Genomic DNA, 121,896 nt, shown 5'->3' with positions numbered 1-121,896 from the left:
CAATACAATTGACTCTAAAAATGCCATCTGAATTGCCTAATAAACCAGTCAATTTGTCAGCAATGGGAAATTAACAATAAGTACTCACCAGGGGAATGACACTTCTGACAAAAACAAAGTTAACTAATTTCTTGTTATTTCTACTTACAGTTTCCACAGATCATTTTGAGCAAAATATTGTGAGGTTAACAGGTAATCCTTGAGGTTACGAGGTGACCACTTTAGTAACCAACAACTTTGATGGTGTTGTGATAACGCTTAATTGAAAACAAAAAACCTTCAACTGTTATAAAGAAAACCAGTTTACTGAAACCTTTCAAAAAAGGCTTTGAAATTGCAATGACAAGGCTCCATGTGCCAATCATTCAATCATTGCCATGCTTGGGGTTTAAATAGAGCCATGGCAACTTAACACAGAATTTAGTTCCCAGCCTGATGAGAATCTGTGATCTTTTATTTTCAATAGAACGTGCATGTGCTCATTCCCTAATTACACTATTTTCATTTCATCGAAGGCTGACCCCCATGTAGAGTCTCAAATGTTTTGTTTTTTTTTAATTCATGCTGTCGGACAACATAAACAGCGGTGGGGCATACTCAGAGTGCGATTCCAAGAGTGTCAGCCAACATTTTATACAGATCCTCCAAAATTGAGGCATGAACTCAAATATGCGAATGCAACAACTAAATTCAAACTCTTACATCAGGTTTTTGTTAAAGTCCATTACTTGATTGCATAAAACGAACAAAAATTAGTTCAGCATTTTGCATAATCTACGATATCATTTCCTTTGAGGGCTGAGCTACAGTCTGATAATGATCATCGTGTTTATTTTGTTCCAAAAAAAAAAGAGTTTCAATCACCATCAATGTATTAGATCTTCCATTTGATTTCTAATCAGCTATGCATTAGTGCGTAAGCAACTTATCTGGCAAGGAGACCATCTGCCGCCTCACAGATGGTATGAAGGTGAACAGAGAGGAGTCCTCCCCAAATGTTGCCACGCTGGCTGCTCAAGATGCATCGCAGAGGTGCAAGGAGCTGGGCATCATTTCTCTGTGCATCAAACTGCGTGGCACCCCGTAGGCCCGGTCTGAGAGCCTTGGCTCGATAAGGCATGAAAATCAGGCAGATCGAGGATGTTACTCTGATCCCATCGGACAGAACCTAGAGGAAAGGAGGTCAACGAGGTCGCCATTTGTAGACATTTCCCATCTGTAGCAGTGTAACTAATCAATGAATTCTGCTAAAATGTGTGGGAATGCTCCAGATAACTTCTGCATAAAAACATTGTCCAACCTCCTGAATGATGGATCAGATTAGCATTTTCACCAAGCTGCAATGAAGTAGAAGTGAAATTAAAATCAATGTGGCAAACTATTAATAGTATCTTTCAAGAATGCAACTTTGAGCAGTTATATCAGAATGCAGGGTTAGTGCAGGCAAGTGACAGTGTGGTAAAATATCAAGTATCTTATCAAAAACTGAATAGGTAACAACGGCTTGAATGCTTTGACTTCCTTGTACTTATGAAGTAGCCAAATGATTCAATGTAATCATGTAAATAGTTCATTATCTAGATAAAAATTGCCGGAGCTGTCAGAGCTGCTGTAACGGCTGGTGTGATTCCACGGACAGTGGGCAGCAGAGACTCAGTGGTCCTCTGAAGGGTTCTACCAGCCAATCCAAGTACCAACAACTCTGTGCAGACTTTAAAATCCTGTCATCGCAGGGTCAGAGCCCAAGATGTCGGCACGTATATTTGGCAGCAGCCTCAGGGAAGCAGAAGACTGGCACTGGCTGCTATAAAATGGGGAGATCATCCACCATTTGAGAAGGAGAGGCAGAGGAGATGACCCTGTGGGACAGTGACGTCGGCAGCAGGCCAGTGAGTGACTCTGCAGCTGAAGAACACACAGCCATGGGGTGTTGGTGACTTGAGGTGTGGAACCCACACAGGCTGGTGACTTGCAATCAAAGGACTCACATCAGGCTTCAGACTCTGGAGACTGGCCTGAAACGGGCTGAAGGGATACCAGGTATTGGAACTGGGGTGTCAAAAGTGTTGAAGGCTTCCTGATTGTGTTGGAGGTTTAGATCTAGAGCCAAGGTTGCTGATGGGGTGATCTGCATGGCTGCAGATGCTGTGGGAACACTGGATGCAAATCCACGGAATTCAATGACTCTGAATGGACTCTCTTTTGCTTCTCTTCCTCAGACTGTAAGGGGCACCAGGCAATTTCTGCTGATGCAGAATCTTTGTCTGCCTTACGACAGACTACATGCAATTTTGTGTGACGTTACATCTGTTTTATTAATGTTAATAAAAGATTCTTGAATCTTGAAAATAAAAGTCTTGAATCGAGTCAGAAACCCTGGTTTTGTCATTGTTCATAGGATATAGATATTGGCCAGAATATCCTGCAAATACAAACCTGAAACAGGATAAGGTGAGCAAAGCACAGGTGAATAACTGTAAACTCACAGCTTGGGGTTCATTTCAACTTCTGCCTTCACTCCTCCTGGAGGAGCTTTGCAATACCAAAGTAATCAGAAATTCTGCTACCCATGTGTTACAAATAAGGTTTCTATCATATGTGAAACATCACAGTTGTCCTACGATGACAACAGTTAATAGGTGCCAGATTTCTCTTCCTTTCCTGACAATGCTGAAACAGTTTCTGTCTGCTTCTCAACAATTCTTTTGAGAATTACTCTGTTGACTTCAGCCTAGAATTGTATTCAAGTTAGTGAAGATAATTCTCTTTATGGAATCAAATTGGTGCAGCTGTATTGCTGTTCTAGTCACCCAGGTTCAGTCCTGAAATGAACAAAGTCTATGTGGAACCTAAAGAGGTAGTTGAGGCAGGTCCATCATTTAAAAAACATTTGGTCAGGTATTTAGAAATGTAAGGCTAAATGGGGTATGGACCAAATATAGTGGAATGAGCATAGATGGGCATCATGGATGAATTAGGTTGAAGCATGTTTTGTTATAGGCCCAGAGGACTCCAAAACCCAGCAGCAATGAAAATTCACTAAGACAATGGTTACTTAAGCAAAAGTTGCTTTTAATTTTCTTTAAACATAATAACAAGATTAAATTTTAACTTATTACCCTTCTAATTCTAAGTGTACAAGTATGTAATAAGTATATGGTCAGCAAAGTTCTTTGTTCCACAGTCCAATCATTCACTTGTCACTTCTCCAAGTTCATGGTATCAGGTAATTCTTATACTATGCACAGAATTGAACATTTATGAATTTTCACCAGGCTCTGGTGCTTAAAGTTAACGCTCAAGAAGGTTCTTGTTGGTTTCAGAGAGATATTTGTTGCTCGTTGGACACACACAAACTGATTTCTTCCAATCAGGCATTTCAGAGTCTTGCTGAAGAAACTTGCCCCATCATGGGTTTTCCAAATGATAACCTCTTCTTCCAGGTCACCACAGAACTCCTCTTGTTTCCCTTATTTCAGGAGAAACACTCGAGCCAGCCATTTTCATCTTGTAAGGACTACAAGGGTTTTGAACAGGCTGAACTCAGAACTCAAACCCCATCTTCAAAATGGGGTCTTTCAACAAGCTGCCAGCTTAAGCCTGGACTCTGTTCCATTTGCTCCTCCTTTTGAAGTTCTTTCCAAAGCAGTTCCATTGTCACTGCAAAATCAACCAGAGCCACGTCTAACTTCAGCAAAGCTCTTGCATTTTAAATGAGATGTATTTTGTGAAGTGTTAGTCTGTTTGTGAAGTGACCGACACTAAACCCCCACAATCTATCTCTTTTAAAGAGATATTTATCCATAACCATTCTAATATAACCCGTAACTGTTTCCATATGATATGACTCTATAAATCTATGTTCTCTCTATTACTACATAGGCTTGCTCCATTATCTACAAAAAGTACATGTTGGTAGATTTCCTGACATTTAGAACTTTCCCATTGAGGGTATATTCATTAGAGCATTACAAAATTATGACGGATATGAGTAGGGTAAATTCAAGCACTTTTTCCCCCTGAGACCAAGAAATAGCGGACATGATTAAGGGTGTAATGTGAAATGTTTTAAGGAAACATGAGGGTTCTTCACATAGAGGGTGATGTGAGTGTAGAAACAGATGCCAACCGAAGTGATGAATGTGGTTCCACTTTGACATTTAATAAAATATTAGATTGGCACATCAATGAGACGAATATTGGATGGGTACGATCTGGGTGCAGGTCAATGGGACTAGATACAATAATAGTTCAACACAGTTAGGCCAAAAGGACTATTTCTGAGCTGTTATGTTCTTTGGTTCAATGGTTTCATAGTTCAAGGGTTGATCATGGCATATATGAGAAAGTAGACTACTGGGACAGGCCCATCAAATTGTTATTATTGCTCTCAGAAAACACAGTGTCAATGAGTCAGTTGGCCTTCTTCTATGCCAGATGGAAATATGAAATATAAAATGAGAATCAAGTGTTGTCACAATAGGTAGGATCCAGTGACTTATCTAGAATACCCTCGTGCAGCATCCAATAAAGCAACTGAATTATCTGACCATTCTGCAGAGAACACTGCGGTCTAAAAAAAAGTTGAGTTAGTTAGTCACCATTTGTCAAGCGCCCCTCATAGCAATGATGCCCCAGCGAGGAATGAACTCGTAACCCCTGGTTTACAAATTACAGAGTTACCATGCCATGCAAATATGCCACCATCAGATCCGTCTAGTTAGAAAACAAGGACTTTTAGCTTGAGGTTTTGCAGTCTGGTCAAATTATCATTCATAATGCAGTTCCGTGTGCTTCCATTCAACCAACGCTTTTATTGCTTCTGTTGCAATTTTTACCACATCCTGTGTACTGGATTATGCATTACTTGTCTGCTTCGCCACAATGTGCTACGTGCTCTGATACAGGAAGTGAAGAAAACTGCAGGAATTAAAGGGTTTTCAATGAGCTGATAATTATATTTCACATTGAAAAGCATTTTCAAATTTGGTGGCCAAACCAGGCTGCAATTCCAACGAACTGAACTATATAACTTCACCATCTCTGAGAGGTAAAGATTCCATTATTGTCATGTAATACTACATTTAGAATGTAACATACATGAAATTCTTTAACTTTGCCTACCGTAAGGAAGTCAGAGGGCTGCCAGTTGGTCAAGCGTCCCCTCACAGCAATGAGACCCCAGCGAGGAATAAACTCATGACTACTGATTTACAAGAGCAGTGGTCTAACCACTGAACAGTCAGGAGGTGATTGTCAATTCTTATACTCAAGTTTCCATCATGGCATCGAATTTATTAACTTCTGTAAGTCAAAGATTCACCAGCAGCAGAAATTGCCTGCCACCCCTTGCAGTTACAAAAAGAGGTTAAAAAAAACGTTCCCCCAGGGTCACGTGCCTGCCCATGATTCAGTAAATAATAAATTCAAATGCTCACTGTGAGATTTTCAGCTATCCCCAGCCTTGATAAGGAATTATATTGCTCTTTATTTTCTTAATCCTTGATCTGACCTGAAATCATTCACTTCAATAAAATCATCATTTTGCAGCTCCATTTATGGTGATAAACATGTTTGCAAGAGAAGATAAGATCTAAATTAAAACTCAATCATGAAGATTTTAAAAATGTGCTCAATCTGGTTAATGAAACTAATTTACAAATTGGTCTCTGAAAGGTCAGAAAGTCTGTCATGGATATAACACTTGACATTTGAACATGAGCAATAAAAATCATAAAGATAAATTAAGCAATGTTTAAATACAGATAAAGATCAAGTCAGTCAGCTGAAAATGATCTGCAGCAAGAAACAAATGGAGCAATAGCAAGAGTCTAATGTTAAACTAGGTCTCTGTCAGTAGCAAAAATCAAAAACAAGTAAAGAACAAATGGAATTTATTTTGCAAAATTACTACAACTTAATCTTTGTTTCATGTAAAAATGGTGTATTCCAGGAGCTAATAATATTTTCATTTATAAAGTTATTTATAAATAAAGAAAAAAATATTGTTTGTGACTTACAAATTCTTTGACCTTCTCCACTAAGATGGACTTAAACCACGGGTGACCATGACAATGGATCAATCAGGGGTTCTGCGGCTGATTCATAATCAGATGGCGGGGTGTTCATGACTTGAGGTGAGCAACCAAGGGAATTGCACCAGGCTGCAGACTGCCAGAGACTGGCTGAAGGGATCCGAGAATGTGAGAGGGTGCCAAGGGCCCTGAGTGCTTCCTGATTGAGGCTGAGATTTGGATATGGATCTCGGGTTGCCGATGGTATGGACTGAAGGCTTTGTGGCTGTAGAGGCTGAATCATGGGCAGGCACGTGACCCTGGGGGAACTTTTTTTTAACTTCTCTTTTTGTAACTGCAAGGGGTGGCAGGCAATTTCTGCTGCTGGTGAATCTTTGACTTACAGAAGTTAAGGGCAATTTTGTGTAATATTAAATTTTCTGTTTTATTAAAAAGAATCTTGAGTCATGAATCTTGAAAATCAAAAATGTCAGTATAAAACTATAATAAGATAAATTTTAGGAAGTAAAGTACAGGCTATGATGACTTATTGTTGTATTTTATGAATATTTAAGCTGCTACTGGGCAACAGCATCTGAGTAACATATCATTATGCTGAGGTCAACCACCACCACCTCTCTCACCTTGCTGCTTTTTCAGAAGTGTTACACTGTTTATGTGGTCTCTAGTACTGCAAAAGCATCTCAATGTTGGGAAAATGATGGTGATTGCCTTTAGTCCTTATCATAAATAACATTTCCTAGCTATTGATTGCACCCATTTGCATACTAAACTGAACTAGACGATTACTGTCACATTTGTGTCCACAAGATCAGTTAAGGACCACATACTAGCACCACTAAAAACTAACTATTTCCACTTTAGTAATGGAGCAAAGGAGACTGAGAGTTGACATGATGAAGAAATGTCCAATTATGAGAGGTAAATATAGGGTAGATTGTCAGTGTTTGCTTCACTTAATAAGGGTATCTAAAATTAAAGGCTATCGGTTGAAAGTGAGATGGAGGATGCTTTAAGGTGATCAGAGGAGCAAATCTTTCACACGAAGGATAATTGGTATGTGAATGAGCTGCCAGAGGTGATGTTGGAGGCATGAACAGGAGCAATATTTAGGAGTCTAAATGAGCAAGGCATAGATGGTATTAATATCAATAGGTATGATGCTCTCTGTCAAACAACTCTATGTCTCTAATATTGCCCATTCTATTTATCGCATCTCATGTGCCCTGAAATACACTGTATTTAACGTTATATTTCACCTCTACACTCTTGATTGATTTCCCTTTTTTAAACTTCCTCATAGTTGTCTCAGATTCTAGTTCCTAAGACTTGACTTGGGATAAGAAACATGTTGTCATCACCTTTGTGCTCAGAAACTACATTGCCTCCTCATTTAGTAAGATCACAATTTCAACATTTTCATCTTTTTTTTTCCCCTTTAAGATCAATCCCTTTTGCCTTTAAAAACCTTCCAGAATATCCCCATCATCCAGTAATGGTGGGAGAAAACTATTCTGGCGGTGACCATCATTTTAGTGTAGTAAAGGTCAAATTTAAAATCAGAATTAAGGTTGTAAATTGGGTGACAAAAAATTCACTTGACTGAGACAGATTTTAATAAAATATGATATATAATACAATTTTAATAAAACATGATAACATTACTTGAAGGTGAATTATAACTCCAGAGCCGTTCATGAATGAGATTAAAGGTATTCAGGGGAAATGTGTTCCTTCAAAATTCTCTGCAAGACCCTGGAGCATTTTTTTTTAAAATGGTGAGATATAGAAAAAAAATGGTAAATTATGTCAAACACCAAGAGCACAATATTATCAAAGAAGTACCGAAAAAGGTAGGGGTGAGATTAAAAGAGAAATTATGGAATCGGAAAAAGAACATTAAAAATGCTGGCATATAAATGGAAACAGAATCCAGAAATGTTTTACAATTAGATAAAGGGCACAGGGATAACACTGGATGCTTTTGCTTCTGAAACACTTATAGGTGTATTTTATAGATTTTGGCCAGCTGAAAATGAAAACCACCTTAAATGTTTCCTATGGCCTTGTTTCTTTCAAAAATAACCTTTTTGTTTTCCGTTTTCCTGTGCAACATGTCATTGAAAATTCATTTTCTGCATTTGGACTTTTTCCCTGCAGTCAGTGATGAACATGGTGAAAGGTTTCACCAGGACATCATGACCATGGAAAAGCAACATCAGGGCAACTGGAATCCATTAATGCTGGCCGACTATTGTTGGACACTGACATCAGATGTGGAGTACGATCAAAAACCAATGACAGAACATTTTTAGATCAATTAAACTAATGCAAAGTGTCAGCATCATTATGTGATTAAACATGCTAAATTCAATAAAAGTAAATTTAATGTCTCTCCAGCTTCCTGGATAAAGCAAATCTGAAATTATCTTTGTGTTCAGCTTGAAGTTGTCCTATCACAATTCCCTTTTTTTTCCAGGAAGCAATTCTTTTGAAAAAAAAGGTTGTCCAGTGTAATGAAGGAAAGAATATCAAAAGTTAGTCTATATGAAGAGGCAGAGGCCTGCGAGTGAATTCTTGAGTAATATTTTGGGGTTAGCAAACAATGCTGATATTGAGTTAAAGAGGGATAATGAGAAATTTTGGACAGGACAGACATCACAAGAAAAGATTTGCTCACAGTTGTGAGGTAGCATGATTAGTGGATCACCATTATGGCAGGAACACTGTCTGTAAGGAGTTTATATGTTCTCACCATGCCTGCATGCTCCAGTTTTCTCCCACATGGTCACATGGGTTAATTGGTCACATGGGTGCATTTAGGTGGCATGGGTTTATAGGCCAGTAGGACCTGTATCACTGAATTAAATAAAATAAAATTATGTTTAGCATTTTGATAACAGATAAATATAAAGGCATGGATGTTCTTTGAGTTTAGAGAGATTCCACTGTGTTTCTCTCAAAAGACAATCATCCAATAGGTCGCCATCTGAATGCTTCTTTGTCCTGCTAAAGAAAGACCTTCTACATTGACCAGCTTCAGTCTCTAGGGGCTTATTCACAATTAAAACAGTGGAAAAATGATTGGAATTAGTTTAGAGAGATGATATAAATCTTCATTTAGAAAGGTTCTCACGGATTTGTTAAAGGAAGGTCATATGTGAAGTATTTTAGTCGGCAATTGGGAAAGTCAATCAAGATATGAATATCGGCTAAATAGATTTATGTCTGTATTTGGCAGGTATGCCAATAAAAGCATAAGGGAACAGTGGGAGAACTGCAGATTGGATTCAAGACAATTATGTACCTAAAGGACAAATGTTTTTTTTTCAAATGGAAAGCCATTTTCAGTGAGGCTCCACAGGGGTCAGCAATCTTTTGTTATATAAATAGGAGCAAAGATTACATGATTAATAAGGCGTGTGGGATACTCTTCTTCATTGGCTAAGGCATAGAATTAATGAACAGATAGGTTATGCTATAAGTGTACACAACTGCTCAGTGTTCTGTTCACCACAGAGCAGGAAAGATGCGATTACAGAGCATTCAAAAGAAATTTATTGCCAGGATTGGAAATATTTTTAGCTTCAACCAAGGATAAGATAGGCTAGATTTGTGATTTTAGAAGTCTGTGGGAGATTTAAGTAAGGTCTCTGAAAGGGATCTGAAAGGAATAAATAGTAAAAATTATTTATTTCAACCAGAGAGCAGTGGGAGTTAGGAATTCACTCCTTCAAAGGATAGCAGAGGCAGGAACTTCAAAGCATGGATATGCACTTGGAGAGCAGTGACCTTCAAGTATCTGGATCGAGTTCTAGGAAATGGCTGCAGGCAGTGAGCTTTTTCATCTAGCAGAAAGGACTGTGACCTTCTTCTGAGTCAGATATTTTCTATGATTCTATCATTTTTCCAATTCTGGCTTCTTCTGCATTTCTGATTCTAATTGCTCATTGCTTTCATCAAGCAAGACCCTAAGCCTCTCTATCTCTGTTACCTCCTTAAAACTGCTGCTGATACCCTATGTTGGTTACTCTCCTGTGAAAGATTTTAGCACATTTTACCTTGTTAAATCCCAAATTACTGTTTTGCTGGTATCGTATTCATAGTTGAAACATAGTCACTGTTATAATTCTACTTTAATCCTCTTTAATTTTATTTCTTTTGTTACAGAGTTCTGTGTTGTGTATTGGCCTATGTGTTGTGCGGTTTTGTGTTGGAAAGTGACAGTTTGCCTTAGCGAGCCAAGGTGAAGGTGGACTGCTGAGAGAGTGAGAGACAGACTGGGCCTGTGCAGAAAATGATCTAAAAATTTCTGGACATGGAGGACAAACCACCACTGGGTGTGGCTGTGAAGTGTAAAGAGGCTCAAAACATGAGTCATTGCCTGGAAGACAGTTTAGAATGTTGGGCATTTTAAAATGGATGAACATTCTGAAGGCAGCCAGAAGGATCCAGACCAAGCCATTGGTCTGCCAGCAACAAAAGAGAACTTCAAATTTTGTGCTCTCTCTCAAAGACCTTTTGGCTTCAGTTTACCAAACAAACTGAATTTTATTTATGATCTTTGCTTCGATTGAGATCAAAGTTTTGAGAGTCTTGTGTGTTTTGTGTCTAAGTTTTTCTGTGGGCTGGTTGGAAAAAAAAAACTTAGACTTTAATTACATATGTTATATTTAGGCTGGGGAATTTATTAGTTTTACGCTGTTATAGAAATTTGCATAGTAACCAGTGGGCATTGTTATAAAAGGGGGGATTTGAATTAAAGTTTGAAGGTGAATTTTTGTTAATAAAGTCATTGTTCATCTTTAGCTCTGTATGATATGCCTTCTTTGTGGTTGCTGGTTTGATCTTGTAGCATAATTTGGAAGCTGTAGGGGCAATTGACTTGTGCTTAGTTATCAGTTGTCTGAGTTTGACTCAACCTCCAACTTGAAATTAAAAATAAACGGTGAGTGTATAAATCACTAGCAGAAAAACCAGCAAATATGAATATTGACCAGTTCATAGTGAACTCTTCAGTGGTTAATTTAAAAATGCTAAAAAGTCAGAACTGATGGTTATAGTTGACAAGTTAAAACTTCTTACAGTAAAAACTGGGATGAAAAAAAAGGAAATTGCCCAAAAGATTATTAAGCACTATGTAGGAAAGGGAAGAAGCTGCATTAGAACAGTTTCCAAAGGAGGAAACTTCAGAGGAAGTAAAGTTGGCTTTGAGAAAACTAGAGTTAAACCATATTTTCAGCATTTTGAGAAAGTAGGTGCAAATTTAAAATGGTCACCAGATCAGTGGTCACTCCTGCTACAAAGTGTTCTTAAAGGGAAAGCCCAACAGGTATATTCGTGTCTCATGGTACAACAAGCAGCTGATTATGAATTTGTAAAGCAGGCTATACTCCGATCTTATGAACTAGTCCCAGATGCTTATAGACAAAAGTTCAGGAGTTTAAAAAAAGCAGCAACCCAATCTTACCTGGATTTTGCTTATAGGAAGGTTGTGTGTTTTGATCGGTGATGCGCCGCAATGAAAGTAGAAAATAACTGATTTATTGAGGGAAATCCTTCTGAATGAGGGGATTAAAAATTGTGTTCCTGATGTTATTCAAGTGTACTTGGCAGAGAAAAATATAAAAACTTGGTAAGAATTGGCTAAATTCACAGAGAAATAGGCTTTAACCCACAAGTCTAAGTGGACATCAGGGAAAGCCTTTCAAAGGAATACTGCTGATAATCCAAGTAGAGTAGAAAGAAAATCTAGAAGTGAGGTTAAAGGAAGAGAGAAAGAGAAATGGGTGAAGGAAAAATTTTTGAGTGTTATTTGCCACTATTGTAAGAAGCCAGGGCACATAATAGCAAATTGTCCTGTACTGAAAAGGAACAATTGCCTGTGTTCAGAGTGAGAAAGTTAGGGATAGTTTTAAACCATTCATGACTGAAGGTTTCATTTCGGTTAAAGAAGGATCCAATCAAGTGACAGTTAAAATCCTCTGGGATACTGGAGCAGCCCAATCGCTTGTATTAAGCAACGTTTTGAATTTTGGTGAGGAGACCAAAATTTTGGAGATGTGAATTTAATTAAAGGCATTGGTGATGAAGCAGAGAATAGTGATGAAATCAGACTTAGTTAATGGCCCGGTTACGATAGGGATAAGATCAAGTCTGCCGGTGGATGGAGTTTCTCTTTTGTTAGGGAATGATTTAGCAGAAGGTAAAGTCATACCTGCTGTGAAACTCACAAGTAAGCCATTGGTTTTTGGGTCTGAAAAGGATTTGGAAATCTACCCTGCATGTGCCATTACTAGAGCCATGTCTAGAAAAAAAGTAGAGGGAGAGAAAGTCTGTGATGATCCTTAGTGCAGGCAAGCATTGAGGACAAACCTAAGGATCTAACTTTGCTGTTGTTAAGAGAAGAATCAATAGCTAGGCGAAAGCATGATGTTGTGAACTTTTGTAGGACCTGTCACACTTGTCAACTGGTGGGCAAGCCTAATCAAGGACCACCACTGGCACCTTTACAACCCATCCCTGCTTTCGGGAAGCCCTTCTCAAAAGTGATAGTGGATTGTGTTGACCCATTGCCAAAAACCAAAGCAGGAAATGAATATTTGTTAACACTCGTGTCCACAGCTTCAAGGTTTCCAGAGGCTATTCCCCTGAGAAACATTAAAGCAAAGATGATTGTGAAGGCTATGCTAAAATTTTTCACTCTTTGGCCTACCAAGGGAAATTCAATCAGACCAAGGGAGTAATTTTATGTATGGAATATTTCAATAGGTGGTGTATGAATTGGGAGCCCATCAAATTGCGTCATCTGCTTATCATCCAGAAAGTCAAGGGGCCTTGGAAAGGTTCCATTTAACTGTGAAAAATATGATGAGGGCTTATTGCGTGGAAAATAAAAGGGATTGGGTTGAAGGAATCCATTTGTTATTGTTTGCTTTAGAGAGGCAACTCAGGAGTCTCTTGGGTTTAGTTCATTTGAGTTGGTATTTGGTGTTTGGTCATGAAGTCAGGGGTCCATTACTATTGTTGAAGGAACAGTGGATACATAATGATATACAATCAAATCTGTTGGATTATGTTTTCAATTTTAAAAACAGATTACATCAGGCTTGCAAGATGGCAAGGAAATATTTAAAAGCTGCTCAGGGAAAAATGAAAATTCGGTATGATCTAAAAGCAAATATTAGGGACATTAAACCTGACGACAAAGTATTGGTTCTGTTTCCAATGCAGTCAAACCCTTTGAGTGTTCAGTTTTCAGGACCATATAAGGTGAAATCAAAAATTAACCAGGTCACCTATGTCATTGAGACACCTGATCATCGAAGAAACAGGTCTGTCACGTGACCATGCTTAAACCTTACTTTGAGAAAATGACCGAGGAGTAGACTAGGATTCCAACCAAGATGCAAGTTATAGATATGAATCTAATCACATACTGTAAAAAAAATGGAATGTTTATTTTATTTATGTAATACTTCCATTAATTGTTAAAAAAAATTGTTCTTGTGGACCAATTTTTTTTAGCAGGGGAGGCGTTACAGAGTTCTGTGTAGTGTATTGGCCTATGTGTTGTGTGGTTTTGACAGTTGCCTTAGAGAGCCAAGGTGAAGGTGGGCTGCTAAGAGAGTGGGAGACAGACTGGGCCTGTGCAGAAAATGATCTAAAAAATTCTGGACTTGGATGACAAACCTCCACTGTGTATCTTATGAAGTGGAAGGAGGCCCAAAACATGAGTCATTGTCTGGAAGACAGTTTAGAATGTTGAGTATTTTAAAAGGGATGAACATTCCAAAGGCAGCCAGAAAGATCGGGACCAAGCCATGGTCTCTCTCTGCAAGCAACACAAGACAACTTCGAATTTTGTACTCTCTCTCTTTCAAAGATCTTTGGGCTTCAGTTAAGATCGAAGTTTTGTGAGTCTTGTGTTTGTTTTGTGTCTAAGTTTTTCTGTGGGCTGGTTGGAAATATAACTTAGACTTTAATTACATATGTTATATTTAGGCTGGCAATTTATTAGTTTTACACTGTTATAGAAATTTGCATAGTAACCAAAGGGCATTGTTATAAAAGGGAGTATTTTGAATTAAAGTTTGAAGGTGAATTTTTGTTAATTAAGTAATTGTTAATCTTTACCCCTGTGTGATATGCCTTCTTTGTGGTTGCTGGTTTGATCTTGTAACACTTTGAACATGCTATTTTACTGATTTTCTAAAGCTGCAACTAAATTTATATCTGGACTGACTTCATTGGTTTGTACAAATTCATCCTAACAGAATAAAAGACAGAATTTTCACCTGAATGCAAATATATGCTTCTGAGTTTACGATCTGTTGACATTTTACATTTGAGAACTTCACCCTATGGCTGGAACAGGAAGTAAATACACTTTTTATGCTCTTTAAAAATGCTCAGTATATCTGATGTGTACTATATTTTAACATAAAAATTTTATTTGCCATATATAAAGTCTTCAAGTATAATTCTTCAATTAACTACAGTAGTTGCAAATTAACTGGTTTCATAGTAAGTGGGAAAAGATTTGTTATTTTCAGGTGGGGAAGCTATGCCGGTGGTGGGGGAGGTGGGGGCAGTGAAACAAAGTTTGATGCTGGGAGCCAGCTGTACCATAGTGTTGGATGAGGAAAGAAAGTGCAAGAGATCCACAAAGCTGTGCATTACAAGAGGCAGAGAAACTTCAATGGAACAATGACAGAATGGTCAACATCTTGGCGGATGTGGAAAGATGTGAGATCATCCACTCCTTGAAGAAAATAGAAGAGTTTTGTTTAATGCTGAAACTGAAAGGTTTTGGCACTCAGTTTTCCTTCTATCCAGGCCAGTGAAAGTCAAAATGCAGGTAAAGCATGCAGGTAAACCGTGGGCACCACAGTTAACATTGTGATTAGTGCAATATTGTTACAGAGTCAGTGACCAGGACTGGGGTTCAAATCTGTCTGGAAGGAGCTTGAACATTCTCCTGTATCTGCATGGATTTCCTTCAGGTGCTCTGGTTTCCTCCCAACCTCTAAAAACATTCCGGGGGTTTTAGGCCAATTCAGTGTAATTGGACAGCATAGGCTTGTGGGCCGAAAGGGCTTGGAACCATGCCGTATGTCTACATTTATGTTTTTTTTAATTAGTGAGGCAAATGGCATGTTAATCATTTGATGGCAAATTTTCAATAGGATTCGAGTACCAGAGGAAAAATGTATCAATGCAATTATATAGGATCTTGGTGAAACTGTATCTGGAAAACTTGCCTTCCCATCTATTGACGGATAGAATAATAGAAATGTTAGAAACAATGAAGCATAGGTTCACAGACTCATTTTCAGGATAGAGGCATTGTCTAAGAAAACATTATCAGACAAGACTTGAGCTCTTTGTAGAGAAGGAGGGGTAATTGAAAGATATTAAAATTCTTCACAGCGTATATATATAAGAATGATGTTTCCCTCGGGTGATGTGCCAAGACACAGGTGTCACAGTCTTAAAATTAAAGAGTCAGTTATTAACATCAGAGATTAAAAGAAACATCTTCATCCAGAGAGTGGTGGATTTTTGGAACCATCCCAAGTGGCCCAGTTGATGAGTATATTCAAGAAGATCTCATACAGAGAAGTGCCACTTAGGTCAAAATATTAGCCCTGATAACAGATACAAAGCAAGTACAATCTTCTCGTGTAGGCCCATCAGAAGAGCGTAGAAAAAAAACAATAACAAGCAATTATATATAAAGCAGAAACTATTTTCTACAAATTCCACCTGGGTTGGTTGAGCTGAGTGTTCAATGGAGGGACATCAATGAAATAAATTTTGGAGGCAGTTACAACATCTATTAAATGACATATTCACCGCTTCTGGGTATGGAGTTCTGGGCAATCATTTCTTTTTTTCCCACTTAAAGTTTACATTTTTAAATCATATTTTGAGAAAAAACTCATGCAACAGTTTCTATTTCTCATGACAATTCAACCTTCATACTTAGTTCTATTTTATTGCTGTTTGCCTCAGGCTTGAATCATTTCCCCCTTTCTGCCCATAAACTCCATTGAAACTCAATCCCATGGATATGGCATGCTCATATAATCCTACTCAAGGGTTTTTGTTGTACAGATGAGAATCGTCATGTTATTTGTAAATTGGGCAGAGTCCAAAATTCAAACAATATGTGAAAATTATAATTAATTTGATGAATCAATTCCCATTTTCAGTCTTTTGAAGCTCTCATTAGAAGTTTTCCTGGTGGATGTGTTTCTCCATTTCAAAACTCTGTAACATTTCATCCAATTAGTTCACAAGAAGAATTAATCAATAGCTTGAAGTTTATAGCAAAAGTGCCATCAAAACAAAAAGATTTGTTAAGATAGCCCTAGCCGTAGCAAAAAAATGTATTATGTCAACCTGGAAATTGGAAGATAATTTGAAAATACAACAATGGTATATAGAAATGAATAAATGTATTCCATTAGAAAAAATAACATATAGTTTAAGAAATAATATTGAAATATTCGAACAAGTATGGGAGCCTTACATTAAATACAATAGTGAAAACCTACCGGGGACAAACATTACCTAAGTTGATGGAAGGAGAAGGAAAGAAAAGAATGGACTTAGTAGATTTTCTGGTGTATTTTTGTTGAATGACAACATTGTCTGACGGGTTTAATGCAACCTAGATTGTATACCTAAAATGGATGAGAGGGGGGGGTGGGGGGTGGCTTGGGAGGAGGGAGGGGGGGGAGAAAAAGTCACTGTATATGTGTGAAAAAGAAAAAGTATACATCATGGCTAATGTGATTTATGGTGTGAAAAATAAAAATTAAAAAAAAAAAAAGATTTGAAAAAAAAACATACTAACTGGAGTGCATTTGTCCAAGGCAATGTGGTCTTCCAATTGCAAACACATTGCAGTTGATTTGAATTCCCAGATTTTAAAGAAACAAGAGGCATCTACATGGAAAATATGATATTCTACAAAGGGTAGAGGCATCTCTTTCCAAGTGTTGAATCTAAAGCCAGGGACTAGTGTTAGGATGAGTCATTGAGTGAAGGAGAAACTTCACATGTCAATAAGGATAGAAAATTATTTAACAAATTGAAATATTGAGGTTTAACACGAGAAGAACTAAAATTATTGAAAATAATTTTAATGAACACTAAAAATCTTAACCTAGACACAATCTGCTTGAGGAATCTAGTACCTGAGGAAGTTCCGTTTCCAATTCATTTAATCTTTTGCAAGTGAAACACAAGGTTGGGCTATAAAATACTTGATAAAATGTTTGACTTGAAATGGTGGCATTACTGCTGGTGCAATAATGGCAACGCTGCCATGGGAGGAGGAGAGAACAGAGGTCTTCCAGCACTCCTCCATTGGGTCATACCACTTGGTCATTAGCCCACGGCCACATTCATGTTTAAGCCACCTGTAAGTCAGGGCTGGTGGAGTTCCTTTTGCATCGGACATGTATGCAGGGAAATGCCTAAGGTGGCAACACCCCTGCTTGGTAACTCAAACCACACAGGTTGTGGGCTCTGGGAGAGCAATGGACCAGGGCAGGGCACCAGAAATGGGTTAACACCACCTCCCCACCCCAATGTTGAGTAGGAAAAGCATGGGAGATGACCCTACAGTCAGGTGATCACAGCATCGAACCAGTGAGGGTCCAGTGGATGAATGACCCACACAGACTAGGAGCTGCTGTGGGGACCGGGATTCGAGAGGGGGCCGAGGGCATCAGGTCCTCCCAAAGGGCCTCAGGTGTGAAGGCTTCCTGATCGTATTGGAGGTTTGGATCTGAGTGACCAATGGATTGAACTGGAGTCTGTGGGGCTGCAGAGGTGGACATTCAGTGTCTCTGAAGGCACTTCCTTTTGCTTCTCTTTCTCTTATTATTGGGGTTGCCGGACACTGTTCGTCTTTTCAACAGGCAAAGGTTGAAATATATTGTGTGTATTATACTTGTAATTATTACATGAGAATAAAAGAACCTTGAAGCTTGAGTTTATTCATAATCCTCCAAAATATCTGGAAGCTACTCTCAGGGTTCCGCAATTCTCACATCCTGGCGAGAAACCCACACTGCAGAATATACAGAGGTATCTTCAACAACGTGATAAGGAGAAGGGCCACAAGCACCTTTTAACTGTCTTTTATCAGATTTCTCTGTTATATCAGAAATGTCCTGAGAAGAAAGATCAGAAAACAATAATTATTTACATATACTTAAAACAATTTTTTTCAATAAAAATAAAATTACTGGAAAAACAAATTAGGCAACTGTGCATAGAGAAACATGAAAAACCAGGTGAATAAGATTATTTTCAATTTCAGCTCACAAATTAAATCATCCACTGGTAATCGGTGACTTAAATCAAATCAGTTCAACTATCCTGCAAAACACACAGTATGGTTGAGACATAAGCAAATATCTTTCCATCTTAAGTAAATTGTTTGACGCATGAGATGTAGGTGGACTGATACTAAATTTGCTGATGACACAAAGATTGGTGGAGTAGTAAACAATGAAAGTTGGAAAAAAAAAGTGATACAGTTCACTTATTAAGATGGGCAGAGCAATGGCCAATGCAATTTAATCCAGACAAGTGTGAAATGTTACATTTTGTTATATCAAATATTAACAGAACAATGAAAATAAATTGCAGAACTGCTGATGTGCAGAGGGAGCTCAGAGTGCAAGTCTCTAGTTCCCTGAAAATGTTTGCACAAGTGAATGGATAATGAAGATATGGGAGTAACAAAGGGTTTAGGGCATGCTAGGATTTCCTTAAGGATTATTTGGTGAATAAAGGCAAACTATTTAATGTCTAGAGCAACACCTAATACTACCTGGAAAATGGAGGACCAACACCTAATATTCTATTTGGGCAATTTCCAACCAGATGCCATTATCACTGATTTCTCTGGTATCTGGTAACCCACTCCCCATTCGCCCTCTCTTCTTTATCCCTCCGTCTTCTCTCCTTCAGCTCTCCAACTCTCCCCTCTCTATTCAAGGAGCCATACCACACACCCCCCCGCTTGCTGGTGTTCCCTCCCTCACTTTTCCACCTATTATCTCCTGCGTGTTGGACTGTGCTCCTCCCCCCTGCCCCCTTTCCCTTTCCATTTGTTCGGACATCTGCCAACATTTTGCTCATACCCTGATGAAGGGCTGAACCCCGAAATGTTGGTTGTATCTTTATCTTTGCTAATATAAAGTACACTGTTTGATCTTCTTTCTCCAGCATTGTGTTTTTACTTCAATCACAGTGCTGCAGACTTTCATATTTTACTCCAGGCAAACTATTTTGTTGGATATAATTCTTCTAAGGGGTAATTGTCATAAATGTCCTGTAATTGCTGATGTGTTTAAGGGACAGATAAATACAATATTAATATTAATACCTTGAGTGTTTTGTTGCAGAGTTGTTTTGGAGTATGAATTACAATATCTGCATAGGAGACCTCTTCATCACTCTTACTTTCTGCAGAGAAAACAGTCAACATTTATTGTGATAATTTTATACGGAAGGAATTTAAGTCCCTAAATCTTATCTTACCTGTTGGACTTTGCCTGCTGATTGACGGGCTCTTCTTCCTGACCACTGCATAAACTGTATCTGCCAAATGAATGGGAACACGTGAATATTGGAGGTATTCATAATAAACTTATCAAACATTCTGATAGATCAGAAGACAAGGGATGGGATGAGCCCCACATTAAAATAAATACCAACAAATATCAGTTGGGCTGTTTCCATGCTTGAGGCTTTACACATTCATTCATAAGATTTATAGACAGTCTTAAAATTTGTTTCTAGTCAGTAGCACTGAACTCTCTACATAGTAACGACTGTTTTTCAAATATTCTGTTGATGTCAATGAAATTGAATTTCAGAAACAGGATATGACAAACTGGTGTCTGAAAATCTTCTTTTAGCTTGAGAAACCTTACTAAATTAACAGGCATTTTTTTTTTCCACTTTTCAGCATCTGGAACATTCACTGAGCACGAGTCAAACAGTCCATCTTGGATATTGCCCACTGTTGTTCCATTTTGGGCCTGGAGCCTGCACTTGCTGCCCAAGATTCTCACTTGCCCACACTAATCTCTGGATATGGAGCACTTTTTCAGCTGATCTTCATGGTCTGTGGAGTGAAGGTGGCCACAGGTGGTAGCTGGACCTCATGTAATAGATCTCGAGGCCTCATTGTGCTTTGACAGCTCACTCTAATTGTAGGACTTTGAATTCTTATTAATGTTTCTAAGATATTTTAAAATGTACAGTTATTACTTAAAGAAAAAATAAAATGAGAAGTATTTTGAAATTTTAGACATATAAATCACATATTAGATATTTCCTTTCCATTCAGGGCTGGTGTCCCTATTCAAATGAATATTGATATTTCAGTTACAAAAGCCAAGCATTTTACATGTGATCATTCTATATTCAGTACCTCACGCATCTGAGGAAAGTTAAATGCGTTGCTATCTGAGTTCCGTTTGTCTTTCAAATCAGATGAGCAAGGAATCTCCACAAAACGACAAAGCAGTGAATACAAGGCACACAGGAAATTGCAGACACTGTAATATGAAGCAAAACACTCTCTCCTGGAGGAACCCTGCTGGCCCCAGGAGGTGACCACAATTTGGCTCCAAGTTTTGCACCAATAACAGACTCAGATTTTAGATTTATTGTCAGAGTACTGTGGCAGATTATGTTGTTTATATGTTAAATAGATATGTTTTTGGGAGATATATTGGGACAGGTTTGTTAGTGTAAGTCACATACAAATACTGCAAAACAGATCCCTGAAGGTACAGCTGCACTGGATGCGCCTCTGAGCACACTCCGGCTCCTGTCCCTTCGAGCTGTCAGGTTTGGGATGGCTGGCTGTCAGAGCTGGGACAGCCAGCGCAGGCTATCAGAATGGGGACTTCCCCACACTGACACTGCTGCCCCACTCTCCCAACAGCCCGACACAAGCCCCCACACCCACTTCCCCAACAACCTGACACGAGCCCCCACACCCGCTCCAACAGCCCGACACGAGACCCTATATCTGCTCCCCAACACACCAACACGATCCCCCACACCGTGGCGTGGCCAGCATAGAGACACCACGCATGGGAAATCCCCACACCAACAGCCTGTGCCGGCCGTCCCACAGCGCAGGGACCCACGTTGGGCCGCCAGGAGAGCTGGACAGCGGTATGGGGATGTCCCCACAATAACCGCCCAGTCCACAGTGTTGGGACTCATGTCGGGCTGCTGGGAGAGCAGCCGTGGGGACCCATGCCGGGCCACCGGGAGAGCTGGGCAGCGGTATGGGGATGACCCACACTGATCACCTGCATTGGCCGCCCCACGTGGGGACCCACGATGGGTTGCTGGGAGAGCTGGGCAGCGATATGGGGACGTCCCCACACTGATCGCCTGTCCTACAGTGCGGGGACTCGTCGGGCTGGTGGGAGAGCGGGTGTGGGGACCCACACCGGGCCATTGGGAGAGCTGGTGCGGGGACCCATGCCGGGCCGCTGGGAGAGCTGGGCACTGGCATCAATGTGGAGACATCCTGTGGGACATCACCGCGCTGACATCCCATACTGGCTGCCCTTGCCCTGACATCCGGCATAAGGGGTGCAGGGTCAGCAGGGAGGGGAGCTGTCAGGCACTCGCCAGCTGACTGTCATCCCCTTAGCAGCCGCTTTCAGGCAGCTGCATTCATGTGCAGGGGGTGACCTCACTGCTCTGGCAATTATCCCTCCCGGAGGAGGGTTACAGAGTTCATCTAACAGGCACCTCTTGCGCTTTCAAGTGGCCTCCCGACAGCCGCATATTGGCATGAAATGCGGCATTACAAGCGGGGAATTTGGCCACCTGAAAGTGTCTACAGTAGGAGGGAGTGAGAAAGAGAAGAGACAGAGACTTCGGTTCCAGAGGGACAAGCTGGCAAACTTTGGAAGACAGCCTGGTCAAAGGAGAGGACTGGATGTCTGGTGTTTCCCTTCGAATAGGAGAAACAGAAAGGAATTCTGTGATGACCTGAAAGAAAGAGGTTACCATCTGGAGAATCCTGAAAGGGGATAAGTTTTGTCAACAAGACACTGGAGTGGCTGTACTGAAATGAGAAAACTCTCTCTCTAAAAACCAACGAGAACCCTCCTGAGTGGTAACCATTTACCTGTTAAGCACTAAAGCCTGGTGAACTTTATTAATGCTAACTTCTGTGCAGAGTACAAGAATTGCCTGCAACCAGTGAGATTGGACTGTGAACCAAAGAACTTTTCTAAACTTATCCTTTATCCGGAACCCTTGGGGGACAGTGTGTTCTGAATTTCGAACTTTTCCGGATTTCGGAAAGCCAGATTTAAACCCATTGTGCTGCCATATCCACCCCACCCTCTTCTAGTCGCACTACCGTTTCTCCACCCCCCTCACTCACCCGACTCGTGCTGCCGGTCTTCCCCCCCTCGCCCTCCCGGCTCGCGCTGCCAGTCTCTCCACGTCACCCGCTCAACTCGCACTGCCATTCTCCCCCTCTTGCCCACCTGACTCGCACTGCCGGTCTCCCCCCCCCCACCCCCTTCACCCACCTGACTCGCCCTGCCGTCTCTCTCCCCTCAACGGATTTTGGAGCTTTCCGGATTTTAGATGTACGGATAAAGGATTATGTACCTGTATATGCATTACACACACGTGCGCTTAGAATTAGAAGGGGGTTAAGTAGGTTAAGTAAGTCAATAGAGATGTTAAAGTTTGATTCTGTTTCCATGTTCAAAGATAATTAAAAACAACTTTTGTTTAAATAACCCTTTGTATTGGTGTATATCTATTGCTGCTGGGTTTTGGGGTCTTCTGGACTCGTAACACAAGAAAGCTGTGAAAAATGCTAGGAATCTTCTGAGCCCCAAAACAAACAGAAAACTTGCAATGCCCAATGGACCTATGCCTGTTTTATGGAGGGAATATTCTACTACTGATGTCTCTGGTGCAGATAGAATCTGTCTCAAAAACCCTTTGTGTTGAAAGGCTTTACTTTGTAATTGTATGGTTAATGGAAAAATTGGGTGAGCCTTGTAAGGAAGGTCAAAAGGGTATGTAAATGAGGTGGAGGACATCAAAGGTACATGGGGGCAGGGCGAGTAGAGGGGAGGTGGATCTTCATCAACTTTTGAGATTCAAGTATCTTTACAGGTTGGGGTAGGTGAAGAACATATTTGCTTTGAATTTTATTGATCTTAGGTGATCACACACTTGACTACATTCATCATCTTTCTAACAAGACAGAAAGCACTGTGTTTACCTCTTTCGGATGATTTGAGCTTCCTGAAGTTGCCTTTGACTGCCCTCACGTTGCACTGAGAGGATTGCATGCAAATTCAAAGTGAATTTAAATCAGTGGTGCTCAACCTTTTTCTTTCCACTCACATACCACTTTAAGTAATCCCTATACCATAGGTGCTCTGTGATTAGTAAGGGATGGCTTAAGGTAATATGTGGGTGGAAAGAAAAAGTTTGAAAACCACTGTTTTAACTGTACCTAATTGACTGATTAAGTGCACGGTTTCATAACTCCACAGGAAATGGACCAATGACAATTTTTCTCAAGCAAAATATATCAGTAACAATTGGGTCTAGAGCAGTGGTTCTCAACTTTCCCTTCATACCACATACCACTTTAAGCCATCCCTTACTAATCACAGAGCACCAGTGGTATAGGGATTACAAAGTGGGATGTGAGTGGAAAGAAAATGGTTGAGAACCACTAGTTTAAATGCAATCTGATGAGGTTGCTCCATTGCCTGCATGAGGCACAAAGGCACATGGAGGAACAACTATTCATACTCTCTCTCTCTCTCTCTAAGTAGTCCACGGCACATTGGTGTGAACAGCGAATAATCCAGTTTCAGCTAATTCCCTACCTCTTGTGTTCTGCAGCTGTTTCTTTCTTTATCCCATCCACCTGATGTCCTTGCATTATTGTCCCCTTTCCCACTACTCATCAACAGCCCTCCATCAGCAGTTTTGTTTAGCTTCCCCTGTTGGTTCTATCAACTTACTTCCCAAATAGTACACGCTCTGGGTGCCCTCTTCCATCTGGTGCTATCTGCCCACTGCCTCTCTCCTAGTGGTTCCCCTCATCACCTTCCTTCCTGATCAGATTCCAGCATCACCCTCCTTGCTGTCTCAACCTTCAGTCTCCCTTCTCCCCACCTGACCATCTGGCTTTTTTTTCTTCTATATTTTGTCTATCTGCTTCCGTTCATCACTCACCTCCCCCTGTCTCTCAACTTGAAGTTTACCCTTCCCCCAACTGGCCCCATCTGCCCATCATCCTTCACCCCTTCTCCATCCTCCACTCCCATACTGAGTACTGAATTGGAAAGTAAGATAATTTATGTGTCCGAAGTCACCCAGTTTCTCTTAGGCATACTACACGAACCTCATTTTGTTCCATTCCTACTGTTCCTGCACAGTACATATTATATCCCAGTGTCTGTTGAATTAGATGAGTAGTGGATGGGAGAAGTTGGGGGCAAGGCTCTGGGCTGATACCCAGTAGTGGGATGTGATGGTTTTGATTACATCAGCAGGAACAGGGGGAGCAATTATAATGATGGAACAGGAGGGCACTGAATGCCTTGTCTCTCATGTTATGGCCCAGATAAAGTTGCATCCTTAACTGCTGTTAAAGAAGGCCTTAACCCACTGATTAATACCAATTTCAGTGCTCGTGGGTCTTTTCACAATTGACATGAAATAGGTGACATACTCTGGCTGATACCGCTGCATGCCTAACATTACCTGGCACTTCCTCTCACGAAGTGCCATTAATAACCTTGAATGACAGTCTCCAGCTTTGAACTAAAACTAGTCCACCGAGCACAAATTTTGTCCATCCTTGAGGACATGGAGATTGGAGGGCTGCCATGTGACATTTCCATATTTCTGCAGATAAACTTTAACAGGCATTATTATTTATTTGTATACAATGTACGTACCTATGTGGTCATTTGCACTTGAATACATGCTTTCTGGACTTGAAGAGACAGAAATAAAAAAATAAATCAATACAAAGTGGAAAATATTTCAGAAGAAAACACAGTCAACTTCATTTCATTCTCTTTACACTGTCTCCAGGGGTGCAGTGGCGGAACTCACCAGAAACGTCGATAAGGAAGTGTCGGAGCCGCCCCAGGAGATGCCTGGAGCGGCCCCATGAGGTGATGGAGCAGGGCTCCGGTGAGTTCTGGCAGCACTTGCAGCTCTGACTGTCTCTGAGAATGGTCTGAAACTGTCACCATCTTCAGCATTTTAAGGACTTTCGTGACAGTATACCATAATGTCAGAAGCTTCATAGCTTGTGCTATCTTATCTATGAATGTCAGGATGAATACCTTTGTTCATATTTCTTTTCCATACAGACTAATTCAAATATCATGCAAATCACAAAAATACTGGAGAAATTCAACAGGCCACGGAGTATCCATAGAAAACAAAAGGCAGTCAATGCCCTTTGTGCAGATTGTCTTGTGACCCTCAATTCAAACAGTCATCTTTATAAATAAGTATTCAATTAAGCCTGTAATATTTGTCATGTTTTAATCATTTTCTGAATTTATAAATGATGTTAGACTAAAAGCTACTGAACAATAACATTTTATCTTATGGAATTGAAACAACAGATTTTCCTTCAGCAAAAGGGTCGTACAACAAATCAGAACTATTGAAACAACAAGTTACTGGTGAGCTTTTGGAGGAGGGATGAGTACTTTTGATCCAACAAAAGGCTTTACTGTGAAGAGTTTGCTCCCATTGTGGTCATGGTTCCCTGGCACTCTGTTACCAGAGGCGGGGCCAAAGGAAACTGTATTGGAGGTGTGATTCTACTATGCTCCTTTTGCAGAGGTCATATTGCAAATCCATTTCAAACCTGTTTTTTTGTTAGTCAAGAGGTCTCTCATCTCGTTTAATCTTCTCCCTGGGTAATTTACAAGGTAATGCTTTTTTTTTTAATTTAAATTTTGACCATACATGCAGTTAATTGCAAAGTTAAAGTGTACAAGTACAAAAGTAGTCTAATATTTACTCCATGATGGTAATACCCAAAACCCACCCCAAGCCCCACTAACCTTAGAAGAGACCTCAAAAGAAAAGATATAGATATAGAGTGGCGGCCCACCGCAGAGGCGACTGAGCCAGCACTCCAGACAGTGAGCGCAACCAATGGCCAGCAGCCCGTGCAGTGGCACTGGCCCCAACAAGCTAGCGAGGGCAGCTTAAAGCCCAGTGACCCCAAAATGGCACTGATCTTGCTGAGCAGCTAACAGACAAGGACAGTGCGCGGGGAAGAAGGGCATTGTTTGCAGGAAAGTACCCGTGCACGGGAAACCTGCTTTTGTTATGCATGTGGTGACGTCAGCCAAGGGGGGGGGGGGCACAGTAGGAAAAGTGCAAGTATAAAAGTGGGGCTTGAGCCCTAATAAAACTCAGAGCTTTAACTGACTACACCTCATGTGTTTGTCTTCTTTCTAGTTGCCTATGGCCACAATAAAAAATAAGCAAGAAAAATATAAAGAGATAGAAAGAAAGAAAAAGCAAAACGGACAGCTGAAAAAGTGGCGCACAACCCACAGATCATAAAGTCATATTCTCTTTAATTTTCTTTGTGTTATTCCTAGTCTCGAGGATTAGGAAGAACACAACGAAAGATTTACACTTGAAAATTATAAATATGGACCCAAACGTAAAACTATGTCCTACTTACTTCTTTAGTTATAGGTAATCTTCTCACGGGGAATACAGCTATGCATTTTTAGCATTCCAACATGCCATACCTAGATCCGAATTAGACTTCTAAGTAATTGCTGTACATTTTCTCAGATTACAAGATTATTTCTAAAGCCTTGCCAAACAGACTGGTGAAATTTTTGCCAGAATTGATAAATATGGACCAAACAGGCTTTGAGAAAAAGAGACAATCTGCTGATAATGTAAGCAGGTTACTTAGTATAATTCATTTGGCACCAAAGAGAGGTGATCTGAGTGTTGCTGTAGCCTTGGATGCAGAAAGTGTTTGATAGAGTGGAGAGGGATATTTTATTTAAAGTGCTGGAAAGATTTGGACTCGGTCAAATTTTTACAAATTGGATTAAGGCGTTATACAATGAGTTTACAACATGAAGTTATGAACTTTGAATTTAACAATTTTAGGTCACCCACATCTCTGGTGCTTCCCCACCACTCCCACTCCACATACTCTCAGCTTGTCATCTCATTTTTGGTTTCCCCGTTAATTCCTCCCATCAACCCATCACCCCCTTCCCCATTTGGATCCATCAACCCATCATCCCCTCCCCAACAGACTCCACATCATGGACCAGCCTCTACCCCACTCCACTTTGCACTGATAAGAACTAACAATTTTTCCTGCTCCCTCACAGTCCTGATGCCAGATGGCTGTCTCCTCCTTGAGATACTATTCTGCATCCCTTGTTAGCTTCTAAGTGTCCATTAAGAATGCTAAAGTATGTTGTTGTTGCATCTGTCCCCTTGCCAGAAATGCATAGCAGCATCATTCTTTATGGTCCAAGCCACAAATACATTCTTTAAGCTGTATAATAGAAACTATGAAGGTGGCTTAAAACTCACTACACCAATGCTTTGTTGCTTTGTTGGGTCTTTCTTGCTGGAAACACAGGCATCTTTGGATAACTGAAGGCTTAAGTTTCCAAACATATTGAGGCTCATTCTGGAGCCCAGAAATCCTCCTGGATGTGATTTAAATTTCCCAGCATTCTTAGGATTTTTAAAAATATTAGATATCCAGCACTGCCACAACCCAACACTGTCCAAATTACACCTCATTAACCTACTCCCTGCTACATTTTGAACAGTGGGAGGAAACCGGAGCCCCCAGAGAAAACCCACTTAAACAGGGGAAGAGCATACAAACTCCTTACACACAGCACGGGATTTGAACCCAGGTCTGGTCCCAATCGCTGGCCCTGTAAAGGTGTTGCTCTAGCTGCAACATCAACCATGCAAGTAGCAATAACGTGTCCCTCTGAATATCGTACATATTTACTAAAGCCAAGAAGATTATCTCTGCTTGATGGCAATGCTCACCAACTAAGCTTCCTATGTGCCAAAGGAAGGATTCCTATCACAGAAAAGTCCGAAAATAAAAAAAAACTGCATTTTCTGTAAATGTGAAAGAAAAACAAGGTATGAGAAAAGATCAGCAGAAATAGTAAAAGATCATGAACCTGAAATGGTAAATTCACAGATGCTGCCTGCTGAGTATTTCCAGTATCTTGGGTGGTAATTTCCCTGTGATGGCATCCACTAAGTTGATGCTGTAGGTAATTGCAAACATTATTTTATGCCAATTTTACAAAATACGAGTTAAGAAATTAGATAAACTGATATTTACCAAACCAGAGGTTCACTCTTAATCTAATCAATCTGGAGAAAATTTATCAACAGAAAGCAAAATTGTGGGATTCACTGAGGAACTTTCTGCAGACAAGAAGCGACTGAAACTTTTGCAGGGTTGTTGATGAGACTTATGTTTAACATCAATGGGTATAACCACATTGTTATCATGACCACAGCTATTTTTAAGCTGCCCCATTTGTACTTGTTAATACAATCATTACACATCAGAAATTTTAATTTGAAAGTGATTTTAATTAAACAGTTGGCTTTACTCCTATGATTTATCTTTTTCTTTGGCTTGGCTTCGCGGACGAAGATTAATGTCTATGATTTATATAGTTTTGTTAACAGTTTCCTGCGTTGAGCTAGATTATAAAGAGCCAGGGATTAATATACCAGCACCTCCTGATCTGCTCAAATGTCCTTCAGTGTGGAATCCTGAATCCAAGTTTTTTAAAAAAAGGATGATGTTTTAGTTCATGAACATACTTTAGTGTTTCAAGATCCATATAGTTTTGCAGGTCTTCTTATTCATTGTCACAATGAAAAATTAATTCTGTCGTCTTGTGTGGTCATCATACAACAAAGCAAACCTTTTAACCATAATTATTTCATCTATAATCTTAATTAATTTAAAATTATTTTTAGAAACTAATGGTCCAGATTTCACTGACTACTTTACTCAAAATGAAATCTCTGGCAATTTAAGTCAAAGAGCCCATTAATTTCAGTATATATTTATTTTAAATATAATTTTATTACTTTTAAATTGTCCTGTCAAACATTGAACACTTACATTCACTGATTGATTTGGAATGTTGCAAACCAGGTAACCTTCTTCTCTGTCCACTGCTGCATATCTTTTCATGTCATAATCAAACTTACATTTCCACAAATTAATATACTGTGGTGCTTGCAGAAGCTGAAGGAAATCACTGCTGCCACACCGAAGGTCATTGACGACTGTTTCTATTCAAATTCAGCGCGCCCCTTTAAGGGCAGCATGAGCTCAGTCACCTGGTGCATTGTGACATCGTAATTGCTGCCCAGGGCAGGCGCTGGAAGGGATGTTGGAGTCAGAGAGAAAACTCTGACGATGCCATTTCCCCATGGCTGCCCCGCCACGTGGCAATACAAGCGGGGTCGGTTTGCCATGAGGATGTGTGCCGCCACACAACCCCGCCCCCCAGAACCAGCTACGCATCCTATTGCTTTGGCTGCTGGCCCCGGTGCTTGGGCACGGCCATCTGCACTGGCTGTGATAAGTAAATAAGCAGCGTTTAAGTGGTCCACAGTAAACAATTCTTCCCTGCCCCCCTTCTCTTTTCTTTGGCTTGGCTTCGCGGACGAAGATTTATGGAGGGGTAAATGTCCACGTCAGCTGCAAGCTCGTTTGTAGCTGACAAGTCCGAAGCGGGACAGGCAGACACAGTTGCAATGGTTGCAGGGGAAAATTGGTTGGTTGAGGTTGGGTGCTGGGTTTTTCCTCCTTTGTCCTTTGTCAGTGAGGCGGGCTCTGTGGTCTTCTTCAAAGGAGGTTGCTGCCCGGCGAACTGTGAGGCGCCAAGATGCACGGTTGGAGGCGAGATCAGCCCACTGGCGGTGGTCAATGGGGCAGGCACCAAGAGCTTTCTTTAGGCAGTCCTTGTACCTCTTCTTTGGTGCACCTCTGTCTCGGTGGCCAGTGGAGAGCTCGCCATATAACACGATCTTGGTAAGGCAATGGTCCTCCATTCTGGAGACGTGACCTACCCAGCACAGTTGGATCTTCAGCAGTGTGGATTTGATGCTGTCGGCCTCTGCCATCTCGAGTACTTCGATGTTGGAGATGAAGTCGCTCCAATGAATGTTGAAGATGGAGCGGAGACAACGCTGATGGAAGCGTTCTAGGAGCTGTAGGTGATGCCGGTAGAGGACCCATGATTCGGAGCCGAACAGGAGTGTGGGTATGACAACGGCTCTGTATACGCTAATCTTTGTGAGGTTTTTCAGTTGGTTGTTTTTCCAGACTCTTTTGTGTAGTCTTCCAAAGGCGCTATTTGCCTTGGCGAGTCTGTTGCCTATCTCATTGTCAATCCTTGCATCCGATGAAATAGTGCAGCCGAGATAGGTAAACTGGTTGACCGTTTTGAGTTTTGTGTGCCCGATGGAGATGTGGGGGGGGCTGGTAGTCATGGTGGGGAGCTGGCTGATGGAGGACCTCAGTTTTCTTCAGGCTGACTTCCAAGCCAAACATTTTGCCAGTTTCCGCAAAACAGGACGTCAAGCGCTGAAGAGCTAGCTCTGAATGGGCAACTAAAGCGGCATCGTCTGCAAAGAGTAGTTCACGGACAAGTTGCTCTTGTGTCTTGGTGTGAGCTTGCAGGCGCCTCAGATTGAAGAAACTGCCGCAGCAGGGCTCTCTGTGGTCCTCTCCGGACGAACACAAATTGCGCCTCAGCCAGATCTTTCCGTTGATGGGATGGTGGGGTGCCGTAGTGTGATGGGGGCAGCAGGGTGAGGTTGCCCAGTCGTTTACGGAGGTCCGCGAGCTGATCACCTTCGCTGTGTGTCGTTTCGGCCTCCGGTGTGAAGAATTCACCTGGCAGGGAGAGTGGCACGCCGTAAACCATTTCTGTTGATGAGGCTTGCAGGTCCTCCTTGTGCGCCATCCTAATTCCAAGGAGAACCTAAGGCAACTCGTCCACCCAGTCGGGGCCGGAAAGTCTTGCTATCAGAGCAGACTTTAGGAGTCGGTGGAACCTCTCTACTCACTCATTGGACTGTGGGTGGTAGGCCATCGTGTGGTGCAGTGTTACCCCAAAAAGCTTTGCCAGCTGCGACCATAGTGGGAAATTAGGCGCATCTGTCACTCGTGATGTGCACCGACACGCTGAAACAAGAGATCCACTAGCTGACCAAGGCTCTAGCACACATCTCCGCTGACGCCTCACGGACCGGGATGGCTTCCGGCCACCTGGTTGCTCCATCCACTATGGTAAACAGGTACCGCAACTCCCTGGACACCTGCAAGGGGCCCACAACATCCACGTGGATATGGTGGAACCTCTGTGTTGCCAAGTTGAAATGTTGAACAGGGGCTGGCATGTGCCTGTGGACTTTAGACATCTGGTACCTGATGCAGTTGTGGGTTAGCGCTGCCATCTCCTTCTTGAGGACATGCCAGACGAATCGATGTGCCACCATATGCATGATAGTTTTTACTGAGGGGTGGGCGAGATTGTGGATAGAGCTGACGACCCTCGCACTCCACTCTTGTGGGACTACCAGGCATGGTGAGCCGGTGGAAGTGTCGCAGAGTAGAGGCTGGGTGGAGTCAAGAAGATGGATATCCTCGAGCTGGAGACCTGAGTTTCGGCATCGTGCTGCTGGACCTGCGCTAGTTGTCCATAGTCGAGGCCGGGAGCTAGCGTGCTGAGGCCGGACGAGAGAGAGCATCCACGACCACATTGTCCTTGCCCTCCCTCTGCCGGATGTCTGCCATGAATTCGGACAGGTAGGACAGATGGCGCTGTTGCCTGGGCCACCACGGGTCCTTGGCCATAGCCAGTGCTTGGGTGAGGGGCTTATGATCGGTAAAAACGGTGTAAGTTCTGCCCTCCAAGAAGTATCGTAAGTGGCGGATGGCCAGGTACAGCGCCAGGAGCTCCCCATCGAACGCACTGTATTTAAGCACCAGCGGCCGCAAATGCCTACTGAAAAAGGCTAGCGGGCACCACTGCCTGTCCAGCCACTGTTCCAGTATTCCCCCGACCGCTGTGGCGGAAGCATCGACCGAGAGTGCCGTGTGCACTGCCGGGAGAGGGTGCACCAACAAAGTTGCCTCTGTGAGGGCCTGTTTCATTGGAGGGAAGGCCTCGTCTGCCTCCTCCGACCAAGCCAGAATCTTCTCTTTCATCGCAATCAGCGTGAAAAGAGGGGGCATGATGCAGGCTTTCACTCCCCAGTGCTGGTGATAAAAGCACTGTGTTGACTGAGTTTCCTCCAGCTTGTGCTTGGTGGTATCCTGTGGATGGCGGGGCCCCGGCTTGGAGACTTGGCGTAGGGCTGCCTCATTCTACTGTTTTGTGTGACAGAGGCTGCGGCCTTGCGGGGGTCGGGAAAGGCCTCTTCGGACAGATTAAGCCGGGTATCTTTTGGCATCTGTTCAAGAAATATCTGGAGGAAGAGGAAACACGGTTCATGATCCTCCGTCAGGGCCAACATTTTGTCCATAGGGCTGAGGGGCTGCAATCTCCCAACCCATCCAGGCGTAAGAGCCTGGAAGGATGCTGCTGTGGCATGAGGCCAAACTTCCCCAGGAGTAGATTTTTGATGGCGGTATACTTGCCAACTCCTGGTGGCCTGTGAATGATGTCATTCACCATCGCCACCGTGTCCTGGTCCAGCGCGTCCACGACGAGGTAAAATTTTGTGGCGTCGGCTGAGATGTTGCGGAGGTAGAATTGTGCCTCCGCCTGCCCGAACCATGTCTGTGTGCAGTGGGGCCAGAAGGGGGATGTTTGATGGCTACTGTGCTCACCTCGGCTGCGTCCATCGTTCACTGGGTCCAGATAGACGTCTGGGCCCATCAGGGTCACCACTGTGGCGATTGCAGGAGCTGAAGGAAATCACTGCTACCACACCGATGGTTGTTAATGACTGTTTTTATTCCAATTCAGTGCGCCCCTTTAAGGGCACCTGGTGCATTGTGACATCATAACACTGCCCAGGGCGCCTGCTAGAAGGGATACTGGAGTCAGAGAGAAACCTCTGACAACCCCATTTCCCCATGGCTGCCCCACCACGCGGCGATACAAGTGGGCCGGTATGCCATGACGATGTGCGCCACCATACAACCTCCCCCCCCCCCCCAGAACCGGCTACATGTCTTGTCGCTTTGGCAGCCGGCCCTGGCGCTTGGGCACGGCCGTCTGCACCGGCTGTGATAAGTACATGTTATATATACATATATAAAATCAAAAGCAAGAGTCCTCAAACCAAACCCTGAGGTACTCCACTAGTCAAGGCCCTTCAGTCTGAAAAGCTGCTATCTAGATCCTCTCTCTAACTCCTATTACTAAGCCAATTGTTTGTCAAGGTGACTAGTTGGCCTCTTATCCCATGTGCTCTCACCTTCTTCACCAACTTATGAAATGCATTTCTAAAATCCAACTAAATAACATCAATTGCCTTGCCCTCATCTACTTATCCTGCTTGACACATTTTCAAAATGTTCTATCAAGTTTGTGAGACATTCCCACATAAATTCATGCTGCCTCACCTTAATTTTCTCCTAGCCATCCAAATGCTCATAGACTCTATCTTTTAGAATCCACTCCACACCACTGATGTCAGACTAAAAGGAGTATAGCTACTCGAATTATCTTTACAGACTTTTTCATTAATGGCATCATATTTGCATTCTTCTGAAATGTCTCGCGAGTTCAGTGAAGAATTAAAAATGTTTGTCAAGGTTTTAACAGTGTCAGGTTGAGGGAGAGATTTGAGTCGGACTTGGGCACCTCAAGGTCGTCAATGCCAGAAACAGGTTGGTGCAGTACAATTTATTACACCAGTTGTACCTCACACCACAAAAAATACACAAATCAAAGCCTGCAATTTTAGAAAGATTCTTTAGATGTCAAGTGGAGGTTGGAACTTTTGTCCACTCCACCTGGCTATGTCTGGGAAGACCTGGAGGATATCCTGAAAAAAATTACAAAAGTGGATTGTCCACAGGATCTGGTGTTGTACCTTGCAGGAGATACTGGGGATGTGAGTTTTAGATTGAGCAAAGAACAATTTCCGCTCTTGAAGATTGCATTGGCGGAAGTGTATGGAGGTTTCGTGAAAGTCTGACTCCCAACTATAGACCATATGATGGAATATGGCAATGCAGAATTGCATTCCCCTGGAGAAAATCACATACAATCTAAGCAAGAAACACGACACATTTGTTAAGGTGTGGCAACCTTATTTGAAATATATTGGCACACAGATTGATTAGCCCCCCCACCTCCACTTTGAAATAGGGGTACGATAGCAATCCGTCCTAGCAGGGAAACAAAAGTGACCAAGAAAGTTGAAGATAGCGCAGACAACATGGTTTTTTTAGTTTAGTTTTGTTTTTTTTCCCCTTTTAATTTTTTTTTAGTCTTTGTTATTTAGCCATTGTGGATGTTTTTTCCTAGGTTTCTGTAAGGGTCTATGACCCCACAGAATTTATACTTGTACAATTTAATTGACCGTTTTTTCAGTAGGTTGAGGGTGGGGTTGGGGTGGGAGGTGAGGGGGAAATAAACATCGACTCTGTATATTGTACAAATGTTGAAAGATTATACTGTTTGTTTGAATTTTGCGAATCTATGAAAATATTTTTAAAAGTGTCCTTCTTGTCTTCCCCCAATTTCCTGGGAGTTCCTGCCTGGATCTAGAGATTTATCCACATTGACACCATCTAAGACTGCCAACACCTCCTTCACTGCTGACACCCTAGATTATCTTCATAAGATTCTCAGGATTCTTTGCAGTCATTTTCATATATAGTCACAGCACTTCAGTTGAATTTTGGGTCCTCAAAATTATAGAAATTAGCATTTGAATGATCAGATGGAATGTGAAATATACTAATCAAATTCAACAAATATAATTCAACATACAGCATATTATAAACACATTAGTAAAATGTACACGTTAAATGTCAGTATGAAAATATTTGCATAAAATTATAATGGCCAAAGTAAAATAGAGTTCTTACCTCATCTCAGTGGTTACATTAACTGGATCTGGAAAAAAAACATAACTTAAAATCCAACAATCTCAAATTTCAATCCTTCATTATAAATTGTAATTATTAGACAATTATCACTGGTTGTCCTTTGCTTTCTCGAATGAAACCATCACCATGGATTGATTGGGCACACTGAGTCAGACGGATGCCCAGAAACTTCACGCCCAAAGGCTCGGCTGACACTTCAGTGCAATATCAAGAAAATGCATAATTTTATGATATGCTATCCTTCAGACAAAGTTTTACATTTCAACTTTTTTTTGGCCCCAAAATGGATTTACCATGACTTTGCTTTGGTCACGACGATATTTGTTCTTCATTCACCACAAACAAATACAATATATATGGCCATTACCACATTGCTTCTTTCTGAGCTGTTAACTCCTTTTCACTCCTCAAAGATGCTGCCTGAACCTGTAGACTTTTCCCAGCATTGTATGTTTTTATATCATATTTCTCTTTGTGGGACCCTGCTGCATTATAAAACGGCTGCCATGCCTTCTGTGCTGCAATTGTAACGACATTCACAGGTATCTCCTATTTCTAAACCAGTTTGAGATTGGGTAACTCTTCTTCTGCTTCACTAATCAGACTTTATTACTCACATTTTAGCTCTGCCTTAAGGCACTTAACTGTTTGTTGAAAGATTCCACTTCTGCTAAAAGCCAACCTATCAATTCACTTTACATTCTGACTCAGTATTCCAATTAGAATATGGTCATCAAATACTTTGGATGCAGACTGCTTCAATCATACCCAAAGGTTTAAAAGCTGTGATTATCTTTAATGAAACCGATAATAGATGTTTAAAAAATGTTGCTTCTTTCAATATTAAACAGTGCTGAAAGTAAGTTTGCTTTGAACATCTCTTCAGTTCTGGCCTTTGAACACCTGTTTCAAATAGGCATCAATCATACCAGTGCCCAAGAAGAGTGTAGAAATCTGCTTTAATGACCATCGAACAGTAGCACTTACATCAACTGTGATGAAGTGTTTTGAAAGGCTGGTGATGGAGCAGATCAGCTCCTGACTGAGTGGTACCCATCATAGTAACAAGTTGTAGAGCTCGTCGAAAGAACCAAAGACTTGTTGATCCAAACCAAGGCTTTTATTAGCAAAAGACCGGAGCTCTTCACAGGTGGCCGACCAGTCCGGAATGATCCGACCTGGCTAGGGACACAACCCTTTAAGGCCCAAACAATAGGTGTGGCTTAGCTCTCAGCCAATCGCTGTAAGCACAGTCTAGATACAGTAACTATATACACTATGTACATTGGTGATAGATCTGTACTATCACATTCACCCCTTCTTGGAGAATTGACCCTGGAAAAAAAAACAAAAACGAGGGAGAGAATGAAAAGGAAGGGGTAGGTCAAGGACTGTAGCGGTCAGGGGGTCTGACCATCCGGCGTGACCGCCGTGGTGCCGGGATTGGGGTCGCTGGAGTGGTGTCGCCAGCGGGCTCATCGGGTGCGACTGCTCCGTCGCTCAATTCCCCAGTCGTTTTGTCGGCAGGGTGGCCCGAGTCATTGGGGTGCTGTTGGTCCTTCTGTTGCGGCACGGGGCCTGGAGCATAAGGAGTTGGGGGGTTTGCTGGGTCTACCGCGTCCTGAACTAGGTCCCGCACCGAAACAGTGTCCTCCCGCCCGTCTGGGAACTCCACGTATGCGTAATGTGGGTTCGCGTGGAGTAGAGTCACTCGGTCGACCAAGGGGTCGTTCTTTGAGTGCCGGACGTGGCGTCGCAAAAGGACAGGGCCAGGGACGGTGAGCCATGCCGGTACAGTGGTTCCCGATTCGGATTTCCTCGGGAAAAGGAACATCCTTTCGTGGGGGGTGGCATTTGTTGCAGTACATAGGAGGGAGCGGATGGAGTGTAAGGCACTAGTGAGAACCTCCTGCCAGTGAGAGGTGGGGAGACCTTTAGACCGGAGAGCCAGTGTAACCGCTCTCCATATGGTGGCATTCTCCCTCTCGACCTGGCCATTACCGCGTGGGTTATAGCTCGTGGTCCTGCTTGAAGCAATACCACACTCCAGAAGGTACTGTTGCAGCTCTGCACTCATGAATGAGGACCCCCTATCACTGTGGATGGAATTGGGGTACCCGAAGATGGTGAAAATACTGTGAAGGGCCTGTATCACTGAGGTGGCAGTGGTGTCTGGGCAGGCCACAGCGAATGGGAAGCGGGAGTATTCGTCGATGGCCGTAAGGATGTAGGTATTACAGTTGGTCGACGGTAGGGGTCCCTTAAAGTCTACGCTAAGACGCTCGAAGGGGCGGGTGGCTTTGATGATGTGGGAGTTATCCGGACGGAAGAAGTGGGGCTTGCATTCGGCGCACACCGAACAGGCTCGGGTCATGGAGCGGATCTCCTCAACTGTGTAGGGTAAGTTGCGCGCCTTGACAAAGTGAGCAAACCTAGTGACCCCTGGATGACAGAGCGCCTCATGGAGTTTCCGTAGTCTGTCCATCTGTATGCTGGCGCACGTCCCCCTGGAGAGCGCGTCAGGCGGGTCGTTGAGCTTACCAGGCCGGTACAGGATGTCATAGTTAAAGGTGGAGAGTTCGATTCTCCATCTGGCAATTTTGTCGTTTTTTATCTTACCACGCTGGGTGTTGCTGAACATGAAGGAGACCGCGCGTTGATCAGTCAACAGTGTAAAGCGCCTCCCAGCAAGGTAATGTCTCCAACGACGTACCGCTTCAACTATGGCCTGGGCCTCCTTCTCGATCGAGGAGTGTCTACTCTCCGGACCCTGGAGGGTTCTGGAGAAGAAGGCTACAGGCCGACCGGCCTGGTTCAAGGTGGCTGCCAGGGCGAAGTCGGATGCATCGCTCTCGACTTGAAACGGGACAGACTCATCGATCGCGTGCAGCGTCGCAGCAGCGATGTCAGATTTGATTCGATCGAAAGCCGCTGTGGCTTCGGTCGAGAGGGGAAAAGAGGTGGTCTTGATAAGAGGACGTGCCTTGTCGGCGTAGTTTGGAACCCATTGGGCATAATACGAGAAAAGGCCCAGGCAGCGTTTGAGAGCTTTCTGGGTATGTGGGGGGGGTAAGTCCATTAAGGGACGCATGCGGTCAGGATCTGGCATGACTATCCCGTTTTCCACCACACAACCTAGAATAGCGAGTCGTGTGGTCCGGAAAACACACTTGTCCAAATTGTAAGTCAGGTTTAGCTGACGGGCAGTTGAAGAAATTTGTCTAGGTTGGTTCATGGTCCTGCATGTCGTGGCGGCAGATGGTGATATTGTCCAGATACGGGAAGGTAGCGGTTAGCCCGTTCTGGTCCACCATCCTGTCCATTTCCCGCTGGAAGACCGCGACACCATTTGTGACCCCGAATGGTACCCTGAGAAATTGATATAGCCGCCCATTCGCTTCAAAGGCCGTGAATGGTCGGTCTTCGCAGCGGATCGGGAGCTGGTGGTAGGCCGAACGTAGGTCAATAGTGGAGAAAATGCGGTACTGGGCGATCTGGTTCACCACATCCGTGATGCGTGGCAGCAGCGGCTGTAGCGTCGGCCCCGGAGGTGTCCGTGGCGGCGGCAGCAGCGGCTGTAGCGTCGGCCCCGGGGGTGTCCGTGGCGGCGGCGGCAGCAGCGGCGGTAGCGTCGGCCCCGGGGGTGGCTGTGGCGGCGGCAGCAGCGGCGGCAGCGTCGGACCCGGGGGTGTCCGTGGCGGCGGCAGCAGCGGCGGCAGCGTCGGCCCCGGGGGTGGCTGTGGCGGCGGCAGCAGCGGCAGCAGCGGCGGTAGTGTCAAGTGTTCCGCACGGGGGCGAGAGGCAGGCCATCACCATGGTTGCGACGGTGGGTTGCCCCTTCCGGGTTCGGCGTCTCCGTGACGTCAGGCGTTGCCGTGCAGGGGAGCCCTCGCTCTCATTGGACGAGAGCTCTGGGGAAGAAGAGTTTGAATGGGATAGTGGCGGTTGAGCTTCACACGAGGCACTGTGTTTGCTGGCGGCCATTTTAGACCTACAGACTGCAGCAAAGTGGCCCTTTTTAAGGCACTTCTGGCACCTGGCTTTTCTTGCTGGGCACTGGGATCTGCTGTGCTTGTCCCTCCCGCAGAAATAACATTTCGGGTTCGCACGGGGCAGGGTAGCAGCAGCCGAAAGGCCGTCAGGGGTAGGGTAGAAGGGCACTCTACTCACATCAGAACGAGGGGTCCAGTCCCTAGAGAGCTCGGTGGACTTTAAGGCTGCATCCTCCATTGTGATTGCAATCCGGGCCACGTCCTCTAGTTTTTCTACCCCTTGCTCGAGCAAACGCAGCCTCACTTCGTTCGACCGGAGCCCGGCCACATAGGCATCCCGGACGAGGTCGCTAGTGATCTCGGCAGCAGTTTTGTCCACACAGTTACAGTCCTTGCCCAATGCCTTTAATACTTGTAAATATGCCCTGCTGGACTCGCCGGGCTGTTGCTTCCTCGACGCAAGCATGAGCCGGGCATGAACTCTGTTCACCGGTTGATCATACAGTTCCTTCTGTACCTTTATGGCTGCGGTGTAAGTGGTCTCATCCTGGATGTTCTCGTAGACTCTCAAGGACACCATAGACAGCAATGCTGTTAGACGCTGGTTATCCTCCTCTACCTGAATGAATCTCAGGAAGTTTTCAAAGTTCAGCAGCCAGAACTTAAAGGCTTTGAAGGCTGTAGCTGACTGTGGGTCGATATCAAGTTTTTCTGGCCGAGTTAAACGCTCCATCCCTTTCAAAAAAAATTCTTTTTGCTAATAAAATTGTAGAGCTCGTCGAAAGAACCAAAGACTTGTTGATCCAAACCAAGGCTTTTATTAGCAAAAGACCGGAGCTCTTCACAGGTGGCCGACCAGTCCGGAATGATCCGACCTGGCTAGGGACACAACCCTTTAAGGCCCAAACAATAGGTGTGGCTTAGCTCTCAGCCAATCGCTGTAAGCACAGTCTAGATACAGTAACTATATACACTATGTACATTGGTGATAGATCTGTACTATCACACAAGTTTACAGCAGATGTCTTCTCACTGGCTCTACACAAAGCCCTGGAACACCTGAGCAGCAAAGATGCATACATCAGGATGCACTTTATCGACTACAGTTTGACATTTAACACCTTCATCCCCTCAAAACTGATCATCAAACTCCAAGACCCGGGAGTTAACACCCCACTGCGTAATTGGATCATGGATTTCCTCACCTCCACACCACAATCAGTGAAGATTGGTGAGAACAGCTCCTCCACCATCTCCATCAGTACCTGAGCACCTCAGGGCTTTGTTCTTAGCCCACTGCTCTGTACTCACTTTACACCTACTCTGCGTGGCTCGGTACATCTACAAATTTGCCGATCACACCACGGTAGTGAGTTGTATAAAGGAAGGGAATGAGTTAGCATACAGGAGGGAGATTGAAAACTTGACTGAAAAATGCACCAACAACAACATTGCATTCAATGTCACCAAAACTAAGGAGCTGATTGTTAACTTCAGGAAAGGAAAGCCAAAAGTATAAAATCCAGTGATCATTGGGGGATCAGAGGGGGACAGGGTGAGCCCATTTAGGTTCTTGGGAGTCACTATCTCAGAAGATTTTTACTGGACCCAACACACCAATGGCATCATGAAGAAAGCACATCAGCGCCTTTACTTCCTCAGGAGTTTGTGGAGGTTTGGTACGACACCAAAAACCCTGGCAAATTTCTACAGATATGTGGTGGAAAGTGTGCTGACCGCCTGCATCAAGGACAGGTACGGGAACATCAATACCCCTGAGCATAAAGCCCCCCCAAAAGGTAGTGGACACAACCCTGAACATTAAAGGCAAAATCCTCCCTACTTTTGAGTATATCCACAGGAAACACTGCTGTCAGAGGACAACAGCAATCATCAAAGACCTACACCACCCAACACACGCTCTGTTCTTGTTGGCGCCATCGGGAAAGAGGTATAGGTGCCACAAGACTCGCAACACCAGGTTCAGGAACAGCTGCTCCCCCTCCTCCATCATACTCCTCAACAACAAACTCAATCAAAGACTCAATTAAGGACTCTTACTTCTGCACTTTATTGATTTTCTTTTGTTCTCTCTGTATTGCACATTTTCTTTACATTCGTTATGTGTTTACAGTTCTTTTATTTGTTTACATGTTCATGCTGTGAACAGTTTATTTTCTGCACTACCAATGAGAAGTAATTCTGCCATGCCCACGGGAAAAAGGAATCTCAGGGTTGTATGTGATGTCATGTATTTACACTGACATACATGAAATCTGAATAGGGCAGAATATTTTAATTATTCCATCAATGACAATCTCGACTTTAGTCACCTGAATTTTGAAAGCACTTCTGCTAGACTTATTTCTCTCTACTTTTTTGAGATATTTCATAAGATCCACTTTTGTCCAACATCTGCCTCAATGTGCCATGGTGCTAAATTTAAATGGAGGTAACTTGTGCTATTTTAGATGCTTAACCCTACATGATGCACATGAAGGTAATTCCATCATAATGAGAGATTCAAAGTATTACGGGGATTCTCAAAAAGCTAATTTATGTTGAAACAGTTTTATAAACAATGTTGAAAAACTTCAAATATGGGGACTTCTAAAACAAAATCAAATTGCAATTAATAAATCAAATGACATTGTGTCAAAATTTAAGACCACATACTTCCTGTTCAACTCACTGATCGATTGCAATGTTCTTTGTAAACTCTATTTTGAATTCCCCTCAATATCTTCAAAACCAAAGTCAACCCATAAACGTTTGCAATTTGAATGAATTAATACTAGTTTGTTTAACCTCTTTGCATAAGTTTAACCTAGGAGTCCGCTGCCATTCTGTTAAATTTTCATGTCATTTTCTCCAAGGATGTAGTTTGCATATTATTGGTCATGAGCAATAAATGTTGTTTTAAGATTACTAAGGGTATTTACAGAAATGGCAAAAAAGGTTTAGTACAATTTCTCTAACAATTTCTTTTCATTCTTGCCACATGATAGTATTAACTAGCTATATATAGTCAAGCTTGCTTTATCATAATAGCATAGTGGAAGGTAACTTTAGCAATTTTTATAAACAATGTCCTTTGTGTGTAAAGTGGGACTTCTCAATTTACATGAAAATCTGTGGGCACGGAGGTCCAGCCTCAGAATTTAAAGACTGCATTTCTGACACCTCCTCAGAAATTTCATTATTTCAATAACAAGAAAAAAGACCATAAGGCCAAGAGGAAAAGGAGCAGAAATAGGCTATTCAGCCCATTGAGTCTGCTCTGACATTTAACCATGAGCTGATCCATTTTCCCACTTAGACCTTGCCTTTTTCACATAACATTTGATCCCCTGGCTAAACAAGAATCGATCAATCTCATTATGGGGGAAACATATTAATACAAATTAATACGCAGAGTTCATGCTTGTAAGTGGTAAATATGGAGCATTTTGATTAAAGATCATTAAGATCTCCTGACAGTATATAAAAGTGCTGGAGAAACTCAGCAGGTCAAACAACATCCATAGGAAGGAACAGGCCGATGACATTTCAGGACTTGAACCCTTCATCAAGAGTTTCAAAAAATCAAACAGACACCTGAGTAAAAATGTCACAAGGGTTAGCACAAGCTAACAGAAAAGAGGTTATAGGTAGGTACAGGTGGAATGGTAGATCTATGAAACCTGTTCCTTCAGTTAAGAGGCAGCATGCCTTGGAATGATGCAGGCAAGAATTTACAGTTTGAAAGAATTTCAATGATAATTTGTTCATAATACAGTTCAGATGAATATTTTTTAATGTTTTCTTCATGACATGTCTCTATGTTTCTTTTGATCTTTACAAAAAGTTTTATTTTGCAGTTATTCTCTTGAATAGTTTGGCTCATTAAGATGGCATGGTATTTAACTGAATCTACTGCAAAGCTCTCAAATCAAATTTTCCTCTTTACTGAGCTAATGGATCTAAATAAATATGGCTTTACCAAGTCATAATTCAATTGAAATAGAGGGTAAAAGCTGTCTGGGACTATTTCTAATTATTTTCCAAGAATAGATCCTGGTTGGATTCACACAATAAATCGTGGAGAGAAGTAACTGACTTTTATCTGCGAAAGTTGTCATGCTCAAACAATTTGTAAACATTTACATTCCACATTTCTACAAAAATCATCCACTGTCCAAAAGGGTCTTTATTTATGTCAAGGTTTTGAAAGAGGAGGGATGGACTGACTCTTGGCAATCCACCAGAAACTTTTATTTATTGACATGGTGGATTTATTCAATTCAACATTGACAAGTGGGAAATTATTCATATCTTCATAATTATTGGCTGCAATTGCTACGATTATAAATTGACCATTTGCATTAGTTAACAATTTGAAAAATCATGGCTGTGCATTCGTATATTGATCTTGTTTTCAAACAGTGCACAGGATGGGTACCTTTCATATATTCAATCCTATTTGTCAGCTCTTGTAAAGGACTAACAAGAACTAATTGAAAGAGATCTTTGCAAAGATTAGGAAAAGTGGTATCCTCATTGTTACACAGTTAAAAAGTCTTAATTATTATTGTTAGATTAGTTTTAAACCATTTTTTTAAATCACAAAAGGATTTCTTACACATTACTGATCAAGGCTAGGGAGCCACATTCATATACAGAGAGGCACGTATATTTTTTTAGGAATGAAAAAAATTCACTGAACCTAATTTATTTAAAAATAGCATGTAATGGATTTCTCTAATCACAAATTTAACACCAGTTTTCTAATTTTCACATTTGCAAGTTTGGTGAAATTTTAATGATGTTTATTTGTAGACAAAATAAAATTGATTAAAATTTAAAGTTGACGGTTTGATAATTGATCGATGATGCTCTCCAAATTATTTTTAGCAGTCATTAAAGCCTCTGCTCAAGGTGCATCCCATTGTGTTCCACACACAATGCTCTCACTTACAAGAGCTGCAGTTAACCACATTGGTAAAAAGAACTGTGTCTGCAAACCATGGCAGGCATTAGACATGCAAGAACAAAGCATGTTTCCAATCTTTGCAAAGTTCTTTTTTTATTTTCTATAGGTTCTTGTTACAGTTCAATAGAAATGAGCACAAATCTGATTGAATACATGAAGGCTGCTTTTCTACTGTGCACATTTTATTTCCATTGTTCCTTGACAAGAACAAGCTTGCATGTAGAGCACAAGAGCTTCAAATACTGCTCGATTGTACATTTACTCTTTGAATGCGATACGATGGAAGAAATTTTGTATCAGAGGTTCCAATGACATGTACAGCACAAGCAATAAAACGTTGAATGTTAAACCAGATATTCTATGGTCCTCTAACTTAAAATAAATAATTGATTTCTCAAACAGAGGTTTGGCAATGAAAATGGATCAAAATCAGGGCAGCGCAGTTTGTATAGCAGTTAGCTCAATACTATTAAAGTGCCAGCAACACCAGCTCGAATCTGGAACCGTCTGTAAGGAATTTGTATGATTTCCTTGCGACTTGTGTAGGTTTTCGCCAGATGCTCTGGCTTCCTTCAACCCTTCAAAAACTAAATATTTTGAGTGTCACTGGCTTGTGGGCTGGAAGGGGCTGTTAAAGTTCTGTAACACTAAACTAAACCAATATGCTCTATGTTGAAGATAATTATATGATCACACTGTACATTGAAAACCACATAATTTATCACCTTGTTATTGATTCAGTGGTAAAGGTTAACACCTACGACCAATGATTTATTTTAAGTTTTACCTTTCCATTGCCTCTTGCAGATCAAGCAAAAACATATTATTACCGCGATGATGACAGCAATTGAGGGGACCAGAGCATAAAGAAAATAATAATCTGTGAAAGAGACAATAAATAATGAAATCAAAATTTAAAATATCAAAATATTTCCTTAATGAAATATTTGGAGATAATTCTGAGGATTTTTTTTTAATTTTTAAAATCACTTTATTTTATTTGACAGCAGAGTTGGTATTTCCTTCAATTCCAAAGGATACACACAGGTGTTACTAAGTAAAATAGCAGAACTCTATAGACTTCCTTCACCCTGCAATCTCTGTGTAACAGCAAAACACTTGACATTTATGGCACCAAATGATCTTTACTATATGTGCATTTTAATGTATAAACAAATACGGTAATCCTTCAACCACTGAAACCAAGAAATAAGATGCTAAACTAATTAATTTCTGCTCTCATTGCCTTAGAGTAACAATCCCCAAATAAATATTGCAATCTACATACATGCAAAATTACATTTATATTTACCTGCCTGTTTTATTTTTATGGAAATACTTATGTTTCCCCAGCCATGGGTGTTGTTAGCCATGCACCAATAGGTTCCTTCATCTTCAGACTGGAATTGTATCCATACTTTTGAACTGTTTGATCCAACTTCAGTTGAAATCATTACATTATGATCCTCATGGGCTTTTATCCAATTCATTGTGGGGGTTGGGTTACTCTTCACACAACATGCAAGTTCAAGGAACGAATTTGCAGCAACAGCGATGTTGCCAACATTGATAGGATGATAATTATCTCTGGTATTCAACCTATACATTAAGAAAGGGTCTCGTGGTCCATCTAACAATAAAAATATTGAAAATTAAAGCAATTTTAGATAATTAACAGAGAAGCAAATTACAATCATATTATGCACTTCTCAGTAGTAAGTATTCCCAAGGGACCTCAGAGTTATAGGTCAGGTTAATAATGAAGCAAAATTTGAAAGAACAGGGTTTGTAGCTAAGGTCTGGTCAAGAAATTTATTACAAATAAATTTGTAACTATGAGGAAAAAAGATCAAAAGTGCAATGGGAGAAATATTTGAACATGCAAATTCAAGAGGAAATGTGGTCAAAACTGTGTCAAGAAAGTGTTAGGAATACAGTTAATGCCAGATACCAAATGGTCCAATTTAATTTTCTCCATCAATTATATTATACTCCACAAAAATTAAATGGACTTAATTCTAATTTTCCAATAAGTGTTTTCGATGTACAAAAGAAATAGGGATTTTTTTTAAACGTGATATGGTCCTGTAAAAAAGTGGAAAGGTTTTGGAACAATTTGAGTGTTTTACTAGGACAAATTATGAAGATAAAGATAAAATATTTTTACTTGGGAATGAAAGGGATGCAAAGTTGAAATTGGATAAATGTCAAGAGAAATGTTTAAGTATAAGTGATAGCAAATGCAAAGAAATACGTGGAAATCTGAAAATGTAGTATCATTAAGTAGATGGCATAGTGAAATGTAAAATTGTATCCCTTTAGAAAAAATAATATCGACTAAAGAATTGAGTTTAAAATTTTTATAATATTTGGAAACCATATATTGATTTTATGAATAAATTTCCATCCACCTCTTCCACCTTACCCTCCCCTCTCAATTAGAGACTATAATAATAATCATTAAAAATGCAAATGCTAACAATATGTAGCAATAGATGCTCTTTCTTTTACCTTCTTTATTTTCTTTCTTTTGGAATGGAGGGGGGTTGGGGAGAAAAATTTAAAAGTCCTTTTTATTGTATCATTGTGTATGATTAAATAATTAATGTTATTTAATTAATTTTTTTGTATTGATACAATGATAAATAAAATTTTCAAAATATACATTTTCGAGAGTAGCTTTGAATAAATTAACTTGGAAATATGAGTTAGGGGGACTACGTTTACCACATTTTCAAAATTATTATGAAGCAGCCCAACTTAAATTTATTAGTTCATTGATGGATTTGGTACGGCCTCCTAGTTGGGCTAAAATTGAGATGGCAAGTATTTCTGAATTTGAAATACATCAATTTTTGTTTAAATGGAATATAAATTTGTTACAACAATATAATGTGCCTATACTAAAACATTTAATGAAGTTATGGATAAAGAAAAATAAAATGACAGGCTCTAGGGGTAAATTATTGGCTTTGACTCCGTTGTATAATAATCAACTTATTTATTTTTCAATACATAATCAAAGTTTATTGCATTGGAGATTTAAAGGTGTGAAAAATTTGGGAGATTGTTTAAAAGAGGGTAAGTTTTTATATTTTAATCAGATGAGGGAAGGTTTTGGTATTGATAAGAACTCTTTATTTCTTTATTATCAAATTTGATCTTTGGTAAAATATATGTTTGGTAGAGATATGATTTTACCTAAAATGACTAAATTTGAGACTATTCTTATGAAGGTACCAGAGAAGGGTTATATTTCATCTATGTATCAAATATTACAGGATGGTATGGATAAAAAAGGTTGGGATAGATCTAAAATTAAATGGGAAGTGGATATTGGTTTTATTTTTACTGAAGATGATTGGTTAGATATCTGTTATGATAGTGTAACTAGATTGATAAATGCACATTTTGCAATGATTAATTACAATTTTTTTACATCAATTATATTTGACACCTGAAAAAATTTTAAAAATATGGTTTTCATGAATCAGATTTGTGTTTTAGATGTGGTGATACGGTTGGAACTTTTTTTCATGCTGTTTGGTCACGTATACAATCTTTTTGGAAGAAAATTCAATCGTTTTTAGAATACCTGTATAAGATTAAAATAGTTTTAGATCCAACAGTATTTTTATTGGGTAGTTTGCAACCTTTGAAAGGTTTGGGGTTAGATAAGTTCCAGCTTGCTTTTGTATATTTAGCTTTAACTGTAGCGAAAAAATGTATTGCTAGTATATGGAAAGATACAAATATGATTGATATTAATAGATGGCATAATGAGATGAAATATTGTTTAATAATGGAAAAATTACGTATGTTTCACGTGATAATTATAATTTTTTATTAATAAGTGGCTGTTATACTCGGAATATTTACATTTCAATTTATATTGATTAGATTTTAATATGTATATTTCACTTTTTCTTTAATATTCTTTCTTTTTTCTTTTTTATGGCTCTCCATAGGAGAGTTGGCTGAAGGGGGGGGTTCCTTTTCTTTTTTATCTATATATAAAAAAAACGTTCATGTTTATGTTTAATTGCTGCATATGTCATATATTATTTCTTTTTTGAACGAATAAATAAAATTTAAAAAAAAAGGACTGAGTAGCAAAAAGAGAGAGGGAGAGAGATGGGGACAGAGAGAAGAGAGGAGTCAGAGAGGGAATGAGAGAGAAAGATGTGCAAAGAGAAATGGGGAGAGAGATTAAGAGATGGGAGAGAGAGAGAGATTAGATGAGACCATGAGAAGTATAAAATAGAAAAAATGTAATGAAACTGATTGAATTGGTCCATGATTAACGATAGCAGACACATTAAGTTCAGTTACAGTGGCATAGAAAGTGATACACATCTCACTCAGAACCAAGAATAATGTGAACACAATAAAAGTATACAGATTAGCACTACAAAGTATGATATCACAATAAAAATCAAACATTATACCTACACATAATGTTTAGATTGATCATTGTCACAGCTGGTTGTGTGAAAGAGGCATGATTAATCTGACAACTGCAAACAGCCCCATGGTCGTGCATTGTGGGGACAATCTCCAGCTGACTAGTTGCGACAGGTGTACGATCACTGCATGTTTTCAAGGTTGCCGTAGTGACATTTGAAAAGTTGTTTGTTTCTGGGCATGACCATATAAAGGTTATATTCTTGGCATACAATCCCTTGCTTGAACAAGTTAGGATGGATTTACGATCGGCAATCAAAGCACCACCCAGAATAGAAATTTCAGGAGGATCTGAAGGGAGGATAAAGCAACATTTATTAAACTATAAGGACTACATATCTTACTCCATCAATATGCTTCACTGATATCATGTATTTTTATGTTAGGGACTAGAGTTATTAGAATAAATTAACTTTGCTCTACTTTCATACAGAATATATTAATACAGGGACACGATCCTTTATCCGGAACCCTTGGGAGACAGTGTGTTCCGAATTTCGGATTTTTCTGGATTTCGGAAAGCCCACCCGAATTGTGCTGCAGTATCCACCCCCACCCACTTCCAGTCGCCCGGCCCGCCTCCCCCAACACCTGGTCCCTTGGCTGACTCCCCCAAACGCTGGTCCCTCGTCTGCCTCCCCAAAGCTGGTCCCTCAGCCGCCTCCCTAGACCACCGGTCCCTTGGCCGCCCAGACTTCTCCCCTGACCGCAGTCCTTCGGCTGCCCGGACGTCTCCCTGACTGCCGGTCCCTAAGCCACCCGGCAGTCTCCCCCAACCGTGGTCCCTCGGCCGCCCAGCAGTCTCCCTTTCCCCCAACCACTGGTCCCCATTTGCCGGAATTTGGAGCTTTCCGGATTTTCGATGTCCGGGTAAAGGATCGTGTACCTGTATAATGAATAAGATTCATATCAATTATTAAGGTACTCTATCCTTTAATTTAGGAGCATGAAGGAACAAAAAATATGCTGTTGAATTATACTATCACTCCAAGTTTCCTCTTCTTTTGGATTATATAGTGGAATATCATGAAGAATGTAGGATCAGGCACATCCAATGTGGTCTGCATTTACTGCAGGAAAATCTCAATGCAAGTCAACTCAGTGAAAAAAATAATGCAGCCAAAATCATTCTAAATCTTAATGCAATCATATAATTCCATTGGAACATGAATGAGGTCAACAAAAAAGAGAAAAATGCTGAGTGCTTGAGTGAAGTGTACAGTGGGGGTCAAAGAGGCAAAGCGCACACCCACCCCCCCCACTATTTGGATAACTTTTGAAAATGTACACACAAAATTACCAGCTTCAAGCCATTAAAAACTAGTAATTAAAAAAAATAACAATTTATCTTAACAGTAAGCACAGTATATCAGACAGACACTACCATCTGTACACAGACTCCAAGCCCATTCCATATAACCAGGCAGTACCTGCTTGACTTATGCTCATACCTGACTGTCCGGTTCTCCTGACCCCAAGCAGTACTTGCCCATAACTAGCACCCAGCATGCCAAGCAGTGCCCTTTGCCCAACTTGCATCCAATTCCCAAGTAGTTACTAACTACCCTGCACCCAATGCCCAGGCACCACCTCTGCCCAATCTGTCCTCAATCACCAGGCAGCAACCCTGCCCAATATGTAACCATTTCTTTGCACTAATGTTCATCGATTACTCTGAGTTTTCATTCAGCTAGCCTTAAAAGCAACTAGTCTTTTCCAATTGTTTCTTCACACGGAGTTTTGAGATATGAATAAAACACAAGGGAGCAAACGGCATGTCATTGCAACAGGTCAGAAACACTTTGCAACTTGGGGGTGGGGTGCTTGGGGATGCATTCCCGCTGCTCTACTTTTGGAAACGTGGCAGCCAAAGTCGGCAGAGCCACATCCTGTCACTGCACGGAATGAGCAGAGGGAGTTAGAGCAGGCCTGGAGGGCACTGATAAAATGCAGAGATGGATTTTAAAACCAAATAGGATGTCCCCACTGTGCATGCTGACCAAAATTGAACTTTAAGTTTACTTCCCAGATTTAATGTCAGATTTCTGATTTGAGATTTATTGTCAGAGTACATAATATCACATACAACCCTGAGATTCTTTTTTCTGCAGGCCAGGCAAAATTGCCTCTTTTTGGATGTGCAAAAAAAATGTGCACAGTTTATAAGAATTTTTTTTAAACTGTAAATAAAAGAATAAAGAACTGTAAACAGATAACAAATGTAAACAAACTGAGAGAATAAAGAAAATCAATAAAGTGCACGTCCTTATATGAGTCCCTAATTGAGTTTGTCATTGAGGTGTCTGAGAGAGGAGGGATAGCAGCTGTACCTGAGGCTGGTTGTGTGAGACTTGTGGCAGCTGTACCTTTTTCATTATGGCAGCAGCAAGAACAGAGTGTGTGTTGGGTGGTATGGATCAGTGATGATTGCTGCCACTCTCTGATGGCAGCGTTCCCTGATGATGTTCTCAAAATTTGGGAGGGTTTTGGCTGTGATATCCTGGGTTGTGTCCACTACCTTTGGAGGGATTTACACTCAGGGGTATTGGTGTCCACATACCAGACCGGTCAGCACATTTTCCACCACACATCTGTAGATATTTGCCAGGGATTCTGGTGTCATACCAAACCTGAGGAAGTAGAGGCACTGACATGCTTTTTTCATGATGGGAGGAAAGAACCTCAAAGATAGTAACTCCAAGGAACTTAAATTTGCTCACCCTCTCCACCTCGGAACCCCCAATTATGACTGGATTGAATACCTTTGGCTTTCCCTTCCAGTGGTTAACCATCAGCTCCTTAGTTTTGGTGACATTGAGTGGAAGATTGTTGTTGGTGCACCATTCAGTCAAGTTTTCAATCTCCCTCCTTTATGCTGACTCATTCCCTTCCTTTATACAAATCACTACCTGTTGGCAAATTTGTAGATGGTATTATTGCTTAACCGAGCCACACAATCATAGGTGTAAAGTGAGTAGAGCTGGGGGATAAGAATGTAGTCCTGTGGTGCTCCGGTATTGATGGGGATTGTGGAGATGTTCTTACCAATCCTCACTAATTGTGTGGAAATCCATGGTCCAATTACACAATGGGGCATTGAATCCCAGGTCTTGGAGTTTACTGATCAGTTTAGAGGGGAATAATGGCGTTAAATGCTGAAATATAGTCAATGCAGAGCATCTTGATAAATGCATCTTTACTCTCCAAATGTTCCAGGGGTTTGAGTAGAGCCAATGAGATGGCACCCACCGTAGACCTGTTGCTACGACAGGTGAATGGGAACGTAGCCATGTCACCGCTTCGACAGGAACTGTTATGCTTCACATGAGCCTTTCAAAACACTTCATTGCATTTGATGTAAGTGCTACTACCCAATAGTCTTAAGGCAGGTTACTGGTATGATTGACACCTGTTTGAAACAGGTTGATATCATGGCCTTCTGGAGTGAGATGTTGAATATATCTGTGAATACATTGGTAAGTTGATCAGCACAGATTTTTAATACTCAGCCAGGTACTCCATCCTGGCTACAAACAAGCCCATCTAAAGCCTCATGCCAACTATTTCCAGCCCTTACAATATTTCTTTGCCTTGTCCCTAATGCTATCACATACTCTCTCTCTCTCTCTCTCTCTCTCTCTCTCTCTCTCTCTCTCTCTCTCTCTCTATTGTTATGATCAGAATTGTCTGCTATGACACAATATAATAATATATAATTCATTAGAATTGATTGGAAACTATGACTAACTACATAAGTTGACCGTATAAGGCACTTAACTATTACAGGTGCAATCAACTGCAGCTAATATATCTGCACTAAGTTATGTGGCTCTATGGTTTCTCAGAGATGGGCGATTTTGTTTCCTGTCCACCTTTTGTGAAACCTGTGGGTTCTGCTTCAATGACCCCAATAATATGCATATGCACAGTCATTTCCAAAACCTTGAGCAAAAGGCAGGGCTACATTCTGCCATTGGTTTGCATTCATTTATATTGGTGCAACTATAACTTTCCAATAAAAATCCTAGATCATCGAAGCCTTCCCTCTGCAATCCTGCTCTTCATGTTCTGACAAATTTTGATTTTTTCATGACCTCACTGGAAATTCAGCCATTTACAGATCTTTTCTATTTATTTATTTATCTATCTCTTTCTTTATTTATTTATTTAGACATACTGCATAGAAAGAGGCCCTTTCAGCCCACGAGCTGTACCCCGAATATATTTCAAACAGTGGAAAAAATCCATGCAGACATGGGAATTTTTGCTACTCACAGACAGCGTGGGATTCGAATCCAGATCCTGATCACCGGCACTGTAACAGCGTTGGGCTAACTGCTTTGCTAACCGTATTTTCATTAATATGTTACAGTACCATTTAGTATTCTTAGATAATTGCTTGGCAAATTGCATTTTGGCATTGCTAACTATTGCAATTCATGGAAGACGAAAGCATTGGTTGGATATTTCATCACCCAGTCTTACATAGAATAAATCAACATAACAAAGATAAGGTATTTATGTTCTTTCCCATTGGCCTTCAGGACAAGAATTGAACTTACTTAAAACTCTACCCACCTTGGAGAGCAAATTGTGCCCCACAGTTCAGATAGACAGAGTTGGCATTGGAAGCTCCATTGTGCACTTGTAGGCCAACTGGCTAGGGGAGGGTTCGGCCTTCGGAGTCGGGCATCAGGAGTTTGGTATGTACCTGTAGGCTGACTGCCAAGGGGAAGTTTGGAGTCGGCGTCAGGAGCTCTGGTGTGCACCTGTAGGCCGACTACTGAGGGGTGGATTCAGTCTTTGGAGTTGGGTGTCAGGAGCTCAGGTCAGGTTTCTAGCTGGTTTCTAATAGCAGAATAGCTGGTTTCTAATAGATTCAATATTCATAGATGAGAAATAAAAATATGTAAATTCTTAAGAGAAATCAACTGAACAATTACTCCAAGCTATTTTTTGTCATTATGTTAATTATTTTGTTTATCATAGTTGTCAGTTTCATAAAACATGAGAACTTCAAAAGGCAGACTAACAAAAAAAGCATTCTTGAATTTACGTGTGTAAAGCCACGCTGAAATTATATAATTTTGCTCAGGGTTCTCTTTCAATGTATTGTAACTTCTCACAGTTGTTCTTAAAGAAGCATGTAATCAACTTTATTATTGCTATAGTTGATGTTGTCTCACTATGGTGCAATTCCTTTTAAAAAAAGGAATAGCATTAAATTTGTAAAAATAGCTACAGGAAAATCAGAACAAACTTGATGAGGCCATTTTCATACTGCATCATTCTTGTGTAAAAAAAAATGGACACTGGAAGGTATATAGACTTTAAGGTGTGTGAAGTAAAAGATTTTGAATGTTGTGTTTCTCGTGGTGGAGGTATGCAATGTACCGAGTGCCCTTTAGGTCAAAATGATTTGTAAATATTTTCTTTTGTATTTGAGAAGGATAATCAAAGATTGATGTATTACTTATTCTTCCAACTTAAAGTAAATTTAGTAGTTTCAGTGTCTCTGAAGGGACACTTTTTTGATTCTCTTTCTCTTATTATTAGGGGTGCCGGGCAATACTAAAAATGACTCTTTGCCTTAAGGAAGCAAATGGAAATTTCATGTATGTTACATTTTTTTGTATTATTACATGACAATAAAAGGAATCTTGGGTTTGATCTAAGCTTGGCTGTAATGTTGATGGAAAATGTTAAGTTAAAGATCATGTTCATGGATTGTTGGATGCGAAAATTAGAGAGAATTATGGAGCAGCTGCCTTATTGACAAATGTCTTCTTGACATTTACAAGAATGAACTTGCGTTGAGTTTTTAATTTATTTTTATTATTTTACAACCTGGTAGCAGCCAATTCCAGCGATTGAAAATTGAAATCTGTGCCACTCAATGAGCCAACAAACCTGTATATTTTAGAGCAGTGGTTTTCAAACTGCCCCCCTAAACTCACATTCCACCTTAGCAATCCCTATGCCATCGGTGCTCTGTGATTAGTAAGGGAAGGAAAGGTGGTTGGTGAGTGGGAAGTGAAGGTTGAGAATCACTGCTCTGGACCCAATTGTTACTGAAATATTTTGCTTGAGAAAAATTGTCTCTGGCCCATTTCCTTTGGAGTTATGAAACCATGCACATAACAAGTCAATTAGGTACGATTAAAACAGTAGTTTTCAAGCCTTTTTCTTTCCACCTATATACCACGTTAAGCAATCCCTTACTAATCACAGAGCACCTATGGCATAGAGATTGCTTAACATGGTGTTACAAACACAACTGCAGTGATAAAAATTAAACCAAGTGGTGTTATAATTAAAATAATATTTCTAATTATTAATCAGCAATTATATGACACCTACTCTAATTTAACTAACTTATCTAAACTTAACCAAATTTATATACAATTATCTAATTTATACTCCAACTATGCGTGAATATAATGGTGTATGTAGAATACACAAGCCACTACAGCTCAAGGCTCAATTCTCCAAAGTTCAAAGTTCAGTTTCAGAAATTCAGTGATGACACTGAATTGAAATTGAAGTGACCCGTAGGCTTTAGATGAATGTGATTCACAGGCCTTGGATGGGTCAGAGATGCAGTATTTAAGATGGGTCAGACATACAGGCTTTACGATGAAGTTTTCAGTGTCTGAAGTGGGTGACAGAGACTGTGGGTGACAGAATGTTAATTACTCATGAAATTCTTATTGAGGGGCTTCAGAGAAATGTCCTTTTTAGACAAATACCTCCTTCTGCAATTACAACCCTTTTCGTGGGTCAGTCAGAGTGGTCTCTCATCACTCTACATAATTAATGTTACATAATTAACAAGTACAACATAATTTTTTTCTAATTTCTTTACATTTTGCACTGTCTTTTGTCTTTTAAACTGTGTTTTCTTAATGCAGATGTATTAGTTAGGCATTGTAAGAGTGAGTCTCACTCAACTGGAAAATCTGCCATCCCTGTAGGTACTGGATACCAAACTTTGGCTTGGCTTCGCGGACGAAGATTTATGGAGGGGTAATGTCCACGTCAGCTGCAGGCTCGTTTGTGGCTGACAAGTCCGATGCGGGACAGGCAGACACGGTTGCAAGGGAAAATTGGTTGGTTGGGATATCAGGAATGTTATTGTAATTTGTTAATTGTGTGGATTGATGTTGATTAATTGTTCATATCAAAACATTAACTTTCCTCCCAGATCCTGATTGACCTAGTGTACATTTTTAATGTTAATTATTTATTTCTATTTCTTTGAATTATTTACTAATGGAAATGGAACAACTATCAACTATAATGAAAGTCACCAAATTGAGAGGAGAGGTATAGCCAATGAAATTCTTTCAGAGAGTTATGCTTGAACTGTTGTTTTGTTGAGCATGTTGTTGGTATCTTCATCAGCTGTCTGACTTTTGGGTTTTATGGAGAGGGGAAGGGAGGGAGGTTATTTTCTTAAGGTTGTTATGGTGTTAATTTTGTTATTAGTGTTAATTTTTAGCAGCAAGTCTAATACCTGTGTTGATCAAATTGCAGTTTTAATTTTAAAAATTATGGATAATTCTATTAATTTACTTATTTGGAACATAAAAGGCTTGAACCATATGGTTAAAAGGAAGTAAGTGTTTTCATATATTAATCAACTTAAGACACAATTATATTTTTTTACAAGCAACACACAATCACAATTGCAATAATCCTCATGACAAGGTGGGGGGTAGCATCTTCATTTCAGGTTAAAGCCAGAGGGGTGTCGATTCTTATTCATTAAAATATTCCTTTTGTCCATCATAGTGTTTTATCTGACACAAGTGGTTGCTATGTTATTGTTTCAGGGAAATTATATAATAAAATAGAGGGTTTTGCTGATGTTTATAATGTGGGATTCTTGAATATTTTTTTTCTCTAACAGATTTGAGTTTATACTCCCTGCACAGGATTTTAATTTTTTGTTAGATCCTGCTTAAGATTTTTCATCTCCTAACCCTGTTACAATGAATAAATCTGCCTCATTAATTCTTTCTTTCTTATGAGGTTATGGTATCTCTGCTGTTTGGCATCTTCTTCATCCAAGAACTTTTCAATAGTTCATCACACTTTCTTGAATTGACTATTTTCTTATTGATAATCAATTGATCCACTGTCTCGTTTTTGTAATTATCATTGTCATATCAGATCATGCCCCTGCGGTATAATCCTGGACCCTTCATGGCCTCCCTCAAATTAAAGAGTAATTGACATTTTATTTTAACTTTACTATCAGATATTGACTTTGTGAAATTCATGGAACAGCAAATCATTTTTTTTCTTTAATACAAATACTTCTCTAATGCATATGATTCGGACGTATCCTAGTCTTGAAGGATATTGTTCAAACTCTGTCCTTAATCCTTAATTTAAATCTAGAGCCAAATCCTTTGCTTGCTCTTTTCAGCACAACTGGAGAGGATGAGGTTCTTTTAACTTTAATCAAATGTCTAGTTCTGTCTTTTGCCCCTCTTTTAGCCAGCTGTGCGATATTGTTTAGATTCAAGGATGCTGCCCCACCTATCCATGCTCAGTGGTTAAGGGACGTCGTCCTGTTTAAATCTGGAAAAGGTTCATTCATCAATTAATAACAAATATAAGGTTTCAAATGTTGTGGGAACCACTCTTGAATGTTTTTTTTTCCACAACCTTTAGACGTAACAGAAATCCTAAACTTTAGTACTTTGTTATTAAATTCCAGGAATGAATTACATTTTTTTTCCTTCTCGCGCCATGCAATGATATAAGGGAATGGGGGTTTAGAGACCCGATTAGCCATGTTAAAATTATTAGATGTGTCTATGTTCTATATATTTGGATGCGCTTTATATGACTTTATATTTGCTGAGCTATGTAACTTACTATTTTTATTGTTTATTCCATAAATGTACTATAGATATATATATATATATATATAGATATACATACACATACATAAAAACCAATAAAAATAAAAGATAAAGAACTATAAACGTCATCAAATTGAGAGGAGAGGTATAACCAATGAAATTCTTTCAAAGAGTTATGCTTGAACTATTGTAAAACCAACTAAAACTTTGGCATGATCACAAAACATAGTAAAATAGAAATAATTTCAGGGACAGTTTTCCTACTTGATTCATGATCCTCAATGAATCAAATAATCCCAAACGATGTCTGGCAAAAATTGCTCAGATCATGAGTACAGACATACCTCTTATTATTCAAACATTATTTACTCATTTTGCATGATTTCTAGTTAGTTTTGCTGGCTATTTAATGTTAACTTTATTCAATAATCATGTCAGGCAGAAACTAGATCAGCAGTTTAGCAAATACTTTACCATAAATCTGCATTTGTGTTCCTTGACCTTTCACATGTACTGGTGGGTAATCAGATGGTATTTTCACTTCACAGGTGTAGTTATAATCGGAGTGACCAAATGAAACAGATTCAACCTTCAGTGATTCTGTACAGAGTTTGAAACCATCTGGAAGGACATCAGGAATGCATGATAAGCGACTTGAATTCTGAGAAGCATAAGTCCCTGAGTCTCTTATTTGCCAGGAAATGTGTACCCAGGGATCCAAACTTCCGTTATAAGAAAATGAACAGTTTAACTTGACGGACTCCCCTCTCCGGACACTGACAAGTCGTGGCTGGTTCATGTCTTTGATCCTCAGAAATCCTGATGGAGGGAGAGAAAAAAAAATCATTTTCAGTCTGGGTACAGTTAATAGTTTAATTTACTCTTTTTAAACACTGCTGAACAAATTTAAAAAAGCTGCTCCAATGATTTTCATATTTCAAAGAAACCTCAAAATATTTGTCTTTTTCAAGTGTAATTTTAAACTATGGTCTGGTTGGAGACTTGATATTCTGTTTTAAATGTTAATCTGCACAGACTGTCACAGAAAAATTAGAATGATACTATAATAATTTTTGTATTCTGCTTCAGGTTCCATGAAGTTCTCAGCTTACTTCCAATGTTGAAGGAATCAAAGGGTTGCAGGGATTTGCAGTCGATTAATTCACAAAAATGAGGTTGAGGGGTGACCTGAGAGAGGAGCATCAAATGATGAGATGCATTTGATCGCGAGGATGGCCAAAGGCTTTATCCCAGGGCTGTGTTTTACAGTCTAAAACCTTTTTTCAATCCACAAAGATTCACGACTTCCCCTTAAGGAAGTTTACTGGGCTTTTGTCCGGACGTTTTAATCAGACTCACCCCCTGACTAATTGCAATTAAAAGTCGGAATTCTCCCCCCCCCCCAAATATTCTCCCCCCCCCCCCCCCCCCCAGCTCTTGGTCGGTGCACAACTGACCTTGGATTCCTGTGTGTAGCAGGGACAGCAGCAGGAGTCGCATCTTTGCCCTGCTTGCTGGCCGTCGCCGGTCCCTGGACCCGTCCTCGGTCGGTGGCCGCCAGCGGCGGAGACAATTGGAAACGTTCACTGATTCACGGTCCACCCGGCAGAAAGCAGCAAAGTTCTGTTCTGAACGGAGGAAGTTGCGTCCGGGCTGAAGGAGGTTTTCACTAAACCCCCACCCCTTCCCAACTCCCGGTGACTATTTCTGCCTCCTTCGACCAGAGTTTGAGCCTCTGTGCGGATCAGAAGGAATCCGACACAGATAGCAGCCAACAACAAAACAATGGTGCTCCACCGAATACGCCGGCGGGATTCTCCCAGGGACGTGGATTCCTCTTGCCTCTTTTTCTTTGCGACAATCGAAATACTTTCATAAAAGTTCCTCTCCTTTCCTGCAATCGCTCCGCTTTCCCCCTTCCCTTGCTCAAGGTCTCCCGAGTTGTCAAGTTACAGTGTTGGGGCCAGCTTTGCCTGAGGCTCTGTCTGCGGACTGGACTGCTGTGACTTGGTGCACCCACCACTCTGGTGTGGTCGCACTGTCATCGGGGTGGGGGGCACTGGGGGCATTCCTCAAAACGTGCATTGGCTGCACTAGGAATTGCAATCCCTCTCTCGTGCAGGTACTGCTGTCCTTCTGCGCTCATGAATGCAGCACCCCTGTCTGTGTGTATGTAGTTCGGGTACCCAAATATGCTGAAGATGGGTTGGAGGCACTTGAGAACAGTGGCTACTGATACATCAGAACATGGGATTGCGAAGGGGAAACAATATTCATCTATTACGTTCAGGAAATAGGCATTTCTATTATTGGATGGGAGCGATCCTTTAAAATCGAGGCTGGGGCACTCAAAAGGTTTGGTAGCTTTGATCAGGGTAGCTTTGTCTGGCTGGTAAAATTGTGGTTTGTATTTCGCACAGCTCTTGTTCACTAACCTCACGTCCTCTACCGAAAATGGGAGGACTGGGGTTTTAATAAAGTGAAACAGTCCAGCTCATAGTGCAAGCTCTGCAACTGGGACGTGTGGTTAAAGATGGCCTCTGGACAGCGCGTCCGGGGGCTCCCGGGGCGGTATAGAATGTCGTCGTTAAATGTAGACAATTCTATCTGCCAGTGCAGGGTTTTGTCGTTCTTCAATTCTCCCCCTGTTGTGGTTATCGAACATTAGTTGGCCCCTTGGTCCGTGACGAGGGTGAAGTGTTTGCATGCCAGAAAATGTCGCCAGTGCCTTACGGCTTCCACAATGGCTAGGGCCTCCTTCTCTACTGCTGAGTGTCTTACCTCTGACCCCTGTAGGGTTCGCAAGGAAAAGGCCACCGGTCGTCCATCTTGGTTCAGGGGGGCTGCCAGAGCCACATCGATGCATTTGTTTCTACTTGAAACAGGATCGATTCATCTATGGACCACATGGTAGCTTTAGCGATATGGTCCCTAATGTCCCTGAATGCTCTGGTGGCTGCTGGGCATAGTGGGAAAACTGAGGCTTTTATAAGTGGGCCGTCCCTGTCGGTGTAGTTGGGGATCCATTGGGCATAGTAAGCGAACAGTCCCAAACACCTTTTTTGTGCTTTCAGCGTGTGTGGCACTGGGAGGTCTAGGAGAGGGCGCATATGGGCTGGGTCTGGGCTGATTTCCACGTTCTGCACTATGTAGACCAGGATTGGCAACTTCCTGGCGCTAAAGACGCATTTATCCCTGTTGTATGTTAGGTTCCTTTCCTCGGCTGCCTGGAAGAAGCGTTTTAAATTCGTGTCATGATCCTCCTGAATGTGGCCACAGATTGTCACGTTGTCGAAGTAGGGGAACACCGTTTTCAGTTGGAGCTCATCTACTATTCAGTCCATTTCTCTCTGAAACAGGGACACTCCACTGGTAACACGGAAGGGGAGTCACATAAATTGATGCAGCCTGCCATCTGCCTCAAATGCCGTGTAAATGCGATCGCTGTTTCTAATGGGCGGTTGGTGGTATGCTGCCTGCAGGTCTATGGTGGAGAACACCTTATACTGCGCAATGTTGTTGACCATGTCTGCTATGCATGACAGGGGGTAGGCATCTAGTCGTGTAAATTTGTTGATTGTCTGGCTGTAATCCACTACCATGCGCAGTTTTTCTCCTGACTTGACTACAACCACCTGGGCTCTACAGGGGCTGGTGCTCTGCTCTATGATGTTCTCCTGTAGTAGCATGCGGACCTCTGTCCTAATGAAGACTGCACCTCCTGCTCTTTGTGGCTATTGGTGTGCATTCTGGGGTCAGGTGTGTGAACAGTGGAAGGGGTTCTATGTTCAGGACAGACAGGCTGCAGTGTTGTTTCTTCGTAAGGCGTAGTGGGGGGTGAGGCCCGTTGTGCACTATTGTAATGTTTTCTAACTGACACTGAAAATCTAACCCCAATAGTACCAGGGCACAGATGTGAGGGAGTACTCGTAATTTGTACCCTTTGTATTTTGTGCCCTGGATTTCTAGAGTAATCCTGCAAAACTGTTTTACCTCAGCCGCAAGGGTGCTGGCTGCTAACAGGATCCAGTGCTCACTCGGGCGTGTGGGGAGGGCAAGGCAGTTGACTAACCCCTGGTCAATGAAACTTTCAGTGCTTCCACTATCTATTAAGCAATTTACCCTCACATCATTAATTTTGTTGCACACAGTGGCATCAGATAAATTGTGTGGACTCGCCTGATTCATGCATAGGGAAGCAAGTCTGGCATGTCCTTCGTGTCCTTCCATCCGATAGTACTCAGCATCATATTCATCTCCTGAAGACTACTCTGCTCTGTAGCATTTGTCCAAGATGGCTGGTTGCACATGGCATTCTTCTTCTTCTGTTTCTGTGGAGAAAGAAGAGCTTTCCTGCCTCTCATTGGCATGAGAATGGATTTTGGCTGTGGCCTTGGGGCTTCTGCAGACTTTTGCATTATGCCCACGTTTTCCACAGTTGGAACAGGCATTTTCTCTGGCAGGGCAGAGGGCTCTGGGGTGCTTTCTTTGTCCACAGAAAAAGCACTTGGGACCCTCAAGGTGCTGCTGCTGCTGTGAATTCCTGTGAGGCAGCATACTTTTCCTGGGGCTAGAGAGTCCAGCAGTGTGACGTTTGTCCCAGCCCCAGGGTCCTGTGAGTACTCCTCCAATTCTTTCCTGGTGTTTTCTAAAGCTTCTGCGATAGTCTCTGCCTCATCTAGCCCCACCATTCCTTTCTCCAGCAATCGATATCTCGTCTCAGTGGACCGTATGCCCGCAACAATTCTGTTGTAATAAAGTCCTCCGCATACTCCTGAGCTGATACTGCTTTAAAGTTGCAGCCTCTCGCCAGGTCTTTCAGAGAGAGTATAAAGTCTCTGGTCACTTGTTGTGACCTGGTCATGAGTCTGTACTGGGAGTGGAGTTCATTATGCCCCTTACTGTAATGCCTCTGTAAAATGCTCATTGCCTCTTGGTAGGACCTGACATCCTGTATAAGGGAGTAAGGGTGGTCTCCCAGCTGCGCTAACAGCAGCATTAATAACTCTTTATCCGATGCCTCAGCACCCTCCACGTAATTCAGAAAGCATCTCCGCCAGAGGCTGAAGTGCGTGCCGGCTCCAGGATTTCTGAAGTCAAGCTCCAGCCTGCCTGGTCGCAGTGCATGGCTAAGTTGCAGTCTCTGATCCCTTAGGTAACGTGGGGGCACCCTGGGGGTTGTTCCCGGTCTCCATGTGGTCTCTGGATCTAGGTGTAGCAAGGGCGGACCCTGGGATACTGGGAGATGCTGGTAAAGCCTCTGTGGGGCTTGTGTCTGCTGGAGGAGTAACCTGGGAGCATGGGGCTGTTGGCTGGGTCTCTGGCATTGGGACATTTGCAGTGGCTTAGGCAGAACACAGTGGTAGCATTGGTACTGGGGAAACTACTGCTGGGGGAGTGACGGTAGCGACGTCTGCTTTCCTTGACTTGGAGTGGTCAGGAATTCTGCACATACGTGGTGATCGGGAGGACGACTTGTGGAGATCTTTCCACCCGCGCTTGTAGTGGCCCCTTTCTGATCAGACCGAGGTTTAGGGTTGGCAGCACCTGTTTTGGTGAGCCCATGGGCAGGCAGGGCTCTTGGCCATTTCTTACCTGCCCTATCGTACTTCTGTGGTCTTCCCCACATTTCACCACGATTCTAGTACAGCGGTCCCTTGCTGTCTCTGACCTCCGATGCATGTGCGTGCTGATTGTCTCCGGATTTCATTCCTCAGGAAGAGTCTCCAGGTGGTCAGGAATGTGCATTGGAGCAGAAGCAGCTTCTATCCTAGTAGCTATCATATTAATTTATTAAATTTTACTGACAATAACCACACCAGCAGTGCAAGTATAAGGCAGCTTTAATAAACTAATATGCACACTAAGATATCTTGTTTCTCTGTAAGATGAACCTAGAAGGCTAGACTTTAGCTCTGGACTGCTTTATATACAAGGTCACCGGGATGAACCTTGGTGACCTAGTGGTGTAATTACATATCACCACAATTATATCCAAGGAATAAATGGAAGAAACACAGTAATCCTTATACAGCTATGTAATGGAGGATTTAGACCAGCTTATGCAACAAGGGATGCAATTGCATCAGAAGACATAATCTAAATTCCACCATGGGGCTCAGGGATGCAGTTGAATAGAAAGACATAATCTAATTTCCACCATGAGGCCCAGAGATCCAGTGTCTCTGACTGTCAGGAGACCTTGAAGATAATTAAATCATTTATTCAAAGAGATAAGCTATGAGTAAACAATTTTTGGGTAATATAAGCCATGGTCCCACTGCTGAAGTTTGAGACTCTCTAAGAGGTGGCAACATCTCTCAGCAAGAAGAACTTCTAGACTCCAACCAACATCCCGGTCGGGAGAGGTGGAGAAGTTGCTACCGGCGCCCAGACAACCTACTGCAAGTGTGCAATCATTGCCTCGCTTCGGCAGTTGGGACCAGTCCAGGCGTTGATAAGTATAATTGGGAAGGGTTTGCATATTGTAGAGTGAATTCAGCTTTAGCTTTAGTAATAAAGCCTTGTATAAACTGAACTGCTCTCGGTGTGTGTGTCTATTTTCTTTCGGTAGCTCAAACACTGTGACCAATCTAAAACGATCAAAATGAGAGGAATAAGTTTACCCAAGACAATTGGCATTGCGAACAGGATTGGTCTCAAGATGCTTCATTGAAAGAAAGAGGTGAGCCCTGAGCAGTTCTTGATTCCGGGATGGACTTCCAAAGATGATGGGTTTGGCATGTTGGCCAATACTCTGTCTTTGTTGGGACCACCCATTAGTTGGGATGAGAGGTTAGATCCATCAAGTGCACCTCGGGTTGCCAATCTCCTTCGAGAAAGTCAATTTCCTGTTAAGAAGGGGACACTGATGGATGGTTTTTGGCTGCTGGCCACAGCCTTGCACCACATCGTTCAGCGTGAAGCAGAATCTGTACAGCAAGAAGTAGAATCCCAGCACAAGAGAGAGCAACTAGAGGAGGAGATAGAAGCCATGCGACAACACTGTTCCATGATGAGCGAGATTGTTTGCACCAGTGAGGACCGAGCCAAAGAATGGGCGGATAAGCATGTCCAAATGATTTGCCATAATTTTAAACTCTGGCAGCAGCTCTGTGCAGATAAGGAAAAGCAAGGGGTAGAACCCGATCCACATCGTATTCGTGCCATGATAAGGAATGGCGACGATCCTGATGTAATTGATGATTGGGACGAGAATATCTGGAATGATGACAATGGTAATAATGCAGATACTCCTCAGCATGTGCCTAACATACTACCCTCTCCACCCACTGTTCATACCCGCCCTATAAGGCAGCAGATTTTCCAAACAGACAGAGAGGGAGAGGGGCGGAATGTAACTGATGAGATTGAAGAGGTAGATGATCCCCTGATCTCACTAGAGGACCCAGGAGAAGGTACCCAAACCCTTGCTTATGCTCAATGGTCCACCCCCTCTATGGGATGGCCTAGGCCTCGTCCCGTCCACTGGGCAAAGGACCCTGTGGGCCAAAGTGGGAGCAGAGGTCAAGAGCAGTCAATGATGTGTGACTTCTCTATAAAAGAGCTGGCTGCCATTGGAGATCGATTTAGGCAAAAGGCAGGAGAAACTCTTGCGGCTTGGCTCCTGCATGTTTGGGAGCAAAGAGGGGGTAATGTATATTTAACCCCTGAGGGATTGTTGGGATTAGGAACATTGACTACTGATATCCGGGTCACTGCTGAGCTGCGGGGTAGAGGAAGAGAGGTGGATTACTTACTTGCCACTCTAGGGGATGCCCTGCTACGAGTATACCCATCACCAGTAGATTGGGATTTACATTTGCAGAACAATTGGGGCACCCCAGAGGAGGGTATGGCAGTAATTCGTCAACAGGCCCTGGCCTCTGCCTTGTATGCAGAGCGTTTGAGGCTGTGGGTACATGGGGGAGCCCTGATGAAGAGATATTCACGTCCGGATGCATACCCGATTGGTTCGTTCCGCCCAACCCACTGTATGGGGACTGGTTCTGTCCGTAACTAGTCCGTTAATTGGGCACCCTGTGTCTGAGGTGGTGCATGCCTTATCTGGGCCTCGAGAATTAGAGTTGGGAGGTAAAATCCACTCACGTACAACCCAGGTTAAATCAGACAAGCAGGATGAAAAGAGAGGGCCTGCTGCTAATAACGGACCGACAAGAAGGGACCTTTTTCTAACCTTGTTAAAGTTAGGCGTACCTAAAAGTGATATTGATGGGAAACCTACTGCAGTCATTTATGCCCTTTATAAGAGAAAAGCATGGGAACATCATCCCCAGCTCTTGAGTCTTCCTGGCCCAACTGTGCCTTCTGCTCCCACTGCTGCTCCTATCGAGCCAGTTTCTCTTGCTCCAGTTACCTGTGATGAGATACAATTGGTTAAAAAGGCTCTTATGGATAATAGTAGCATGTGGTCTTGGAAGACCCCCGAACTCTACTAAGGCATGAGTGTGCGGGTGGGGTTCCCGTGTCTACTCCATTGAGATACGGAGGATACACGACCCTACATACCGTTAACAATCCATTGGGTTGGGGGTAATGACCGCCAATATTTGGCCTTGGTCGATTCCGGTGCAAAGCACTCAGTGATTCCTGGAAACCCCGACCTCTGGACTGGACCAATATTTTGAATAGAGGGGATGGGAGGAGCAATCACCCTGGCGAAGGAAATAAAAGTCCAGACCACAGTGGGTGATGGCCCTCCCCTATATCAGGGGTGTCAAACTCAAATTCACGGAGGGCCAAAATTAAAAACTTGGACTAAGTCGAGGGCCGAACTAAATATTTATTGAAAATTTTCAACAACATCTGCATGTTTTCTCTTCTTTCAACATATGTAATGTTAAACTTTTTCTTATTAAAATAAATGTTTAATAATAGTTTTGGATAAACTCTTTCCAGAAGCATTAACAAATGAGAAATAAAATATTCAATAAATAATATTTCTCTATAGAGGATTTGTCAAATGTTGCTAGTGCGCTGTCGAATAGTAAAATCTGAGGGCTATTGAGAATGTGGGAGAATAACATGATTCCTGAAACAATCAAATGGGTGACTGATTGTGGGCATGAACTCTAGCAGGGTTATTTGCCATGCCCTTTTTCCATTGGTACAGATATCCTTTGATTTACACACTTTTCAAGTTTTATGCCTAATGAGCTTGTATCCAGGTGCAGGACCATTTTTAACCAGGAATATATTTATCACTGTGACATGAAACTATTGGAAGATCGTTTTATCCTGAGTTTAAAGTTCATAATACTTACTCAGGCCTGTGTGCGGGAGGGCGGGGTTTGCGGGCGATCGGGTTGGACAATGACAGTGCGGGGGCATCGGCTCTCGCTGCAGGGCGGCATCTCGGCGGATCAGCGGCCCCGTCACCGTGAGTCGCGGATCGGCCTACGGCAGGGAGGGGGAGTGGGCAATGGTCCTGGCGAGGACAGGCCCGAGGCCTCCGCTTCCGGGCGCTGGGAAGCGTCCTTGGCTTCCCCTGACACCGGCCAGGCCCCAAAACCAGAGTCCACGGTGAGACCCTGCAATGTAAACAGAGGAGGTGGGGGCGATTAGTAGGCTGACGCCAATGCATTCTGGGATTTGTTGTATTAGTGTGCATGCGCTATACTGGCGCGGTGGCCAGTGGGCCACCTCTAATACATTTTTGAAATGATCTTGCGGGCCAAATATAATTATATCGCGGGCCAAATTTGGCCCGCAGGCCAGAATTTGACATGTGTGCCCTATGCCATCGGAACTTTGTAATTAGTAAGGGATTGCTTAAGGTGGGATGTGAATGGGAAGGAAAGGGTGAGAATCACTGCTCTAGACCCAATTGTTACTGAAATATTGGCTGAGAAGAGCGCGTTGCTCCCACTCCCCTCCCATGGTTGGAGAGGGATTAAACTGCGATCTCACGGCGCCAGGCTCGTCTCCAACAAAAGAAGCTGGAGGCAGGGTCCGCCGCGCACGGAGCGAGGGGGAAGGCATCACCAACGAGACTTTCGGTCCGGTGTCGCCGCTGAAGCGCAAACCCAGCGAGGATGGTCCCCAACTCCAGCCGTGTCTGTGTGTCCGGGAGCCGGGCGGGCTGAGTGCGGCGCTCCGATCCCCGGGATTCGGGACTCTGAGATCCCTCCACACCTCCGGCGTCTTCATTTTCACCTTCAGTGTGCATGCGCTATACTGGTGCGGCGGCCAGCGGGCCAACTCTAATATATATTTAATATGTTCTTGCGGGCCAAATATAATTATATCAATTTGGCCCGCGGGCCAGAGTTTGACATGTGTGCCCTATATGGTTACATGCCCTGGTGTCTGCCACTGATGAGTGTATCCTGGGTATTAATATGTTGGCCGGTACGGCCCTTAATACTAGCCAAGGGGGATTTGCATTTGGAATGCGGACTATTACTAAAAGATTAATGGTGGGTCGGGCTAAGTGGGATCCTGTGATGGTGCCTTCCCCCTCCCCCCGAAACCAGTATGCATTCCACAGTACTGCCTCCCTGGAGGGCAGGAAGAGATTACTGCCACCGTCGATGCTTTGCAAGAAGAAGGGGTAGTGAGGCCTGCAACGTCGCCCTTTAATAGCCCTGGTTGGCCAGTCCAGAAGCCAGACGGCTCCTGGAGAATGACAGTTGACTATCGTTTTTTGAACAAACATGCCCCACCACTTGCTTCAGCAGTTCCGGACATTGTTACCCTTATTGAAAACATTGCTACTGGGAACTCAGGAACATGATATGCTGTCATTGATCTCGCTAATGCCTTCTTCAGTATTCTTATAGATGAAGTCTCACAGGATCAGTTCGCCTTTACTTGGAAGGGGCGTCAGTATACCTTCACCCGCCTCGCTCAGGGCTATGTACGCTCTCCCACTATTTGCCACAGCCTAATTGCCCTTGATTTGGAGGCAGTGCCAGTATCACCTTCTCTCTCGATTCACCATTATATTGATGATGTGATGATCCAAGGGGCCACGGAAGAAATGGTACCGGAAGGTATGGAGAGTTTCCAAGATACCCTGATACAAAGAGAGTGGGCCATTAACCCCGCTAAGGTACAGGACCCGTCCCAGATGGTTATTTTCCATGGGATTCAGTGGCATTCTGGAGAAAAGGTGGTCCCCGATAAAGTCCACAATAAGATCGCAGTCTTGGCCACTCCTACTAGTAAAAAGGAGACCCAGCGTTTCCTAGGGTTATTGGGATACTGGCGACGCCATTTTCCACATTTAGTGTTGCTTTTACGTTCTCTATATAAGGTTACCCTATAAGGTTACCCAAAAGAAAACAGACTTTTTATGGGGTGTCGATCAGGAAAGGGCGTTCCAGTCTGCCAAGCAGGCTATTCTTCAGGCCCTGCCCATTTCTCCCCGCATCCCAAATACCCCCTACGAACTATAGGCCTCCGTTACTGATCATGTGGCCTCATGGAGCCTCTGGCAGAAACAAGAGGGCCGCCGAGTCCTGCTGGGATTCTGGTCACGAGGCTGCCACTCGTTATTCTGCTTTTGAACAACAGTTACTGCCCTGTTACTGAGCCCTTGTGGAGATGGAAAGAATGACAGGTGATGCAGATGTCCAGTTGAGACCTGCACTTCCAATAATGAACTGGGTCTTGGCTAATGACGCTAATCTAAAGATCGGGCGGGCTCAGCAGACTTCTATTGTTACATGGAAGTGGTATATTCAGAGTCGTGCGACCAGAGGGCCTGAAGGGGTGGGCCGCATACACGAACAGGTGGCTGATCTTCCATCTCATCATGAGGACATTGAACCTGCCTTTCCCCCTCCCCTACTCCCTTCACCAGTTCAGTGGGTAAACCATATGATTCACTCACTCCAGCAGAACAAGAGGATACCTGGTTTACTGATGGTAGCAGCCGGTGGGTGCAAGGAAAGCAGAAGTGGAAGGCGGTGGCTTGCCATCCCAAATCAGGAACTCACTTATTGGAGGAGGGGGATGGTGGCTCCAGTATGTATGCTGAGTTGAAGACGGTCACTTTACCACTAGGCTCCCACAATCACCCTCTTTGGCTATTTACTGATTCCTGGGCTGTGGCTAATGGACTAGTGGTATGATTGACTGATTGGCAAAAGAATGACTGGCTGGTACATGACCGCCCAGTATGGGGCAAACAGTTGTGGCAGCTGTTCCTATCATCGTGAGATAACTGTATATCATGTTGACGCCCATACCAATGCGACGACGAACATGGCACAACATAATGGAGTAGCAGATCAGCTTGCCACTATCAACCGCACCGATACTGTCCCCCTGGCTCAATGGGCACACGAACAGAGTGGCCATTTGGGGGAGAAGGGATCAGCTATGTGGACATACACATGCCTTACCCATCCATCAGGACGATGTCCGCATGGTCATGCGTACATGCCCAGCATGCCAGCTTGTAAAGTCCCGTACCATTCCTCCTGGTCCGCATGGCCGAATAAGACGGGGAGCTCGCTCAGCTGCAGTCTGGCAAATTGATTACATAGGCCCTATGCCAGACTGTATGGGTAAACGTTATGTCCTAGTAATGGTTGACACCTTTTCAGGCCTGGTTTTTGCTTTTCCCACCAAGACGGCTGACCAAGCTAGCACTACCCAAGGACTAAACCATTTAATTTCTCGTTATGATGTACCAGAGGCGAATCAGTCTGATAATGGCTCGCACTTCTCCGGGAAGGCAACTGTGATTGGGCAGCTGACAACAGTATTTTATGGGTCCACCATATTCCTTATTACCCACAGGCTGCTGGGTTAGTTGAACGAATGAACGGCTTAGTGAAGCAACAAATTCGTTTGTTAACACCATTGGGGACCCTGAAGGGGTGGTGCCATGTGCTGCAGCAGGCAGTCGACAATCTGAATCATCGCCCTTTAAAGGGAGGTACACCTTTCCACTGACTTCTTCACGCTTCTGAACTACAGCCTATTCCAGAGGGAAAACAGTCATTGCCCCCCATTCCCAAACTAGAGAATGATGGACAAAAGGTATAGGTGGCACCACCAGGTAGTGGCCCTCCTGTAAAAGGGGAAATAGTGACACCTGCCCAGGGTAACACTCGGTAGGTAGCTATTGAGGGACAGGATGGTTTAGTTTGTTTAAATACTGAACGCTTACGGCATCGTGAGTGACATATGTCAGGCTTCTTTGTTCCAGATCTTCCGTCTTGCGCTCCTGCTGATCTGGCTTAACAGCTGCTTTGGTGCCAGCAATTGGATTTGTAATGTTAAGGACGTTCCGAGGGAGTTGCCCGTGGGGGACATGGCCCGATGCATTACACCAATGAGGTCCTCGGTCACCCGCCTCAAGTGCAGCTTATATAAATGTTATTGCTGGTCATGGTTCCTTTATTCTGTTTGTGGATGGACCAACTGAAGGAGTCGTCCCCTACTTCTGTGGTGGTCATTTTTGTACCTGCTTTTTATCTTGTGATAACTCTGCACCACCTGTCGCTAAGTGGTGGGAGGATTCTGATTCTGTGGAGGGTTGGTTGTCTACTTCACCATCTAACATTCTTTCAGATTTGTCCGACAATTCCTTTCTCCATGTTTCCTTTGCGTACGCTCACCGATTGAATATATCTGATTATTGGATTTGTACTAGAGGCCCTTTGCATACCGGTACAGGCATTCCCATGATCCCCATTCCTTTCACCCGAAAGGAGGTTGCTGCCTGGAAATATTTTGATCCCTCCAAAAGCAGGGTTTACATTGATGTTAATAAGCCTATGCCTGAGGAGGCCCAGTTCTTTAGTCTGTAACATTTTGCTATTATTCGAGGATGGCATATTTTTAACCCCCCTTATAATATAACACCCCCCTATTTTATTGTTCCTCAACATGTTAAGGGCTCTGTCTGCTTTTGTAAGTACCCCGAAAGTCCTGCTGATGCATTGGGATACAGTGACTGTCTGGCATATTCCCCTTTTATTTCCAAGCATCCTATCAACGGGACCTATTGGGTTTGTGGGTTTCATGCCTTTGCATGGCTACCCCTTACCTGGGGTGATTGCTGCTATTTGGCAAACACCGTCCCCTACCTGCATCATATTTCCCATTTACAGGATCATCCCTCACTTATGCGTATGTCCCCTGTCCTTCGGCATAGATGTGCCCTCTCAGGTGCCGAGATTTTCTTTGGCACCTTGATCCCAGGTTATGGCGTTATTCGTATTTCCCAAGAGGTTCACAAATTATATGATTTGATGAGCTCTATTGCCAATGAGACATCCTTCACCCTTTTATCTGTCAGTCAGGGCCTTAATGACCTTAATCATGAGCTCTCTGCTGTCAGGACAGTGGCTTTACAGAAGCGTATGGTCCTGGATTTTCTTTTAGCAAAACAGGGTGGCACGTGTGCTGTTGTCGGTTCTGAATGTTGCTCGTATGTTCCCGATGTATCCACTAAAGTATCTGATATTGTTCAGCATGTTTCAAAATCTGTTCATGAGCTTCAGCGTCTGGGTATTGTGGCCCACAAGGATAGTTTGAATCCTTTTTCATGGTTAACTGGTACATTTGGGGGATTGGGCCATAATATTCTCCGTTGGTTGCTCGCATTATTGCTTATTTTTGTGATTATCATAGTTTTAGTTTCTTTTTTCGCTCCTTCTGCACTCAAATGCTTGTTAGGTCTCGTAAGTGACAGGCTGCGACCAAGGGGTGGAATGTAATGGAAGATTTAGACCAGCTTATGCAAGAAGGGATGCATATGAATCAGTAGACATAATCTAAATTCCACCATGAGGCCCAGGATGCAGTTGAATCAGTAGACATTATCTAATTTCCACCATGAGGCCCAGAGATCCAGATGTCTTTTGTTGGTCGCAGACTGTCAGGAGACCTTGAAGATAATTAAATCATTTATTCAAAGAGATAAGCTATGAGTAAACAATTTTTGGGTAATATAAGCCATGGTCCCACTGCTGAAGTTTGAGACTCTCCGAGAGGTGGCAACATCTCTCAGCAAGAAGAAGAACTTCTAGACTCCAACCAACGTCCCGGTTGGGGGAGGTGGAGAAGATACTACCGGCGCCCCGACAACTTCGTTGCCTCGCTTCGGCAGTTGGGACCAGTCCAGGCTTTGATAAGTATAATTGGGAAGGGCTTGCATATTGTTGTTTGAATTCAGCTTTAGATTTAGTAATAAAAATTTGTATAAACTGAAGTGCTCTCAGTGTGTGTGTCTGTTTTCTTTCGGTAGCTCAAACACTGTGACCAATCTAAAATGAACAAAGTGAGAGGTACAAGTTTACCCAGGACAAGCTAAAAATAAACGGACACCCCCTGAAGATGGAGTTAGACATAGGGCACAGGTGACCCTAATACCGTTACGTGTAAAAAAGCAACTGAAATAACTCTTAAGATCTGTTACAGGAAAATGTATGGTCCAAGTAGAAAACAAACAACAATAACTAAAGACACTCTCTCTCTCTATTGAAGATACCCAGGGACCAGCACTCGTCAGAAGAAACTAGCTACAACACAATACCCTAGACTGGCTAGAAATCGGTTCAATAGTAAGTGTAAACCACACGGACATCTCCCAACCAGAACTTGACCAAATTCTCAGCAACCATGCAGTGGTTTTCCAACAAGTATTGGGGAAAATCAAAGGTGTTCAAGCCAAACTGCAATTAAAAGATAATGCAGAACCAAAATTCATCAAAGCTAGAACAGTCCCATTTGCTATGAAAGGGAAAATTGAGGCTGAATTAAACAAACTAAATATGAAGGCATATTAGAACCAATACAATACAGCGATTGGGCACCACCCATCATACACGTACAAAAAGCATTTGCGCGATTACAAAATCACCATCAATCCATCATTCAAAATACCCAAACACCCAATGCCCAACGCAGAAGAATTGTTGCAACCGCTAAATGGAGGGCAAAAATTTCACAAAACTAGCTTTGTCACAAGCATGTCAACAGATAGAAATGGACAAAAAAAATCAAGGGAGTATGTAACAATCAATACCCATCTGGGACTATTCACCTCTACATTTCAGCGACACTGTGATTTTTCAAGCAACAATGGACAAATTACTACATGGAGTCTCAGTTGGGTGTTACCTAGATGACAGTGAACACTTACAAAACCTTGAAAAAGTTTTAACCAGACTACAATATGCGATTACAAAAGAACAAATGTGTCTTCATGCACCCCTCAGTAACATACCTTGTGTTTACAATCGACAAGAAGGGGATGCGAATGAATCCAGCAGGAACAGAAGCCATTCGCAAGGCCCCAAACCCAACCAACAAATTGGAATTACAGTCCTTCCTAGGACTTGTTAATCACTACCAAAAACATCTCCCTTGTATGTCTACGTTATGCAGTCTGCTGAACCAAATATTCAAGAAAGATCAAACATGGTATTGGAACACAGAAATTAAAAACACAATCAACTAAAGCAAATGCTAACATCAACAAATAAAGAGCTGATCCACTACGACCCTGGTAAAGAAGTTACACTAGCCATGGATGCTTCATCAGTGGGAGTAGGAGTGGTACTATCCCAAATCACAGAAAAAGGTGAGCAACCAGTAGTGTATACTTCATGAACATTACCCACAAGCGAGCGCAATTACACCCAATTGGAAAAAGAAGGATTGGTGTAAAAAAATTCACCCTGATCACAGACAACATGCCTCTAAGTTTAATCCTGGGGTCATACAAAGGTATACCAGTATGAGTTGCAGCCAGAATTCAAAAGATGCTTAAAACTGTGATATAAACCATTCATAGGTGAGACTTTCCTAATAGCTGTGAATGCACACTCCAAATGGCCAGTAGTTTCACAGCTGAAAAATACCCACAATTGACTGTCTATGAGCTACCTTTGACACTTATGGATTGCCTCATGAATTAGTTATGGACAATGGGCCTCAATTTACATCAGAACATTTAAAAAAAATATTCACCACAATAATATCAGACATATTTTGTCCACACCCTATCACCCAAGTACTAATGGGGAGGCAGAACATTTTGTACAAACATTCAAAAAAGCAATGAAAACCGTGAAACTTCTCAATGCCTCCTGAACACACAAAATCGCAGATTTCCTATTGGGATACAGAAACATGCCTCATTCTACCACAAAATGCACCAAAACAGAACTGATGTTTAGCCAGGCTGTCCACAGTTCATCCAGATCTGGGTCTCTGATTGCAAAAAACAGCATTGCCACAGACCTCGCCTAGAACATTGGAAGTAGGTGAGAGAGTTCTGGTACAAGATCATAGACAATATAAAGACCCATGGGTGGTAGGAGTAATCTTACAAAAACTGAGCCCCTGCTCATACTCTGTTCTAGTGGGGGACAGATTGTGGAAGTGATAAATTGACCAATTACGAGCATTGATGGACACTAGGGTCCATGAACTGCCTTATGATCTGGAGGAGGTCAAATCAGACATGCTGTGGCCTGCCCCGACTATCCTACCCCTCAGACTGAGTGGGGGAGCAGAGACGGTCGCAGAGCTGAGCAGTCCAGTAAGGAGTCCAGTAGCTGAGACACACAGCCAGAAGGGCAGCTGCCACTGAAGGTCAGCGAAGATGGGCAGTCACCGTCAACCGATCTATGGGTCCCAAGCAAAGACCGGCATAGCAAACCATGCTGAGGCGGTCCAAAAGAGAAAGAAGACCACCTGAATGCATTAAGGACTATGTGCCCTGATTCTTATTAAATACTTTCCCTTTTATAATTATAATTACTCATGAGATGTATTCTTATTCTCACTTGTAGTCCTGGGCTCAATGTAATCTTATTAGTTTGAAGAGGCCCAGTTAGCATTTACTGAATGGTGGGAGAAGATTGTTGGGTATAAGCCTGACCTCTGCTGGACATCATGATGTCACCCTTCCACATAACCCTGTGTATCAGCAGGCCATGTTAGTCTCAAGGATTAGAAAGCATCACTTCTCGGAGTCTTAATTGTGTGAGTGCATACAGAATTATAATGATTATCTTACATTCACAATTTTTGTGATACTATCTTTACACAAATTTCTCAATCCTCCTGAGTAATTTGTGTTCCTAAATCTTTTTCCCATTTTAACCTAGATTTTTGTAAATCTGGCCTGAGCATTTTATTCTGTAATAATGCATACATTCCTGAAGCAGATCTTTTTTTTTTCTACCTAATTAAAATTTCAAAATTAGTCTGTCGAGGCAACCTCAGTATTCCCAAATTGATCCGTCAACAAAGCTCTAATTTGATAATAACAAAAAAGAGTACTCAATGGTATTTTATATTTTTCCTTCATTCTTTGAAAAGTAATAAAATAACCTGCTTAATAACAATCCTGTACAAATTTAATTCCCTTTTGATCCCATATTTACAAAATTTGATTATTAACCATAAAAGGAAAAAAAGTTCATTCTCATACAAATGTGACTTCATAGAAACTTTACCATGTACCTTTCTTTTCATTGATCTTATTCCATATTTCCATCAAATGTATCAAAATTGGTGAATTATATTTACATAGGTTAACCCCATTTTACATGGCAGTTTGAAAGGGCCTATTATTGGACGAGATTTGTAAGGCCCACGTGTCTAAAGCTAAATTATTTTGTCTCTATTCAGATGTAAATTCTTGTGATAAATCCATATGTTCTGGATATGTCCTAGCCTTGAAACATACTTGAGGGATGGGTTTCAAACTTTATCCTTAATTTAAATCTACAGCCTAATCTTTTTGTTGCTCTTTTCAGAAGAACTGGAAAGGATGCTCTTTTAACTCCAATCAAATATCCTTTCCCTCTGGTTTGACCAGACGTCCGATACTGCTTAGATGTTGCCCTGCCCACCCATGTTCAGTGGCTGAGAGACATTATATCCTGCATAAATTGAGAAAAGATTCATTACTCAGTTAATACAGTCACTCAAATATAAGTTTTTAAAATGTTGTAGGGACCATTACTGAGTTATTTCCACAACCTCAGCATAATAAAAATCCTGAATTTCAGTCCTTTGCCATTTTATTCCAAGAATGAAGTACATTTCATTTTTAGCCATACATCATTGGTATGGAGATGGAGTTTAGAGACATGATAGAATTATTAGATGTCTTTTAAATTATAGATACACTCTGTGTGCCTTTATATTTTATTGAGCTAAAATGTAATCTGTCACTTTTATTGTGCATTCCATAAATATTTGTCTTATATGTTTATTTGTGTAAATCCAAAACCAATAAAAATATTAAAAGAAAAAATCTTCTGTTTTTTCCAGATTGACAGCATCTGTATCAGTGGTTTTCAAAACTTTTTCCACTCACATACCATTTTAAGTAATCCCTATGCCATTAGTGCTCTGTAATTAGTAAGGGATGGCTTAAGATGGTATGTGAATGGGAAGGGAAGGTTGAGAACCATTACTCTAGACCCAACTGTTACTGAAATATTTTGCTTGAGAAAAATTGTCATTGGCCCATTTCCTTTAGAGTTACGAAACCGTGCACATAACGAGTCAATTAAGTACGACTAAAACAGTGGTTTTCACACCTTTTTCCTTCCCCTCACATACCAACTTAAGCAATCCCTTACTAATCACAGAACACTTATTGCATAGGGAATACTTAAGGTGGAATGTGAATTTAAAAAAAAGGATGCCTGTTCAATAAGATGTGAGTTGTTATGATGTTCAGCATTTACTAACTGCTATGCAGAACGCCCTCCTGAGCATCATCACAGTCTTCACCCATTTGAGTTTGAAGATTGTTGAAGCACAAAGTCAAGGCGAGCATTACAATTCATTTTCACTGTCTTTGGGTGTTCTTGAGTTTACAAAAGCTAGTGTAAAGATATGTCACTCTTGTCACTTGCACAGAAATAGGGAGGCGCAGAATAATGGAAGGAAAGTTCTGAAATAGAATGGGATGCTGGGGAAAATAAGGAAAGTCTGTAAGTATAAGGTGAGAGGAAAGAAGGGAGAGGAGTTCTCCGATGCTTGCCAATTCACCTGTGTCTTGGTTCCAGCCCTCACTCTCAACTCACCTATGCTTTGGTTCTTGCACTCTTTCTGGACTCACCAGTTGTTCTGAGACAGACAAGGGCCCCTGTTCCAACACTCATCGAAGGCCCTGTTTTGACCTTACCTGGGTCCCAGTTCTGAAATTCATCAGGGACACCAGCCCCTTTCAAATTGCAGAACTTGGGTAGCCCTTCTGGGACCTGGGTGTGATTACTGGGGCAAAAGTGTTCAAATCACAGGGATTCCCATTAAATTGCCAACCCAGTGATTTAATGGGGATCCCGCCCCCATGATAAGGTGGTAATTGATGTGTTCCACACTCACGGGAACTATAGGCAGTCAATCTCCCCCCTTTCCCCCCCCCCCCCCCCACACCGGCTGTCAGTCCCCACCCTTACAGTCAACTGCCACCCCCACTGTCGGTCACCCCTCTGTTAGTCACCACCCCCACCATCAATCACCCTCCCCAATCAGTCGCCCTCCCCCCATTAGTCGACACCCACCTTGACCGTTATGCCCTCCTGCCTCAACGGGGTAGGGTAGGTGGTGGAGGTTGCTGCCACGATGAGCTGCTCCAGCAATGGCCATCTTCCTTACCCATAATCTCCCACACCACTGGAACTGCTCTGTCAGCACCAAAATGGTTCCAGCAGTGTGAGGAGTTATGGGTGAATAAGACAGCCATTGCTCCCACATTCCTGCATTGAGTCATCATTGCAAACCAGAGTGGTATTTACAGCAGCGGCACATTGTGACCCTCCTCTCCCTCTCGCCCCCCCCATCAAGCAGCAGTGACCTCTCCTCCCCCCACACCCAATCATGGCCCCCCTCTCCCTCCAGTGGCAGCAATCTCTCTCCCACCAATTGTGCCAGCAGCACCTCAGCTAGGGGTTTCCCTGTGATGCCAGTGTCCAAGTACTGATGTCACCAGAGTAACCTGGTCAGCCATCTCCCCTTTCAAACTGCCAGTGCAGGATGCCCGGGTAAGTTTTACCGGGTTCCCTGACCACCTCTGAGGACCCAGTTGGATCCTTTCAAATCACCATTTAACTGGGTCGCTAACCATCCAAATTGCCCGGTTAACCCCATTTTACATGGCAGTTTGAAGTTCCAACACTCCTCAGGGTTCTGACACTTATTCACAACTCACTTGAGTCCTGCTTCTCACATTTCCTTTCGAATCACTAGGCCCTTTCAAACTGCTGTGTGGAATGGGGTTAACCAGGCAATTTGCCCAGCTAGCACTCCAGTTAGAAAGGGCCTGACCTGGTCAACCCCGTCCAAATCCAACTGGGTTCCTGCCCTATCTCAGAGTTAGTCAGGGAACCCAGTTAAATTTACCTAGTTCTTGTCCGCTGCTGATTTGAAAACGAAAATGGCCAACCCATTTATTCCGGTGATGTCAGCGCTTGCGTGTGTTTGTGTTACCAGGCAGCCAGCATCCGAACATCCAGCAGTACTTCCGGTGAGTGGGTGATGCATCATTTCGGGGGCGGGATCCCCCTTAAATCACCGGGTTGGCAATTTAATGACTCAATGCCCCTGCAATTTAAAAGGAGCTTCCAGCACCTTTGCCCCAGTAATTGTACCTGGGCTACCCAGGTGCTGGAGTTTAAAAGAGACTCTTCTTGTCTTTACTGGAAACCTATTCCCATATTTATGACATTTAAAAAAATGTTGAGTATTAATAGAAATGACATTGAATATTCAGGAAAATCAGCCAATCCACCAATACCCAAGTTCCATGTGCTTTGGATCATTGGAGTTTTACTCCACTCCAGCTTGTATTTTCCTGTATTTGAGTCGCTGCTGTCACAGTCCTGCAGTGATCCACGTTGACTGGATCGAAGGGCAGCTTTCTCACCACCTGCTGGTGAAACGTAGTATCAGGTCCAACCGTTTTCCCCACATTATTTGGGACTTAGTGCAGGTGAAGCTTTTCTCAACCAACAGCAACTTCCTGCTGTGGCATTGATGTTTTGGCTGCAAAACAAACTGATTGGCATTGATTTCAATGAGATTGGCAGCTCAAAAATGACCTTGCAACTCAAAAGCAATCCTTATAGAGGCCTGTCACAAGATACTTTGTAAACAATGTTGGATTTGTGAACTTTATCCAAAGCAGAGAGTGAAAGGGTTGAATTGCTCATTTGTCCTTACTGCTCTGTTAAGATGCCTTAGGAAAATAATGAATAGATTTAATGGATGTTCTGCAAACAATAAACTGTTGGTGCACCACCAAGGGATCTGTCTGCACAAATGAAACACCATGTATTTTTTTTCTTGCATTAACTGCAACTGTGAATATTTATTAAAACCTTTTCTGTCCTGCATTTGTGGTAATATAAAATTTTACGATTGTATCTGTTGTATCTTGTGCAAGAGCAGACTTAGGCCATTTGGCCCATCAAATCAGCTCCACCATTTGAATCATGGTTGATGTAACTTTCTTCCTAATATCATTCTCCTGCCTCCTCCCCATAATCTTTGACACCCTCACTAATCAAGAACCTATCAAACCCCACTTTTAATCTACCAAATGACAGTCTCCACAGCCACCTGTGCCAACAAATTCCACAGATTCACCATCTTCTAGCTGAAGAATCTTCTCCTCATCTCTGGTTCATGTACCTGCTTGGCTGGAGCATGTTAGAATTTTGTTGCATCAGTACATAATATATTTTATGACAATAAACTCACATTGAACAATTGAAAAATTCCCACTTTATCAGTTCTTGAAGAACCTGTCAGCGATGAAGGTACTGATTAGAACAGGTGATTTCAAGAATTAAGATGAAGAATCAAATACCAAAAGACCCCCGACAATATTTTTGCTTGGCAATATATATGAAATAGATATTGAATTGAAGTTAGATAAATACCAAAAAAAGTTGTTGAGTGTAGCCATAGCAGTAGCAAGGAACTGTGTGGCAGTAACATGGAAATCAGAAAATTTTATTAGATAGGTGGCAGACTGAAATACAAAATTGTATACCTTTGGAAAGCTTAAGGAATCAATGGGAATTTTTATATGATATAGCAACGATATATGGATTTCATTGGTAAAAGTCAATCATTATTGTCCACATTTCCTGCTCCTCCAAATTAATATTTAGAAGATGATCTTATTAGAATATTATGTATAGTGATCAATATATATATCCAGGTGTTGGTCTTCTTTTCTTCTTTCTTTCCTTTTCTATTTAGGGGGGGAAGGTTAAGGGAGGGAAGAAGAAAAAGAAATTTTGTGTATCATTTTGTATCAATTTTATCATATTGTATTTTTGGATGAATGATTATTTTTTGTATTTGATGCATATGGAAAATAAATAAAAAAAAGAATTAAGATAAGTTCAGTTGGGAATAAGAACAGGTAATTGTTTCAATGTTGTATCTCACTCCCTACAAACTTTCCCTCAGAGTGGAGCTTCTCCCCCTAACAGGTGGGAAAGCGTTCAACCAATGCCAACTGCACTTCAAAGTTCCTCGAAGTTACCTAAGCACTGTGGTCAGTCTGCATGCTGTATCAAAAGAGGATGAGTTCCAAACCATGGTAAATGCGTTCAATGAAGCATACGAGGGGATGAGCTTTATGCTCAACACGCGCAGTCCAAAAATCTTCAGGGAACCTCACCCTGCCGCAACACGATGCACTAATAAACATTTCCAGAGATGCCCCTCAGAGAATGTGAAAATTTCACTCAGAGAGCACCAACAATCAGATTGATGCAGTGGCTCTATTGTGAGTTGTGTTGTGAAGGGAGCAGAGTGAGCAGTCAACGCATGTGTTGACCACGGTTTTCATAAAGCCTTTGATAACATGGCTAATAATATCAATGAATATTAAATCAACAGCTCAACGGACAAAAAAAAAATGAAAAGACTGCCAGATACTGGAAATTTCAAATTAAAACAAAAAATGCAGGGGTTAAAAAACCTCAGCTGATAAGGCAGCATCTGTGGAAAGACACAGTAAATGATTCACACTGAGGCGCCCTTCTTCAGTGTGATACCTAGCCAATTGGACTGTAAGCTGGCTAAGAATGGGGGTAGAGATGAGATCATTGGACCAGAAGGTGGTTGTGTTTCACAAGGATGAGGGCACTGAATCAGCGCCAGCAGAAACCCACCAGTGGAACAATTGAAGCACATATAGTGTAATACCTTCATATCTTTCCCTCTTCCCCACCCCCCAACTCCCCAGAGGCATGGCAGGTGTGGGCAGGCCAAAACATCGGTTATAGACCTTTACATCTGATGAACACTGTTTACTGTTGCATACAAAGTCATGTTTATATTAAAACATTAGAAATCGGAGCAGGAGTCATTCAATGGGCCCGACGAGCCTGCTCTACCATTCAATGTGATCATGACTAATCTGATGATCGGCTCTTTTCCATCTACCTGCCTTTCCCCCATATCCCTTACTGTGTAAAAATCGATCCAACCTTATCTTAAACATGCTTACTGAGGTCACCTCCTCCATTGCTCCACTATTTGCAATTTATTTTAGTGGTTCAGACTGCAATCAAAAAAAATTATCTCTCAATCTGCAGGTGACACCATTGTTGCAAGACGTGAGGCGTCTGTTCCCTCCTAGTTCTCGATTCAACTAATGCGCCCTCGTCGTGCTTGCACCTGCGTGGTGCACTGTTGGTGCATGGTGGCTGCAATGCAATTGCATCGGGTGCAGAGCAGCAGTTGGAAGCAGCTGTCTAGTTATTTTGAAAGCATCATTTATTTTGAGATAAACTGTAGCATCTCCACCAATGTACAAATGTTCAGTTCCCACTTCATGAATAACCCAAATTCAGATGGTATGCAATGAGTCCTCTCTGTCATCACCTTTCCTGCATGATGACCATGTGCATTAAAGACCCCGGTCTTTGATCAGGGTCTGGTGGATTCATGTCTAATTAACCACTCTGCTTAGTTAAGGCCATGGGCAATACAGCCATAGCAGTAGGAGCAGACAGGGCTTCTCCAATTATAGTTCACCTCCCACATTTCGTACACTTTTTGTTTAATTAACTGTTTCCATTACCAGCACGTACCTGATGTATCATTTCCTCCCTTTGTCAATGTGACTCAAAGAGGAAGCCGTGGGAATGATTCTGGAATTTCCCTGGTGTCAGAAACACTTTGATGTTGATCATTTTGAACTTGCCAGTGGTGATGGGCCTTCTCCAAGGAGTCATTCCAGTGGGCTGTCTATTTTTCATCATGTTGTGCCAGACAAATCATGTCTGATATCTCTGGTGAAATTAAAGCCCATTTTTTGCAGCACAAAAAAAATGCTGGAGGAACTCAATGGATCAGGCAGCATCCATTGAAGTATAATTCTCAGCAGGTTGGACAGCATCTGTAGAGTTGGTGAGTGCCTTAGCTTTCCAGGTAAACAACACAAGTAAATACACAGAAATACTGGAGGAACTCAGCAGGTTTTGCAGCATCCACAGGAGGTAAAGATATATAACTGATGTTTCAGACCTGAGTCCTCCACAGTATTTGCAGACTTAACTGTTTCATTCTAGGTAAGTAACATATCAGGATGAAATGAACTCTGGTCCTCTCTTCATGGATGCTGCCCAAACTGAGGAGAAATTTGAGTATTCTGTTTTGTAATTGTATTTCCAGTGTTACAAGCCCAGAGGACCCATAAACCCAGCAGCAATAGGAATTCACCAAGACAAATGATTACTTAAACAAAAGTTGCTTTTAATTATCTTTAAACATGAAAACAGAATCAAATTTTAACTTATCACTATTAACTTAACTAACCTAATTTAACCCCAAACGCACATGTATGTAAAGTGTGTGTAAGTTTAGTGGAGTTCTTTGATTCACAGTTCAATCTCACTTCTCATTCCTCCAAGTTTACTGGTTGCAGGCAATTCTTATACTGTGCACAGAATTTAACATTTATGAAGCTTGAAAGGTAAATGGTTACCACTCAGGAAGGTTCTTGTTGGTTTTCAGAGTGAGATTTGTTGATCACTGGACACCCACTACTGATTCCGTTTAATCAGCCACTTCATTGTCTTGTCAAAGAAACTTGCTCCATCCAGGTTTTCCAGATGATAATCTCTTTCTTTCAGGTCACCACAGAGTTTCTTTTTGTTTCTCTTATTTCAAATGGAACAGTTGGCAGCCAATCCTCTCCTCTTGCATGAACCACAAGGGCTTGGACCAGGCTGAACTAAGCTCTCACAACTCATCTTCCAAATGACATTTTTCCACAAGCTTGCCAGCTTGTCCTGTTCCAGTCCCAGCTGCTGCTGCTGACTGTAAAATTGCAGAACTGATCGGTCTCTAAGAGAAAAGCCTGTTTTACTCTTTTTGCTTGCAAAACCACCTGACCTCTTTGAACAGCGAGTTCCACTCCAGACAATGTGTGGCTCCGACAAGTTCTTTTATCTGTTGCCTTTTTGTAAAACACAATCCATTAATGAAGTCTCTTGGGCAGTCTCCAAAGCTCTTGCAAAGGCTCTTGAAGCCAGCTTGTCGAACATGAGCAGAGCTCCAATATTTTAAGTAAGATCTACACTAAAAAAAACCCTGCACCAATTTATCTCCCAAAAGCATAACTATAATCTGTCACACCAGCATCTGTCAGAGTTTGTTTTGGTAACTTATCTGTAAATAGATATGCAAGGCTTATTGCACCAACAGAAATTCTGAAAGTTCATTTCTTGTCAGCAGATTTTTGAAACACGGAGACAAAGCCAGTGTTTTTGTGGTCAAAAGGTTTTTTAAAAAAATAAATGGAAGAAATTAAAAATGACCCTCATGTGACCTGAAGAACTTTAAGAACCTTAATTCACATTTGCATTCAATAATACCACCGAAACATCCAAAACAAATCACTTTAACTCTCAATAAAAACATGTTTCATAAGCACCAATATTGATGTAGTAAATATATCCCACAACATTATAAATATCAGTTCTTATTATTTTTAATAAAGTAATTCTTATTGCATGGTTTATAATTTTAATAAACTGTACAAGAATCATAACTCAGTTCATCATTTCAAAAACAGGATGACAACTGTCTCTCACAAAAACACATTCATTAATAGTCTGTTTCTTTGTACACATGGCAGCACAACATTCCACATCTATTCATCTGAGATTTCAATATATCACTGACTAGATGTGGTTTTGATTCAGATTGTTAATCTGGTTCTCTGTGCAAAGAATTGTGAGCACCTGTAGTATCTTCTATCAACACTAAGCAAAAAGAACCAGGCATAGCGTAGTCAGAATGAAGAAAGTCACAACTTCTGCTGAAACAAGGAAGCCAATTACTTCATTATGTTATTTACATGCACAGGACCACACAGATCTTAACCTTTTTTGTAAATTTATTCTGACCTGGAACTTTATTCAACATTAACTCTACTGGTTTGCAATATTAATCCAAGATTCCATTCAGCCACTAGGCAACACAAAATATTTTACTGTTGAGATTTCAAAGGTATTATCAGGTCCTGAAAATCAACAAGCATATTTTCTTAAACATCCAACAGAGGGAACTTTACATGCAGAGCAACATTAAAACAATTCTTGTATGTGGTAGTGACAAATTTACAAGACACAGAAACAGACACAAAAAAATAAAGGCACACGTCTTTATTACTGTCACAATTAGAACTTGAGAATAAAATGTCAAAACATTGTTTTAAATTCTCCATCATGTATCTCAAGCTAGATGATGCAGCATATTTCTTTTTCTTATTTTCTGCTTTAGTGTAGCAGTAGGCTGTTGTCAGCTTCAATTATAACCATATAACCACTTACAGCACAGAACAGGCCAGTTCGGCCCTACTAGTCCATGCCGTAGCAAATCCCCACCCTCTAGTCCTACTGACCAGAACCCGATCCATACCCCTCTAGTCCCCTCCTATCCATGTAACGATCCAGTCTTTCCTTAAATGTAACCAATGATCCCGCCTCGACCACGTCTGCCGGAAGCTCATTCCACATCCCCACCACCCTCTGCATAAAGAAATTTCCCCTCATGTTTCCCTTATAATTTTCCCCCTTCAATCTTAAACCATGTCCTCTAGTTTGAATCTCTCCCCCTTTCTTAATTGAAAAAGCCTATCCACATTTACTCTGTCCCTTTTAAAATCTTAAACACCTCTATCAAGTCCCCTCTCAATCTTCTACGCTCCAGAGAAAAAAGCCCCAGTCTGCACAACCTTTCCCTGTAACTCAGACCCTGAAATCCTGTCAACATTCTCGTGAACCTTCTCTGCACTTTCTCTATTTTGTTTATATCTTTCCTATAATTTGGTGACCAAAACTGTACACAGTACTCCAAATTTGGCCTCACCAATGCCTTGTACAATTTCATCATAACCTCCTTACTCTTGAATTCAATACTCCGATTTATGAAGGCCAACATTCCAAATGCCTTCTTCACCACACTATCTACCTGAGTATCAATATTGAGGGTACTATTTACCATAACTCCTAAATCCCTTTGTTGCTCTGCACTCCTCAATTGTCTACCATTCAATGTATATGACCTATTTAAATTTGCCTTTCCAAAATGTAGCACCTCATATTTATCTGTATTAAATTCCATCAGCTATTTCTCAGCCCACACCTCCAGCCTTCCTAAATCACCTTTTAATCTACGGTAATCTACCTCACTGTCCATAACACCACCAATCTTTGTGTCATCCGCAAACTTGCTTATCCAATTCTCCACCCCTACATCCAGATCGTTAATATATATAACAAATAATAGTGGACCCAGGACCGAACCCTGAGGAACTCCACTAGTTACCGGCCTCCAATCGGACAAACAATTTTCTTCCTCTACTCTCTGACACCTCCCATCCAACCACTGCTGAATCCATTTCACTACCTCCTTATTTCTACCTAATGCCTCCACCTTTTTTCCTAACCTCCTGTGGGGAACTTTGTCAAAAGCTTTACTAAAGTCCAAATAGACAACATCCACAGCTTTCCCTTCATCAACCTTTTTTGTAACCCTCTCGAAGAACTCAATCAGGTTTGTCAAGCATGATCTACCTCTGACAAAACCATGCTGATTACTCCCTATCAATCCCTGTACCTCCAAAAATTTGTAAATACCATCCCTCAGAACACTTTCCATCAACTTGCCCACCACAGACGTCAGACTTACAGGCCTATAATTCCCATGTTTGCATTTGGACCCTTTCTTAAACAGAGGAACTACATGCGCCACCCTCCAATCCTTTGGTACCACCCCCATGGCCAGCGACATCCTAAACATCTCTGTTAATGGCCCCACTAACTGTCCACTAGCCTCCCTGAGTGTCCCAGGGAATATTTTGTCCGGTCCGGGCGATTTATCCACCTTTATCTTTTTTAACACAGCCATCACTACCTCCTCGGTTATCCTTATATGCTTCATGACCTCCCCACTATTTTTCTTTACTTCAACTGGTTCAACATTTTTTTCCCTAGTGAATACCGAAGCAAAGAAATCATTCAAAATTTCCCCATTTCCTCAGACTTCTCACTCATCCTACCCTCGCTATCTACAAGGGGTCCAATTTTATTTCTCACTAATCTTTTACTTTTAATGTACTTATAGAAACCCTTTGGATTTATTTTTACTCTGTCAGCCAAAGCCTCTTCATGCCTTTCTTTGGCCTTTCTAATTTCTTTCTTAAGATTCCTTCTACACTCCTTGTAGTCCTCCTTCAACTTCTCAGCTCCCTGCTCTTTATACCTCTTGTACACCTCCATTTTTCTCCTAACCAAATTTCCAATATTCCTCCCTATGACTTCCAGCCTTTCCTTTGATTCACACTGGGACATAACTACTCTGTACCCTCAAAATTTCTTTTTTGAATATCCTCCATTTTTCATTAACATCCTTACCTGAAAATATCCTGTCCCACTCAATACTCCCCAAATCCCTTCTTATTCCTTCGAAATTTGCTCTTTTCCAATCCAGAACCTCAACTTTAGGCCTCTCCTTGCTCTTCCATAAAACTACCCTAAAACTAACAGAATTATGATCACTAGACCCAATTGGTTCTCCAACATTAATGTTCGCTACCTGACCTAGCTCGTTCCCTAACAGGAGATCCAATATTACACCATCCCGAGTCGGTTCTTCTACTAACTGATTTAGAAAACAATCCTGAACACATTTAATGAACTCTAGCCCATCCAGCCCTCTAACCGTATGGGTATCCCAATCAATGTGTGGCCAGCGATTATTAAACTAGGATTGATGACTTAATGGTGTAGTTGTAAATATTGATTATATAATATACATACAGCATGGTAACAGGTCCTTTCAGACCATGAGCCCATGCCACCCCATTACACCCCCAGTACATTTGAATGGTGGGAGGAAACTGGAACCCTTGGAAAAAACCAACATAGATACTGGGAAAATGTACAAACTCCTTACAGACAATGTGGGATTTTAAACCTGTTCCCAATAGCTGACGCTGTAATAGTATTGCGCTAACCCCATATGCTAGTGTGGCAGTACAGACACATTTGTATGAACTTTTAATTATAAAGAACAACCAGGTCTGCACTGCAGTTTCACCATATGATTAGATCATTAAATCATGACCAACTGGTTGTTGTAACTGAGCACCTTTTACCTGTTAGGCCATGCTCCTGCTTCTTCCTCCACGCCCACCTCTCCTCTCATCCTCCCCCCATTTTTTCATTCAGGTGCCTGCTTGTGTATAGCAACTTTCAAATAATCATAGCCTGCACCACCATAACTGGAATGCCGAAGTTAATGGCTATCAAACTTTACTCCCTCAGTCAATGTGGGTGCACTAAATCAAAGAGCAAAAAAAAAAATCACTAAATGTAGTTCATAAAAATATTTTCATTATATTTTGCGACATGCTGAACATGATACAATGTTAATGCTAAAATAGGAATGAGATGGATGTTATTGGTTCCGTACTACTTGAATAAATGTCAAGCAGTTCTGTGCACAGGACTTCAAATTTTAGAAGTTCGTTTTATTGTTGTGCAGTTGTGGGGTCAGCTGCATACCACAATCCCAGCACATTAAGTTTTGCATTTCTCCAACCTTGTGCATTCCCCCGGCTTGCCAGATTGAAGAGAAGCTTTGAAGTGATGCTTTTCATTTTGGGATTTATTTTCTCTCCTCTGTCAAAAGTAGTAAAATTAATACATTTCATATTTTACAGTAGAATGCCAGTTTGGAATTCACTGCAAATTGAATCTTAATGTATCGACTTCCAATGAACCAAATTTTCATTATGGACCATGCAGAAATCCTGAAAGTCCTTTTGAGTTCAAAAATTGTTTACTGCCCATTGTTTTAGTCATTTGCAGTTATATATTTAATTGCATAGCCTCAAAATATCCATGATTAAAAATCAATTAAATTATTTTATAATGTAAGATCAATTATAGTGCCTAGAGAACAATAAAATTTAACAAATTTCACAGGCTACACCTTGTAACTGTTCAACTTGTCATGGATGCTTAACTTAGGGAACCATTACAAATTATAATTCACATTCTGCTGGAATACATTAAGATCACAGTGAACAAAACATTCTAAATGTTACACTTACATTAATATGAAGCATAAATCAGGTTGCAGGTAGTACATGTTACGTGAGCTGTTTAGAATGGTCTCTCAGATTACTCTAATTGAAATTGCGCTGGAGGATTGTATGCAAATATTCTCTGTTATATTGCACCCAAATTGAACGGCAAATTCTTCAAGAATTGCAGGATTGCACATCGCAGAAATTAGGCAACTTTTGTAGTCCCACAACTAAAGAAATTAAAAATTCCAAATGACCATAGCAAGTGGAAGCAGGAAGATCAGACCTTAAAAAGAACAGAAATTACATATTAATTATGCAACAAAAAAAAACAGAAAACCACTTGAGTAAAAGCAATTGATCTGATTATAGAATTCTTATCAACATCATCCTCATCTTGGCTACTTTTCTGGTGAAGTTCTAATGAGAATATTTCCAGAGGCTGAGTTGAGAAATTAACTTGTTGTTCTAAATCATCTTAAGAAAGATACTAATAGACAGGCAACAGAGGTTGCCTGTCACGAACTAATACACCCTTATTAGTACTAACAAAGGAACAGCAATGGAAATTCACTAAACAATGGTAAATTCAAAATAATAGCTTTTATTAAACTATTAATAACATAACATTCCTTACTTAACTTTAAACTCTAAATTTAACCCCACTATGGACAAATGTAAGTGGGTGTGTGTATTAAAGTCTAAAACCATTACAGTTTAAACTTGATTCTGAAAAAGTAACTTTTAAAAATCCAGTTTTAAATATCTTGTTGACTTTAGAATCCTTTTAAAGCACTGTTTAGAAGTAATTATGATGGACTTTTAAACATAGTATTTTCAAATCTCTTTCAACTCACAATTCTCTTGATGAGCTGTCTTTTATAGAAATATTCTTTAAACAGGAGTGATCATTTTCTGGGCAAAATTAAAAGTGGTCTTACTTATTTAAAAGCCTCTTATGTTGCATCTCCTGTGAATAGGATAATACAAGTCCTGTCTTTCCAAGAGGTCAAGTTTGCTGTCTTATTCAGTTTTCTTCCACGATGAGGCTGCACTATTTTCAAACGAGAAGTTAGAAAGTTGTTTCCCTTTCGAAATTCACTTTTTCTATATCCCCCCCTTTATTACGAGTAACACATAACCGCACCTATTCTGGTTACTGCATTTCAACCCTGTCTTTCACAGGGTCCAACTCCTGTGTGTGTCACAGAGTCTTGACTTCTGAACTGATCCAAAAATATATTTCTCATTATTCATGTGACATTTACATCATCAATGAGGCAAGTCTCAATTTTTGAAAACCATGTGACAATGTACTGGAATTTTAACAGTTTTAGTTTAATTTCTGCAAAATTTATTGCCTTTTCCAAACAATTCCATATCCATAACAACCTCTGACCTAATTTCTGTTCCAAGAGGCTTAAGTGGTTGATTTGCTTAAAATAGGTGGCTTCCTTGAGCAGTCCTTACTGAGTACTAAGATACTTCAGTTTTTAATAAAGCAAACCCCTCATTGTTCTTGAATCAATTAAAATCCACTTCAGTTCCATTAACTCTTCTGTCTAGATGCTGTTACTCCAAAAGATTATCTGACTTCTGAATGTATTGTATGGGTGTGTGTAACCCTGGACCAGCTGAAAATTCCCTCACTGGAAATACACTCAACTCTAAAACTTTCTTTACTAAGATATTTTATACATAGCTGTGAGCTATGTTTAAAATTTCATCCCTTATAGGCTTTAGGAACGAAAACCTGGTGAACAACTGCCCATTCTGCATTAGCAAGAATCTCATGCAGCCTCCATTTTCACATTAATAAATCCTCATTCAAATAATATCCAACTGACACTTTCTTAATTCCCCCATCAGAGAGGGCGTTATCCTAACTTCAGCAAGATCAGTATCTTCATTTTTTTTTTAATTAATTTTGCTATGGAAAATGACAAATCATTTTGCATCTGCTGTTCACTGTCACAGATTTCCAACCCTTTTAAATCATTTTGTATGTCACTATTTTCACTAGTAAACTTTTCCTTATATATCAAAATCTGTCTCTGTTTCATCAGTGACTGGCTTATCTATTAATTTCACTATGTAATATATTCACACAGAGATAAATGTAATACCTGCAGCCACACCTCCTCCCTCACCAAAAGGTCCAAAACAGACCTTTTGGGTGAATATTAATGCCCATCTCGGCATCCTGATTTTCATAACAGGTTCACTGGTTGCAGGCAATTCTTATACTGTGCACAAAATTTAACATTTATGAATTTCACGAGAGTTTGGTGTTTGAAAGGTAAATGGTTACTGCTCAGAAAGGTTCTTGTTTGTTTTCAGAGAGAGATTTGTTGTTCCTGGACACAAACTGATTCCTTTCAATTAGCCACATCAGTACTTTGCCAAAGAAACTTGCCCCATCGGGGTTCTCCAGATGATAACCTCTTTCTTTCAGGTCACCACAGAGTTCTTTTCTGTTTCTCTTATTCCAAGTGAAATATTAGACAGCCAGTCCTCTCCTCTTGCATGAATCACAAGGACTGTGACTAGGCCGTCTTCCACACTGGAGCTTCTGTTTCAGCTCCAGGAACTTCTGCTGATTGACACTGCTGTCTCGACCCTCTTCCAACAGCAAGCCTTCTGTAGACAATAGGGCACCAGCCTGCTCTTTCATTTGTTGCATTTGGATAAACAAGAACCCATCAGTGACCTCTCTGAGCCCTCTTCAAAGCTCCTGCAAAAGGTGTGAGAAGCCACTGTCTCCTCTGTTGTTTTAAAGACGATAGTCCATTTATTCCACAACATCAGTCCAATTAACACCTACTTGTGATGTCTTCATAGGCATTTTTCAAAGTTTCTGTAAAGTCACCGTGGACATGAAATCTCCAGTAATTCAAATAAGATCTGTTTTAAAGTGTTTGTTTGTAACCTACTCTAACCTTTTCCAATTTATCTTCCAAAAAATATTTCTATATTCTCTGTCACACTTTCCTTTCCTGAAGTCAACAGTCAGCTCCTTGGTTTTAATGACAAGTGCAAGGTTGTTGTTGGTGCACCATTTAGCCAAATTTCACTCTCCAGGGGCACATGGCCATGCTGGGTGGCTGAGCAGGTGTGCTTCTCTGAGCTCTGAGAACAGTTACCAGAAGACAGCCAAAAAGTGGTTTTGATAGAATTTTTTTGGACTGGAAAAAGTGAGGACATATCTTCTGAGGAAAAGTGTTGAACAATGACTAGAAGATTGCACAAAAAAAAAAAATCAAGATCAACGATGGATAAAGCTCCGACTTCACCAACCACTCCAATGGACAGAATGGGTGGAGATGCCTCTCCTTTACAATGAACGCCAGATCTGGAAACACTGTTGCAAGAATTCAGAGGTCTGGGACGTTTCACAAATGTGGAGATTGCTATTAAAGAGCTTAGCACTTCAGTGAAAGAGGTGGGTGAAGCCATTAGCGATTTAACTGAAATTATCGATAGTGCTGGGAGAGATCTCAGCAAAAATGACAAACAAATTGAAGAATTGCAAAAGTAAACCAAAAAATGAGTGAAAGATGAACAACTTACTCTGGATAAACTGGATCACTTGGAGAACTTCATTTGGAGGAACAATGTGAGAATAGTCAGCCTGAGAGAAGGTGCGGAAGGCAGAGATGCTGTGAAATTCTTCGAGACCTGGATCCCTCAAGTCATTTATACAAAATAATTTGGTGAACGAGTCCACACTGAATGTGCTCACCAAACACTTGGACCAAGTAGAATGGGTGAAGCCCATCCTCGACCTGTTTTGGTGAGATTGCTGGGCTTCAAGGATAAAGAGATGATCCTGAGAGTTGCTTATAAAAATACATGGAATTCTTGTTCCCCAGTAAAGTGGGACAATGCAGAGATCAGTTTGTTTTCAGGACTTCAGCAACACGCTAATTCAGAAAAGAGAGTTTGACGTGGTCAAAAGGCAGCACAATGAAAAGAACTTTAAGTACGCGATGTTGTACCCAGTGACACTAAGAGTGGAAAATCTCTGAAGGTAACAGAAGATACTTCAAATCAAAAGAGGAGGTGGAAAAGTTTATTCAACAACTATAAAGAGGAGCAATAAAATGAAGATAGACACGAGAAAGGTTGACTGTGAAAAGACTGGTGTAAATAAGATATTTATGGGCATAGTAAAGATTTTTTTGTGAAGGACATCTTAATTTTATTAAGAGGTGTGAGTTTCATCTTATCTACGCTTTTGGGGAGTGGAAAGGAGGTACTGAAGGTAACAGTACAACTCTGGTTTCGGTGGAGTCATGGTATCAGCAGGGGAGTTTTCAAGATGGTGCTTTAGGGTGGGGTTCCTCTTCTTCCTCATCCCCAGAGGCTTTCGCGGGCCTCAGGGACTTCCTGTCTATGTCACCGTTGGAGTGAAGGTTGCTTCAATCTTAAGGTGAGGGTACAGATCATGAAATTGTTTACATATTTATTTCTCTGCACAGAATTTATACATGCTGCTAAGAATAAGGCATTGAAGTTTATAAGTTTTAATATTAATGGCTTGTATGGGTTGGTCAAAAGGAAACGAATACTTGCATATTTGAAAAGATACAAGCTGATGTGGAATTTCTCCAAGAAACTCATCTTATTAAAGTAGAACCCAATAAACTGAAGTGGTTATTGGGAGGGGGGCAGGTCTTTTCTTCATCATTTTGTTCAAAAGCAGCAGGAGTGGCAATCCTAATTAATAAAAATGTTCCAATTATCATGAAAATATTTCTATGGACCAAGTGGGTAAATATTTAATGATAAATGGCAAACTTTATTTAGAATCTTGGACGTTGATGAATATTTATGATGATGAGGCCTTTACAAAGGATGTGTTTTTAAAAGCAGCAGGCATAATATATTGATTGGTGGAGATTTTAATTTTTGTTGGATCCAATTCTCAATAAATCGGCAAAAACAGTAATAAGAGCTGAGGTGACCAAGTTAACTCTTTCATTTATGAAAGACTTAAATTTGATGGATGTGTGGAGGCAGTCCAATCCTGAGGAAAGAGATTACTCGTTTTATTCAAGACAATGATTCACATACCAGAATAGACTTGTTTATAATTATCATTGAGTTTAAAGGACAGAGTAGTAAAAATGAAATACTTAACCAGGTTGCATTCGGATCATTCGCCGCTAACTTTAGTCATACAAATTTCAAAGAAACAAGAAAGCAAATATAGGTGGAGAATGAATACTTGCAATGTTGCTAAAAAAGGGAGGATTTTAGACAATTTATAAGATGGCAGATTGAATTTTTTTGTGAAACAAATTTGGGATCAACAGATTTTAGTTTTTTTTAAATATGGGATAGATTAAGAGGACAAATTTTATTTACAGAAAAAAATTAGGGGAATTAGAAAAATATCAGAGATCAGGGGAACAAGATAAATATAGAATAAAGGAAAATAAGAAAATTCAATACAATACTTTGGAAACATATAGAGTAGAGAAGACAATATTAAACACAAAACAGAAATACTACAAATTAGGAGAAATGGCACAAAGTATTGGCATGGCAAGTGAAGGATGATGAATCAGCAAGAGCTATAAATGCTATACAGAAGGAAAATAATAGTTACATATAATCAGAAAGAGATACACAAAATATTTAAACAATATTATAAAAATTTATACAAATCTCACTCGCCGGGAGACGAGGCTGAAATCGAGAAATTCCTGGATGGTGTGAAACTCCCGAAGTTGAATATTGAGGACAGGCAGGAATTAGATTTACATTTTACTAGGGAGGAAATTGAAAGAGCATTAGGAACTCTTCAAGCTAATAAAGCTCCAGACGAGGATGGATTCCCGGCTGAGTTTTATAAAGAATTTGAAGATTTGCTAATGCCTTCATTTATAGAGCAAGCAGTAGAAAGCCAGACATTACCAGATTCCTTCTCAATAGCAATAATTACTGTATTGCCAAAAAAGAATAGAGACTCTCTGAAAACAACTTCGATATCCCTTTTAAATGCAGATTATAAAATAATAGCACAAGCACTGGTGAACAGGCTGGGACAGAATTTACCTAAATTAATAAATACAGATCAAGTAAGATTTGTTAAGGGTAGACAGTAACCTGGCGTGATTAGTTAACATAATACCTTTTGCTCAATCAATGAAGGACCCTAATATAATAGTATCACTAGATACAGTAAAAGCATTTGATAGACTCGAATGGCCTTTTTTGTTTAAAACATTGGTAAAGTTAGATATAGGACAAGAATTTATTAAATTGGATCAGGGCATTATATCAAAATTCATAATCAAATATAATAACCAACAGTCAAATATCAGGAATGTTTGCATTGAGTCGATTGAGGCTGCACCCTTTCTCCAGCATTATTTATTATGGCTATAGAAACTTTAGCAGAAATGATTAGGGGTGATCCTGAAATTAAAGGCTTTGAGGTCAGGTGAGTCCAACACAAAATTAGCTTGTTTGCCTTTGATATATTGTTATACATGTCTGAACCCGAAAGAACAATGGAAAAAAAAAACTCCAGGAAATTTTAACAAAATATTGAAGAGTATCAGTATACAAGATCAATATTGATAAAAGTAAAATTTTACTATTAACAAAGCATGACTACGAATGTTTTAAAGTGAATAGTATCCTTAGATGGAAAAGTGAAGGGATAAAATACTTGGGAATTATTCTCGATAATAATTTGAATAACTTGAATAAGCTGAATTACTCACCTCTACTGCCAAAAATAGAAAAAGACAGAAATGGAAGGACCTGCCCTTAACGTTAATAGGGAAAGTTAATTGTATTAAAATGAAGATTATGCCAAAGATTCAATATTTCTTCCAGCTAATACCAATATATTTACCAAACAATTAAAAAAACAATAATAAATGGTTTGGTAAGACAATTTTTATGAAATAATAAAGTACCTAGAATAGCATTAGACAAATTGATGTGGGATTATAAATTAGGGAGATTAAGGCTCCCATATTTTAAAAAAAATTATCTGGCTTCACAATTGAGATTTTTGGCATTTTTCTTCAAAAAAGATTCACTAAAATGGACAAATGGCACTGCATGAGATGGATGAAACATCGCCAAAGATTTCATCTATAGATGGAATTGGAAATTAATTCAGAGAAAGACCTCAACCCCTATATTGATTAATTTGATAAAGGTCTGGCAAGATACTAATGACAACATAGGAAGTTAAACTGGAATATCTTTAAGATCTCCACAATAATGGGAAATAGAATTTTAAATATATGGACACAGAAAGGGATTTGCAACATTACCAACTGCTACAAAGATGGGATTTTAATGTCATTTGAACAAATGAAACAAATTTATGGTGTTCCAAATGGCACTTTTCTTTGTTATTTACAACTAAGGGCTTTTCTAAGAGAAACTTGGAGAAATGACATGACTCCTCTGGGAGTCATATTAAGGATGGGTAGAATACCTAAATTTATTACTCAAATATATTGTTCCCTGAAAATGAATGGGAAGACTGGAATACATAGGTCAAGAGAAAGATGAGAAGCAGATGGGCAGAATGGTGTAAAACTGAGGTAACTTCGATCATCAATGCAAGGTATGGTTTGGTGCAATATAATTTTTTCCATCAATTATATTTGACTCCACAAAGATTGCACAAATCAAAACCAGAAATATTGGACAGATGTTTTTGATGTGAAATAGGGCAAGGAATATTTCTTCATTCAGTGTGGTCATGTACCAAGGTCAATTATTTCTGGCAAAAAGTGTCAGAAGCCTTAACTAAGATTACTGGAGTTAATTTTCCTGGTAACTCAGAATTATATTTATTGGCAATTTTTTTTAGATTTTAATAATCATCTTACTGAATATCAAACATCATTTTCTAAGATTGCACTGGTGATAGCCAAGAAATGTGTGGTAGTTACATGAAAGTCAAATATCTCTTTGGCAAGATGGATATCAGAAATAGATAGTTGTATCCCAATGGAAAAGATCACTTATAGTTTGTGAAACAAACATGATATATTCCTCAAGACCTGGCAACTGTATTTGAATTCTATTGGTGCACAAGAATAATCTTGCTACTGTAAATTTATGATCGTCCCTCGATTTTATACTATTTCTTTTAATAAAGTAGACTGCAAGCTCTGGTGGTGAACAGAAAGACCCTGTATCTGTTTATTTTGCTTAAGTTAAAGGGAAGGGGATAGCAGAGTGGGGGGGGGGGGGCAGTCTTGAATGTTTATTGCTTTGAAAAGATGTATATCTGGTATATGTTTGAAAACCAAAAAATGTTCAAAAAGTTTTCAGTCTCCATCCTGTATGCAGACTTATCCCCATCCTTTAAACAACCCACTACCGTGGTATCGTCATCCAATTTGTAGATGGTGTTATTGTCATATCGAGCAACACAGTTGTTGGTGAAAAGTGATTAGAGCAGGGAGCAAAGAACACAGCAAATGTGGTGCTCCTGCACGGATGGAGATTTTGGAGGAGATGTTCTTACTAATCTTCACTGATTATGGTCTAGAGGTGAGGAAATCCATGATCCAATTATGCTGCGTGATGTTAACTCCCAAGTTTTGGAGTTTGCTGATCATTTTTGAGGGGATGATGGTGTTAAATGTCGAACTGTAATCGATAAACTGCATCCTGATGTATTCATCTTCACAGCCTGTTTCTTGCTGCTCTATCTCATAAGGTTCCTGTAAACCAATTCATCCAGTACGTTTTTTCACTGGCAACAATTCCCCATTCATCCTTAAATTTAATTGGATGCTTTATTGGAGGGACAACCTTATCTCCTGACACAAAATATTTGAATTCCTTCCTAATTTTTACCAACAATTCCAGACCATTTTTTTTTTCATTCAAGGAAAACAATTGACTATCACATGACCAGTTTTCTGACAATAATTATAAAATAGACCAAAAGGTTTTCCCTGTGTAGGTATTTGATAGATAGATAGATAGAGGTATGGGTGTGGTCCAGAGGGAAAAAAAAACTGTTTTGTTGGATTATATACAAATAGATGATAATAAGATTGAACTCAGATTAAAATTTACTCTACCCAATTATTTATTTAATTATGTCAAATGGACATTTCTGGTGTTTCATCTCTATTTGCCTTTGAAAATATCATGATGTTGACTTAATTTCCGTCAACCCTTCTGATGTCATTGAAGGTACTCCCATAGAGAAATCAGATGAGTGTTCAAAATAATGAAGATAGAGTGATAACATTTCCAAGTCAAGTTGATGTATGGCTTAGAAAGTTCCCAGCCCTTGTGTCTAGGAGGTGCTGTTCGTATGACAATTGCCGTGCATCTTGTGATAGCACCTACATCAGTTTTGATAAAGGGAGAGGATATTTAGCTGCCAATAAAACAGGTCACTTTGCTCTGAATAGTATTTGTGCTGTCAGAGCTATATTCTGGCAAATGTCTGGTCATAATCCTGATTTGTGCATTGTAGATGGTGGAAAGTCACAAGGTTAGATGATACTTTGGGTTTTCTGTACAGTTTTGCTCAACACATGGCAATAGGAACATGGTAGCATTGGAGAAAAGTGCAGAAGAAATTCGCCAGCTATTGCCTTAAATGGAGGGCTGCAGTTAGAAGGAGAGATTAGATAGGCTGGGTTCTCACTTCATGTAGGGGACTGAGGCATAAACAAGTTACAGGAAATTAAAAGAGGAAATTGATAGGTATCTAATTAGTCAGGATATCAAGGGATCTGGGGACAAGGCTGGAATTTCGAACTAGATGTGAGAACAGTTTAGCTCAGGGAGGTTTAACGGAGAAGACTTGATGGGCCAAATGGCTTGCTTCTGTTTCTTTTTCTTGTGATCTTGTGATAATATTAAGACAGGCATAGACAGGAAATATAGAATTGTTTTTTTTGCAGGGTAGAGCAACGTAGAACAAGAAGGCAAAGATTTGGGATGAGGGGAAAGATTCCCAAAGGAGATCTAAGGAGTAAGTTTTTTTTTAAATAACACAGGTGGTGACTCTCTGGTAAAGCTGCCACACGAAGTCATGGAGGCATTTGGACAGGTATGTAGACAAAAAAAGGTGCAGAGGGATTAGTGCTGATTCACATCAGAATCAGCATGGATGAGTTGGATAGTGGGTCCGTTTAATTGAGTCTATGATTCTATGCTTGGAAGAGCGGCTTCTGCAGTTTGGATTTCATCAAATCAGTAATTTCCTACATTCTACAATGCTTTTCTGACTGTTGAAAAATAAGCTCACCCCTTCCATTCGTACCTGCTTTTAAATGAATTCCATTGGAACCAGGGTTTACCATTCTGGCTTCTGTAAATAAAAGATGGCAGTTATGAGACAGGATCAATTAAAAGAACTCACTTGAATTTTCAAAACAGTGGTTTTGGCTTCATGAAAAGAACACTTAAAATTGAAATGCATTATCAATAGCAATGTAAAAGTTCATCACTGCCCTTACTGTGCAGCCAAAATAAAAACTGTTCCAGCACGTAATCCATTCAGTCTCCACAAGGAAGATTATAAACTGCAAATATTTGGAAAACAAGCCTCATGAAATTTTCCACCCCAGTAACCAGGGAAACGAAGCAAATCAAGAGAACCTTTACACACTGATCCAATCTTGTAGAGAAAATCGAATCATCTGGCCAACAGCATTCCACAAATAACTGTACTTAATCATGGATCTGGTTGTTGAGAGATAGTTTTTGCTCTGGGCACAATAAGACTGGTCTTGAAAAGTCTGTGTTTTTCTTTTTTGAGGTGTTTGAAAATCATTAAACATGAAATCTATTAGCAGTGGTTTCCCCCTTACAAAATACCCACTGATGGTCAAATCATCCCATTATCCATGTTGTCACTCAAATTAAAATAAATTAATTGAAAAGCATGTGGCATTTGGGTAGTGGAGAAACAGGTCTTCCGTTACATCCACTGAACTGATAATGCAAAAACTTTTACCACTGATCGCTTTTTACAAGTGGAGCTCGTTTGTCCTGTTGACACCGGCATTCCGGTTCATTGGATGAGCAAGCAATGCAGACAATGCAGCCCAGAAATGGGTTACAATTGTACTTCCCAGCCACCCTTTTGTGGATCTCATTTTTCCATGATCCTGTATAGATCTGTCAGCTGATTTTGTATGGAACAGAATATTGCATTTCATTATACCATTTCATTATACAAAAGTTCACTTTTGAGTGACCATAGTCTCAAATTTTCTGATACAAATATAGTCATGTCCCATGTTTTCAGGGCAGTTGAATGTTTATACTATACCTTCCAGGAATTATAGTTTATGATTGCCTCCAGATATATTATTATTCCAATCTAATTCTAGTTTCCTTTCATCTCTTTCCTTTCTATTCTTTCATTAGTTCTCTCCTAAAGTGACATGATAGATTGAACTTTTATTTCCTAAACATCTCCAAGAAGAGGACAAACAATGCCAGACAAAGCCTACGTCTTCCATTCGGCCCCAGTGCACCTCCTATGTTAGGGGCCCAATGGGATCCATGCACTGAAGACTTGCTTCCAATGGCCATATCTTGAGATGGAGCAGGCTGCAACTGACAATCAGGGCGCAAGAGATGGGACTTAAGATATAGCTCCTATAAATGGCTTCATGGCATCTGAAAAGTCCACGGTGATATTGACATCCTTCATGTTTCTTCATGCCTCAGGAACTGCTGAATGTTTCTTACATTTGGGATTCCTATTTTGGATTTTGTTGATATTTACATTATCTAATAATAGAAAAGACATGATTGAATCAAAATGCTTTTTCTTATTTTATGTATTTGACATAACTAGACAAAAATGTTAAGGAAAAATAAGGAATTGTTTGTCATTTATTCATATTTTAGGATTCAGGAACTGCTGGCAAGGAGAACTTTTATTGCAAATCCATGAATGACCTTGAGAAGAAGGTGATGAGTCATTTTGAAATATTGCTGCCCATCTGCTAAAAGCACTCTCATGACGCTGTTAGCGAGGGTTTCTAATATTTGGATGAAGTGATGAACAAGGAGTGGCTACATATATTTTGTAATGAATATTCACGATGATGTGACTCAAGTAGTTTGATTTGTCCTAGATGATAGCAATTTCTTTGCCTGTTGTAGGATCAGTCTCTTAGGTGTTTCTCTTGTGGCTGAAGGTCCACAATGGTTTGTGGACGTCCAATTTTAAGCTGCCAGATCTGCTTTGATTCCATCCCTTTTAACATGATTGAAATGCAGCACAAAAATTATAGCGATAATCCTCATTAAAAGATGGCATCTTGCCGCTGCAAGATCCATGGGGTGGTCACTTCTACCAATATTACAATGCACTGGTATACAGTATCTGCCATGATGTCATTTTGGTTTAGTCCTTGTGTTGGCCCCCTCACTATCTGCTGCAGACTCAATCCATGAGAATGTGCCCATAAGGAACTGGCTAATTCAGTCCAGGATAGTACTAGCAAGCCACTCATGGTGATTGACATTGAAGATTTCATACAGAGAGTATTCTGTGCCCCTGGCATTTCCTCTGAATCTTCTTTGAGTTGTTCAAGCTGAAGGAGCAGTGATTTATCATTAGATTGTGTTCAGGAGGTTTTGTTGAACTTGGTGGTTCTGAAGCCATGAGATCTGGAGTTAACATTGAGGACACCAAGAGCTAACCCTGCAGAGTGAACACCAGTGGACCAGTCAGTCCAGCCAGCAAGACAGGACGTATTCAGGGATTGACAAGGTGTTCACTTGTACTCTGCCTATAATGTATAATTCTGTGAGGATGACCTCATTCGTTTGAAGGAGAGCTCTCTCAACCTCAAGACCTGGGACACAACACCCCATGGTGTAATTGGATCATGGATTTCCTCACTTCCATACCACAATCAGTGAGGATTGGCAAGAACATCTCCTCCACAATCTCCTTCAGTACTGGAACATTACAGGGCTGTGTTCTTAGCCCCCTGCTCTACTCACTTTACACCTAATGGCTGTATGGCTTGGTACGACAATAACACCATCTAAAAATTTGGCAATGATACCATGGGAGTGGGTTGTATAAAGAAAGATGATAGGTAAACATACAGGAGGGAGATTGAAAACTTGGCTGGATGGTGCACCAACAACAACCTTGCACTCAGTGTCATCAAAACTAAGGAAGTGATTATTGACTTCAGGAAGGAAAAAACAGAGGTACACAATCTAGTGATCATTGGGGGATCAGGGGTCACTATCTCGGAGGATCTTTCCTGGACCACACACTACTGGCATCATAAAGAAAGAACATCAGCACCCTTAGGGGTTTGAGGAGGTTTAGTATGACATCAAAAATCTTGGCAAATTTCTACAGAGGTGTGGTGGCCAGCTGCATCACAGTCTGGTATAGAAACACCAATAACTCTGAGGATAAAGCCCTCCAAAAGGTAGTGGACACAGCCTAAGACCTCACACGTAAAATCCTCCCCACTATCGAGAACATCAGGGTTAGGGTTAGGGTTAGCAATCATCAAAGACCCACACCACCCAGCACAATCTCTGTTTTTGCTGTTACCATCAGGAAAGAAGTCCAGGTGCCAAAAGACGCACCACCAGGTTCAAGAACACCTGCTACCCCTCCACCATCAGACTCCTCAACAACAAACTCAATCAGGGGCTCATTTAAGGACTCTTGTGCATATTATTGACTTTTTAAAATTCTCTCTGTATTACACAGTATTATCAGTTTACAGTTCTTTACTTGTTTACATGTACACACGATGTACAGTTTATTTTTGCACTACCAATAACTGATAATTCAGCCTCGCCAACAATAAAGAAACTCAGGGTTGTATGTAACGTCACGTATGTACTCTTAACAATAAATCTGAAATTGAATGGATTTACTGCCAAAGCAAAACACATTCCACACATTAAGAATCATAAACTATGCACTTCATTTTTTTACAGACTATTTGTTTTGGAAGATACGCAAAGACAGCAATATTTAAAAGAACGTACCACTTATCATTCGTACGTTAATTGTGCATTCAAAATGTTTGCCTTCAATGAACACAAAGCAGCTGTACTTTCCAGAATCTGAGATCTTCACCTTTGGAATAGTTAATATAATTTCTCTTTCTGCTACCTGATGTTGAAATCCATCACATCGCTGTGAGGTGTTGGTTTTATAATAGCAAATTGTTTGAGATTCATGTTGCCAATATGCAATGACTTGACCTTTCAGATTTAATGGGTGGGAACACCTCAGTGATCCTGGTCTGCCAACGGTCAGATTCACTGTTGAATATTCATCACCTGTACAAAAATAGGTGCATTTTTTAAAAAAAAACACATTCAAACAGCAAGAACAATAGCATATTCCTTATGTTCATTGCCCAATAATAAAATCTAAAATTATGTAATAACAATCCTCCATAATTTTTTGTGTTCTGAAGATCAACTTCTATTAATTCTTGGTTTCTTTCCTTGCCATATATATGACATAATAAATGATTCCAATCTGTCAAAGAAAGATAGAAAAAAAAATTGGTAATGATTGAAATAAATCTAAAAATGTTGGTAAGATATTAATTTTAATCGAATTAATAGGGCCTCTCTAAAGTGATGGCCATCCAGAGAGCATTATTTTCGTCTGATTAAGTAAAACTACAAAGTTTTATTTAAAGAGGTTTTTTAAAATTCTTCCTAGATATTTCTGTTTGTCATATACATTGATGATTTGGATGTTGGGGTGGTAAATAGCGTGAGTAAATATGCAAGATGATACTAAAATAGGTGGAATTGTGGATAATGAAGAAGGTTTTCAAAGATTGCAGAGGGATTTGGACTGAAAGATGGCAGATGGAGTTTAATGTTGATAAGTGTGAAGTGCTTCATTTTGGTAAGAATAATCAAAACAGGATATACGTAGTAAATGGGAGGGCATTAAGGAATGCAGTGGAGCAGAAAGATCTAGGAATAATGGTGCATCGTTCCCTGAAGGTAGAATCTCATGTGGTGAAGAAGGCTTTTAGTATGGTGTCCTTTATAAATCAATGTATAGAAAACAGGAGTTGGGAAGTGATGTTGAGACTGTTCAAGGCATTGGTACAGACAAATTCAGAGTACTGTGTGCAGTTCTGGTTAGTGAAATATAGGATGGATATCAACAAGGAAGAGGGAGTGCAGGGAAGATTTAGAAAAATGTTACCTGAGCTTCAGCATTTAGATTACAAAGAAAGATTGAGCAAATTAGGTCTTTATTCTTTGGGGCATAGAAGGTTGAGGGGGGATTTGATTGTGGTCTTTAAGATTATGAGAGGGATAGATAAAGTTGATGAGGATAGGCTTTTTCCATTGAGAGTAGGAGAGATTGAAACAAGAGGTGATGAGTTAAGAGTTAAAGGGCAAAAGTTTAGAAGTAACATGATGGGGAACTTCTTTATTTAGAGAGTGGTAGCTGTGTGGAATGAGCTTCTGGGAGAAGTAGTGGAGCCAGGGTCAATTTTGTCAATTAAGGAAAAATTGGATAGGTATATGGATGGGAGGGGAATGGAGGATTATGGGCAGGGTGCAGGTTGGAGGGACTAGAGGAGAGTACTTAGTTCAGTGTGGATTAGAAGGGCCAAAATGGCCTGTTTCCATGCTGTAATTGTTAATGTTAATATATTAAATTGATCTTTCACTATTTTAAAAGGATAATAAGAATATAAAGTAAATGGGCCTTTTAGTGGTAATAGTTCACTCTCATCTCAAAACAGGTCTTAGCATTTTCTAGATTACTGGCTAGAAGAGGAATATTGCTTAAATGGGAAGAAGACTTTCCACCCACCCATAGAAAGGGCATAATATCCAGTAACCATTGTCTAAGTTTGGGGGAAAAAAAAATCAGACATGTGTAGTGAACTGGGATTCACTAGAAGTGTGCTGTACCAACAACTGGTTCTGCCTCCCCGCTCTTCTCCCAGGGGCTTGTATATCACCCTGGTTTCCTGCCTAAACCCAGAACCCCTCTGAAGCCTGTTCACAAACCCAACCTGTGTTATAAACTAATAAATGTTTTAGTTCTCCCTCCAGTCGAGTCTGAGTTTTATCTACATTACAACATGATGTTAGGAACATTAAGATTTCTTTTGATAAAACTTGGGACCTATTTTTAAATTACTTTCATAATTGGAATGGTCAAGGAGTGGGGATGCAATAAATAGGCGCGGTTCATCAGATTTCTGGAGGCCGTTGCTTGATTTCAAGTCTGCTTGTATACCAATTTCAACCTTGGGTGGTGGATGGTGTTAGATCTTTATAATCAATCTTTTATTTTCTTTTTCCTTTCCTTTTTTTAAACTATTCACTATATGTTTAGATTGGAATATGAGTCCATGTATTATTATTTATATTTAATTTATATGGACTTAATATATGGTTATATGACAAAACTCAATAAAAATTAATTTTAAAATTAAAAAAGACATTTAGTATTTGAAAATGTCCTTATTGACATTCATGTTTTGGTCTTACAAACTTAGGTATCTTGAAGAGAAATTAGAACTTTACAGAGCTATTATTAATCAGAGAAGAATGAGTGGAGATTTGATATAACGGGCTTAGATAGAGTAAATGCATGCAGACTTTTTCCAATGAGGTTAGGTGAGATAAAAATTAGAAGAGATAAGTTAAGAGTGAAAGGACAAAATTAAGGAGATATTCTTCACACAGAGAATGGCAGGAGTGTGGAATGAATTGCCAACTGAATTAGTAACTGCATGCTCAATTTTGACATTTAAGAAAAAAAAATTGTACAAGTACATGGAGAGAAGGGGTGTGGATGTATATAGATCCTGGTGCAGGTTCGCGGGACTTGGCAGATTCAGCACAGTCTAGAAGGGCCATAGGGCATCTTCCTGTGCTGTTGTGTTCCATGGTTCTCTTTAGATTCCTGGTCAGATTGTGGAGAAGATGGGTTATCTTCAAACTAAAGAGGTTGCATTTTAACATAAATTTTGTTAGTATGGTTTGGGACAATTGAAACAAGGATGTATCAAGGGCAGAGTATAGAAGCATGTGATCACCAGCAATCAGAGCAAATAAGCCCAAAACAGTGCAACTATTGTGTTTTGGCCATGTCATAAAGATTCTGCTGAGTTTATGTTGTGCCCTGCCAAACAAGAAATTGTACCAGGCCTCCCCGAACTGAATTACTGAAGTAGAGTTCTCTGAACATACATTACATCCAAATTCAGCCCAACTTTATCCCAGATAAAACATCTTGGGCCAAACACAACATTAAATTTTAATATAATTGATGTTTTCTTCATTTAAACAGATCGGTGACGAACACAGCTCTGTGTTTTAAATGCTAAATTGGCAAAGTGGAAACATGGAAAGAATTCTGCTCTCATAATTCAGCTCCTTTGATTTCCATTTTACATATTCTTTAAATATCTGATTATTCATCTGTCCCCACCTACGGCAAATTAAATAAAATGATTCCATGTGGGAAGATGAATCCTGTATTCATCATTTAAATAGAAAGAGTTTTTACTCTGAGGTTCTCTTTTGGAACCTGCTAAAATAGAAATGTTGTTTTGTTCCCTGTGGGGGAAACGCACATGTTTGTAGCGGCGAACTGACCCCGCTTGTCACACGTGGTCAGCGGGGCAGCCGCAGCAAAGATGGCATCGTGGGATCGTCGCTTCCGATCCAGACTGGAAGGGCGCGTGACGCAAGGGCCAGAACTCAAGGGGCGGGACCGGAGACTGGCTTAAAGGCTGCAACATGGAATTCAAAGTAAAGCAATTGTGGTACTCGAGCTCTCAGTCTTTTCACTGCGCTCGCGCACAACCCGCTGCACCTGTAGATTTTTTTTTCCTACCACCGAAAATCATTTCTTTTTTCACCTCATGAGTAAATGGCAGTAAAATTTAAACATCTTCCATTGAAATAACCCACGCAAACAATAAAATTAAATAGTTAGCCAATAAACTATTTTTGGAAATCAAGACATTAAAAAATAATGAAATCAACAGGAGCTAAAACTAATGGATTTGATACAGTGAGAAAACAAACTATGAAAAACTGCCTTGTCAACATATTCCTGCCTTTGTTTCAAAGCTAGCAAATGCTAAGACGTGTGCCAGTGATTTGAATCCCATGCTGTCTGTAAGGAGTTTGCACATTCTCCCCATGTCTGCGTGGGCTTCCTCTGGAGACTCCTGTTTTGTCCCACCCTTCAAAATGTACCGGGGTTATCAGCTGATTTGGGTGTTAATAAATTTAAATTCAAAAGCTTATGTGCATCTTACAGTGAAGAGCCAAGGACACCGATGACTGGTTAATTTGTTTTTGTGGTGTTGGTTGAGTGATTCAGATTTGAAATCCAGCATCACTTGCACGGAAGCATTATCTTGCATGACCGAGGAGGGGAATGCCAAACCTTAGTTGACTGTCAGGAACTGAATCAGCTGATGTTGCTCTGAGGAAATGCAAAAAATATTGCTGGTGTTTGTTCCTCATTTAACCATTTCTCTATCAATAAGAAAATTGCTGAATGTTGGACAAAATTATCAGAACATTGCAAATATATGTTGGATTTGTAATCTGCAAACTCTGAAATGAATACCCGCAACAGTTCATTCAACTCCAAACAGGAATACTTAGCAATCCAATTGGAGTTTTTGGTTGCATCAATTCAATACTTACTCTCGCTACTTCTTTTCATTACAAGTACGGAGATGACCACAAGGTTGATGATACCTGGTAACGCAGCCATGACTACAGGCCGTCAAGGAGAGCTGTTATAAATAAAGGAACAATACGTTTTTAAGAAGTTATTTCAAGGATTCTACTTGATATTCAGTAAACCCTGCGAGTTTGTGATATCAACCTATTTTGTTGTCAGTTGTCCCCAAAACTTTAACTGGCTACACAGGGGTTAAAACACCAGTTCTTATCCTTTCTGCTACCCCCAGGAGGATATCTGTGGTATTTACACAGAACTCAGGAGTATAGCTCAGTAAAATGCCCTTCAGCCCACATGACTGGGCCAAATATGATGCCCATTTAAATTAAAAATGGGCTGCCTGCACATGATACTCATCTTTCTGTGCCCTGCATCTTTGTGAGTCTATCTCAAAGCCTCTTAAATACTGCTATTGTATTTGCCAGCTTGTTCCAGACATCTAGCATTCTCTGTGGAAAGTAACTTGTCCCACACATCTCTTTTCACCAACACCCCCACCCCCTTCCCCTCCTTTATTTGAAGTGTGACAATTTTACCATTGGTGAGTCTGTCAATGCCATCAGTACCCCTCAGATTTCTTTCAGATCACCCTTCAGCCTCTGTGCTCCAGAGAAAGCAAGCTGTTTATCCAATCTCTCCTTACAATTCCCCACTGCTGTCAGATTCCTGAATAATCAATGAAACAAAGACTTTTCATGCACCACCACGATTATTTTTTTTTATATAGTAATGTGTTAAGATGGCTATAATATGAATGTTTACACTAAGACGCTGCTGCAAACACAGAATTTCATGACAATAAATACTGATTCTGAATTTCTAATCTGGGCAATATCCTGATAAAATTCTCCTGCTCCTTACATCAATTCTGCAAGGTGACCAGAATTGTGCACAGTATTCCAAATATAGCTTAATCAAAGCCTAATAGCAGAATATCCTTATTTTTATACTCCATGCCCGGTACTTTAAATTATCTCCCTGTCTACATGTATGGCCACTTTCAAGGAGCTTTTGAACCTGAATCTTGAGATCCCACTGCATTTAAAAGTGCTACCGTTAATTATATCTATCCCCTTTCCCTTTAATCTCCTAAAGTGCACAATAGTACATCATTGGCTCTTCTCCAGTCTTCTGGGATCTTGCATGTTGCTAGTGAGGATACAGAAATCCCCTTCTCAGTTCCAGCTATCTTCCCCCTCCCTACCTCTGGATCTATCCCAGCAGACTCTCAGGACCCATCCACTGTAACACTCTACAAAAGACCCAACACTTTATTTTTTGATCTCAAAATGTTGCAGCATAGTTGGATTCATTGCACTCGTATCGCTATCCCTCTCCTTGGTGAATATTAATGCAAAGTTATAATGGAGAAACTCACCCACTTCCTCTGCCTCCCAACAGATTTCTCATGATACTCTCACTGATAGGCATACAACTCCTCCACTTCTTACTTCTCCTTCATCTTTTCTAAAACAACAAACCAAGGATTTGTGGAATTGACAAGGACCTTCAGCCAATTAGAAGAAAGATGCTCATGCAAAGTTAGAAAGCACAAAGTTCTAAGTATATACAGCTCGAAAATGTAAGAACCAAATGACTGTAAAATGCATATGATGAAATTATATAGAACAGAAAAGGGAGTCCTTTTGGCTCCCTTCACTGATGCAAATGGTGATGCTCATCTGTGCTCATCCTTACCTGCCCGCAATAGGCCTTAATGCCTCTCCCATCCAAATATCTGTTCAAGTGCCTTGTGCTTTCACCACCTCCTCTTGAGGACCACAGTCAAATGTGAAAACTCTGCCCTCAGATCTCCTTTCAATTTCTCCACTCTCATCTAAAACCTGTGTCATCCCATTCCCTGGGAAATGGACTATCAATTCATTCTGCCTATCTTTGGCTTGGCTTCGCGGACGAAGATTTATGGAGGGGGTAAAAAGTCCACGTCAGCTGCAGGCTCGTTTGTGGCTGACAAGTCCGATGCGGGACAGGCAGACACGATTGCAGCGGTTGCAAGGGAAAATTGGTTGGTTGGGGTTGGGTGTTGGGTTTTTCCTCCTTTGCCTTTTGTCAGTGAGGTGGGCTCTGCGGTCTTCTTCAAAGGAGGTTGCTGCCCGCCAAACTGTGAGGCGCCAAGATGCACGGTTTGAGGCGTTATCAGCCCACTGGCGGTGGTCAATGTGGCAGGCACCAAGAGATTTCTTTAGGCAGTCCTTGTACCTTTTCTTTGGTGCACCTCTGTCACGGTGGCCAGTGGAGAGCTCGCCATATAACACGATCTTGGGAAGGTGATGGTCCTCCATTCTGGAGACGTGACCCACCCAGCGCAGCTGGATCTTCAGCAGCGTGGACTCGATGCTGTCGACCTCTGCCATCTCGAGTACTTCGACGTTAGGGGTGTAAGCGCGACAATGGATGTTGAGGATGGAGCGGAGACAACGCTGGTGGAAGCATTCTAGGAGCCGTAGGTGGTGCCGGTAGAGGACCCATGATTCGGAGCCGAACAGGAGTGTGGGTATGACAACGGCTCTGTATACGCTTATCTTTGTGAGGTTTTTCAGTTGGTTGTTTTTCCAGACTCTTTTGTGTAGTCTTCCAAAGGCGCTATTTGCCTTGGCGAGTCTGTTGTCTATCTCATTGTCGATCCTTGCATCTGATGAAATGGTGCAGCCGAGATAGGTAAACTGGTTGACCGTTTTGAGTTTTGTGTGCCCGATGGAGATGTGGGGGGGATGGTAGTCATGGTGGGGAGCTGGCTGATGGAGGACCTCAGTTTTCTTCAGGCTGACTTCCAGGCCAAACATTTTGGCAGTTTCCGCAAAGCAGGACGTCAAGCGCTGAAGAGCTGGCTCTGAATGGGCAACTAAAGCGGCATCATCTGCAAAGAGTAGTTCACGGACAAGTATAGACATTCTGCCTATATTCCAGTGTCCCCCAAAGTTCCTCAACATGATTATCCAACTGCATGAAAACCAACAAGGTCGGGTCAGATACAGCAATGAGCTCTCTGAACCCTTCTCCATTAACAATGGCGTGAAGCAAGGCTGTGTTCTCGCACCAACCCTCTTTTCAATCTTCTTCAGCATGATGCTGAACCAAGCCATGAAAGACCCCAACAATGAAGACACTGTTTACATCCGGTACCGCACGGATGGCAGTCTCTTCAATCTGAGGCGCCTGCAAGCTCACACCAAGACACAAGAGAAACTTGTCCGTGAACTACTCTTTGCAGACGATGCCGCTTTAGTTGCCCATTCAGAGCCAGCTCTTCAGCGCTTGACGTCCTGCTTTGCGGAAACTGCCAAAATGTTTGGCCTGGAAGTCAGCCTGAAGAAAACTGAGGTCCTCCATCAGCCAGCTCCCCACCATGATTACCAGCACCCCCACATCTCCATCGGGCACACAAAACTCAAAACGGTCAACCAGTTTACCTATCTCGGCTGCACCATTTCATCAGATGCAAGGATCGACAATGAGATAGACAACAGACTCGCCAAGGCAAATAGCGCCTTTGGAAGACTACACAAAAGAGTCTGGAAAAACAACCAACTGAAAAACCTCACAAAGATAAGCGTATACAGAGCCATTGTCATACCCACACTCCTGTTCGGCTCCGAATCATGGGTCCTCTACCGGCACCACCTACGGCTCCTAGAACGCTTCCACCAGCGTTGTCCCCGCTCCATCCTCAACATCCATTGGAGCGCTTACATCCCTAACGTCGAAGTACTCGAGATGGCAGAGGTCGACAGCATCGAGTTCACGCTGCTGAAGATCCAGCTGCGCTGGATGGGTCACGTCTCCAGAATGGAGGACCATCGCCTTCCCAAGATCATGTTATATGGCGAGCTCTCCACTGGCCACCGTGACAGAGGTGCACCAAAGAAAAGGTACAAGGACTGCCTAAAGAAATCTCTTGGTGCCTGCCACATTGACCACCGCCAGTGGGCTGATAACGCCTCAAACCGTGCATCTTGGCGCCTCACAGTTTGGCGGGCAGCAACCTCCTTTGAAGAAGACCGCAGAGCCCACCTCACTGACAAAAGCAAAGGAGGAAAAACCCAACACCCAACCCCAACCAACCAATTTTCCCCTGCAACCGCTGCAATCGTGTCTGCCTGTCCCGCATCGGACTTGTCAGCCACAAACGAGCCTGCAGCTGACGTGGACTTTTTACCCCCTCCATAAATCTTCGTCCGCGAAGATTCCAGTGAGAATAAACCCAGTGTACCAAATCTCTTCTTAAGTCCTCCATTTAAAACAACATAGAACAATATAGTGCAGTACAGGCCCTTCGGCCACTGATGCTGTCTTATAAATTGCTATCAAAAAAAGTAAACCCTTTCTACCTCATAACCCTGTTTTTCTTTCATCCATGTGCCTAAGAGTCTCTTAAATGCCCCTAATGTTTCAGCCTCTGCCACCACCCCTAGCAAGACATTCTAGCCACCCACAACTCTGTAAAAAAACTTACCCCTGATGTCTCCCCTAAATTTTCTTCCCTCCGTTTATCTATAGGAGATAGATATAGAAGATATCTCCTTGTGCTTGCTATTCCTGCCCTGGGCCACTGACTGTCTACCTGACCTATGCCTCTCAGAAACTTGTAGACACCTATTAAGCCTTCTCTCATCATTCTTCACTGCAAAGAGAAAAGTCTCAGCTCTGCTAACCTTGCCTCATTTTCCAGTCCAGGTAACAATCTGGTAAGTCTCCTCTGCACCCTCTCCATAGCTTCCACATCCTTCCTATTATGAGGTGACCAGATCTGAACACAAAAGTATGGTCTTACCAGAGATGTAATCTCTCAACTCTTCAACTCAGTCCCCCTATGAATGAAGCCCAGCATCCCATAGGTTTCCTTAACCATCCTATTAACCTGAGAGGCAACTTGAGAGATGTATGGATTTAGACCCCAAGGTCTCTCTGTTCCTCCACACTATTCAATATCCGACCATTATTACTGCACTGAGCCTTCTGATATGACCTTCCAAAATGGATCACCTCAATCTGGATTGAACTCTTAACTGCCACTTTTCAGCCCAACTCTGCGTTCTGTCAATATCCTTTTGTAACCTATGACACCTTCATCTCCATCCACAACTCCTCCAACCTTTGTATCATCCGCAAACTTACTGGACATGGAAACAGGAAGGTGAAGGCAGGGTCATCTTGACCCTCGTTTTACTAAAATTTGCTTAGAATGTATCTTCCCCAACCTCCTCCCTTGGAATGAGTTGAGTTTGAAGTTGGAGTGGGAAAGGAGTGTGGAATTGGTCACTGGGAGCTCTCTGCTTTTGCATCAGAGTGAAGGTGCTCAATGAAATTATCTCCCAGTCTATCTGATGTAGAGAAGAATATTTCTTTCTGCCTGAAAAAACTATCATATTCTCTGAGTAATATCCAATTTTGCTGTCATCACCATCTTTAATACTATTCCTAATGTTTGGGTATAATGCAGTTAATTCACAATTGATGCTACAATACTTTTCTGATGCTGGGTATAGTGTTTTAGAAATGTCACTATAGGAATGCTGATTGACAATCAGATTTTTAAAACACTGTTTAAAGAAACTATATCCTGCAAACTTAATTATCTGAGGTTTTTTAAAAATTTCAGAGTTATGGGTGCATTGTCAGGGTTGCTGGTGAAGCCTAGTACACCAGGGACATTTACAAGACTCTTAGATAGGCACATGAATGTAGAGGGTTATGAGGTAGGGAGGGTTTATTGTTGTGGAGTAGGTTCACATGGGTGGGCACAATGTCATGGGCCAAAGGGTCTGTATACTGTGTTGTAACATTCTAAGTTTCATCAAAAATAAAAGTGCTTGGACACTGAAGTAGTGGGTGAAATCAAATTACATACAAGCTGAACGACCCATCTCAATTTTGTGCACGAACCAATGAATCAAGGTAAGGATATTATTGAGGTGTTCTTGGTTCATGAAAATCAATATAACATTTTTAAGTGTTGCAAGCATTCCTCAACCTGCCTCATGTTTAAATCCATATAATCATTTCTCCCATTTACGTTTGTACATTAAGGGATACATCACACCGGATCTTCTAGCTCAGCCTGACTTCATCCCCACTCCAAAGGGAGTCTGAGCCAGTGCCACTATTACTTGACTGCACCGGACCTCGAAGTCACATTCACCACTCCCCTCAACCCAACTAAGATAAATGAAACATGGCCAACACACACTCTATCAAGCAGTCATTGATCTCCTTGTACTCCAATAATTTCCTCCTGGAATCTTGGAGTGCTTTCTCCCTTGGATCCCCCATGTTGTTGCCTGGGAACCAAGCAGTGCCTGGGCAAGGCAAGGGGCCGCATTGCCAATTAACGTGTTTGGAACCGGATCTAGACCTTCGGGGATGAAGCCACTTGGAGCTGGAGGTAGTGATGGGGAATTTTTTTCAACTTGACTTAAGTGCAATTTGGGCAAAGAGAAAAACATGGAAATCTTGCAAAAACGTGTAAAATAGATTTTAAAAATGCAGAAACGTGGAAAATTCACATGCCCGCTAAACGAGTCTCTCAGGGGGACCTTGCCAAATGCCTTACTAATATCCATTAAAGACCACATCTACTGCCTTACCCTCATCAATTTCTTTTGTTATCGCCTCCAAAACTCAATAAAGCTCCTGAGGCATGACCTTCTCTTTTGAAGCCATGCTATCTTTGAGTAGACTGTAAATGCTCATAAATCCTATCCCTTAAGAATCTTCTCTAATGGTTCGCACACCACTGATGCAAGACTCACTGCTCTATAATTCCCAGGATTCTCCCTATTAATTTGTTTTAAATAAGGGGCCACATTTGCCATTCTTCAAACCTCCAGCACTTCCCCTGTGATCAAGGAGGACTCAAAGATTATAGCCAATGCTCCATCTATCTCTTTCCTCCCTTCCCAAAGCAACCTGAGGTATATCATGTCCAGCCTCAGGGACTTATCTATCTTAATGTTTTGAAGAACATCCAATATTTCCTCTTCTTTTATCTCAAAATAGTTCAGCACACAAGCCTGTTATTTTACGACCTCACCCCTGTTCAAGGTAATTTTCTCTGGTAGATACTGAAGCAAAGTATCATTTAAGACCTCCCCAACCTCCAGGCACATGTTGTCTCCTTTATTGTTTTGCAGTTCCACCTTCATTCTCGTCATCCTTCCATTCTTCACACATGCTTAGAACACCCTGGGGGTTCTCTTTAATCTGACATGCTAAGGCCTTCTCATGCCCCCTTCGAACTATCCCAAGTTCTTTCTTCATTTCCTTCCTGGTTACCATACAATTCTTATGAGCCCTTCCAGCTTCCTGCTTCCTAAATCTCCCATATCATTTCTGTATTTTGCTGACCTGAACTGTGCACAATGTATTGTGCGGTCTGGCCTAGATTTTAGTGTTGCAACTCCTATTCAATGCCTCAGCCTGTGAAAGCAGGCCTATAAAATGCCTTCTTCGCTACCCTGTCTATGTCACCACTTCCTGGGAGGTGTGATCTTTCACCATATAATCAGGCCACTAACATTAGCAGAGTCTAAAAAGAGCTAACTTTAAAAAAAAACTAAAGTAACCAAATAAAAAATACAGGTTCCAAGGCTGGAAAATTTGTTTTGCAGAAATTATCACTGATCAAGTTGTTAAAACTACCTTCTTCCAGAATGCATCAGTCATGTCCTTCAGTAAGTCCTTGTTGTTGCACAAGCCCTGATGGATAAGGGTAGATCTGAATCTTGATGTTCAGTTGGAAGATCCAATCTGCCTCTCACTATAACTAGCGGATACTAGCAGGCTTATCTTTATTACTGTATCAACATGTTCAAATATTTTAACCTTCCAAAAAAAAGATACAACTTCTGTTCATGTGTAGAATCAAGTTAAAACTGATCAACCTGAAGTGCAGGTTAAATGCCAACATTTAAATGTGCGTTGGGCTCACATTTGCAGTTAATTTCAGACGATTTTTTGTCACATTTGCACCATGTCTTGGCCTATGGAAATAAACTGTCAAATGTCCATGATGTATATATAATATGGGAGGAGTTATATTAAATTATTTTTGTTATTTTTAAAGCTGCCGCAAATGCAATATTGATTCAATTAAATAAACATTGCCATAATTTAGCGACTGACCATCAAGTTCCTTCTGCCATTGACAAGGATCTCACTCAATCAATTCTTCCAAGTTCTATAGCTATTTTGCTCTCACTTTGATACCTGGATGTCACAAAATATCAAGACCCTTACGGGGAAAATAGGTGGCCAAATCTTTGGAAATGTATAGAGTCTGTGTGGACAGTTTCCTGAGATGGTGGAAGGCATCAGTAAGTAAACTCTCCTCTGTTATTTAAATTTTGCTTCTCTAAGTTATTAAGAAGCCTCCCATGTAACATAACATCAAATAACCCTGAATGAAGCTATCTGTTATGGCTCTAACAAAGCAACTAATACCATTTTGAGTATGAAACCTCCCAATCCAACCAGGTCTGGTCACAGTAGAATCCAAAAACAGAAATATATTTAATACCCCTGTGTCAGAATATGTTGTTTTATATTGTATATAGATAATATTTTGGGAGATAAAGTGTGGCAGGTTTTTTTTTAAGTGTAAGTTACATACAAACATTTCAGAGCTGATCTCATTTAAAATACTGGAGCTTTGCCAGACTGGTCGGCTCTGAAGGCCTTTGCAAAAGCTTTGGGGAGTGCGCAAGGAACTTCATTAATGGATTGTTGGTTTGAAAAGCAACAGATGAAAGAACTCAGATTAGATCCGGAGTTGTAGGCTGACTGGAGTGCAGCTTGCTGTTCTCTGAGGGCCATGTGGTTTTAGCAAGCAGAGGGAGGAAAAATAACCCTATTTTGCAGACAGGTTGTGAGCCTGGTCAAAGCCATTGTGGTCCATACAAGAGGAGAGGACTGGCTGCCTAATGTTTCACTTGAAATAAGTGAAACAAAAAGGAACTCTGTGGTGATCTGAGATCATCATCTGGAGAACCCTGATGGGGCAAGTTTCTTTGGCAAGGTACTGATGTGGCTAATTAAACCAGGAACAACAAATCTCTCTCTGAAAACCAACAAGAACCTTCCTGAGCAGTAACCAATTTACCTTTCAAACACCAAAGCCTGGTGAAATTCATAAATGTTAAATTTTGTGCACAGTATAAGAATTGCCTGCAACCAGTGAACTTGGAGGAATGGTAAGTGAGATTGGACTGTGAAACAAGAACTTTTCTGAACTTACACACACACACTACATACACGTGTGCTTAGAATTAGATGGGGGTTAAGTTAGGTTAGTTAAGTCAATAGTAATAAGTTAAAGTTTGATCCTGTTTTAATGTTTAAAGATAATTAAAAGCACTTATGGCAATAATTGAGAAAGCTCACTGCTTTCTTAAAGATAGTCAGGGCTGGAAAGTAAATGTCGGCCGTCACAATAGCACTTGCATTCCTTGAATAAAAAAAAGCAACAAAAATCAGACAAAAGATTCCTGAAGTTAACTCCATGCACATTACTAGATGCCTAGCTGTGCTAGGCGACAAAATAATATGAATCTGTTAGGATAAAAGGTGACCAGATCTGGATCAAATTTCAGAATTAAAGTTCAATTCCATAGCTTGTGTAAAATAAAACTGAGATGAGAATAATAGAGCAGAATAAAGAGAGAAACAACCCATAATCCTGTTCAACAGACAAGCAAGCATCAAGTTCAATTTTGAAAGAATAAACATGGTATTTGATTATTTGTGAAAAAAAAAGTTTAATTTGGGGATTATCTTAAACGATAACATTTCCATCCAGCAACTAGAAGTTAAGCCTGCAAAGTACAAAGTTCACAGAACATGAGAGCACGTAGATAAGGCAGTGAAGATGCAAATGGAATACTAGCCTTCATTAGCCAAGGTACACACATAGGAGCAGGAAGTTATGGTGTGCAACTTGATATCCTTTGACTTGGCTACAATTTGAATACGTGGGCAATTCTGGTCACAACACTGTAGGAAGGATGCAACTGGACTGAGGAGGGTGTAGATGAGATTCACCAGGATATTTCATGGGATGGACCATTTCCTTTGAGAATGGGTAGATTTATCTTTCTTGGAGCAGAGGATGCTACAGAGGAACCTTATTGAAATAGGAAAAATTCTGAAAGACACAAACAGGGCAAACATTGGGGAAATGTTTAACCTAAGAGCAACTGGTATAAAAAATAATCACAAATGTTGAGTAAGGCAGAAGAGGTTTGGGGAGAATAAGAGGTAAAACACAAAGGTCTGATATTTAACGCCTGAGAAGTTAAGGAAATATGAGTTTATTTCTTCTTATTTATGTTTCAGATGTCATAACCAAGTTGGCTCTTTTTTGCATTCTACTTTGTTATGTGAGATAGTGAAACCTTTTTGAAATAGAATTAAGGAATTTTTAGAAGGTCTATTTACATTTAAAATTTCACTTGACCCTCTGGTATTTTTATTGGGTTATATTAAAAAATTGAGTTTGGAATTAAAATTGGATAAGTTTCAAATTGCTTTTTTGAGTCTGGAATTAGCTGTGGCAAGAAAATGTTTGGCAATCACTTGGAAAAATGAGACTGATTTAAGTATTCATGGCTGGCATTTGGAAATGAGGTCTTGTATTCCATTGTCTAATTTATGATTCCTTTTTTGTTAAGGTTTGGAGCCCGTATATGAGATATATGGGTTTGAATTTGTAATCGTTTTTTTCTTCCCACGGGTGTTAGGGTTGCACCAAACCATGGCAATAATTGATAATTGTTATGTGAGTTGATCTCCTCTTCTATTCTTTCTTTTAATTTTGGGGTAGTTTAGAGGGGCATTGGGGTGGGGGATTTATAGGGGATAAACATCTATTTGTATTTTGACTCTGTACGATTTATTTTGAGCAATATTTTTTTTAAAAAACACAACTGTCTTCAGACACAGTGGCTGAAGTTAAAAAGAATGCTGGAGAAACTCAACAGGTCAAACAGTGCACTTTATATAGCAAAGATAAAGATACCTAACTGACATTTCAGTGAAGGGCTCAAACCCAAAATGTTGGTTATGTATCTATATTCTTGCTAAATGGAGATTAAGAGGAGCAACGTTTCAGCGTAGAGGGTGGTTGCCATCTGGAAACTGCTGCCTGAGTAGATGGTAAAAGTGAATACTCTCACAACAATAAAGAGAAATCTAGATGTGTATCTGAATTGCAAATGTTTGAAGACTATAGATGGGTAACTGATGTCCGACAGAGATACAGTAGGCTGAACATCCTATTTCAGTGTGGTTTGACTCAATGGATTTGGATAACCACTTGACAGAACCTTCAAGGGTAATCCCTAATCATTTTCATCGTGTATTCCACTGCAAGCCTCAAGGGGGCAAAGAAGATTACGGGGATATTGGTAGGAATTGCACACCTGAGCTACAGGAAGCAGATGAGCAGGGGAGGGCTTTATTCCTTGGAATGCAGGGTGATCTCATAGAGATGTACAAAATTATCAGAGGAATAAATTGGGTGAACACTGACTCCTTTTCCCAGAGAAGGGGAAATCAAGAACCAGAGGACATGGCTTTAAGTTGGGGGGTGGGGGTGGAGAGATTTAACAGGAAACTGATGGATAAGTTTTTTTTTTAAACAAAAGGGTTGTGGATGTATAGAACAAGTAGCTGGAGGAGGTAGTTGAGGCAGGTACTGTTGCAAAGTTTCAGAAACATTTTGACAGACACATAGATAGGATGGATTTACTCCAGTGGTTCTCAACCTTTTTTTTTTTAAATTCCACTCACATACCACCTTAAATAATCCCATACTAACCATATGGCATCCTATGGGATTACTTAAGGTGGTTCCTAAGTGGAGAAAAAGGTTGAGAATATGAAAAAAAATCTCATGAATTATATACTATTCATTGTGTATTAATTAATCCTTCACTATGTAACAATTTACCATATACTTCATTATACTTACTGCACTACACACACTATGTAACAATTTACAAAGTAACAATTTACTAACACTATTACAAAAGTAACAATTCAGTATGTATTTACTACACAAGGTCGCAGCGAATGAGTCAAAGATTAGGTGACAGGTGATGATGAAACACGGTTCAAAACAAGATTAGATAAATGGGTGGAAAAAAATTGTGGTGAGACAAGGGATGTCATGCTGCTGAGATACGTGGTTATGAATGATTAATTGCAGATATGTAATGAAGTCAGGAATAGAATATTAAAAGAGGCTATGTACTGTGATCAGGGGGACAATCAGTGACTAGCTCTCTGGCAGCCACAGCTTTTGTTTGCAAATAAAAGTTTGCAAATCTTCTGCGTCTCCTGGTCATTCTTGACGTTCGACAAACCATGACAAGAACCACTGGTTTAGACAGATGTGGGCTGAACACAGGCAGGAGAGGGACTAGTGTGGGTGGTCATTTTGTTCAGCACAGGCAGGTTGAGCTGAAGGTCCTGTTTCCATGTAACATGACTCAATGACCTTTACTTCCTTTGTTGATCCAACTCCTCCAACAGTATTTCAGATTTAATCTATTTTAACCCAGTCACAACTCCATCAGATAGACCTTTACGACCCTCCCTTGGTCAACACAACCACCAATTTTTCCTCATCTCCATTCTACCACAATCTGTCACTTTCACTACCTCTTGGAAGTTAAAATCAACCTTTCTCAGGTTCAATGAAAAGCCATCGATACAAAATATTACCTTTGCTTCTCTCTCCCCCCCTCCCCTGATACTGTCCGACCTGCTGAATATTTTAAGAATGACCTGTTTTTATTTTCGACATTCCCCTGACAATATTTCCAAATCCACAAGCACTACAAAACTCACTTTCAAATACTTCTCTTGACCAAACTGTAACTAATTTAGTTTTAGTTTTAGGAAGTCGGAGTTAGGTTTCACTTTCACTATTGTTGATTATTTTCAGGAATTAGACAAATGCAGGGTTGATTTTGAGTTGTTAGCATTTATGGATAATCTCTCACCCCTTGCTGTTTTGCTAAATTTGACAAATATGTAGAAAATAATATCAAAGTGCAGAGATGAGTTGGGAGAGGGACTGCGGTACAACATGTATCTGGGAACTTAAATCCAGGGTAGCTGCCAAAATGGATATTGAACCCTGGCTGTAGTGAAACAGAAAATACTGCAGTCATATCTTGTTGAAGGGCTCAGGCCTGAAAATTTGGTTATGTATCTTTATAAAGTACAGTATTTGACCCGTTGAGTTCTCCAGCATTGTGTTTTTAATTCCATTACCTATTATGCAACTCATAGACTCAATGTGTGGAAAGCCAGACACAGTTGAGAGATCTACATGCTCTTAATGGTAAGGATTCTTCAGCTAAGTGGCTCAAATTATCACAGTTCTGATCTTAGTTCACAATCCTGGAGGAAAAAAAAACATTGAAAGGTTAAGGTATGAAACTGATGTGTGAGGTGCCATGGAAGTCTGGTTAGCTTTAGAAAAAGGTAACAAATGCACTTCATCCTCAGGCAAGACAGTGATCCCAAACATGCCACAAAGGAATTTTTCAAAGCTAAAAACTGGCAAATTCTTGAATGGTCGAGTTGGTCATCCAACTTAAATGCAATCGAGCATGCATTTCAAATGCTGAAGAGAAAAATTACGGGGACAACCCCCCAAAACATGCAGGAGCTGAAGATGGCTGCTGTAGAGGCCTTGCAAGCATCCAGAGAAGATGCTCAGCACGTTGTGATGTCTATGAATATAGACTTCAAACGGTCATTACACGCAAGGGACATGAAACAAAGCACTAAATAGAACTCCAGAGTAATGTCCCAAATATTATGGTGTCTGAAATGAGGGAACTAGACATAAAAAGTGCTGTAATTTCAACATGCTCAAACCAAAATGTTCACAAGTAATCTTGAATAAAATTTGGAATGTGCCCTTACATGTTGATTACGGAGGGAGGGGGGGACGGAAGAAGGGGGGAGACTCTTTCTTTGGCTTGGCTTCGCGGACGAAGATTTAT

The 121,896-nt window shown here is 41.1% G+C and overlaps 1 protein-coding gene across 2 annotated transcripts; it reads right to left on the bottom strand.

Annotated features, from left to right (window-relative positions):
• Positions 1-528: 528 nt before the first annotated feature.
• On the bottom strand, positions 529-59,598 carry LOC138741053 (sialic acid-binding Ig-like lectin 13). 2 transcript variants are annotated; one of them, XR_011343300.1, is made up of 11 exons: positions 59,012-59,598; positions 58,029-58,373; positions 48,667-48,969; positions 45,527-45,844; positions 45,002-45,094; positions 35,230-35,257; positions 25,052-25,089; positions 19,605-19,664; positions 19,450-19,529; positions 18,033-18,226; positions 529-1,337 (listed from the first exon to the last, which is right to left on the bottom strand). XR_011343300.1 is itself a non-coding variant. In XM_069894532.1 (10 exons), the coding sequence occupies exons 1-10, from the start codon at positions 59,052-59,054 to the stop codon at positions 18,083-18,085; spliced, it is 1,452 nt and encodes a 483-aa protein (XP_069750633.1). In that variant the 5' UTR covers positions 59,055-59,598; the 3' UTR covers positions 18,030-18,082. The 2 variants fall into 2 exon arrangements, 1 of the variants encoding a protein (XP_069750633.1); XM_069894532.1 differs by lacking the exon at positions 529-1,337 and having other exon boundaries at positions 18,030-18,226.
• Positions 59,599-121,896: the final 62,298 nt, after the last annotated feature.

Source organism: Narcine bancroftii, chromosome 8 (assembly GCF_036971445.1).
Source record: "Narcine bancroftii isolate sNarBan1 chromosome 8, sNarBan1.hap1, whole genome shotgun sequence".
In the NCBI taxonomy this organism is placed as follows: domain Eukaryota; kingdom Metazoa; phylum Chordata; class Chondrichthyes; order Torpediniformes; family Narcinidae; genus Narcine; species Narcine bancroftii.
This window is presented reverse-complemented; position numbering and strand designations above follow the sequence as displayed.

What these genes read in the sequence shown, in the direction of transcription:
- LOC138741053 (XM_069894532.1), bottom strand. Translation starts at nt 59,054, where the DNA reads ATGCGACTCCTGCTGCTGTCCCTGCTACACACAGGAATCCAAG. An exon ending in CTGCAAGAGGCAATGGAAAG is followed by an intron (nt 35,258 to 45,001) that starts GTAAAACTTAAA and finishes TTTTTTTTCCAG; the next exon opens with ATCCAGTTAATGTAACCACT. An exon ending in TCTGCAACAAAACACTCAAG is followed by an intron (nt 18,227 to 19,449) that starts GTATTAATATTA and finishes CTTTCTTCTCAG; the next exon opens with GACATTTCTGATATAACAGA.